The sequence below is a fragment of the Polypterus senegalus genome, chromosome 11 (genome assembly GCF_016835505.1).
Source record: "Polypterus senegalus isolate Bchr_013 chromosome 11, ASM1683550v1, whole genome shotgun sequence".
Lineage (NCBI taxonomy): Eukaryota > Metazoa > Chordata > Cladistia > Polypteriformes > Polypteridae > Polypterus > Polypterus senegalus.
The window spans coordinates 166,211,751-166,355,929 of NC_053164.1; the positions used below are offsets into that span (position 1 = coordinate 166,211,751).

General features: G+C 39.2%; 2 protein-coding genes across 2 annotated transcripts; both read right to left on the reverse strand.

The window, feature by feature from the left end:
• Nucleotides 1-30,159: 30,159 nt before the first annotated feature.
• Nucleotides 30,160-37,003, reverse strand: LOC120539693 (interleukin-17 receptor A-like). The gene is made up of 3 exons (XM_039770062.1): nt 35,531-37,003; nt 34,965-34,988; nt 30,160-33,789 (listed from the first exon to the last, which is right to left on the reverse strand). The coding sequence occupies exons 1-3, from the start codon at nt 35,772-35,774 to the stop codon at nt 32,447-32,449; spliced, it is 1,611 nt and encodes a 536-aa protein (XP_039625996.1). The 5' UTR covers nt 35,775-37,003; the 3' UTR covers nt 30,160-32,446.
• LOC120539694 (interleukin-17 receptor A-like) lies at nt 35,549-111,631 on the reverse strand. The gene is made up of 10 exons (XM_039770063.1): nt 111,222-111,631; nt 96,898-96,922; nt 82,071-82,220; nt 67,474-67,598; nt 54,863-54,986; nt 50,751-50,798; nt 47,382-47,548; nt 45,609-45,683; nt 41,169-41,186; nt 35,549-35,635 (listed from the first exon to the last, which is right to left on the reverse strand). The coding sequence occupies exons 1-9, from the start codon at nt 111,327-111,329 to the stop codon at nt 41,172-41,174; spliced, it is 837 nt and encodes a 278-aa protein (XP_039625997.1). The 5' UTR covers nt 111,330-111,631; the 3' UTR covers nt 35,549-35,635; nt 41,169-41,171.
• Nucleotides 111,632-144,179: the final 32,548 nt, after the last annotated feature.

The window sequence follows — 144,179 nt, forward strand, 5'->3', positions numbered from 1 at the left end:
GCAATTGCTATATGATGACTTTCTTGGGGCCATTACTAATTTCCCATTTTGTAGATCATAAGATGAAGCACCAGGAGGAAAGAATTCAGTGAGCACTTGTCAAATATTGTGTGGTGGCAGTAAACAGAGAGCTAGATAAGCCCAGATAGGGTCCCAGTTCTTATTCTGTGTCTTCAGCTGTATGCCACTTTCCAATGCCATTAGAATGTTCATAGCTTTGAGTTGTGATTTTTCACTTTACAACTTTGGTGCATTCATGTGAATTCCTGGTGGTCTTGGTGAATTATTTGAAGAAACAAGAGGATGTTGTTGATTTCTTACTTCATCTACAAAAAAAGCAAATGAAGATAAAGTATCCAGAAAAGAACTAAAGACTAGAAGTATTAAATTTGTATCGCTTCAATCCAAATAACATTCAATCAAATAAATAATATTCCTGACTGACTTGGTTATATTTTTTTATTTTCTATAATGCCCTAAAATGAAAGGTCAGTGTTATTTAACAACTCTTAGAATTCAGGTAGCTTTGTTTTCTTTGAATTGCCCACCTTATAGCTCCAGGTTTGTAGGGCATTCACGTGGAATTTTCGACTCGAAAACTCCTATCTTCCATTTGTTCCACAGCACATGAACATGGCATTAAAACTATAAAGGAAGCAGTTATAAACACGACTTCTCTGGCTGCTTCTAAAACCCTCTCCTGTGTACCATTTGATTTGAGATGAGCTCAAATGGATAATCACATCCTGCACAAAGTGTTTCCGTTATAGAAACCGCCAGGGGTATGGGGGGGAATAAATTAGTAATGTCTAGCATGACAGATATATTGTATATTGTCTTTAATTAACTGTTGTTAATTTTTTTTATATTAATGTTTAATCCAGTCCATTCATAAGATAGGGTTTCTGAATGCGGGTAGCCCTAGTTCAAATTACAAAGCAGGAATTTACTGGCCAGACTAGCTAGTCTGGGGGAATACAGGTGACGAGGGCAGACTGGACTGGGCTAGAATGGGGGCTGTGATTCAGGAGGTGTGTGAGGGACTACAGAGGCACAATATGTGGAGGCTAGCATGCTGCAGGCCCTTTGAGAAGGAGAAGATTCTCCTATCTCTCAGCTACCATATTCAGACAGACCATGCTGTCTGTTTATGGCACTCCATCCAAGACCAGGTTGAACCAAAGGCCATTCATCTTACAAGACAGAAAGCTACCTGGTATATTAAGCAAGACAAACTGATTATCACTCAGGTTGTAATAATATTCTTTTGCCAACACTCATTTGAACTCTGCTCTAATTTTGAACATAGTATCTGTAATACATAATTAAATATGTAACTTTCTCCGATACCTTTGCTGGTACTCAATCTAATTGCCTGAGTTATAGAATGTAAAAGAAAGGGAGAAGTTTTAAAATATAACTGCAGTTAATCCTGACAAAGTGTTTGGAATTTCTGAAGTTCTGTTAAGGTCTATGTAGTAAAGAGTATAAAAGGAAGACAGGATCACCAAAGGATACTTACAGGACAAAACACTTGGCACAGTCAGCAGCACAATTTTGGGTAGCCATTCCTTTCACCCTGTTTGTGAATACTACTTTTGATGAGCGTGTGTGTGTGTGGATGCATGTCTTTGTTAAGAGGACTGCCATTTGCTTTTGCCAACAGGGTTTAATAGGCTAAAGGAATCAGTACAAATAGGAGAACCTGCATGGTGGGAATAAAATATCCTTGGTTGGTAAGTGTATATCAGCCTGTATATGTCCCAGAGACACCCATGTGCAGTTTGTGTAAAACTAATAAGTTCCTATGTGAGGTACTGAGGAGACACTGGCAGTGTAGGCATCACTTATAATCAGTGCTCAAGTGGGTATGAGTCCTCACATCGCTAATGAGCTCTTTTGTGGACAACTGAGAGTGACAGGCAGTGTAGGCATCACCCATAAACCGTACTTAAATGGTTACGGTATGTGTGGGTGACTGTGCATCAGTTTAGGGTAGAAGAGTAAACCAACCCATAACAAATTTGGAAAATAATATCAGATTAGGACAGTAGACTAAATGTCTAAATCTATATTAAAGTTAGCCATCTTCCATTGGACTGCCAGGTCAATGCAGGCTCAAGCTGTGAAATGGAAACCTATTTTGCAGTTGGTAGATAAGACAGGTAAGGCTGAGCCACCAATGCCAAAGAATGGAAATAAGTTAGAAGGATTAAAAGTAGAAAATGGAAACCAGGTGTAAAGAAGACAACTTCTGTCATAATAGGGTTATTTTGTAATTATTATTGGTAATAAAGAAGAACAGCATAGAGAAGAAAATAAGAGTGACTGAAAGTGACAATGAGGTAGGTAGTGTGTGAATGTTTAAAGTCAGTGTCTGAAAAATGTAACAGTTGGCATGAAAAATGCAAGATGCGAGTGTGCAGAATAGCCACTGCCAAAGTACAAAGTAGACAAAAACAAGTGACGGGTGTCTTACCTGAGGTATAGTAAGACTTCAGGTGAAGAGTGAGAGTGCGAAAGGAAATGAAAGAAGGGGGCCATAAGGAATGAAAAAGCAATGGGGTTTCTTTCCATTTTTTTCCACTGCACCATATTCTGTGTGAAGTTTCTGTTTCATCTAATTGCCAGGATTTGTCTGCTGTGTGCACACTATGGCAAATGACCAGGACCCTTGCCCGGCCGGGATGCCTCCACGCTGGGAGGACCTGGGGAGCTAGCCTATCCAGATCAGTACCTCCCCTGGGACACTACTAGGCAGCCCCCATGGGTTGCAGTCATGCCTCAGACTCCCACAGGGCTTCATTGGAGGTGGAGTTCTCTACAGCCCTGGTGGGATCTGGGGGTGCCGCTAGGGGATTCCACTGCTGTTCTTGAGCCCATGTGGGCAGTTCTTCTGCCACACCGGGAAGTACAGCTGGAAGTGTAGCAATGAGCACCTGGATCACTTCCGGGTGGCTTATATAAGGGGCCAGCAGAGACTATTCGGTGAGTCAGAGTCAGAAGGAGGAAGACAAAGCTTGAGTGCCAGTATTAGCAATGCATTTCTGTATATTGCACAAAAACAACTTATGATTATTTACTGAATTGCATATTTACTGTTACATATCAAACAATTAACTGATAAAATGTTAGAAAAACCTTAATCTACACAAAATTTCACAGAATATTTAAAAAAAATGTCTTCTGACCTCTTCTGTGTTGCATAAATTATAAAATCAATGAACATTAAAAGTCTGTCCGGAATTTAAAAAGTTTTCCAAATGCTTGGCCTCTCAACGATTTCTAGATTTTGCTTTTATTTAATTAGACTAAATCCTCTTTCACAATCCACACTCAAGGCCTGGAATGTGCCACAAATGTCACAAAGTGATCCTGTCATTTAGTAAATGTAACCATATCTGAAAATGTCTTTAGGGTTCCCGTTTCTAATTTTTCCTTAATCAGTATCTTGAATCTCATTTTTGATTTAAATGCAATCACATCTGCCTCTAAAGCTTTAACAACCTCTTTAAAGTTTGTCCCCTTAACAGATGACCTGCAGAAATGTGTGTTAATAATTCTTAGTAAAACTCTCAATGCCACTCATCAGGCAGAATGTCTTTTCAAGCAACATCTCTGCACAGGTCTTCATGATATATACCACACAATGTTGCTCTGATAAGTGTGCATTGGACTGCCACAAAACAGCAGCCATACCTTGTTGTTCACCTTGCATGACTGATGTGCTGTCAGAGGTAAACACTGATATCTGGTTTAAATTAAATTTGTTTTTCATATAAAACTGTTGAATAGCCCCGGGAATAGATAAACTGTCACATGTTGTTAATATTACTATGCCAGAGAAAAGAATGGTTACTATGAGAGCAAACACAGTTTTATGAATAGATTTGCTTGCATTCCTAAATTTAATACTTGAAATTTAACATTTTTAAAACTGTCATGTCAGCTGATTCATTGAATATCTAAGTGAGGTAGGCTGATTTTCTAATTTCATTTGAAATGTCAATTTTGATTGTTAAATTTATGCACTCAATGAACCCAAAGGTATAATTCTTACTTTGCCAACTATTTGGTATTTTCACATATTTGGAAACATGATAATGAATATCCTGGAATGCAAACATTAAAGAATTTATTTTCACAGCCAATTTGTGACAGCTGCCGTCTCAGGTGTGTTTCATTGCCTCATTGGTGCAGTCATAAGATACCTAGACTTGCTTCGACCCTTTGGAGTCTGTAGTTGCCATAGTTCAACATGAGTACAAGAGTTATGCCAGTAAAACTCAAAGAAGCCATTATGTGGCAGAAAAACAAGAATAAAATAATCAGAGACATTAATAGTCCGTTAGGATTACCTAACATTACATTATTGAACAGTAATGCAAAGGCCACACTGCAAGATCCAGACCACTAGTTAGCCATACAAACAGGGTGACCAGATTACAGTTTGTGAAAAAGTACTTAGAAGAGCATGCAGAATTCTGAAAAAAGGTCTTGTGAACAGATAAAGCAGCGATGAACCTGCATCAGAGTGGGCAAGAGCAAAGTTTAGGGACAAAAAGGAACTGCCCATGATCCAAAGCATACCAGGTAGTTGCACAATGAATTCTGAGGTGTATAAAAACATCTTAACTGCTCACATTCCAGTTAATATCTCCAAACTCATTGGACAGTGCTTCATGCTTCAACAAGATAATGATCCCAAACATAACTGCTAAGATGTTTTTCAAAGTTAAAAATGGAAAATTTTTGAAAGGCCAAGCCTGTCAGGTCAGCTGGTTTAAATCCAATTGAGCAGGTATTTCATATGTTGAAGAGAAAACTTAAGGCAACAAACCCCCAAAACAAACAGGAGCTGAAGATGGCTGCATTAAAGGCATGACAGAGCATCACCAGATTCTCTAGTGCAGGAAGAAGATGATAAAGCCATTTTAAGGTTTTGCTTTTTTCGGATCTTTTGTAATAATGTAATTCTGTTTTAGGGTTTTTATGGAGTTTGGGTTGATGCAAGTAATTAATAGTGAGGACGAGAGACAGTTCGAAGTAAGTGCATGAGACCAGGAGTGACACTGAAAGCAGTGGTGGCCAAGCCATTCCAGTGAGTCCCCGGAAGCAAGTTTCATTGTTGGCACCAGGCCAATAGCCAACAAGATGAGATGGACAGAAAGTGCTTTATCATTTTCCATTTTGGAGACCTGCTCATACAGCATAACAAACAGAAAAAAGAGGACTGAAGACAAAGACCTAAAGAAGAACTGAAAAGACCTTTTGGGGTTTAAGTGAGAAGAACTCTACAAGTTATACAAAAATGGAACTAGTCATAATATTAATAGATTTAGTGAGTATGTTAGTGACCTAGGATGTTCAAGCTCAGAGTATGGAAGTCATTTAGCATTTGAAGAGGTTGTATCTGTGGAAATCTGCTAGAATACCAAAATTAGGAGCAAATAGTTTTGAGTTTATAAAGTGTAGATTCTGGGTGTTGATTATTTACATGGGGTAATTAAAACGATTTTTTTTTATTGTTAATTTTATTGTAATCATTCCATGCAAATCGATCCAATTTTTAACAAAAAAATAGGATTGAGAACAAGTCGACCCCCCACCCCTGAGAGAGAGAGCATGGCCAAAGGGGTAAAACTTAAGGCTTGTAAACATACCTAAATTGATGAGTTTAATAGGCCAATAGAGATGAATGGAGAAGAAAAAGAAATGCGGAGATAATTGCTTCCTCTGTGCTTTAAGAGCTTATTCTAAAATATTACTGATTAGATCCTGCCATGTTTTGAAAAAAATCTGTACAGATCCTCTAACTGAGTATTTGATTTTTTCCAATTTGAAATAATATAACACATCGGTTTCCCACTGACTTATAAGAGGAGAATTAGGATTCTTCCAGTTTAGCAAAATAAGTCTGCGTGCCAAAAGTGTAGTGAATGCAATCACAGTTTGTTTGTCCTTCTCCACTTTAAACCCATCTGGAAGAACACCAAACACAGTTGTTAATGGGTTAGGAGGGATTGTGACACCAAGGCTGTCTGAAAGGTAATTAAAAATTTTGGTCCAGAATGATGTTAATATGGTGCAGGCCCAAAACATGTGAACTAGTGAGGCTTGGACTTGTATGCAGTGTTTGCAGGTTGGCTATTGCCCTGGAAACATTTTGGAGAGTTTTAAACGAGACAGATGTACTTGATATATAATTTTGATTTGAATAATTGTATGCTTTGCGCATATGGAGCTCGAGTGAATTCTCTGCATTGCTACTTTCAACTCCTTTTCTGATATATTGATTAAGAGAACTGTTTCCAATTGTCCTCTTGGATCTTTGAAAGGAAGGGACTGTAAAATAATTTTATACATTAAAACGATTATTAAGAAATAGATCCACACTGAGTAAACTTGAGGAATTTTCAAATAAACTGGTACACTAACAAGTCAGATGTGCTTCGATAGTTGGATATAGTCTAAGCCTTTCTAGAGTTGTCATCTGTGGTACAAGCACAGGAGAAATGGACCGATTCGGAACTGAAATGTAGAACTGTAGAACAGCAGGTCTTATGAGCAAACAATCGTAGAGACGGGCTACAGGGAGAATGACAAGGGTTACGTTCCAATGTTCAACAGGAAGACACTTGCTACCCATGGTGGTGATGCCAGTATATACTGGTAAAGGCTGATGGCACTCTGTGTTAAACTTCAAGTGTAAAAAATAGGAAAGGCAATCTAGTTGGCCCCAAATGTATGAAAAGAGATCACAGGAGCTGGTTTATGAACAGTTTATGCAGGGCACACCGGCTGTCACGTGAGCGAAGGTGATTGGCACTGGCCCCTGTGGCATGTTAATGTCCAAATTTTTGAAGTTAATGATACAGCTGCATGTGCTTTGATGAATAGTTCAGGACAACAGTCTGATTAGATAGACCCCCGGCTAATTTAGTGGAAGGTGTCAACTTGTCTCATTTTGAACCACCAGACTTGATGACAAATGAAGATCTTGCAGAAGATAAAAAAAGAAGAAAAAATAGAAGTAGGACCAAATGGATGAAAATCACCAGTCATCTGAAACAGGAGTATGTCCATGTTCTTCAGATTTTCTTTGAAATAAAGATAATATTGATATGTTTGGAAAACTAATCACCTACAGCCAGTGATGTAGTAAACCAATTGTGATTGCAGGAAAGAGCTAATACTGCAGCTTGAGGTTACATTTGTAAAACTGTTAGAATGAAGAAAAGTGTGATCATAATAGACATTATTCAAAAATTATCAGAAGTGGAAGGTAATGTAGAATAATATTTAATATTTTGATAATTGTACATTGTCAATAAATAAATTTATGACATCTTTCTAGAAGTAAGCCCTTTTGATTTCCTCCTCCAGAGTTTTAGGAATTATTGATAAGAAGAGAAACTGGACTGGTGAGGGTTGGAAGCATTCATTGATCTGCTTTAACTGGTTTTCCAATGGTACTTTGCTATATTTCTGTATGGACCTGGCACAGGAATTCTTTTAACTACTTGAGAATTTCTTCTCCCTCCAGAAAGAGAGTGTGGAGGGTGAGAGACAGGCTTTAAGATTTATGAGCCAGGCCACTAAGGAGGAAAATTATATAAAATCAGATTATGAGCTGGATAAAAAGAAAGAGCAGACCAGATGGTGACATGATGAGAGCTGACCAGAGAGAATTGAATGTGACCACAATGTTTTGCATTGCCTGAAACTAAACATCTAGCATTGACAGGTTGTATGGTTTGCAAATCCACATTCTATTTGCTTTTGTGTTTGGCACTAGATATAATATCTTAAGATTAAAACTTACTACCTAGAATACATAAATAAATGTTTAACTTTTTCTCCTGCTTGTTCTGGTACCCTAATTACCCAGGGTTACAAATGTAAAAAAAGAGGGAAGTCCTGAACTACGGTGGCAGTCATCCCTGACAGAATGGTAAGAATATGGGATTTGGGACATTCTGTTAAGGTCCACACCCTAGGGCACCCTAGCACCCTACCACGACACAACATTGACTCAGACTAAAGTTTCTCAAATGTAGATATAAGAAAAATATTCCACTGACCTTGCCTTCAGGATTTTTTGCACCTGCAAAGCATAGTGAAGACTGGGTGAATACAGAAAATGTTGTAGTGTAAAGTGACTTTTCTAACTTAGTAATACCTGTTTTTATTTTGGTAGAATGCGATTCATGTCTAACATGGTGCAACAAAAACTAAACTAGACTAAAAATGAGTCTTCTAATAGTGCAACTCTTTAAATGATCTAAAATTCTCAAGTAAATACCTAATAAAATGGCTCAGAAAGAAGAAATATGAGGTAAAGAATTGCCAAGTTAAAGTCTAAATCCAAATCTTTTCGAAATGTTGGGGGTTATAATATAGAAAAAAGCATCATGCCAAGCTGGAGTAATTTTATATGGATCATGAGATATAGATATCTCTTGGTTGATGTAAGCAGCTGATGTACATGAAGTTATTTCTGTAAAAAGTAGGATCAACACCAGCATGCTTCTTTTCCACACCAGAAAATCACAATTTTTTTGCTAAATATAAACAATGGTCAATCTTTTGATGCTGTTTTATATATTAGATCAAAGGCACCTTTCCCATTGTGACTACCACACCATACCAAAGAGCGATGTAGCTAATCAGTATGCTTTCCACAGTGTATTTGTAGAAGTTAATGAGGTTCCAGAGGGATGAATCGACTTTTGTTAGCCTCTTTAAAACGTCACAGCGCTACAGAATCTTCTAATGAGAAAGAAGAAGATGAGGAGCCATAAAAGTCTTCAGTAACGTGCACCCCAAGCCCAAATCAGCTTCTTTTTTTTTTGCCGAATTGAGGGAAAATTGATGCTACTGCGCCATTTAGTAGGGAGTATCCCCTCACTGTTTACTGCACCGTGATGGTTGGCATTCTGTCCCAAATCAGATCATAGTTTCTATTTTTTAATTTGGTTTTGACCTTGCTCCACCCATCTGTGCCATCCCAGATAAAGACAATGCATCACAGATGTTGAGCTGCAAACAGACTTCAGTGTTCATCCATGTTTCTAAAATATGCAGACAGAGCCATGCTCTTGTGATTTCAACAATGTCATAAAGACATTGCCTGATCACTGTAATCTGTTAATTGTGATGTGTATTCTTGTATGTTAGAAAGTGTCCCATTAAGTGGTACCCACTTTGAGGAAATTTCCATCAATTAATTAAAAACACGCATGGAACATGTGGCCCATGATGCCATCATTTGTGATTGGAGTCATTTTATCAGCTTTCTGTATGAAAGGATCAGGAACAATATATAGTATCTCACAAAAGTGAGTACACCCCTCACATTTTTGTAAATATTTTATTACATCTTTTCATGGGACAACACCGAAGATATGACACTTTGATACAATGTAAAGTAGTCAGTATACATCTTGTATAACAGTGTACATTTGCTGTCCCCTCAAAATAACTCCACATTTTCCCTTCCCGGTGTCATGTGACTCGTTAGTGTTACAAGGTCTCAGGTGTGAATGGAGAGCGGGTGTGTTAAATTTGTTGTTCTCGCTCTCACACTCTCTTATACTGGTCACTGGAAGTTCAATATGGCACTTCATGGCAAAGAACTCTCTAGCTATAAGAAGACTGCCAACACCTAAAACTGAGCTGCAGCACGGTGGCCAAGACCATACAGCAGTTTAACAGGACAGGTTCCACTCAGAACAGGCCTCGCCATGGTCCACCAAAGAAGTTGAGTGCATGTGCTCAGCGTCATATCCAGAGGTTGTCTTTTGAAAATAGATGTACGAGTGCTGCCAGCATTGCTGCAGAGGTTTAAGGGGTGGGGGGGTCAGCCTGTCAGTGCTCAGAACATACGCCGCACACAGCCTCAAATTGGTTTGCATGGCTGTCATCTCAGAAGGAAGCCTGTCCTAAAGATGATGCACAAGAAAGCCCAAAAACAGTTTGCTGAAGGCAAGCAGACTAAGGACATGGATTACTGGAACCATGTCCTGTGGTCTGATGAGACCAAGATAAACTTATTTGGTTCAGATGGTGTCAAGCATGTGTGGCAGCAACCAGGTAAGGAGTACAAACACAAGTGTGTCTTGCCTAGAGTCAAGCATGGTGGTGGGAGTGTCCTGGTTTGGGGCTGCATGAATGCTGCCGGCACTGGGGATCTACAGTTCATTGAGGGAACTATGAATGCCAACATGTACTGTGACATACTGAAGCAGAGCATGATCCCCTCCCTTCGGAAACTGGGCCGCCAGGCAGTATTTCAACATGATAATGACCCCAAACACACCTCCAAGACGACCACTGCCTTGCTAAAGTAACTGAGGGTAAAGGTGCTGGACCTAAACCCTATTGAGCATCTGTGAGGAATTCTCAAATGGGAGGTGGTGGAGCGCAAGGTCTCTAACATCCACCAGTTCCGTGATGTCGTCATGGAGGAGTAGAAGAGGATTCCAGTGGCAACCAGTGAAGCTGTAGTGAACTCCATGCCCAAGAGAGTTAAGGCAGTGCTGGGAAATAATGGTGGCCACACAAAATATTAATATTTTGGGCACAATTTGGACATTTTTCACTTAGGGATGTACTCACTTTTGTTGCCAGTGGTTTAGACATTAATGGCTGTGTATTGAGTTATTTTGAGGGGACAGCAAATTTACACTGTTATACAAGCTGTATACTGACTACTTTACATTGTATCAAAGTTTCATATCTTCAGTGTTGTCCCACGAAAAGATATAATAAAATATTTACAAAAATGTGAGGGGTGTACTCACTTTTGTGAGATACTCTATATAGCTTGACTGCAATGATCGATTGGGGGGGACTTGGACTTGTACCCAGTTTCAATGCCCCCCACCCCCCCCACCCCCCTTTTGTTGCAGCATACTCAGACCCAAATAATCCAATTTAAAGTTACATGAATTCAGAATCTGTTGAGGCAGGACAGGACACAAGGCGAGTGCCATCTCTTCTCTCATGCACACACCCTGCTCAGTCTTACAAGATTCATTTTAAACTGCCAATCTTTAGGACAGTGATAGGCCAACCTGTGCAGACATGACGAGAATGTGTAAATTCCACAGAGACCCAGGAACATGGAAGCAGCAGTGCTAACCAGTGTGCCACCCTGGTCAGAACACAGGCTAATGAAATTTAGGAAGAAATAATGCAACATTTAATGCTCTCCTTATTTGCTAAACTCTCCAAACAGAAGCTTAAGTGCCTCCTTCATATTAACAAATGGAAGAATGTAGACAGTAGCAATTATATTACAGCAAAATTCTCTAGGCAGGTGAAAGGCCTGGCATTTTATCTTTAAAAAAGTCCAAATAAAGTGAGCAGCAGCTTCCCACACTTAACTACATTGGCACACTGTATTGTTCAGAGCAGTTTTGAGCCCTGCATCTGCTCTTACTAGAATGGAAAGCAGCAATGTGGAGCAGGATCTGAGATTATCTCATCAAGTCTGGTGTCTTTAGATGTTACAGTCAGTGCTCCAATGTGCAAATAAGGTACACTTGAACAAACGTCTATCTTAGCAGAGTTTGTTCTTTTTTCAAACTAAGTGCACTTTTAAGAGGCATCCTTTTGTGCTCGTCCTAAAAACTATCAGAAGATGGAGCATGTTGATCAATGCATTGTTTTATATACTGCTGAAAATAATTAAAGAAAACAATTTAATCAGAGTATACCATCAAGTCAATGAAACTTCTGGGATATTGTTCTAATCAATTAAGTAGCAGAGGGGGCTGTTAATCAGTTTCATCAGCTTTGGTGTTAATGAAATTAACAACAGATGCACTAGAGGGGCAACAATGAGATGACCCCCAAAACAGGAATGGTTTAACAGGTGGAGGCCACTGACATTTTTCCCTCCTCATCTTTTCTGACAGTTTTTTCACTAGTTTTGCATTTGGCTACAGTCAGTGTCACTACTGGTAGCATGAGGTGATACTTGGACCCTACAGAGGTTGCACAGGTAGTCCAGCTTCTCCAGGATGGCACATCAATACGTGCCATTGCCAGAAGGTTTGCTGTGTCTCCCAGCACAGTCTCAAGGGCATGGAGGAGCTTCCAGGAGACAGGCAGTTACTCTTGGAGAGCCAGACAGGGCAGTAGAAGGTCCTTAACCCATCAGCAGGACCAGTATCTGCTCCTTTGGGCAAGGAGGAACAGGATGTGCATTGCCAGAGCCCTGCAAAATGACCTCCAGCAGGCCACTGGTGTGAATGTCTCTGACCAAACAATCAGAAACAGACTTCATGAGGGTGGCTTGAAGGGCCAGACATCCTCTCATGGGCCCTGTGGTCGCTGGCTGGCACAGTGGAGCTCGATTGGTGTTTCCCATAGAATACTGGAATTGGCAGGTCCACCACTGGCACCCTGTGCTTTTCACAGATGAGAGCAGGTTCCCCCTGAGCACATGTGACAGACGTGAAAGGGTCTGACAAAGCCATGAAGAACGTTATGCTGCCTTTAACATCATTCAGCATGACTGGTTTTGTGGTGGGTGAGTGATGGTCTGGGGAGGCATATCCATGGATGGACGTACAGACCTCTACAGGCTAGACAACGGCACATTGACTGCCATTAGGTATCGGAATGTAATCCTTGGACCTATTGTCAGACCCAATACTGGTGCAGTGGCTCCTGGGTTCCTCCTGGTGCATGACAATGCCCAGCCTCAAGTGGCAAGAGTATGCAGGCAGTTCCTGTAGGATAAAGGAATTGATACCAAACCCAGCCACAGATGATGCACAAACCAGTGTGTTTCTTCGTTCCGGTCCCAAACCCGGATAAACAGGGAGGGTCATGTCAGCAAGGGTATCCGGTGTAAACTTTTGCCAAATCAATATGCGGACAACAATATAAATTTCCATACCGGATCGGTCAAGCCTCGGGTTAACAACGACCGCCACCACTACTGTTAGCCAACAGGGTGCTGGCAGAATTTGGGGTACCTGTTGGCTGAAGAAGAAGAGGGGGAGATGTGTCTGGAGGCAGGAGGAAAGGAGGAAGGTAAAGAGAGTGGAACTGAGGGTAGGAACTTTGAATGTTGGCAGTATGACTGGTAAGGGGACAGAGTTGGCCGATATGATGGACAGAAGGAAGGCTGATATATTGTGCGTGCAAGAGACTAAATGGAAGGGGAGTAAGGCCAGGTGGATCGGAGGTGGATTAAAATTCTTCTATCATGGTGTGGAGAGGAGCAGAAATGGAGTAGGGGTTATTCTGAAGGAACAGTATGTCAACAGTTTTCTGGAGGTGAAAAGAGTGTCAGACAGAGTAATGATTATGAAGCTGGAAATTGGAGGTGTGATGATGAATGTTGTTAATGCATATGCACCACAAGTTGGGTGTACAATGGATGAGAAAGAAGATTTTTGGAGTGAGTTGGATGAAGTGATGAACAGTGTACCCAAGGGACAGAAGTGATGATTGGAGTGGATTTCAATGGACATGTTGGTGAAGGGAACAGAGGAGACGAGGAGGTGATGAGTAGGTATGGTGTCAAGGAGAGGAATGAAGAAGGTCACAGGATAGTGGATTTTGCCAAAAGAACGGACATGGCTGTGGTGAATATGTATTTTAAGAAGAGGAAGGAACATAGGGTTACGTACAAGAGTGGAGGAAGATGCACACAGGTAGATTACATCCTATGCAGAAGAGTCAATCTGAAGGAGACTGAAGACTGCAAAGTGGTGGCAGGGAAAAGTGTAGTTAAGCAGCATAGGATGGTGGTCTGTAGGATGATGAAGAAGTGGAAAAGAGGGAGGTCAGAGCCAAGGATCAAATGGTGGAAGTTGACTGCAAGGTTGGATTTAGGGAGAAGGTGAGACAGGCACTGGGCAGTAGTGAAGAATTACCAGACATTTGGGAAACTACAGCAGATGTAGTAAGGGTGACAGCAAGAAGGGTGCTTGGCGTGACATCTGGACAGAGGAAGGAGGAAATGGAAACCTGGTGGTGGAATGGGGAAGTACAGGAGAATATGCAAAGGAAGAGGGTGGCAAAAAAGAAGTGAGATAGTCAGTGAGATGCAGAAGTAGACAAGAGTACAAGGAGATAAGGCGCAAGGTGAAGCGATAGGTGGCGAAGGCTAAAGAAAAGGCATATGATGAGTTGTATGAGAGGTTGGACACTAAGGAGGGAGAAAAGGACCTGTACCAATTAGCCTGACAGAGGGACCCAACTGGAAAAGATGTGCAGCAGGTTAGCGTGATAAAGGATAAAGATGGAAACATACTCACAATCGAGGAGGGTGTGTTGAGCAGATGGAAAGAGTACTTTGAAAGGATGATGAATGAAGAGAACGAGAGAGAGAGAAGAGGTTGGATGATGTTGAGATAGTGAATCAGGAAGTGCAACAGATTAGCAAAGAGGAAGTAAGGACAGCTATGATAAGAATGAAGAATGGGAAGGCCGTTAGTCCAGATGACATACATGTGGAAGCATGGAGGTGTTTAGGAGAGATGGCAGTGGAGTTTTTAACCAGATTGTTTAATGGAATCTTGGAAAGAGAGAGGATGCCTGAGGAGTGGAGAAGAAGTGTACTGGTGCAGATATTTAAGAATAAGGGGGATGTGCATGACTGCAGTAACTATAGGGGAATAAAATTGATGAGCCACAGCATGAAGTTATGGGAAAGAGTAGTGGAAGCTAGGTTAAGAAGGGAGATGATGATTAGTGAACAGCCAAGAAATAGCACCATAGATGCAATGTTTGTATGAGGGTGTTGATGGAGAAGTATAGAGAAGGCCAGAAGGACTTGCGTTGTGTCTTTGTGGACCTGGAGAAAGCATATGACAAGGTGCCTCGAGAGGAGCTGTGGTATTGTATGAGGAAGTTGGGAGTGGCAGAGAAGTATGTAAGAGTTGTACAGGATATGTACGAGGGAAATGTGACCGTGGTGAGGTCTGCGGTAGGAGTGACGAATGCATTCAATGTGTAGGTGGGATTACATCAGGGATCAGCTCTGAGCCTTTTCTTATTTGCAATGGGGATGGTTGAGAAGACCCTGGAGAGGTAGAGATATGCTCTAGAGAGGAGCGGAATGAAGGACAGTAGGAACAAGACACAATACATGTGTGTAAATGAGAGGAAGGTCAGTGGAATGGTGAGGATGCAAGGAGTAGAGTTGGCGAAGGTGGATGAGTTTAAATACTTGGGATCAACAATACAGAGTAATGGGGATTGTGGAAGAGAGGTGAAAAAGAGAGTGCAGGCAAGATGGAATGGATGGAGAAGAGTGTCAGGAATAATCTGTGACAGACTGATATCAACAAGAGTGAAAGAGAAGGTCAACAGGATGGTAGTGAGACCAGCTATGTTATATGGGTTAGAGACAGTGGCACTGACCAGAAAGCAGGAGACAGAGCTGGAGGTTTTAAAGATGCTAAGATTTGCATTGAGTGTGACTAGGATGGACAGGATTAGAAATTAGTACATTAGAGGGTCAGCTCAAGTTGGATGGTTGAGAGACAAAGTCAGAGAGGTGAGATTACGAAAGAAAGATTTGGAAGAAGATGATCCACTGTGGGGACCCCTAATAGGAGCAGCCAAAACAAGAAGAAGACTGGCTGCCACGCTCCCCTGGCCTTATTCCAATAGAACACCTCTGGGACATTATGTTTCAGTCCATCCGATGCTGCCAGGGTGCACCTCAGACTTTCCAGAAGCTCAGTAATGTCTTGGTCTAAATCTGGGAGGAGATCCCCCAGGACACCATCCGTCATCTCATTAGTAGCATGCCTCAACGTTGTCAGGCATGCATACAAACACGTGGGGGCCATACAAACTACTGAGTACAATTTGGAGTTGCTGCAATTAAATGTCGGCAAAATGGACCTGCCTGCCACATCATTTTCAGGGTGTCTTTGAATTCAGCCCCTTTTAATAGGCATCTACCATTTAGGCTAAATATTTGCCATTTAAACAAATGATTTCACATTTTGCACCTCAAAAACCCATTTGAGAAAAAGAGAGCTTTTCAACATTTGGCATACTGTAAATGTATAATAACAGAATCCCATACAAGAATACGTGCAGCATTTGTTTTTATGACTGCCTGTTCTGTAAGCTTACGACAGTCTCTAAATCGACTGGGGGGAGTGTGAATGCTCTGTAGGTGGTCATAGTTCATATGTGCTATTGTACATGTCATTACTTCTTTGGCCATGAGGTGTATTGACATCATATGCAGTAAGTCAAACTTCACTTCTTCCTTTCAGTTTATAATGTTCACTTTCAAGAGTTTGCAAGTGCTTACATTTAGCATAATTAAGGATATGTCTTAACTTTCTGCAATACCAATTGATATATTTTTGTTTAAGCGATCCACCATTCCGCCCTAATAATGCTGATAAGCTTTGGGATAGAGTTACCTGTTACACCGTGATAAATTACAGTATTGTAATTGTGGTTATTGGTCTTCAAAGTGTGGGATGTTATGAAAGATTATGGCTTTGTAATAATTCACACACACATAGGAGTGGGGTGGCCAACACAGAGCCAGCCTGATGATGTACACATGAAAGTGTGCTGTTGACATTTTGAAGCTGTCCTACCCACGGTGCAGGGGATGACTCCCTTCATGGCTCGCTCCCCACGCTGGTCTTTGTAAGTCAAAGGCAGCCAAAACACCGCAGAGGGACAGCCCTACCTTATGAACTCTTGAAAATAAGGCACTTTTGAGAAAAAGGCATCTTTCTAGAAGAAGTGGAAGCTATAGATTTTGTTAGCTAGTGTCAGGTATCCGAAGGCAAAATGTTTATTTTATTTGTATTATTTTTGCTTTTCTTTGTTCAAGTCTGAACTTTATTTTGCAATTTCTGGTTATGTGTCAACATGTTATGATATACTGTAGGTCATTATGATGTTTTTTTTCTGTCACAGTTGTGTGATTTTGCTTTTAACACATTGCTGTTGACATTTTGTGCCATCATTCACAAGACTGCAGCCATACTGTTTCTGATAATGACTCTGGTAGCTAATAACTTGACAGAATGTTGTGCTATCTGCCATTAAAATCATAACAAGCTTAAGGCATAAATAAAAATCTACCACAAAGAATCTTATGATTAATTGCAGTGCAGGAAAGGCAGTTTACCTGCTTTTCCAACTATTCTTTCTTATAGCCCCCTCTCTACTTCTCCCTAATCACTAAAATCGAGTCTGTCTTTTGGACTGTTGCTTTTTTTTCCAACTCTGGTGATTATTATGACATCAAGTGTCACCAACTGGAAGCTATCTTGCTGTGACATGCAGGCAGTGTAGTGCGGTGGCTAAGGCTTTGGACTTCAGATCCTGAGAGTTGGGGTTCAAATCCTGCTACTGACACTGTGTGACCATGAGCAGGTCACTTCACCTGCTCATATGTGAAAAGTTGACTTGGATAAAGGTGTCAGTCAAATAATAAGTAATAATAACAAAGGGGGTAGGGTCCCATGGTACAGGCAGCCATCTTATATAACAAAGGTGTCCTGCTCTGATCCTGTAGGGCTGCAGTGGTTATGGATTTTCCTGCCACTTTCTTAATCAGTGACCAATTTCTACTGTTAATTGATTTCTTTTCCCTTCATTTTAATTGCTGTCTCTGTCCTCTGAATTGCTTTTTTATTCATTAAATGGAAGCCAAACAAAAATGAAATATGAAGCGAGCCAACAAATGACCAGCTATTTCAGAGCCATCAGACTCCTAGCTAATTTCTTAAATAGAAGCTAATTCTTCGTGTTAATTAAACCCGTTATTTAATTCATTGGCATGATGCTGCTCTCATTCTGCCTCAACAGACATTTTCAAAGTCTATTGATTTTCTTTTTTCTAGGAACACCATCACAATGTTTTGTGGACTTGAGCAGGTCAGCGTTACTGAGACCTTCACCTTTCGTTATTTTCAGAGACTGTATGATGGACACAAGTTAGCTGGTTATGTCTTAATATTAATTGACTTGCTATTTAATGCAAAAATTAATTAGAGGTAAAAAAGTTGTGCACAAATTAAGAAGGGTGAAAATGAAAATCTGCAGCCACTGTTGCCTTCCAGGACCAGAGCTGGACACCCATTATATAAAAAAGAATGTTGCATCCTCAACAATTTTGCTCACTTTTGTGAAAAGTAGAAAAATATCACATTTTTAGCAATTTCATACCTCCATCTTAAAGAGAAAACTTTGTGGTGGTGGCAGGATTGGCATTTCAATCACTGTAAAAAAAACTTCACACACTTCCAAAACAACAAGAGTGGACTCCTTTCTGCTGTTCATGCAGGAGTAGCTGTGCTGCAGCTGCCCATAGGAAGATTACTCGCATTATGAAGACAATGGAAGGAAAGCCCTCAGGAGCCTCATCCCCACATGAGTCAAAACCGCCGGGAAGCCAATGGGGTCAGACCTGTTGGGGATCGGAACTGATGTGCACGGTAGTACTTGGGTCCACATTTGAGATGACCCATCCAGGTAGGCGCATAGAGCATCTTGTCTCTACCGCATGATTGATCATTTTCCTCGGCTGTTGGAGGAGCTTTGTAAACTCTGCTTTTTCATTGGCAGCACTGTCTGAGGTGCGCAAACCTGGGACTGGCCAGATCTCTATAGGCGGGTACACCTTTTATTGATGTGGTTGCTCTGATGGCTGTCATACTCAGGGAGTAGCTGTTGTTGTGGCAGATTGGCTCCTTCCAGTGGTGTCATTTCTCACTCCTTTCAACGAGTGTATTATGAGGCTAAAGTTAATGCCATGTCTGCTGCCTCAGAGTATGCTCCAACTATGGTGAGTGATGTCTCAGTGAGGGAGACATTTTATTCGCAAATTCGGTGGTTGATGTGTGCCTGTGAGGTGACACTCCTCTGGTCAAGGGTGATTTCAATGCGACCACTGGCACTTACAGGGCTGACAATGAGGATTGTGTCAGTCCCCATGGGTCTGGCAACCATAACGAAAGTTGCTCCATGTTCCTTGATTTTGCAAAAGGTCAGGGGCTGCAGATCGCTGGATCCTGGTTCCAGCGCCCTGAGCCGCATCATTGAACTTGGTACTCCAGTACTGGTGGTGCAGTGAAGTGAAGGAGATCAATCAGATCCTCATGGTCAGACACTGGAGGCTTGTACAAAACTGCAGGATCTACAGAAGTGCCCAGTTTGTGAATTCTGACCCCAGATTTGTTGTTGCTACTTTGAAGATACAGCTTAGGTCCAGTAGGCTACAACCTACTCGCAAAATGTTGCTGCACCTCCAAGGTCAGACTGTGTCTAATGAATTTGCGCGCAGTTTGAATGAGGAACTTACAGACTTGGGTTTGACTCCTGATCCTAATGTAATGTGGGAGACCTTCCGTGACAAAACCCTGAAGGTCGCTGAGGGTTGTGTTGGTGTTACCATTGTGCCCAGAAGGAGGTGTTTCATCTCGCTGGGCACCTTGGATATCATCAAGAGGAGCCGCAGCGCACAGCTTGATGGCAATTACGGTTTTTACCGGGAAGTGAGAAGGATGGCTGTACAGGCTCTGAGGGCAGATAAGGAGGCATTTGTTAGATAAATCTGTGAGCAGGTAACACACTATCAATGGTCTAGTGACTCAAGTCCTGCTTACAGAGAAATCAAAGCATTACGCATATCCAAATCTTTTTCTTGGAGAGTCGCAGTCAGGTCAGGTTGACAGAATGGTCCTTACAGATGACCCTGCAATTGTGACCTGCTGGGCTGGCTACTTTGAACAGCTGTTTAAGGTTGATCCTACAGCAAGGACGTTGAACATCTCTGGGTTCACGGTTCTTAAGGCTGATCCTCCAATTAGCTGTGAACCACCCAGTCTTACTGAGATTGCACATGTGGTGAACCAGCTGAGGGGAGGAAAGGCTGCAGGGATCTGTGGTATCTCCAAGCTGGTGGTAAGGCTGTCCTCCTTGCACTGAAAGCAATTCTTGCTTCCATTTGGTAGGTGGGCATCATCCCAACTGAATGTAAAATGGGACATGTCATCCCTATCTGGAAAGGGAAGGGTGGTCGCCTGGATTGCAACAACTACAGGGGGATAACACTGCTGTCGGTGCTGGGTAAGGTCCTTGCTAGGGTCTTCCTTAATAGGCTCTGTGATCACTTGTTCATTTACCAGCAACTGGAGCAGTCTGGTTTTATGCCTAAGAAGTCTACCATCGACCACATCCTGGCACTGAGGGTTCTCATGGAGTGCAAATGCGAATGTTGGCAGAGTTTTTTTTGCAGCCTTTCTTGATTTTCATAAAAAGCTCAAGCTGCCCTGTGGGGCATCCCTGAGACTTTGCAGGGTTCCCCCAAAGTTGATGGATATCATAGCTAGCCTGTACACTGGTACTGTGAGTGCTGTGCAGAGTGGAGGCAGGACCTCTGTGTTTTTTCCCAGTTTATTCTGGAGTTCCTCAGGGGTGTGTTCTTGCTCCTACTCTGTTCAGTGCTTGCATGCACTAGGTGTTGGGCAGGGCTGTGGGGCATCTGTTGGTGAAGAAAGATTCACATATCTTGACTTTGCTGACGATGCTGTGATCTTCGCAGAGTCAATGGAGACTCTGATCGGGGTACTCGAGAAACTGAGTGAGGAGTCTGAGTGTCAGGGCTTGCAAGTGTCCTACATAAAAACCAAGATCCAGGCCTTTAATGACCTCTTGGCAAAGCCATCAGCAGTGTGTCCGTTTGCAGAGAGAGTGTCGACCTTGTCGAGAGGTTTACTTAACTTGGCAGTGACATTCATGTCTCTGGTGACTGTTCCTATGAAGTCAGTAGAGAAACTGGGAGAGCATGGGGGGTCACAAGGTTGTTGGAAAGGGGTTTTTGGCACTCCTGATATCTTTGCAAAAGGATGAAGGTCCAATAGAGTCCTGGTCCTTTCTGTTTTACTATGTGGTGTCGAGATATTGACACTATCCAGTGACCTGACCTGAAGACTGGACACCTGCAGTACTGTGTCTCTTCGGAAAATCCTTGGGTACCGTTGGTTTGACTTTGTATTAAATGAACAGTTGCTCATGGAGTCCTGAATGAGGCACATTACCTGCATTGTGAGGGAGCGTCAGTTACGGCACTACGGCCATGTGGCACAATTCCCAGAGGGTAATCTGACTCACAGAATCCTCGTTGTTGAGGACCCAAGCAATTGGACCAGGCCATGGAGATGCACATGTAATACCTGGGTGCGGCAGATGGATGGTCATTTCCAGGGGGTGGGACTGGACTGCCTGGGGGTTGCCAACCAGGATCCCGACCTGTTTTGCCATGTGGTGGTTGTGGCAACACACTGTACCAGTGCATGTTCCCTGTCCTGACCTGTAGTTTGTTTTTTTCCCTGTAATGATCCCTGTGACGTTTAGACTTGTTTGGGCCATACGCTCTTAACTCACTACAAAAGAAAAGTAGTTTGTTTATGATTGCTAACACTTTGTAAACAATTTCTAACAACAATTCAAATAAATTAAGGTTTAGTGCTTTTTAGGGCAGATTTCAAAATTCTCCTTTTAACATATAAAGCACTAAATGGCCAAGGTCCGGCTTACTTGTCTGAACTTATCATGACTTACAAACCAGAGCACACATTGAGATCTCAAGATGCTGGTCTGCTTAGGATTCCAAGGATTAATAAAATGACAGTGGGAGGTCGAGCTTTTAGTTACAGGGCCCCTAAACTGTGGAATGGTCTTCCTGCTACTATAAGAGATGCCCCTTTGGTCTCAGCTTTTAAATCCTGGCTGAAGACTCACTACTTCAGTTTAGCATATCCTGACTAGAGCTGCTGATTAACTATACAGATGGAATCTCTGTTGTTAGTCATTAGCACTCAAACATAAGTAACATGATGGTTATAATTGGATACTAACCCTCACCTATTCTGTTTCTCTTCTTAGTACTCAAATGTGGCACTTGGTGCCACGGCTCACCTGCCAAGTTGTTTTGCCTGCCTAAGGTAAAGTCATCCCTGATGGAGGATCGCAGGAATCGTGGGAAAGAGGGGTCCTTTCATCAGATTGGCTGGCCCAGCACTGTTTCAGCCGTGGAATGGCCAAATGGGGGAGGCAGCTTGATGGATGAGGTCTCCAGGACTCTAAACAAATCCAAATCATATTATGTGATATCATCTACTGTTAAATTCTGCTACGTATTTCTAACATTTTTATTTGTATACTGTATTGAGGATTTGTTCTGTTCCATGTATTGTATTGTATTGTATTGACCCCCTTCTTTTTTGACACCCACTGCACGCCCAACTTACCTGGAAATGGGTCTCTCTTTGAACTGCCTTTCCCAAGGTTTTTTTTTGGGAGTTTTTCCTTCCCTTTTTAGAGAGTCAAGGCTGAGGGGTTGTCAAGAGGCAGGGTCTGTTAAAGCCCATTGCAGCACTTCTTGTGTGATTTTGGGCTATACAAAAAAAATTGTATTTGTATTTTCTTAACCTACTGATGCTAAACCTCTGTAAATATACCCAATGTCCCAGAGTTTAGTGGGTTCCAATGGCACCAATGACCATGGCTAATGTCCTTTCAGTGGAAAGATACCCAGCCAGTCTTATGGAGTCATACTGTCTATTCCAGGAGCTTCTGCTTAAATCTGATTGTATGTTGTTCCCAAATAAATCAGTTATTTTACTGCACAGACTTCTAATGTTGCCTAATATTTCCATACAGATAAACAAAGGTGGACAACCTACAAAAAAAGTACAAGAAAGGAATTCATACCTGGACTGTTAATGCCAGGTTAACTTCTTGAAACAAACAACTATTAAGGCATTGGAAGTTGGAACATCAACAGAGGAACATGAGCCAACAGTCCATTGACATAGCAGGAACATGAACAAGTGTACTCAGATGGCACGGTTTACAGAAAACGTTCAAAAGCAGGATGAATCCATAAATTAAAACCAGACAACACCGACTTGATCCCCTTTGTGAGAAGCAAGATGTGTCATTCAAATCATTTTTACGAAAATAACTCCAAGAAATGACAGTCATGATAAATACCCCTTTTCCTTCTGTAATAAATATTCCAGGAAATTCTAAGTTACATAAAAGCTGGTGTGTCTGACATTCAGCACTATCTTGTTTTTAATTTTTTTTGTGGATGTTTACATTTGAAAAGGGCCTTATGTTACAGTTTAAAAATGATCTGTATGTAGCCACCTACAATAAGGTGTTATACAGTACAGACAGATATACTGTGTGTATCATTTAGATTATACATCATAGTGACACTGACTACAGTACTGCACACTGCACATGTAACAAGGATGGTTTTTATTCCCAAAACGTCTTTATGACAGTCTACAAATATGTGGTACTCTTGGGAATCAATCAACACCCGGAACCATTTAGCCAATATAAGCAGTATACAATTAGACTGATGATGTTCTACATGACGGAAGATTGTAATTTAATTGACAAACCTCAGCTTGCCCGTAAATTTGCAAAAGGCAGCACACAGTATCTGTGGTTACAGTAAAAGTCATGTGTTATAATTGATTTATTTAATGAACTGCGTTGTATTGTGTCATGTGGTTACCGTTTTGGCGCATTGACTGCCAGTAGAATGAGGGCTTTGTCTCTGCGACCTTGCAGAATCTGCCATTCTTAAATGATGACCGTGACCTGTTTCTGGGCACCAGCCTGACCTTTCACTCTTGCTTCTTATTTTCTGGTGGAAGACACTCTACAATACTTTCTATCCACTGATGCAACACTCACATTGGTTTTTTCCACTTGAGACCTAATTAAACCCTTTATCTTTTTTTTTTTTTTATTATTTACAGAGCACATACTCCCAAGTATCTTCTTGATTGTACAATCACTTTTTCTTAAACGATATATACAGCAAAAGTGCTTAGGCTGTAGTTATTAAATGACACTTCTCACTAGCTTTAGTCTTTAAGTTAATATACTGAATCAGTGGACCACACAAAGGAAAAAATACATTTTGATAAGAAATTTCACCAGGAAAATGTAAAATTATTTACTATTCAACACACAGTTGTCTTTCTATTTTAAATGTTTAATGAACTATAAACTCTTTGGCAAGGAATCATCCCACTTAGCCTTTTAAGAAAGAAAAAAAAAGTGTCAGTGAGAAAAGTTTCTTACAAATGTCCCTAAAAATAACAACACTAAGTAAAAATGTGCCCCTCGTCTTCCAGTGGCACAAGAGTGCCATTAATGAGGCTCTGCTGCCACCTCCTGGAATTACTAGAAGTGCATCATTGTGTTTACTATTTCAGCTTAAACATTTGGAACATCCCATTTTACTGTAATTAGAAAATGAACACGCTCTTGTATTTCCTGTAATTCAGCAAAACGTGTTACGAGTTCCTGTTGTGATGGACGGCCAACAGCTTATCCTGGCCGAAACAGATGGTGTCTTCCATGCAGCCTAGAGGTACCCTGGATTCCCACAGGGCAGGGGTCCTCAATCCCAGTCCTGGAGAGCCGCAGTGGCTGCAAGTTTTTGTTCTGACCTGGTTGCTTAATTAGAAAGCAATTCTTGCCAATAAAGCACTAACAAGCTATGAAATTAAATGAACTCTGCTATGTCAGGTCATTCTCATATCCTAGATTTTCTTTCCCTTTCTATCATGCAAATGATTTGAAGGCTAAAATGGACAAGTAATTCTCAGTCCTTCACTTTTTTCTCTTCATTTTTCTTCCAAGTATTTAATTAAACCCAATAGTGCAGATAAATACACACAGGTGTAAATGTAAATAAGCTAAATGGAGAAATGCTGCTCTCTCTTGTCATTTGCATGTTATTGATAATAAGGAGCAATTAAAATAGCTGTTTAAGACAAAATTAAGCAATAAGGGCTCAAAATCACTAAAGTGAAGCAGAAGTGTTACTTTAGCAATAAGTGCTTTTTATTAAGCAACTGGGTTGGAGCAAAAACCTGCAGCCACTGCGGCTCTCCAGGACCGTGATTGAGGACCCCTGCCGCAGGGCATCATGGAAGATGGAGTTCGGCTTTAGAGTCCTGCTGGGTGCCGCCGTGTGACACTGCAGGGAGACAAGGGGATTGTTGTTTCCCGTATAGCCTAGAAGTACTCTCGAGTCACGGGGACGGAAGAACAGAAGTACTTCCGGGCTGAACAAAAATGTAACTCTTTATCTGACCCGGAAGAGGTATGGAATCACATGGACAGAAGGACAGGAGCACTTCCGAGTCAAGGACTATTTAAAGGACTATGGGAAACCCAGCAAGCTGAGCCGGAGTTGGGAGGTAGAGTGACAGAGCTGCTGGGTGGAGAGGAGGATTTATTGTATTATTATTATTGTTGTTTGGTTTATGGTGGTGATTGTGGTGCACTGTGGCACAACTGAGAAAAAAAGAAATTAAAATTATTTTTGGTACTTTTACCTGGTGTCTGGACGTTTGTCTGTGGGGTTTACAGGAGCAGCGTCCTCTAGTGTCACACTGTGTAGACTTTATATTACCCATGGCAGGCATCTTTTTATTTAAAAAGAGAAAAAGAATACACCTGAGCAGTGAATTGAGAGGCACAGGAATTGGGGAATGGTTAGCACAGGTCTGGGTCAACAAATTAAACGTGTCAACAAAGAATTATCCAGGATCAACAGAGAAGTTTGTGACCCTGATAGCGTCCTAAGGTGAGAGGGTGACACTGTCAAGGGCAACGCGTAAATAGAGGGGTCTGTTGGTGAAGAAGAAGTGGAAGTATACAATAGCAAAACTAGAGAAGCCTCACTTCAAAAATGTGTTAATTCATCTCTGCCCTGAAGCTGGAGACACAGTCATAGATGGGCGCAAAAATAAAAAGTTGAAAGAAGTAAACAAGAAATATATACAGGTATATGAATGCCGAAGAATCAAATTTATTGTCAGTGCATTTTATTGTTCGTCACAGAGTAAAGGCTCGTGACACATATATTTACAGGTATAGTGTATTACCAGCAAACTAAACCATACAACTTGATATGATATGATGACCGTGTAAAGTCAACAATCGAGATATAACCACTGATGACAATGGAGTGGGGAACAAAAACCACAGTCCAGTCAGCAGCACTCCTGCAGCAAAGAAGGGCCTGGAGGTCCACAGTTGGGTCTAATGGACAAAGAATGTACAGACAGACAAAAGGCACCAAAGTTGATAAGCAGAGAACAGAACCCTGCATAAAGAATTCAGTCAAGCACACAAGTTGTGAATTCCAAGATTACAAAAAGAACAAATAAGCAAAGTTAATTGGTGCAACTTTATTTTATAAAAATTCACATAAAATGCATTTAGTTGTTTAGCTTTAACCAATAGTTCCATTGTACAAACACATCTGCTGACTCACAAATTCCATTTCTGGTTAGCATTTTGAAGGCACTTTCGGAGACTATCAAGGAATGCATGACTGACAAGTTTTCTTCTTGCAATTGTCTGCCATATATGTGATATGAAAGTTCAGATTCCAGCCATTTTCAAATGGCAATACAAAATTGATGTTTTTCATTTCACAGTCCAAACAGTCATAAAGTGCTTTACAAAATAGTAAAAATCTCCTAGACAGGAGTAAAATGATGAGACTATTTGCACTGAGAAATTCTTAAAGGTAACCCATGTGCATTTTATTTCAAGCACATCAGTAATGAACAAAGGTTTATAGTTTTAAATTTCAGTGTGACATTCAGAGGAATCCTGAGGTACTTAATGAAATGTGGATTTCAGAAACCCAGCTGATAATATTCTAATACATCAATTTCAGAAAAAAAGTGAAAAATATTTTAAAAAATAATAATTTCAAATTTTGTAAATAATTTAGTCAAACAGTTGTAATGCAGCATTAAACATCAAAATTAAAATAAAGGAACGATAAAAAAATGTACACCAGATGCTACAAAATCCTGCAAATTGCAAAAAAGCAGAAATGGGGTTAACACAAAACAGTTTCTAGGTTTGTTTTTTGTGATCAACTATTTATTTTAATAAAAATAACAAGCAGAATAATGCAGTCCAGACCAAATGACTCCCACCTTCACAGCATCTCCCCCAAAAATGACATAATAGAAGAACGGTTGAAGATTCATCTAATGGCACTCAAGAAATTTCAAACGGATTATGTTGATAATTGGGGTGTCTACTAAAACTACTGTAGGGCTGGGAGAAACACTGAAGTCCATGAGCCAAAGACAACTGGAGGGAAGAGGTTTACATGTTGCCATACACAGCAGTATGCAGAAGGTGGAGACACGTCCTTCAGTAGATGAGAAGAAATAAGACAGGGAAAGAAGTGGAAGAGCAGAAAGGAGCACAGAAAGACTGAAATCATACATCAAAGTAAAAAGGCAACGAAGGAAGAATAAAATGTGACTAAAGGGACAGAAATAATAGGTGCCCGCAATTATTAATCCAACCAGCTATGCTGATCTCCATATTAATGATGACAACCAACCTAAGTTTGCTATAAAAATTTAAACACTACATTGAATTATTTTGTTGGGTTTATTTAATTCATTTTTGCCCAACATTACCATCTGCTTAGAGGGGGCAGGCAGTGCCCAACTTGTCCTAAATGTTTAAATGACTCTGCTTGTAACACCAATTTCCAACTAATGCCTTTAGCTGAAAACATGTTAAAAATTGGATAAACTTGGATACCAAAGCAACTTTCTCCTCACTTTTAAAGAATGCACTTTTAATGCAAACATCCAGCAATGCTTTTGCAATAATATGAGGTGATTTTTGTTTTTCAGAAAATCAAAAACAGCTTCACACCAAGCAGGCTTCAAATGCAACAAAAAGCGCATGTTCATTTCCCACGTTTCAGAGCTTGTCAAGCAAAACTGTTATAATTGGAAACAACATGAAGATGCATTTCCCATCAAATGAAATATCTAGTATTGCTTTATAAAATAATATATTAAACCTATTCATAATATGTGACAAGCTTGCACTCTGCTGCAGTAGCTGGAATAATCAATGCTGCTCTGCTTCAAGCTGTTACAAATTGATAGGCTATGTAATTATTGCACACACTTAACATGTTTTAGAAGACATGGCAGAGGCAGAATTCAAACACACGCCAGATATAAACATTAAATCATTCCATGCACAAATACATTCCTGAAAAGAAGGGTAAATCTAATTATGTTGAATAAATTAATGGAATTACTCAGCTCTCCTGCTCTTATGATTATTGACCCATAAAGACAGTTGAAGAGACAAACAATCATTGACTGGCAAGCCTGAAAGAAGAAATTTAACCCAGAATGTCACAATTGTACATTCCCATATACTGATGCCAAACAAGAACGGAAATGAACATACAATGTCAGACTGTAAAACATGTTAATATTATTTCACACATTTTTTTAGTAGTAAACCTAAAAAAAACATATTTTTCAGGAACATAAATTTTTCTCATCTACGTTCCTAAAACAGAAATCAGACAAAAATACACTTGCAGCATTCAGTTGACCAAAAACTCCAAGCCAAACCAATTTGTGGTTGGTCTCTAAGGCCAAGTTTATACTTCACGTGACGTAATGCATGCTCCAGCGGACGCATACTTTCTGTAAATCTGGAAGAAACCACCAGGTGGCAGTGCGAAATATCATCACGGTGAGAAAACGTACGGCTTCGCTGTGTTGTGAATTTCCTGAAACATCCATCAAATTCCGAGAACACCTTGCTGCAATATCTCTGAAAAGGATGTTTAATGATTAAATCCATCAATCCAGGGATTGCACCCATTCCAGCTAGCACTGGGCACGAGGCAGAAACAATCCCTGGACAGGGCATCAGCTCATCGCAAGGTGAATACAAGCAGTCACGTACACTAGTGTCATTTTAGCATCACCAGATCCCCAAACCTGCATATCTTTGGAAGGAAACCAGAGCACAGTGTGGAATCCAAGCAGGAAAACATGCAAACTTCAGGCAGGGAATACCAGTGACGTGACTCCCTGCAAGACAGCAGTGCTATCGCTCCGCCACCGTGTCACCCCCATGTGTGTAATTATTAATAGTATTCATTATTTAAACGAATTTAACGATTTACCTGTAAAATGTAACATACATACTTTAATGCATTTCATCATGAAAGTGATATCAAGTATAAATCTAAGAATTCTAAATGTGCAGAGAGTTGGAATTTCATAAATGTAATGTGTTCTGTGTGGTGGTCTATTGCTGCTTGCCACTGCTGTCAGGTCAGGACGAAGCCCCAGGAAAAAAAGACGGCACAAAAGACGGTATGTGAGACTTTTAAAATATATTTTGTCATTACAATCAGGAATATGTAACGTTTGAATATAAAAGCACCACGAATGCATCTGTATGTCAGCATTGTGCTTCACCACATTGAACCATTCATCAAACATTGAAGTGCGCATTCGATTTCATCTTCCGGGAGCTGTGCAAGTAGCAGCCTTTTTAGAGAAGCTCCATGTTTATTTATTTAAAGAGCTTCTGTAAAAAGCCAAATTTCCCCCTGCGGACAAATAAAGTTCTATCAATCTGGTTTCTTTTATTCCTGGAACTAAATCAAAGGTGTTGTTTCAGTGTCACATTTAGCATACAAAGTAGCACGTGTTCATGCAAATTGCATACTTCTCCATTGCAAATGTTCACTCATGAATGTCTAAGCAGTCACTGTGTCTCAGTCTTGAAAGGAGTCTCAGGAAGCAATCACAGCGCTGCCCACTCATCAACACCCCCCTTAGTCGACCTGAAGCAGGCAGACAACACAGACCAGTAGGAATCCAAGAAACCTCACTATTCATTGCATTTTTATGGCGACTACAAGAAAATCACCACACAACTGCCATGGGTAGTTGTGGTTTTCCAATTTCACATCGGCATTTTCTGTGAGCACTTTCATCCATGATGGATTTCCATGTCCTATCACAAGTCATATCACCTTGTACTAAAAATAAAATGTATCCTTATATAGAAGACAAAATGTTAAATGAAATGGTGCTGTCCATTTACTGGCATTACAAACAGCATCCATCATTATTCAGAATTTCTAGTTCATCTACCACTGCTTAGCTGCTGCACCTATCACAAACATCAATTATTGAAGAAATTTCCAAAAATAATGTTAGTTAAGCTTTTTCCCTAATTATGAAAAGACACTCTGTTGAATATATAATATAAAAAGCAGAAAAAAAAGTATAAAAGAATGAAAAAGGTGAATTTATTGTACTATAAAATAGATATACACATTTTTACATTTGGCAGTTTATTTATAAGAGGACTCAAAACCCCTTAAACATAAAGATACTCATTCTGTGTAAGCACAAGCTTGAGTCACAAGTCCCATAAGGTTCAGAGTAGGTGAAACACTTCCAAGTAATTTTGCCTTCATGAACTCTCTCATGTCCTGCATAGGCTACAACTCCACCATTATGTAAAATTGTTTAATGCTAAGGATAAAAAAAAGGAAATTCTTTTGCAGAGGGACTAAGCAAGCAGAAGCAAAAACAAACTTAGCATATTAATGTAAAGAAACCGTGGAGTAAGGGAAAGCAACGAAGCAGCAGAGGAGGGCCTATTGGAGGCATGGAGGGCCTATTTACCAGCAGACTTACTGGTGCATTTATGTCAGTGCTGATAAACAGCTTCTACCCTTGGAACATAAAAGTCGACTGGCGAAAATCCAAGAAATAAGAAGTGCAATGTGTGATTATGCAAATAAGATAGTAGTTTACAGTTCCCAACTGTAGTTTCAAATAACAAAAATGGCACAAGTTACATTCATTTACAGTGTTGTTCTTAAGAGAATGATCACACCAGATTTCTTTGATTAACCAGAAGAGGAAGATGTGACCCAATAACATTTATATTTACAATGATGAAGATCAGCTGCCAAAATCAGAATCAGGGAACACATGGTGGCTAGACATTTCTGAATAGTAACTGACCTAAATGAGACAATACCACTTTAAGGAGCTCGCTCATAGTTACTTCTAATATTTTACTATTGCGGCACATTCCCTAACCTTTTTCCTACATATTCCACAACCTAACAAATATTGCATACCCCTTAACCCCCATTTATAAAAACTATATACACAATAAAACAGTAAAGAAAACCATGAGAATTACTGGCCCCAACCCTACCCATTCTCTGTCCTCTGTATACAAAACATAATTATAGGGAATTGTGGGAAACTGAAGCCCATGGTGGTTAAACTGAAACAGCATCCCAATAAACCAGAAGAAACAGTCAGGAAAAAGCACACTAACAACAGAGCAGACTATCGAGACAGGTACTGTATTAGCCGTGAACACCCTAATAATGTCTATTACTTCAACACACATCTCCATCATTCTAACTGAGAATCATTTAGTTCTCCAATATCTACAACTGTATGCATAACTGTTGCCAAAGTAAAGGACATAAAGTTCATCTTAGGTGGACATAACAGAAAAAAGCTGAGGGCAATACATACAATAAGATCTAATATATAAAGTGCCAAAGAATGAGAATGAAATAATAGGCTGGTGAATAATGCAAATTATCCAGGAAGGAAATCAGTGCCGCAAAGAGCCAGTGGGGATAAACTTATCTACTGCTGCAAGAACCTATTCTGGAGAGTCATGTGTGACGTGGACCAAATCAAGACGTGGTTTTAGCTTTTCAGAGGTAGAGCAGGAACAGTTAAAGACCATGAGCTCAGGCTTTCTTAAATGTGGGATCCATTACTTTCCTGTGTTGATCTGTAAAAGGACTAATTGTCAGGGGAAATAAAACCTGTCGCCCCATATGCAGACTTCTTTCAGGATAATATGTTAGTCCATGAACCCTAAAAATGTAATGATGAAGGAATCGGGCTCCAGTGAGTCAAAATACACCCTGTGTGCTCACATTGTCTCCAAAACAAAATTCAACAGATTTAGGAACCATACTGGCCACACACTGTCCTCTCGAGGATTATGTTGAATTTTAAGGACACTGAGTTATTGCTGATTAATATTTACATCAGAATTATGACAAGAAAAATAGAACTTCATAGAATTACTATTGCCCATTCTTCTTTGATACAAACAATATCAGTTCCATGTTTGTTTAAATTAACTTGCATGGTTGTATTCACGGTGTTGTTGTACTCCATCAGCAGGTTCCTTATATTGCAGAGTTAGAGTTGTCACTATCAGCAACATTCATAGTGGAAGACTAATACTTCTTTAGTAAGTTAAAGGCAGCTAAATGTGTTTAGCGTCATCAAAAGGACACCATCTTTGCTGCAATGTTTGCAAACGTTCTGTGATCACTTCCAGAAATAAGTTTGAGAAGTAACAGCCAAAGAGAAAGCAGTGGTAGATGCAGCATGCGGAAGCTTTACATCACCATCAACATCAAGTGCCACTATCTCTGCATTTGTTTTCTTGATTAGTGGAATGAATTTACCTTCTTTTAATTAATCAGATCTGATACACATGGTATATAGTAAAAGAATCAGTCTCTCAGGCTTTCCATGTAGCAGTCTTGCTGCAATTTTATAAGTTCACTTATAGCATCAGCATCAGCATCATCTAGATCAGTTTGGTAGGTAGAGTTAGGCAGTAATGACATATACCCTTGGTCTGTCTCACTGGACTGCCTCTTATCATTATTCAACTCTGTGCTGCACATATTGAAGCTTTCTTGCTCTGCAAAAGAAAAAGGAAATGGTGCGTTCTGCATGTTTTGGAAATCCTGAAGCTGCTTCCAGGATTCAGATGATAAACTTGATTCATTACTGTCCATTATAGTTTTTTCATGAGGCAGCTCAATGGCATTTTGTTCATACTTAGCAACTGGAGATTTCCGAAATGAAGGTTCAGTTGTAAAACAGCTCCAGTTGCCTTCTTGTTGTGTGGAAATATGAAGCTCAACTCTGTCACAACTGGTCTCTTCTCTGTCTCGTGTGTTTAGCTCAGACATAAACATTTCACAATCTTCAACTGCAACACTAGGCAGAACAACTTGGGATAAAAGATTTTCCTTCACCTCTGAAACAATAGGTTGTAGGACACAGACCTGACCAGGAATGTTATAGATCATATTGTTAATGAAGGATCCTATGACAAGGTCTTCTGAAATTTTGTCATCTAATGTCACTTCTTTCTCTGTCTTCACACACTCATTATGAAACCAGTCAGGGTTCTGTGTCTGATATTCCAGAAAGGCTTCAATTGCATTTCTCAACTCTCTCCCACAAGGTTTTTTAAAGTACTCATCTGCAGAAATACCTTGTACATGATGAATCCTGCCTGGTTGATGTTTCTCCTTGTCTACAATCCGGAAGTAGATCTCTTCAAAATGTTTCATAAGTTTGTATTTCACACTGATGTTAAAAAGGTCAGGAATATCCTGCTCACTGCTCACACCATCAAAATATGTAATTATATATTTTCCAAACTGTGCTGGGAGCTTGAAATCAGGAAGGATTAGATTTAAAGCAGGAGTAAACATATCCCCCATCTCAGAATTGATATCCTCCTTAAGAATAACACGCTGTGATGTCTCTTGGGTCAACATTGCTTGCCATTTCATTTGTACACCCTTTGAGCAGAGGATAAGTATTTTGTTGGAGGAATTCTCAAATTCTTGCTTCTGCCAAGCCAGCCAGTTCATGTGTCCCATTTCTCCAACTTGTTGTGTATTTAGGAGATCTAGAACAACATCTATACCACATTCTGCTTTCAAGAATGCAGTAAATTTAAGTACAATCTCCTTGTACATTGGGTGGTCAAGAGAGTACAATATGAACACTTTTCGATGGGTGTCTTGCTCAGTTAAGCAATCATTTCCATTATCTGTAAATAAACAAAAATTCAAAATTCAAGCTATTTGCAATTAATTCTAACTCAAAGACCTTGGAACTAGACACATTAAAACTGTCTTTCAATATATTATTATTCATTAGCATGCTGAATGAAAGGAAATGATTCTAAATATACTTTCAATATCAAATATAAAAATAACTAAGTAAATACATTCTGGAAAAGTCATACAAGAAACTCGTGTTTTATTAGCTTTCTTTTATTGGGTGTTAGGCTTTTAGATATTTCAGAAAAGCCTAACACTTCATCAGCTAACAACAAATGTGGTATGATTGCCTTAAAGACTTTTATTTAAACAAAGTACCCTTTTAAAGCTTGGTGGTGTAATGTCAATAAATAAACAAAATGCTGCACACCTTTTGATGCTCATAACTATAAATTTTGACAGCTATGAAGTACCTTTATTTGAGTGCTAGAATTAATGTCCAGATTGGAACTTAGTCTAGATGTGTGAATGATGAAAGTCAAAAAGAGCGGGGTGTGCCTAAATACACACAGGCAAACAAGGTTAGCAAAATCTGAAGACATGATGAAGCCATGGAAAAGCAAAAAGAAATTCATTAGCTCAAAGGAAATTTGTCACAAAAAAGGAAAATGGACAAAAAAGAACCAGGAAAACATAAACGCAGGGAATTAAACTTAAAATATACTCAAGAATGATCCCAAATAGTTTATATACATATTGTATTAAAATTAAATAAAAACCAAAACGCTAGCAGGTTATTGACATGTTGCTGCAAGTACTGTATGTTGTGTAGCAACTTCTGCACCCTACAAAAATAGGCAGGCCTCGGGAGAAGCAACAATTCAAATGTGAATAGTGGCCCAGAATCAGCACTGGCTGAATGTAAGGGTCAAATATTGACCCACCCTTCCATAAGATAATCCTGTTTCTGCTGTTTAGGGTTACAACTTGCATCCATTCATCCATTATCCTAACACAACTTGCATATTTGGCTAAATACCAATTAGAATTTAATAGTAATAAGTAATATATTATTTCAGTACCTCTGTTTTTAATATCTCATTTAGTAATTAAAGTAGATTGAGCTGCAGATATTATCAGAATTTTATCAAATTGAAACTAATGTCACACATACTTAACACCGTCAGTCTTAATATTTTCAAGAAATAAAGTATCCACTTACCTTCATCCATCTGAATTTTAACACCTGAAAAAATTGTATATAAAATTATTATATTTTCTCAGACTTGTGCTTAAGATGATAGACACACTATAGTATAAAAAAATATCCTTGGAAAAAAAATTAATATTAGAAAATGTATGCCCTCCATAAAGATAACAAATTTCAAAAATAAAATATAGGGTTCATTATTTTGCCTGAGCTCCTTCCTATACTGCATTTAGGAGCTGGCATAATCCCCTGTTAAGCAGTAAGCCTTGCTAGTTTCCATGGGATGGAGTGAGGTGCTTAGTACAATACCTAATTAGAACATTAAAACACTATTTTAAGTTTTGGTCCCACAAAACTGACCTAGTGGCTAAATCAATGTCATTTATTTAAAAAAGTACAATTTTAAAGAATACTAAACCTTTTCTCCAAGCATACAAATGCAATATAGAATAACTTAACTGGAATACACCAAGAAATTAAAGCTATATATATATATATATATATATATATATATATATATATATATATATATATATATACATACATATACACACACACACACATATACATACACTTACCTAACCCCTTGTTTCGTTTCTTTTTAATACATATTACTGCAGGGATAATGAAGAGGAGCAGTCCGAGCACAGGGATGACCCAGTAATATGAGCTGTTATTATGAACTGTAAAGACAATGACATCTGTTACTACATTCTTATAAAAATGGTAGACAATTTTCTGATATTTTTTGTTGGGAAAATAAATAAAAATGCAACAGTCTCTTGTTAACACCCATGCTACAAAGACAGCAGTCAATAACATGAAGGAACAATCACACAGTTAATGTATTGTTTAGATCAGTCTCTTTGAACACTACAGTCAATTTAAAAATAGTTTGGTAATACCAATCTGCAAATGTACCTATGTCAGATGATGGTATGGAGCAATATACTATGTTTTGTTGCAAAAGAGTTTCATACTCATCAGAAACCATCAGTAGTTCCGGAGTGTTTGCAAAAATTGTTGTCATCAATTGCCATTTAGATGAAGAACAATGGCTGAATTTTCTGAAGCAAATATAATTTTGGTGTGAAAGTAAACCCTGTATTTGTGTATTATGATGTCTAACAAAGTACTGGACCCTGGACACATTTTATTTACGTGCACTACTTTACCCTGCTCTAAACAAAATCTCAATAGAGTTCACAGATTGTAACATATATTTACATGATGGCAAACACATAACATCAGAATTCAGAATTTGATATTTAAACTTTCAAAACAAAGGACTTAATTCCATTCATAGCATCAACAAGTCCATGTCATATTCAACTAATTTCATTAAGGCAGTGAAGTACTACCCTATAAGGAACACAGAACTGAAAAATGAAGATCTTCTTCCCTGCCTTGTTAGAAAAACATAATATAACATTATTATTTTGTAAATTATGTGATAGTTGAATATAATGATTCTGTATAATTAAAAAATATGTTATAATGCTTTCATTTTCTAGTCCTTGATGGTCTGACTTCAAATGAACCCATGTTCCTGTGAATTGACAGCATATGTTAGTTTGAGGTGGCAGAAGTAACAAAAGTGGATGCTTCAGGATTATTAACACACACCGACACTCTTTCCTATTATGAGCTGCTAGTTAACCAATCATGCAAATCTTTGTGATGGCAGAGGAAAACAAATGAATACACAACTCAACACAGATGGTGCTCAGACTCAGGATGTGAACCATAGAAGTGGGAGGCAGCAGAAATATTATGTTATCTTATCGAGTATTATGTAAAGTTCACAAGGAAACTGAATACAATTATAATTTATTGTATATGCATTAATGTTGAGATATACCTCTTAAATTACTATAACCAATAATATGTTTGACATTAAAACAATTCTAATTACTGGCAGTGGCATGAACTGAATTTGCCCTTAAAATCTGCATGGATTTTCATAAGGTAACCTAACATTAGCATAATGTTCTCCTCCTTGAACCGTCACCTTATCGTGGTGGAGGGGTTTGCGTGTCCCAATGATCCTAGGAGCTATGTTGTCCGGGGCTTTATGCCCCTGGTAGGGCCACCCAAGGCAAACTGGTCCTAGGTGAGGGATGAGACAAAGAGCGGTTCAATAAACCTCTGATGAAGAATAAAACCTTGGACGACGTTTTCCCTTGCCGGACGCGGTCACGGGCCCCCCCTGGAGCCAGGCCTGAAGGTGGGGCTCGATGGCGAGCGCCTGGTGGCCGGGCCTGCACCCATGGGGCTCGGCCGGGCACAGCCCGAAGAGGTAACATGGGTCCTCCTCCCCATGGGCTCACCACCTATGGGAGGGGCCAAGGAGGTTGGTTGAAGTGTGAGTTGGGTGGTGGCCGAAGGCGGGGACCTTGGCGGTCTGATCCTCGGCTACAGAAACTGGCTCTTGGGACGTGGAATGTCACCTCTCTGAAGGGAAGGAGCCTGAGCTAGTGCGCGAGGTGAGAGGTTCGGCTAGATATAGTCGGACTCACCTCGACGCACAGCTTGGACTCTGGAACCAATCTCCTTGAGAGGGGCTGGACTCTCTACCACTCTGGAGTTGCCCCCGGTGAGAGGCGCCGAGCAGGTGTGGGCATACTTATTGCCCCCCGACTTGGAGCCTGTGCATTGGGGTTTACCCCGGTGGACGAGAGGGTGGCCTCCCTCCGCCGGGTGGGGAAGGGTCCTGACTGTTGTTTGTGCGTATGCGCAACAGCAGTTTGGAGTATCCACCCTTTTTGGAGTCTCTGGAGGGGTTGCTAGAGGGCATACCTTCTGGGGATTCCCTCGTTTTGCTGGGAGACTTCAATGCTCACGTGGGCAATGACAGTGAGACCTGGAAGGGCGTGATTGGGAGGAATGGCCCCCCCGATCTGAACCCGAGCGGTGTTTTGTTATTGGACTTCTGTGCTCGTCACGGATTGTCCATAACGAACACCATGTTCAAGCATAAGGGTGTTCATATGTGCACTTGGCACCAGGACACCCTAGGCCTCAGGTCGATGATCGACTTTGTGGTCGTGTCGCCGGACTTGCGGCCATATGTCTTGGACACTCGGGTGAAGAGAGGGGCGGAGCTGTCAACTGATCACCACCTGGTGGTGAGTTGGCTTCGATGGTGGGGGAAGATGCGGTCAGACCTGGTAGGCCCAAACGTGTTGTGAGGGTCTGCTGGGAACGGCTGGCAGAGTCCCCTGTCAGAAGTAGCTTCAACTCCCACCTCCGGCAGAACTTCAACCACGCCCCGAGGGAGGTGGGGACATTGAGTCCGAATGGGCCATGTTCCGTGCCTCTATTGTTGAGGCGGCTGACCGGAGCTGTGGCCGCAAGGTGGTCGGTGCCTGTCGTGGCGGCAATCCCGAACCCGTTGGTGGACACCGCGTGAGGGATGCCGTCAAGCTGAAGAAGGAGTCCTATAGGACTTTTTGTCCTGTGGGTCTCTGGAGGCAGCTGATAGGTACCGCAGGCCAAGCGGAACGCGGCCGGTTGTTGCTGAGGCAAAACTCGGGCATGGGAGGAGTTTGGAGAGGCCATGGAGAGCGACTTTCGACGGCTTCGAGGAGATTCTGGTCCACCGTCCGCGTCTCAGGAGGGGAAGCAGTGCAGTGTCAACACCATATATGGTGGGGATGGTGCGCTGCTGACCTCGACTCGGACGCTGGGTCGGTGGGAGGAGTACTTCAAGACCTCCTCAATCCCACTAACATGCCTTCCAATGAGGAAGCAGAGCCTGGGGACTCTGAGGTGGGCTCTCCCATCTCTGGGACTGAAGTCACCGAGGTGGCCAAAAAACTCCTTGGTGGCAGGGCCCGGGGTGGATGAGATCGCCGGAGTTCCTTAAGGCTCTGGATGTTGTAGGACTGTCTTGGTTGACACGCCTCTGCAACATCGCATGGACATCGGGACAGTGCCTCTGGATTGGCAGACGGGGTGGTGGTCCCCTCTTTAAAAGGGGACCGGAGGGTGTGTTCCAACTATAGAGGGATCACACTCCTCAGCCTCCCTGGAAAAGTCTATTCGGAGGTTCTGGAGAGGAGGGTCCGTCGGATAGTCGAACATCGGATTCAGGAGGAACAGTGTGGTTTTAGTCCTGGTCGCGGAACAGTGGACCAGCTCTTCACCCTTAGCAGAGTCCTGGAGGGTGCATGGGAGTTTGCCCGACCGGTCTACATGTGTTTTGTGGACTTGGAAAAGGCATTCGACCGTGTCCCTCGGGAATCCTGTGGGGGTGCTCGGGAGTATGGGGTACCGGACCCCTGATAAGAGCTGTTCGGTCTCTGTACAACGGTGTCAGAGCTTGGTCCGCATTGCGGCAGTAAGTCGAGCCCGCTTCCAGTGAGAGTTGGACTCCGCCAGGGCTGCCCTTTGTCACCGATTCTGTTCATAACTTTTATGGACAGAATTTCTAGGCAGCCAGGGTGTTGAAGGGGTCCGGTTTGGTGGACTCAGGATTGGGTCACTGCTTTTTGCAGATGATGTTGTCCTGTTTGCTTCATCAGGCCGTGATCTTCAGCTCTCTGGATCGGTTGCAGCTGAGTGTGAAGCGGCTGGGATGAGAATCAGCACCTCCAAATCCGAGAGCATGGTCCTCAGCCGGAAAAGGGTGGAGTGCCCTCTCAGGGTTGGGGGGGAGATCCTGCCCCAAATGGAGGAGTTCAAGTATCTCGGGGTCTTGTTCACGAGTGAGGGAAGAATGGAGCGTGAGATCGACAGGGGATCGGTGCGGCATCCGCAGTGATGCGGGCTCTGCATCGGTCTGTCGTGGTGAAAAGGAGCTGAGCCGTAAGGCAAAGCTCTCAATTTACCAGTCGATCTACGCTCCTACCCTCACCTATGGCCATGAGCTATGGGTAGTGACCGAAAGAACGAGATTGCGAATACAAGCGGCTGAAATGAGTTTCCTCCGCAGGGTGTCTGGGCTTTCCCTTAAAGATAGGGTGAGAAGCTCAGTCATCCGGGAGGGGCTCAGAGTAGAGCCGCTGCTCCTCCGCATCGAGAGGAGTCAGATGAGGTGGCTCGGGCATCTGATCAGGATGCCTCCTGGACGCCTCCCTGGTGAGGTGTTCCGGGCACGTCCAACCGGGAGGAGGCCCCGGGGAAGACCCAGGACACGCTGGAGGGACTATGTCTCCCGGCTGGCCTGGGAACGCCTTGGGATTCTCCCGGAAGAGCTGGAAGAAGTGGCCGGGGAGAGGGAAGTCTGGGCCTCTCTGCTTAAGCTGCTGCCCCCGCGACCCGACCTCAGATAAGTGGAAGAGGATGGATGGATGGATGGACATTAGCATAATACAAACATCATATAAATTAATCATTTTTTAAATTTAGCATAATACGAACATGATATAAATTAATCATTTTTGAAATAGAGTAACACGTTAATAACAATATTAGTACAATAATATGACACAACGGCATTTTAACGTTATTCGATTTCATATAATGTACAGGGGGTTCGCCCTCTGCTTGCTTTGCTCACCAATTCCACAACCTCCCTTTGTTATTGTAGGTTTGTGTATGAGAGCATTGTGTGATGGACTGGTATCCCACTCAGGGCTGATTCCTTTCATGCTCATGCCATATTTATTTTTTAACATCCCAGATAACTTAGAAAAATTATATGTAATGGTAGGCAGCATGGTGGCGCAGTGGGTAGCACTGATGCCACGCAGTTAGGAGATCCAGGTTCACTTCCCGGGTCCTCCCCGTGTGGAGTTTGCATGTTCACCCCGTGTCTGCATTGGTTTCCTCTGGGTACTCCGGTTCCCTCCCACAGTCCAAAGACATGCTGGTTAGGCGCATTGGCGATCCTAAATTGTCTCTAGTGTGTGAGTGTGCCCTGCAGTGGGCTGGCACCCTGCCTGGGGTTTGTTTCCTGCCTTGCACCCTGTGTTGGCTGGGATTGGCTCCAGCAGACCCTCATGACCCTGTACTTAGGATATAGCGGGTTGGATAATAGATGGATGGATGGATGGATGTAATGGTAAACTAAATTTTATAATTGAACAACTGTCTTTGGAGTTAAAACATCCAGCAAAGCACTGCTTCTACAGTGCATGAAATAGGATCATAATATTCATGCTTGCAGTTGCCTGCTGAAAACTGTCTTCCTGGCTTATTTTTAAAAGTCACCGTTGTGACTTTTACACAATAACAATGAAAAAGCAAGACACTTTAAAATAGTTGTGTTACCTATTAATGTGTTGACACCTGCAAAATATGAAAAATAAAAAGAAAACATTACTTTTATTAAAGTGGAGTCATTTTTATTTCCTTAATGCATTTCAAACACAGCTAAGCAGGCATTAATAAACAGATTTACTATTACACCAGATAATGGGACTTTAAGCTTCACTTTGCAAGTAATTACTAAAAAGAAAAATTAAATTGTAGTTATCTTTAAGTGTTAACAAAGCATTAAATAATTATTTATATATAGGAGTACCAAACTGAGAATGAGAAAAAAATAAACAGACACAGTTAATATGACTATGGGGTTTTTGTTAAGATTATGAAGTATTCCAGCTGCTGGTTCACTGATCTTTTCTTATCATCTCCTGTCAGATGATCTTAAAACTAAAACAGAATTCTGTCAGATTGTGTAGGCTCCATATGCTAGTGTTAAAAACTATATTTCTGAAAAAGGTACAATTATGTAGATAATGAATAGATTTCATACACAGATTATGAATACCGTTTAACATAATAAATCCATCAAACAATTAGAAAAAAAACTTGGAATTGGTGGTGAAACTAGTATGTCACCATCAACCAGAAATCAAGACCAAGATATTGCCCATTAAGAAAATTGAATGGTTTAAGCTTCTCTGTCAGACTGAGAGAACCACCAGTGGCATTGTTCCTGCTTTGTACTGTCCTTAAGCACCTGTTTTGCTGCTGATTTCATTTAATAGCTATTAATAGATGACCAGTGTTGAACTCTGAAGCTTTTTTTTTTTGAGGGACTATTTTCTGGGTACACAAGAGAGTGGAATATTTATTCACACTATTTCTGTTTCACTCTTTAGAAATGAAGACCACAAACCAAAAGAAGACTGGCATAACTTCCACCCCAACCCTTCTGGACCAAATAAATAAATTCACCATATCTCCTCAGGACATCACTAAACAGCTTCTAGACAGCAGACTGTGCTACTGAGTTTCCTTTTCCTTGCCAAATGGTGAGTCTGCAGCACTACAACAACTTTTTGTCTTTTTACTGCTTTTTTATACCAACCTTGTTTTGTCTATTTACTGTTGGAACAATCTGGCAATTAAACTGGGTTTACCTGATAGAGTACCATCTCTTTATTATCTGTTCTGTCCTTTCATTTTAAATTACTTACATTATGGTAAATGGAACAGACACTGAACTTTCAACATACCCTATGCAACAAGCATTTGCTTACTCCACAGTTCTTGCCAACTCTGATTTATCCAAAACTCTTTGTTTCCCCATACTTATAAGTAAAATCTAAACCAGTTCCATTATCTAACACTTCTTTTACACTGCATGATTCTTATTGTTTACCTTTGTGAGTAAAGATACCCTAAATTGCTAGAAAATGTCAACCGAAAGATATCACACAATCACAAAAGAAAATATGTGAAGAATAGTAATTAATGAACAGTTATATACCCTCCATAGTCCAGGTCTCAATTATAAATAAAGTGTCATGTGAAAGAACAGTGGACCAGCTCTACACCCTTAGCAGAGTCCTGGAAGGTGCATGGGAGTTTGCCCAACCAGTCTGTGTGTGTTTTGTGGACTTGGAAAAGGCGTTCGACCGTGTCCCTTGGGGAATCCTGTGGGGGGGTGCTCTGGGAATATGGGGTACCGGACCCCTTGATAAGGGCTGTTCGATCCCTGTAGAACCAGTGTCAGAGCTTGGTCTGCATTGCCGGCAGTAAGTCAAACCCATTTCCAGTGAGAGTTGGACTCCGCCAGGACTGCCCTTTGTTACCAATTCTGTTCAAATCTTTTATGGAGAGAATTTCTAGGCGCAGCCAGGGTGTTGAAGGGGTCCGGTTTGGTGGACTCAGGATTGGGTCACTGCTTTTTGCAGATGATGTTGTCCTGTTTGCTTCATCAGGCCGTGATCTTCAGCTCTTGCTGAATCGGTTCGCAGCCGAGTGTGAAGCGGCTGGGATGGGAATCAGCACCTCCAAATCCGAGACCATGGTTTTAGCCGGAAAAGGGTGGAGTGCCCTCTCAGGGTTGGAGGCAAGATCCTGCCCCAAGTGGAGGAGTTCATGTATCTTGGGGTCTTGTTCACAAGTGAAGGAAGAATGGAGCATGCGGGCTCTGCATCAGTCTGTCGTGGTGAAACAGAAGCTGAGCCGTAAGGCAAAGCTCTCAATTTACCAGTCGATCTTCGTTACTACTCTCACCTATGGTCATGAGCTATGAGTAGTGACCGAAAGAACGAGATCGCAAATACAAGTGGCTGAAATTAGTTTCCTCCGCAGGGTGTCTGGGCTTTCCCTTAAAGATAGGGTGAGAAGCTCAGTCATCCGGGAGGGGCTCAGAGTAGAGCCGCTGCTCCTCCGCATCGAGAGGAGTCAGATGAGGTGGCTTGGGCATCTGATCAGGATGCCTCCTGGACGCACGTTCTAACCGGGAGGAGGCCCCGGGGAAGACCCAGGACACGCTGGAGGGACTGTCTCCCGGCTGCCCTGGTAATCCCTTGGGATTCTCTAGGAAGAGCTAAAAGAAGTGGCCGGGGAGAGGGAAGTCTGGGCCTCTCTGCTTAACCTGCTGCCCCCGCAACCCGACCCTGGATAAACGAAAGAGGATGGATGGATGGATGGATGGTGTCATGTGAAAAAAACAAAGTACGGATGCAATACACACACACGCATATACATACACATTTACACAGAAAGAGAGAGTGTGTACTTTAAATCACATTGTACTGTATATAGTTTATTTTATTCATTTTATTCCAGTGTAGGAATGGTTTCATAATGTTACATCCATGTCAGCTTATTCTACCTGATACACATTCATGAAATAGGATTATGATGCTCAAATATTGTATTTAGAAAGCTATTTGAAAAAAGTGAAACTTACACTTATTAAATGTTTTAACATGACGTACACAGTCATTTTTACATTTGAAAAAAAAGGGTTGAATCTGAAAAAGACAAGAGCATCAACAATAATCTCATTATGAATTTCACTTTTTATAATTCAAAATGAAGTTACACAATAATGTGCTTTTCCTTGTACAATTAATTCTTATTGAATAATTACACAAACACACTACTACAAATACAGTACATTGCTTTAGAAATGTACAATAGACAAGATATAATGAAATTCTCAAATTCAAATAAGGAATAAAGTCAGACTAGAAACAGGTACAAATAATGTATTTAGAATCAGAAGAAAACTGTAATCTGTACCCTATCAAGAATAAAATCTATTTAGTTATTTTTAAATGAATATAAAAGTATATGCAATAAATATATATTATTTTTTACTACAATTAGCAAAAATCTACAGATGCAAATTAATTGTAGTACATGTAGAAATACTATTCAAATAATTACTGAAGATATCTAGGCACTATAGAACTGAAGTCGTTTTTGTTTGCTGTTCAGGCAGTATTACTTATTTCTTAGGTATTGATTTATGTAAGGAACTTTCTTGTATACAGTACATGAGGTATTGTGCTGCATAACTTTATAAGCTCCGTTCAAAGCCTGCATTTTCTTTCATGCTGCGATAAATTATAAAAACTATAGAATATTTTAGAACGGAATTTTAACAACGTTCCTAGGTTTGATTCCTTTTGATATAACTAATGAAAAATGGTTTACGTTAAACTATTATAAACTACTGGCTGCTTTGACTGAAATTTGGCGATGCTATAGAAAAAAGGTAGGCAACCCGTGTATTTTTATCTGTCAATAATAACACTGTGCTAAGTACACTATGCTAACCTGCCGCACACCATTGACAAAAGCCAGAAGACAATGAGTGGCATCAGCCTGTTTGAAGCATGCTATTGTATGCAAATGAAGGTCTCCAACAGAACCTATGAACGGTGTAGACAAACAGCACCACTTATCAATAATGTGGACCGACATGTAAAGAAGGGGAGGTTTCTTAGACAAGGAAAAGACACACAATTTACATGTGCCATGCAGATGGAGCTGAGAAGTGTGTGGAGGGGGGAAGTTCTGCTAAAAAACTGTTTTTTCCCAACACAGCACCTGTTTCAAGATGTTTATTGGTTGTGAACAATTAAAATGGAATTCCTTTTGACTGATAACATAACCAGTTCCTCACTGTGTTATATAAAAGGTAAAGGTGGATGGAAATTGTTTATTTGTCTACCATTGCATGAATGTGCTATGGATGTATTAGGTTAATAAATTTGGCATCAGATTCTTTAGTTTGAAGTGAGACAGAAGGAGTAGCATCATGTTTTCTCTAAAAACACAAATTGTGACAACTGTAATCATGTTGTAATGTATATGAATGATATGCAGAATTCTTTAACCTACACTACTACTTGCTGCATCAAAAATTTTTTAAAGTTTATTTGAAATTTGCATTTAGCACTTTTTAGCTTTCGTATTATTTACCTTTGTTTGGAAAACTATTGCACCTAAGAAACTTACCATCACGGAATAGTTGCAACAACTTCTCTTCCAACCAGATGTTGACATTTTCACACTGGCCATTTTCAAATTTTCCTGCAGCATTATTATAAATAAAAACATCAAAGAAACATTTTTAAAATGAAATACCACTGCTTAAATTATCACTTTAATCATCTGAGGGTATCACTACAAACATCTGAAGTATGACTCTTACAATTACAGTATAAATCAATCGATAATTAACATCTTAATGTTTTAACGTTTATTTTATAAATCTGGTCAAGTTTGAACACCTTTCTGAAACAAGAAAATAACTGCTAATATCTACTCTATAAATGTAAAAAATCTATTGAATGATGGTAAAACTCCGGCTATGTTTATTTATTTATTCAATAGCTATTACTGCTATGGAATAAATAAATTCTCTCTCCCCAAATGTTTAAATATACGTTTGATACATGTGGCCCCTGGCCAGGACGCCCAGGAGGACGTGAGGAGGGCTTGTGCCTCCTCCAGACCGTGAGGGGGCGTCCGTCCTGGTTCTGTTGGGAGCCACGGGTCGAGGGCATGGAAGCCCTACCCTGTAGGGGCCCGTGGTCACCGCCAGGCGGCGCCCCGATGCCGGTTTACCCCATGTGGTCTTTGGCCGGGGATAGAGCCCGGCCGGGACGCCTTGGAGGACCAGAGGAGGGCGAGTGCCTCCTCCAGACCGAGTGGGGGCGTCCGTCCTGGTTAGACAGGGGGCCTCGGGTACAGGGCTTGGAAGCCCAGCCCTGTAGGGACCCGTGGCCACCGCCAGGCGGCGCCCCAGTGCCTGTTTATTCCGGGAGCCCGGCACTTCCCCCACACCAGGAAGTGCCGGGGGGAAGACGACCGGGGAGACACGGACGGCTTCCGGGTGCGCAGCCGGCACTTCCGCCACACAGGGTGTGGCCACCGTTAAGTGCCGGAAGAAGCTGGAGCCCATCCGCTCCCCATAAAAGGGGCGCCTCCCTCCAGTCAGCGGTGGAAGTCGGGAGGCAGAAGGACTGAGCTTGTGGAAGGACTGGAGGCGGCCAGGAAGGCACAAGGACTGTGGGCCCTGGACTTGGGGGAATCAGTGCCAGCAGCACTGGGGTTTTGTGAGTGCACGATAACTTGTACATAGTGTACATAATAAACAGTGTGATGGGTGAGAAAATGTTGTCCGTCTGTCTGTGCCGGGGCCAGCGTTCACATACAACAACTTTTTAAAATAAGAATTAGGGCAATTACTTTGTTTTGCATAATATCCATTGCTTTATCTGTATCCACACTGTAGCCACACAATGTTTTTAACAAAGAAAGCACAGTGTATATTTTCATTTGATGTTTCCACTTTGTACTAAAAGACTAATAACAAATTTAAATTTAAAAGTATTGTGAACAACATGGTGAGGCTGGAGAAATGTATACCCAGAAGAAGAAATTGTGCTTTTAATAGCAGTACATCAACAATGTGTTTTCATGTTTGTATCAAACAACTAAAATCTCGGGAATACTTTGGTGCAGTGGTTAGTACAGCTGCTTAACAACTCCAGAATACACAGTTCTCATCCCAGCACACTCACTGGACATGGCATGTTCTCCCAGCTTCTTTTAGACTTTTCAATGGGTGCTCCAATTATCCCACCATACTTTAAAAATATTCATTCCAAATTAAACAGAAAATGTAATACTGTACATATGCACAATATGTAAACAAGTAAACAATTCATATTATGAAAATAAAGCAACTGTTGAACAGAAAAGACTGGAAAATGTTACACTTACAGAGAATGTAATGTTAGTGATTTCTTCTTTTTTCTCAGAACACTGACTTCCATCATAAAAGCTCTTCATAAAAACTACATACTTTTGCGCATCAGGTTCCAACTTAAAATAAACAGAAGCCTCTTTTTCATTTGTCTCAAGTGTAATATTTGGTTCCCATAAGTTTCCTAGAAATGTTAAATCACAAATGTCAAGCTTTAACATAACTATGATTAAATTAGTGTTATTTTCCTAAAAATCAGTAGCCACGTCAATTATAAGATATCAGCTACATAAAACTCAATATCTGTATGTGTGTGTATATGGTATGCAAATTCACTACATTGGACAGATCTCTGCCAAAATTTGCACACCTCTCTCATTTAATTAGTTGAAGACCACAGACTTTGTCCCAGCACAAAATTTGCACCTTTGGTTTTTTTTTTTTTCATTTTTAACTACAGTTGAATGACAGTGACACCTGGTGGCTCACAGCAAGTGAAACACAAAAACAAACTGAAGCCAGACTAGGAAACAAATGGACCAGAGCTTAAAATTACTTATCTGGACAATGGCAGGTGCTTCTTCTAGTAATAGAGAGCAAAATATTAATATACTCTGAATTTCTATTAAGCTAGTTATAAAGTCTACCTTCTTTTTAAGCAAATACTCTGTACACTTACTACCTCTGTATATATTTGCATACTGGAATATTAATTTGATAATGGATTAATTATGGACTTTCATGAAGCTATTGTTGTTTGTTTTTATATGACTGTGGTTTTTGCTACACATTGTAGTGTTTTACAGAAACATGTGACACAGTACAGACAAGGCCATAGCCCTCACCTAAAATAGAGTGTCTGACTGTCTACAAGTGAGCAGGAAGCAGCTGCCCCAACTGAAGAAATTTACATACAGTACTCAATGCCTTGCTCATGCCTGAGAAAAAAGAAACCTGTGACACTGACCAGCTGATCAACTCAGCAGCAGCATAATGTTGGACAGTGATGGTGAAATGGGAATAAAGTACTCTGGCAAAGTTTTCAATTTACTAGTCAACTCAGGGAATCACAGTCAACTATAGTTGCAAGTTTTGGACAGTGACCCAAAGAATGAAGTCCTGGAAAAGGGTGGTAGTAATGAAACTTTTGCAGTGTTCCTGACGGACAGGGTGAGGAGTTCAACAGCCCAAGAAGACCTTGGAGTAGAACTCCTGCTCCTCTGTATCAAATCAAGCCAGTTGAAGTGGTTGGCATGGGAATAACTCAGAAGGAGACCTTGCTGCTAACAGCCACAACTCACTCTGTTGCTATGGTGACTCTCATCAGAAACAGCAGATCAAAATGAAACAACATGACAGACATTTTCAGGTCTCTTAAACATATCATACATATGACAATGAAAATTAATTTCATAATTTGGTTTTGTTTTTTTTAATATTGAGCTGTGGTATTGGTCCATGGCAGATTAGTGCAGGTAATAGTATAGCTCAGATCCCATGAGTGTGGGTTTGTGGGAGAAAACCCACACAGCCATGGAGCATTATAGGGTAAAGTGGCTGATTATTGGTTCATGGGTAAGAGTATGATAAGCTCAGCTCTCCCTTGTTGGCGTTCCAAAGGTCGTTAATGAGACCCCTACAGCCAGTCTGAGAAGGACAGAGAGAGAGAGAGAAAAAAAAACAACAGAGGAACTCTGAGAAAGACAGAAAGGAAAAGTGAATTAGGTGATGGAGCCAGTGCTGTGAGATGGAGGCATTGCAGTCAGGGAACCCCACCAGCAGATCGACAATGGGCACTGAAGGATGATGGTCAAGATCTTGAGCCAAAAGAAAGTTGACAGCAATTGCACGGTTCTCAGCCCTGCTGAGAATACCCATTGCAATGAGCAGGGGATATTAATGACAGAGAGAGAGAGAGAAAGAGCACTGGTGTACAGCACGAAGGCTGATTCAGTTTGGTTTTAACCTTAATTTTATGTATCATGGACTTAGTTTATTACACAGTTTTAAGACATTTCACTGCACCGTGGATTTTATTGATAATTTATTGAAGAGTGTTGTACCTGCAGTTTTAGCACTGGTTGAATAAAATAGCACTATGCACTATGATGTATCAATCTTGTTCTTGAATGCAGGGATTGCAACAGTCCATCTCGATTCAGGACTACCAAAGACCCGGATTCAAGAAGGAGATGCCAGCTGCAGGCAACCCAGGCACCACACAAGTTCTACGTCTTGTAACTCTTCAAACTGTACACCACAGCTAAAGTGGACTGTGTACAGGCATTAATACAGTGTAGAACTACAGAATTTGGTTTTCTCTGTAATTAAAACATGAGCTTAGCAAATGTATATTTGAAAGTTCCTTATTCCTTTACCCTATCTCCTCTATATTTGTGCTTTCATCACTTTTATTTCATGAATATAAAGGAAAACAGGGTAATCCTAGTTGAACATACATATTAAAAGCAATAGAATGTTCAAGAACTTCAATTTTCATGTTTATATGCAGAAATTTGATTAACTCCTTTTCACTTAGTGATTCCATAAAACATGCCATTTGAACAATATATTTGCATGCAATTATACACAGCAGTTTACCCTAAGGGTATGAATTTCATTACCTCTCCTTTACCCTCCTGAAACAGGTGACAATTCTCTTTTATTGTGAATTTATTTACACACATACATACATTTTAAACATGAAAACTAATTGCAACCTGTCTCTTCCACATGGAAACAAAAATACTGTCTTTCACTAGCCACCATAGCAAAGGTCTGAATAAAATTACAGTACATGCAATTTGAAACTTTACTGTTTCAGCTGTCTGCGGTTTAGATGATATAAATTAGTTGACTAGTTTGACTGATGTCATGAAAGTGCTTTCTTTTTCACTGAAAAACTAAGTTTTGAAACGCTGTATCCAATTGTAGACACACCACATGAAAAATGTTGTGTTTTTTAATTTGGAAAATCAGGCACCAAATTTGAGTTTAAGGAAAGAAAAATACACTGGAGTATTGGCCAACGAAGCCAGACTTTTCTGAATGAATAATAACACAAAAAAGACGTGGAATTTCTTTAATTAAAACATATTCTTAAAAAAGAAGGACAAACAGGTTTTTTTTAACAAATGAGTTAAAAAAATTACTTTTGGAATCTATATGAAGGTTTCCAGTAATTTTGGGTGATATGTGCCAGTGATGACCACCAGAGAATATGATAGTAAGGTTAGACATTATTAAAAAAGAAACAGCAAGCAACATATAACCCAAAACTATGACAGGCTTTGACCTTGTTATCATAACTAACTGAAAGTGTATTTTACCGAATATGTGTTTATTTACCATTTAAAAAGATTGTAAAGTAAAATATTGAAACATACCACTTAACTGGCATGGCTTTGTTCTTTTTATTCTAGGATCACTGCAACCTGAATATGAAAGAGATCAAAGATATAAAATGTACAAATCTACAGTATAATACTTTATATTGTAGCACTGCTGTGCTAAGCACGTAATAAATGATTATCACTTACTGTCATTTGACATTATTCAGATATGATCAATATATACAATTATCTATATATTTTCTTAACCCACTTATTTTTGTTCAGAGTCTTCAGTATTACTAGTTCATTACAAAACTATCTAATACAAAAATGTGAAATGTTATCAAATTTGCTTTTAAAGAACTCTGTTCATATTATACATTTACTCCACAACCCCATTGATTACACACAGGAAATAAATCAAATAAAGTACTCTTTGTCTGGACTGTTGGTTAAATCTTAGTAGTTTTTGTTAAAATCAGGTGCTACAGACAGCAAGTAAAAACTTAACACACAGCATTCTAAAAAGTAACATGTACTGTAAGGGTAAAATGCTAATCTTGCATTTTAGGAAGGAGCTTGCACTATATAGCACCAGTAGTACAAATATCTAAAATTTAACAATTTCACTGTGCAACCTAAACAGGAAGAAACATCCATCAAAGTGACAGTCCCACTAAAGTACAATATTCATTACAAACTACTGAAATTAGCTTTAAGTGGACTGCCTGCTGGATAAATTATGCAAAATTTTTTATCAAAAAACTGTTCAAATTGTAGTGTTTAAAATATTGACTTCAAATTACATTTATGTGCAATTTATTGTAGTATTAATTGTCTGTTCTTTGTTTAAAAGTTAAAGATAAATGAATGAGTGGCAGAGGCAGAAGCAGATAGGGGCAATAAGGTGAGGCAGGGACCAAAACTGGCAGTTTTGTTTGATTTCAGCAGTTTTGATTCAAGCAGCATGTCTCCATCTACAAATTTCAAATCACTCCGGACCTCCCTGATTGTCCCTGTTAGTGCTCAGAAAAATTGCCTAAGACTTCTAATCATACATAGTTAATACTGAATTACTTTATAATATTAAGTACTGAGATGATACAAATGGACTGGAGGGACTTTTGGCCTTGAAAAATGAAGACAATCTTAAACATCAAAGATTTACAAACTAAGTATATTTCCATTTTACCTCTTTAATGAATTTAGTTTTTTCTTTAATTTTTCTTTTAATGTTTGCAAAGCATTTCAGCAACACTTATATAAAACAATATGCTGTATAAGTTAATTCTGTACTAACTGAGGGGGTAATAATGCCAATCCTAAAATTATACAGTTGTTTTCTTTTAAACTTAGGTATAAATACATAAGTATACATTTCAGTGTTAATTTTGACAATACATTGTGATTTAGTTTTACTCTTAGTCTGCTGACTAAATTGCATTTTACTTTTAGTCACATTTTAGTCATTTAATTATTGTTAATTTTAGTCGATAAAAGGTAAATTAATTTTAGTTGAGAAAAAGTACATTGTTTTTTGTTGACTAAAGGTAAATTAGTCAAACAGTCAAAATCAGATGGATAACTTATTTCACATATGAATATGTACAGATGCACATCCTGTACCTCTAAACCAGGGGTTCTCGACGTCGGCCCTGGGGACCCCCTGTCACTGCAGGTTTTTGTTCCAACCAGCTTCTGTTTTTAATTGAACTCCTGGGCTAATTAAGTGAACTGATATTTCCAAAGTTCTGTGTTTAAGGAACAATATATTAAGTAGAAAACTAAGTTTGCTAAAAAAAAAAAAAATTAAAATGTATTAAAATGTATAAAAGTTATATAGGAATAATGTATTTTTTCTTTTTAATAGTATTTTCATCTTGATTTTCATTCTACTTTTCTAGGTGTTCTAATTGTTTAATTAATCCATTATTTACTGATTAGTGGGTCTGACTCTAAAGTAGCTGCAGCCTTTGATTATTCAGTGTTGTTTGCCTGGGTGTCTGCTCTGCTCGTTTTAAGTTGTCATTATTAAGATACAATGATGGGGGAAAACTGCACAGAGAAAGGGCAAAGTATAATGAAATCAACAAAAGAGAGTTAAGCATTTAAATCTAGAGCAAAAGCAGAAACATTTATAAATGTCTTATAAATGTAAAAATTATGCTGCTATGCTTTCCTGAATGTCGAATAAAAGAAAACAAAATACCGGCTAATTAAATGAGATCAGTGCTATAAGGTGTTGTCACTTATTAGGAATCTGGTTGGAACAAAAACCTGCAGCCACAGGGGGTCCCCAGGACCAACGTTGAGAACCCCTGCTCTAAACTATTATATTAACAAGCACACTAATGAACCAAACCACATGTAGTGATTACTGAACTTAAAATGAAGAGAAGGTGTAGAAAGGATTTTGCTCCAAAAGATCTTGATCAGATACTGTCAGCTCTGGTCTGTCATCACAGTTTTCTGGCCCTCAAAATGCCTTAGCTATGCTGCTATATTACCAAAAAATGTATATGACAACTGCTTTTACTACATTCTTCACATTTTATGGGTTATGGTCATAAACATTAGTTTGCCCTCAAAAACCGAACAAATAGCACAAATGTAGTGTTTGCATATTTGTATTCAGCAGTGAACGTACTGTACGTGTGCATATTATATTAATTGGGAGATGCGTTCCAAGCTCTTCAACACATTTTCTGTTAGTATTAACAAATGGAGCATTTCATTTCATCAATGATGGTGACAAGCTAAATAGCCACTTCGTTTGAAACCTGCCTTGATTTTTAATTGCTACGAATGTTTTCATCATGGCCACTGTGTCCGTATGTGTAAGTGGATGCGTGCCCAATTACACACTGAAATTCTCAAACACACAGAACTACCAGACATGACTTTTGCTATTTTTCTTTTCGATGTGTTGATGCGATTGTGTATCATCACCACTGTTCAGACTTTTTCATGTGTAGTTTTTACTCACATTTTTCTCACATTATTATAGTGTCATCCGAAGTTATTAATACAGTATATTTGTGGTCACTCAAGAGTGCAGTACCAACCTAAAATAAACCGACACACTTAGTTGTCGTTAGTATTAGCAAGGTCAATAAGAGCCAGAGGTAACAGTATTGGCGTTGGGCATGTCGCCAGCTAAATAACATTACATACCTAGACATAAATCTCAGGATTAGACCGCTCTTCGGGTCTGTGGTGTTCTTTACAGTTAGCATCATTCTACATGGTTTACACTGGGTTTTATTTCCATTAGCGCTGTAATTAAAGTTGTTTCATATGTCTGACCATTATTTTTACCCAAGAATTACGTTGGCCAAAATAGTGGAACAGAGTGGATCAGGATTCTAGCTGTCATGATGTTTTCCTGATGGTGCCCAAACTTGTGTTAGCTAATTACAAACATGCATACAAGTTTTTAAAATTGCATCGCTGCATTCAAGCTCGTTATTTGTTGGTAGACCATGTCATGTGTAACAGTAATGTGCAAAAAGCTTCACATCGCTCATCGTCCAGTGGTCTGTTTGTAAACATTTTCATTTTGTTTCATTTTCGTCAACAATGACTTTAAAAGTATCCATCTTAGTTTCATCATTAACGGCATAGTTTTATTTAGTTTTTGTTCTATTTTTATCACAGAAAAAATGTTGTTGACAAGACGTTTTCGCCTTTGTTCTTATCAACAAAATTAATCTAAAGAATAGTTAAAGTTATGAAAATTCTTAGAAACTACATTTCTCCTTTTATTGGTGTGTGCAAGTGGCTTTTTCACAATGAGGCACAGGCCAGCTATGATAAAATTATATTAACACCTGCAAAGACAAGATATAAGTACCTTCTGCATTTCAAACTACTCAGCATCCACTAGGGTCCAAAAGATATAAATGTTCAGAGCATACCTGTTGCATTTCTGAAACCTGGTTAAGTTATCAATGTCATAGAAAACAGCCCCATCCCACTGCCTGTTTCCAAATTCAATGAATTATACTGTAGATGCTCAATAATAGGTGCATCAAAATGCAGACTAAATTTGGTCCATCTTTGGACTGGTTTCCTGTGTTGGCAGTATTCACATTTCAGTGGTCGATTTTAAAGCAAGCTGAAATTCTAGTCCAAACTGGGTGAAATATGACTAATTTATTTCTTACCTGGAATTTCAACACTTTTAGATATGGAATTAATTGAATCACTGTTAAGTTGTGGAAGATGGTATACTGAGACAAAGTACTTCTGTCCAGGTCCTGCGATGAACCTATTGAATGAAAATGACCACTTGTAGGTCATAGTTTGAAGAAAAGAAAGAAAGAGGGACAGGGAGTGAGAGACAGAGAAAATATAAGTGTTACTGTTGTCGAAACATTACATATTGCAATGTGTAGAACTATTTTTTTCTTTAAAGCTATACAATAAGTTCAAGCAAACATAGTTAAAAGCGAGCTGACTTAATTGTTGTTGGGAACTATAAAGCTTCTGGCTTAATGGGCAATTATTATTACAGCATCAACTACAGTTGACACAGCCTCAAATGACATGTTACCTACACTTTGGAATGATCTGCCAGTAACAATGCAATGCTGCATCAGTCTCAGTATATAGTTTATGATGTACAATTCATGCTACAGCTGCTGGTGCTTCTGTACATAATGGATAGCAGTTTGATATATTTTTATTATTTTGGGAACCTGGTTATTTAATTAGAAGATGGTTCCACTGCATCCCTGTGCTCTGTCAATAAGACAAACATACACAATAAGAAAAAGAAAAAAACTGAATTTACAAAGAATTTTCTTTTATTTATTTATTTATTTATTTATTTATTTAAATCTAGTCAAATCACAGTTCTTGTTTGAGCTACTTTGTACTGAGTTCTGATTTTACCTTCCATTTATAGTGGAAAAGACAAGCAGGATCATTGAAGGTTTTATGATGCTTTTTAGAACAAGATCTGCACATAGACAATTCATAATTTTTCTGATCAATACAATTGACTCGTGTAGTACATTGTAGTGTTAGCTTGCGCACACACAACACATATCAGACTAAAATACAAAACATTTCACAAAACAGATACATGAACATTTTTAGGAAATACAACAGTTATTATTTAAACTTTTCAGCTAAACAGATAAATGTCAGAAAAATTGTGTAGGTTTTGATGGAATTTCTTAACTATATTCGGGCCTCATACTGTACAAGGATTTCAAATTATTAATTTTTACAAGTATTAGTAGAAAGTGGCTTATTTGGAAATATTTTTTTATAAGAATTAACTAGATTAAATTAACCTGATTAGGCAGAACTACTGTTTTTGTCTTTCTAAAGTCTACTGCATTCTTTTTTTTGTCTTCAGGGATGAAAAGAGTATAGTAAAAACTGGTGATGTGTCAAAAGAAATTTTATAAATTGAGAAGGCTATTGAAACGTTGTTAAACTATTACAATAAGGAAACAAATTATATATATAGTTTATATATATATATATATATATAAACTACACTGTGAAGTATTAAATATGCCCGTAAAAATCGATAAACACCATCCTGACCAGGTTCTGAACTTACAAAAGATGTTTGAGGATGTTGCTTTAAATGACTAACAAGGAAATGCCAGCACAACTTGCTATTTCTCAAGTGCTAAAGGCAGCATGAGCGTTTGACAGCTACAACAAGTTTTTGGAACAGAAGCCTGTGACAGCTTGCTGGGACTTTTGGAAAGGCAACCAAGAGAGCTAGAGAGCTTTTCAGTGGCATCAAGTGTTGTGAGGATGCCGACACCCAAAAAGGTGTGCTTTGAGTTGTGAGAGAAGTGTACAAATTGCAAAAGTAATGGTTTGTGTTAGGAAGGTCAAAGCAAATGTAGAGCCACTATTCAGAAGTCAACACATAGACATCATGTAAAGCGGAAAGGGTAATAATGTAGGCGCCTGGTCAGAAATTAAATGATCTGTATAGTTGTGCGGAACAGGAAGTAAATGCAAAGAATGCATACCTACAAAAATGGGGGAACCACAATTAAACATAATTAATTATACACAACTTCTGCCTGCAAAGAAGTTATTTGCTTGCTTAACTAGTTTTCTGGCCTTCATTCTTGTAAGATTTATTTATTTGATGAACTTATGTCATTACAACAATCTAGAAGAGGACAGGCCATTCAGCCCAACAACGCTCGTCAGTCCTATCCACTTACTGTATTTCTTCCAAAAAAACATCAAGTCCAGTTTTGAAAGTCCCTAAAGTCTTACTATCTATCACACTACTTAGTACTTTATACCAAGTGTCTATCGTTCTTTGTGTAAAGAAAAACTTCCTTTGTGTGAAATTTACCCTTAACAAGTTTCCAACTGTGTCCACGTGTTTTTGATGAACTCCTTTTAAAATAACAGTCTCAATCCACTGTACTAATTCCCTTCATAATTTTAAGCACTTGTGTCATGTCACCTCTTAATCCTCTTTTGCTAAAACTGTATAGGCTCAGCTCTTTTAATCTTTCCTCATAATTCAACCCCTGTAGCCCTGGAATCAGCCTAGCCACTTTTCTCTGGACTTCCTAGTGCTCCTATGTCCTTTTTGTAGTCTGGAGACCAAAACTACACACAGTATGCCAGATGAGGCCTCACCAGTGTGCTATAAAGGTTGAGCATAACTCCTTGGACTTGTGCTCCACACACCACGCTATATAACCTAATATTCTGTTTGCCTTCTTAATGGCTTCTGAACACTGTCGGGAAGTCGATAGCTTAGAGTCCACTATGACTCCTAAATCCTTCTAATAATGTGTACTCTCGATTTTCCAACCGCCCATTGTGTATTCAAACCTAACATTTTTACTTCCTATGTGTAATACTTCACATTTACTGACATTAAATTTTATCTGCCACAAAGAAGTTGTGGCAGATGAAAGTTGCCCAAGCCCATTTGCTATCCAAGTCCTTCTGTAATGATATAACGGATTCCCAATTATCTGCTAATCCACCTACCTTGGCATCATCTGCAAACTTAACAAGCTTCTTATTTATATTCCTATGTATGTCATTTATATATATTAAAAATAACAGCGGCCCTAGCATTGACCCCTTTGGAACACCACTCTTAGCAATGGCCAGTTCTGATGAGGTTCCTCGCACCATAATCCTCTGCTTCCTGTGTCTGAGCCAATTCTGCACCCATCTTTTAGTATGATGCCCAACCTCTCATGTGGCACCTTATCAAATGCTTTCTGAAAGTCAAGATAAATAATATCATATGCTACACTTTGATCATGTCAATGCTGAAACTGATTTTTGTATTTGAATTTCATTCTATGCTCATAGCTAATCAAACTACGGTAATATTTAAATTGCCATGGTGGATGAGAGAAGGCTTAAACCATGTGCATGCAGCAAGCAGTGATTAATGCAGCGCACAGAAAAAGTGTCCAGAAAATGATGAAGAATATATAGAGACTTTGTACAGTCGATAAAGAGATTATTGACTCTAGCAATTTTGAAAATAAATTGTCACAATTATTGAAAGAGGAAAAGAGGAATGATAAATGTCAAAGCTTTGTGTAGTCTTATTCCTTCCATTAATGATAATCCCAGTGCAGTTATTTCTGAGGATTGTTTAAATCTTTAGACTGAACAAGTTAAAGTTATGGTTGGGGAGTGTATTGTAGTTATTCATATAAAGACATTAAAAAAATTGTAGAATGTCTAAAGGAACATATTTTAGACATTATTCAGGCTATAAGAATGGCAAATCCCACAGCTCCTGTTTCAGTATATTCAGTAGCTCTAGAGCAAAACTTTGGGATGACGGAGTCTGGTAAAGATTTCTATTTTGTTTTTAGAATGCTAAGGCAACAGTCACAGGACAACTTCCCATAAGAATAGAGAGCTCTTAAAGTGCTGAAGAAAAGAGGTTTCTAGCCAGCCTTGTTAAAGCCCAAATAGAGCCACTTATATGAGGCACCAATTGGTTTGAGCTTTTGCCCTTGCTTTGTAGATTGAGGAAACAAAAAATTAACCCTCTTCTTTCTTAATATGTTTTACCCAGATTCAGGAGGGGAAAAGTGCGAAGAGAGGAAAATGTAGCATAAGTTACATGTAACAAGGTTAAAATGTAACAAGCTCAACTCTGCTTATCTTAGTGAAGATGTTAAATAAAAAAACTAGAACTGAAAGCCAGGCAAAATTAAATTTAGCAATTAAAATCCAGTGTAGAAGAGAGGACTGGTAAAAAGCCCTGGTTTCCCTCTGAAGGATACACCAAAAGAAAACAAAAGAAAAAAGGCTGGGCTATGACAGACAGTGGGCAAACTGAGTAAAAGAAAATGGACACAAGTTCTAAAAGTGCAGTTCAATGTTAAGGCTATAACAATGAATATGAAACAAAAATGAGATGGCAAAAGTAGTCAAGCTAGAAGTGACAACAGCAAAATAGAACAGCTAAGATGGTTGGGATTTGGGTCTCTAAGTGTGGTATAACAACAGCACTGTACCTTTGTCCAATTAAAACAAATAATCGAACAACTGTTTACTTATATTTTTACTTGATATTTTTAACATATCTCTGAGAGTTTCATCTGTCCCCACCTGCGTCAAGCACACAGCCATCATTCCTGTCCCAAAGAAAAATAGACTACCCTAATGATTACCACCCAGTAGCACTTACTCCCATAGCCATGAAGTGCTTTGAAAGGCTGGTGCTAGAACACAACAAGGACATCAACCCTGACAGTCTGGACCCCCTCCAGTTTGCCTACCATTGCAAACAGGTCCACTGAGGATGCCATCTCCATAACACTTCACACCACCCTGTCTCATCTGGAGAACAAGAACTGTTATGCCAGGCTGCTGTTTGTGGACTATAGCTCTGCATTTAACACTGTCATTCCATTCCAGCTCATCGCTAAACTCCTGGATCTGGGGCTTAGCTCTTCACTGTGCAACTGGGTATTGGACTTCCTCACTGGCAGACCTCAGCAAGTGCGTATTGGTGGAAAAACCTCCTCCATCATCACCATCAACACAGGCACCCCGCAGGGCAGCATGCTTAGCTCCCTGCTTTACTCTCTGTACACCCATGACTGCGTAGCTAAGTACAGCTCTAACACCATCCTCAAGTTTGCTGACGATACCACTGTAATAGGTCTGATTAGCAAGGACGATGAGACGGCCTACAGGGAGGAGGTCAGACTCCTGTCAGAATGGTGTCAGGACAACAACCTCACCCTCAACGTTAGCAAAACTAAGGAGATGATTGTGGATTTCCGCAAACAGGCAACACAGCACAGCCCCATCTACATCAGAGGTGAGGCTGTGGAGCAGGTCAACAGCTTTAGGTTCCTTGGAGTAACCCTCACTGATGACCTTAAATGGTCAAGTCACACTGCGGCAGTAGTCAAGAAAGGCCAACAATGCCTCTACTTCCTCAGGAGGCTGAGTAAAGCCCGGATGTGCCCCACGCAGATTCTACAGGTGTACTATGGAGTCCATCCTGACAGGATGCATCACTTTCTGGTACAGCAACTGCTCAGTTCAGGACAGCACAGCAGATCATGGGCCCACAGCTCCCTACGATCCATGACATCCACACTACACACTGTCTCAGGAAACTGAACCGTATCAGGCGGGAACACAGACACCCTACACTGTCACTTTTCACCCTCCTCCCACTAAAGTCCATTCGGACGTGCACCTCCAGGTTCAGGAACAGTTTCTACCCAACTGCAATCAGACTCATGAACAATCAGTAACCTTGTGTCACCTCCACTGCTACCTGCACATATACTTCTAACACTGTCTCTATTTCTTCCTAGCATTCTGGTTTTATCCATTTATTTATTTATATTCATTTATTTATTGTGTGTGTTTTTTTTGTCTATGTTCACTGCAGGGGCACATGCAAGCAAACATTTCATTGTACATGGTACTTATACTTGTACACATGACAATAAAGAATTGAAATTGAAATTGTATACTTCTAAAGAAGTTATCTGTGTGGATGCAATGCTTTACAAAGCCCTACATGTAGGAGAATTACTGCAGCCCATAGCACTATTGTGGTTTTCAACTGAACAGAAATGAATAACAGTGTTACACCAGAAATAAGGTACCAAAAACAGTATCATATCTGTTGCCACTGTGGTAGCTAGTATGATACAGATACAGTAACTAATCTAACAGATCAGCAAGCACACATTATTTAACTCTAAAATAAATCATTTTGGTGATTCTCTCATTCCTGAAGAGTAGCAAGAATAGCATTAGTAGTAAATTCAATGTTTTTCATTGGATGAATGGAATGTAGGATTAGCAAAAGTAATATTCAACAAAAGACTCTAGAATGTTCCAGGACTGATCTCTGGGAGTAGCACAAGCAGTGTGTGTCACAATTTTAATAACTCTTTTGTTGCTCACCAGATCTTACATATCCCCTATTGTGAGCATATGCATTGATTATCAGACTGTTAACAATCACAATATACCACATCATGACATGACTGAAGATGTGCCAGATTCCTAGTAAGGAAGTAGATCTCTATGTTGAAATTAGCTGAATATTCACGGGTCTCATACATTCTTCCACTACTGCTGGACCCAGCCACTTTGCCTGAAATTTACATGGGTTAGATGGGATCAACACCAGTACCCGATCGCACTTTTTGAATTCACAAAGTTTGCTGTTCTTGTTATAATTACATTTTTGCACCTCCTATTCATGCTGCTGGAGATCCACCACGACAGAAGATAATCTAAAAATCTGAAGCAAAATGACTCGATCGAAAAATCTCTCCCCATGAGTTGCACTGTGAACCCGAATTCCATTCCTCCTGAAAAATGTCCAACACCCCTCACAGTCGATGGCCAAATAAAAGTTTGAACAGACTTAAGCCGGTAGATGCCTGGGGAGATTCCTTAGCAGCAAACAGGAGAAAAGGATGACAGTGTCCCAGGAGGTCAAGTTGTCATGGGCCACCATCCAAACTATCTATTTCAAAGTCTTGTTAAATCGTTTACTCAGGCCATTCACCTGCGGATGATAAACAGTGGGGCTCAATTGTTTAATTGCAAGTATCTTACACGGCTGCTTCAAGACATGGAAAGTGAAGTGGGTACCCTGGTCAGTTAAAACCTCGTGAGGAATGCCTACAACATGCGTGAATATTTCTGGGAGAACCTTAGCAACAGCTTGGGCATTGGTCTTCCACTGGGCAGTCACCTTGGGGTATCTTGTTGCATAATACACCAACACAAGCATATATTGATAACCATTCTTATTCTTGGGAAGTAGGCCAACAATATCTAACCCAACCCTGTCAAAACGGACATCCAAAAATGGCACTAGTGAGAGGGAAGCCCAAGCAGGTCTATGAGCAGAAACAATTTGACAGTCAGGGCAAGACCTATAAAACTGCTCCACATCTCAGCCCATATTCAGCCAATAAAAGTGTTTCAAAATGCAATCCCTCGACTTCTCCATGCTAAGATGACCCTCCAAGACAAGGGTGTGACGAATTTGTAAAACCGTCTCTGTATGCCTGCTTGGGACCACCAACTGTTCAATCTTCCCTTCCCCTATGCAATCAAAAAATCACCAGACATAAGAAACCATCCTTAAATAAAAAGTGTGGTGTTTTGAAATTCAGGCTCTCCAGCTCCAAATAGTAAGAGTCATTTGTAACATGTGCTTGTTTAATTGCAAAGTCTATGCAGCTGTTGATCTATTGCAGGCATGCAAACTCTGTCTGAGCATCACTCTCTACTTCTCCAGGGCCCGACACAGCACCCTGTTCTTCTCCAGCCATTGTTTTCTCTGGGGTCCGTAGCTGCTGTCAGGCTTGTGGAGGTTGAAGGTGCGAGTGACTGATGTGAACAGTTCTCCAATTGTCCCGGACCCTCAAGTGAGGGGTTGTCCCCCATCTCTAAGCTGACCTTGTCAGCAGTGAGCCTCTCCCTATTCACTACAGAAAGAGGTGCTCTGCAGGTGGTTAGAGAAGAGGGCGTTCCTCTCCTCTATTAAATGAGGCCAGGGTGAAGTGTCTGATACAGAAGTCCCAACCTTGAAGTTCCTCCCTTTGAATTTCTGAGGGAGTAAGATAGTCTCATATTCTTGAAAGTCTCCATGATCACAGCAAATGTTCACCTGGTCCGTATTTGTGTATGGACTCTGCCAGAGCAAGTCACGGCGGACTATGCAAAGGTCACTACCAGAGTCCAACAGGGCTGGGATTTTGCATCTGGCCAACTTAATACATCTTATAATTGTCTTTCTTCGATACTCTGGGGGAAGCCTGAGAACCACATACCTGGGACAGACTAATGTCCATGGACTGTGCGAGCAAGAGGTGACACTTCTGAGACAAATGGCCCATGTGGTCAACAGAGGGCGCTCCAACTGTGCCAACCCAACACAGACAGACGCAGGAGGCACACAGAATTTTTTTCCCCTTGTGGGAAACGTCTTCCCCATCTTCCAGAAGCACAATTCAGTCCCAAAAGCACAACACTCTTTGTTTTCTTCTCTTTATATTTGTTTCCTCTCCCTTTTCCTCCTTGGCTAACTTTGTCTCCTTTCTCCCAACTCTGGCTCTTGGAGTGGTGGCTGCTGGCTCATTTTATAACACACCCAGAAGTGCTCCAGGTGCTTGATGACCTATTTCCAGCAGCACTTCCAGGTGTGGTGGAAAAGCTGCTCTCCAGGACTCAGCAGTTGCAGCACCCCCTGGCAGTGCCCATGGATCCCAACAGGGCTGCAACAAACTCCAACTCCCATGAAGCCTTGCAGTAGTCCTAGGCACCACTGAAACCCAGGGGGGCTGCCATTTAGTACTCAAGGGGAGGTAATGCTCTGGCCACACTTGCTCCCCCGGTCCTCCCAGCATGGAGGCATTCTGGCTGGGCAAGGGCCCCGGCCACCCGCACACCCAGTTGATCACAGTGAAACCACCTGCACTTGATCCCAGCTGTGGAGTCCCTGCGACAGCACCTTCTACTTGTGCTGTTGGGCCGTGTGCCCCAAGCAGTGGTGTCAGCGCCTCTAGGAGCCTGGGTGTGAGCAGGACAAGCAGAGGCAGGGAGTGGCAGCAAAACGTTGCTCTGAGCAGAGGCTAGGATGAGTTTCAGGTGGAGGCTGAGACCCACAGCTTCACTGATTGGCCAGCAGGCAGGAACACAATGGTTGAGTCGAAGTCGGTCCCAATAGGGTAGCCCTTCTGTTTCCAGGTGGCTTGGGTGCCCTCCAGTCTGCATGTCATGTCCAGCAGCAAGTGGACATCACTCCAGAGCATCTCATCACAAAGATCTGTGTTTATTCCTGACAAGACTGTTTCAATAGCGAGCTTTTTGACAATGTGCTCAAAGGTGTTTCCACAGAACCAGCTTTGAATCAGGTCTACTAAGTCCTGGACTTGTCCCCGTATAGGGTGATCTGGATCAGTTTGCCACAGCTGAAACTGATGCTTCTTTGCCAAGGGGCTCATAGCCATACATAGGAGGATCTGTTGCTTCAGGAAGTCATAATCATCAAGCCTTTCAGGAGGAAGATTTGACATGAGCTGTAGGGCCCCCCCTGGCCAAAAATGGGACCCAGCCTCTCTTGTCTCAGTGGATTAACGTTGCTGTGTGTTCAAAACAGAATAGGAAACACTGGGTCATCTGTGGAATAGACAAGGACAGAGGTCCCTGCAGAAGCCTCATCTGACTCCGCTCCGCTCTCACCTCCTTTTCTCTTGTGCAAACCTATGATCCACACATCACAAGATATAGAAATATATACTGTGACAAACGGCTGAGACCCTTTAATGGCCAGGAGGTCATCGTAAAGGAAGGACCAGGGAAGCAGAAGTGCACATGGTACTGCTCCTCCTGGGTTGCAGTGGTGCCTTGGATTCCTGCAGGGCTCTACAGGAGTTGGAGTTTGGCATAGCCCTGTTGGGTTTAATGGGGGCCGTCAGGGGCAGCTGCAGAGCTGTACTATATGTATATACTATATATATGTACATAAATAAATATGCATGTGTGTGTGTGTGAATATAAATATTTAATGGTGCTATGTGTTCAACACTGTGTCATGATTTTGCTACATTTCTTTTGTTTTAAAGATCTATGTACATAATGCATGGTCTTTTTTCATTGCATTATTTCTGTTTTTGTTACTCTTGGAACCATTACATTTTTTAAAAGATTAGATCAGAAAGATAAGCAGTAAAGTGAGACAGAGGTATTTTATGGCAAGACAGGAAGAGGTCTCTGTACAGAACTTAGGTTAATATACTGGAGATCAACAACTAATGTAAAAGGAAATGACAGACTCAAAGTCAGTGCAAATATCAAAAGCAAAATTAAAAAAAAAACTCTTGAAAGTAAAAAAATAACAAGAAAAACTTTGTCTTAGTGGGAAAAGTTCTTTTCCTTTGTTAAAATAAATTGCAGACAATTACTTAACTTCTTGCTTGCTTTTTACACAGGATGGCTGTCAATAGTACACAACTACGTCTCTGTACCGTCACACAAATGCATGCACATGAAAGATTACCATTATTATTGTATAACATTAAAATACGATGGGGAAAAAAATAGAAAATCATAAGAGGATCAAATTATATTATAATTTCCACTTAAACCCTGATAGTTATGTGTAGTCTTATGCAGTATTTTAATTATACTATATTTGTAATTGTGCTACACACTCTCATACAATAAATGCAAGTGTGCTTCATGAAACTAAATGTAACTGAATTTTATTTTCAGTATACTTTAGTAAGGAAATGTAACTTCTTCTTTGTGAACAAAACTACTGATTCTGTCCTGCACGTTAATTGCAGTCTACGAAAATGACTCAACCATAAAGTATTGTAGTGCAAATTATTGCAGAATTTCACACAGAAAAAGGCATAAGGGTATCCTAAGCACTGGATACTTAACTGAAGGATTTAATGTCACTGAATGATTTAGGGTAACACCATCAGATTAGCCATCCTGTTTACAATGCAGCACTTGAACATCCCATACACCAACTCTATACACAAAACCTCCCCCTCCACTTCAATCTATTTGTACTGCCAACCTTTGATGCACAATACATTAAAACATCTGCTAAATGTCAGTTCTCAGTTATTACTTTGCACTGGAAGAACAGACTAACGTTGTTTAAGAAAACTTTTCAAGAAGGAGAGAATTCAGTTTTAACTTTTGAGGCTTGACATTCTGGTGACACTAAAGCAGACTTTTGTGTTTATACAATTCTGTGTCTATAATAATTTTCATTGTGCAATTTCTAATAGCATTCATTAATCATTTGTTGCAGTATACTTACATAGTTTATTTGCTGTTACAGAATAATACTGAAAAGGTACCAATTAATTTGTGATTCTTTCAATGCTTCCACTTACAGTATATTTTGTATGTTATCAATTCTAAACTGTAAATCAGTTTTAAAACCTAATTAAGTTCAGAGTTACAGGGACTGTAGCCTATCCCAGCTGTCTCTAGCAACCAACCGACAATGAACCAGTTTATTGTATAGAACAAAAACACACACCCACGCTCATTCATACCGATCCAATTTAGAACTGCCTTCAATACATACTGTGTTTTTGAGACCTAAGAGGAAAAGTGAAGTTTCTGGAGTTCCCCCACAAAGACACAGGAACAAAATGCATATTCTACTAAGAAGTTAAACATGACATTTTTTAGTCATATATAACACATACTGTATAAAATGTACTCAGAGATCCCAAAATATATGAGGTGTGATCAAAACGTACGGTGAATGTTGATGCAGAGCACCATCCAAGAGCAATGCAAAACAATTCAATGTAGGTTCTGACATGTCCATCCTACAGCATAGTTTATAACAAGTTTCAACTTGATTAATACTGTCCGTCGTTTGTGAGTCCAAGTGTGTTTTTCAAGTTCATTGTTAATAATGGATTTCAAGCAATGCATTTACATGAAATTTTCTTTCAAACTGCAAAAAACTCAGGAAATCTATCAGATATTAAAATCGGTTTATGGTGACACTGCACCAACAATTAAGACTGTTTACAAGTGGTTTGATCATTTTCGTAATGGATCTGACTCGGTTGAAGATGAGAAAAGATAAGGACATCCTTCAACATCAATAACCGAGGAAAATGTTGAAATGATTTCATTCTTCATCATGACAACGCTCCTTGTCACATATCCATTCTAGTATGACAATTTCTGTCGAATAAAAACATTACACTGTGTCCGCATCCACCTTATTCGCCGGATCTAGCACCGTGCAACTTCTGGCTGTTCCCTAAATTGAAAATGACCAAGAAAGGCAAATGATTTCAATCCATTGAGGACATCCAGGCAGCCACGATAGCCCAACTAAAGACACTCTCGAAAGAAAACTTCTAGAACTGCTTTGCAAAGTAGAAGGAGCGTTGGGATAATAATTATTTGCATTTATATAGCGCTTTTCTCACTACTCAAAGCACTCAGCAATTGCAGGTTAAGGGCCTTGCTCAAGGGCCCAAGAGAGCAGAATCCCTTTTGGCGTTTACAGGATTCGAACCAGCAACCTTCTGATTGCCAGGGCAGATCTCTAGCTCAGAGCCATGCAATAAGTGCATTTGAAGTGAAGGAGAGTATTTTGAGTGCGACTAGTAGTTGTAAATCTTGTACTGCAATAAACATTTCTTTTTTAAAACATTCACCTTATTTTTTGATTATACCTTGTACATTTAGACTTTTTTAAATTACAAAGTTTTTATAGAAAGTGAGGACTACTGTAAATATTTCTTACCGGCTGCTTGTTAAAGTTGACTTGTGATGTAATCTTATTATGGAACATATACTTAATGCAGAACAATGAATTGTCAGATGCCTGCAATATTTTGACCTGAGCTCCTTTAAGATACTTGATGCTGGCTTTAAAGAGAAAAAAAAAATCATTTTAATTATGTATGCAAATGTACTAAATACAAAATACTTATTAAGTACAGGATAATAATTTAAAAATCAGATTAGAGTAAAAAAGAACTATAATCAAGAAGCACAATTCAAAAATACAAATCAGAGGTATTTTCAAATTGACACCAGGTAATTTATTCAGTTCTTTGTCACCAGAAGTACAGTTACTCTCCCTTCACAGTACTGCTAGCAGATAAATACAAAAACATAAAATTGGTGAGTAAAAAAAAAAAATCAATATCTGTAGATGTAAGCAGAGATAAACTTCACAGATAGTAACAAACATATTGACAGTATATTACCTTTTTGTTGAACACCACTCATTTATTGACTTACTTTCATCAGAATATATTTTTTTAAATCAACCTATTTCAATGATAGACCAATCCATTTCCACAAAATTTGCAATTAGTAGCACTAGCTGGATTGTATTGTTATGAATTACAATGCTGCTTGGCAGATCTTGAACAGTTGGGCACTTCTGGTGTACAGTCTGCAAGTTTTTCTATTGTTTAGATAGGTTTCTCTACACATTCCAATATCATGCTGATAGCCGAACTAACTACTGTAAACTGGTTCAATGTGAATTAGCACGAAAGTACATGCTGGACTAGTATCCTATAACAGTGTGCCTTCTTTTTTGTGCTAAATAAAGCATGTACAGTATCTTCTCTGTGATCCTGTAATAACTGAGGAAGTTCACAAACTGAACTGAATAGACATCCATTTCCTATAGTAGATACTTTTATTTTCTCCTGAGGAATTCCAAAATGATTTTAAGCCAGTAAACTAATAAAATTCTTTTAATATATTCTGGGTTTACCCTTGTGCTCTACCAGTGGACTTTGCCTGATACACTCAGAGTGCAAGGCACTGGCATTGTAACTACAAGTCTAAACCGCCACAACTAACTCTTTTCAATCTATAAAAGTACCAGTTCTATTCGAAATCCTGCTACACTGTTGAACTTCTCATCTTATGTGATGAGTGAACCACGCAACCCTGCCTGCATGTTAACTAATTTTAACCACTTGTCCTTACTACCAAAAGCTCATGATGATAGGTGAGTAAAAGAATTTGAACTGACAAGTAAGATGAAAGCTTCATCCAAAGATTTATTTCCCAATTCACTACCATGGTCTGCACAACAGCTGCCGCTGCCCCTGTAAGGCTTACAGTAGATGTCTGCATTCCAACTGAAATCCTGAATGACCCAACACAATTTTTTGCGGCACAGGACTAAAATTTAATAGTAGTGAACAGATAATGGTGAGGAAGTGATATGATCAGTTTCATTAGAACATTCTAAAACATAATGAAACCAGCCTCTCCATATAGCCTGACACTTCTGCTGATGCCCTCTTTTTAAAAGCAGTTTTTGTGCTCTTCGGAGTGAATACAAACTTTCAGTTGCACATACCAGTTTTTCTGATTGCACATTCAGCTTCCTACTAGTTACATTAAAAACAGTTTATTTATTTCACTTGTCTTTAGATGTGCACTTTTTGTGGCACCTTTCATGATTTTATGGAATTGTTCTTCTAACTCTTCCCTGAATCAAACTACTGTACAATGTGTGCTTTTCTTTATACAAACCCTGTGACACACACAAGTTATTCTGCCTGTGCTTTCAAAGTATATACATGTTGTACATAGATCAACCAAAACATTTAGGTCTGCTGTTTATTTACACAGTATAAGTAAGATCAAGACAAAATAAACAGGACATCGGCCGGAAAAAAAAAATGAAAGGGGGACTTCAGGTCACCCTTAATTTATTCGTCTATTTTATAAAAAAGATAGCAGTAGATCAACAGTGATTGTACTGTGAAAAGGAAAAAAAGTCATAAACAGAGTTACTTGTATATGTGTGATATATTTTCTATTTTAGATTCAACTATTTTAAGAATCCACTCAGGCTATGTGTCCAATTCACGTGCCTTTTAAAAGAAAAAGCAGGAATGCAGTCAGGGACCTCTAATATTAGGCATTCTTTTCTAGGGTACAATTAGATTTGAAGGTATCAGTTCTCACCCTAACTGTATCACAATCAGCTGTGAACTGTTCCAGTGCATACTGAACAATACAGTTGTAATAGGCCATTTTGTCAAGGTAGAGTAATATATTTCTCTACTTTCCCCCTTTTGTATTATTAATAATTAGCCTTTGTCAGAATGACTTACCACTGTTTACAAGGTATTATAGTATTTAACTTCTCCCCACCTTCCCTTCTATATCTATAACCTCAGGCAATTAGGTATAGTAAAAGACAAACAGGAGTTACAATTTAAACAATGTATTATTGATCCATCCATCCATCCATTATCCAACCCACTATATCCTTACTACAGGGTCACAAGGGTCTACTGGAGCCAATCCCAGCCAACACAGGGCGCAAGGCAGGAAACAAACCCCGGGTAGGGCGCCAGCCCACCACAATGTATTATTGATAATATTCATAAATAATAACAATATGCAAAGTACATTTGAATATTGGCAACCATATAACCTGATTAAATTGTTATGTGCAGTTTCAGGCGGCACACAGACTTGTTAGTTACTTAAAAATGTCTCTAGTTCATTTGTGGTCAGCTTGCTTCAGAACAGGCTACATGCCTGTTTCAATACGACTGCCAAGTTGTGCTCTTCATTGTGTTGTTCTTGTCAGTTCATGGCATGAGATGCTTCTTCATCAGATGTTAGTAAGAGAGAGAGAGTGTGAGGGAGTGAGTAAATTTATAGATGTTCTGTCCAACCCCTAGAGCCAATAGAACGTCAAGGCTACTTAAAGGCGTCTGTTACAAGCCAATTCCAAACAGCCATACTTCAGACCAATGGAGAAATAGAACATGTTAACACCCGCCATTCCATCAAAACTATTTGTTGAGGTAAAGCTTAGCAGTTAGGCAACCTGGCTTTGTGTGGGGGATGAGAGAGAGACTCTAGCAGAGAAACATTTGTTTCAAGCACTTCCCCCAACTCTGTCGTAAAATTCACTTTCCTGACTTAGTTTTGCCTAAATTACAAATAAAGACATACAAAATATGCAAAATCTTACATCACAACATAGGCCAAGAGGACAACAAGATCTGCAAACAGCAGAGATGCAACAAACCACATACCTTCCAAACCTCAGCAACATCTTGATGTATTGCCCATAAAAGCCAAGAACAAGAGAGGAAATAAGAGACACAAACATAATTCAGTGTCCACATGGAAATGAAATACCAAGACGTTTCCAAACACAACTCTCAAGGACAAAGAGCAATGGCCCTGGAATACCATACCATTACAACACCCGTACAAAGAATACACTGTCACAAGTTTTTCTAAATCCACAAAGCACAAAAGAGACACTTTTATGCAAAGGAAGCTACAAAATCAATCAAATCAATATCTGAATGATTATTAGGAACATACATAGAATACAAATGAGAGAAAACTGCATTTTAAAGAGCTCAAGAAGCTTAATACTATAAGTAGTTGAAAGACTACATGAAAGTTAGCAGTCTGACAATACTACAGCCTGTTGATGGTTGAGATGGATAAGAGCGATATAGTATCAGAAGTATAGCAGATAAGCCTAAAGTCTAAGCATTCCAAAGGTGTTTTTAAAGGTAAGCATCATAATAACTCTAAAGTTACAGGGTAAATATGATGCAAGCAAAAGCATGAAAAGTGTAAGCTTTTTAAGTGTAAGGTTAAACAGAGACTGCTTTATTCTTCTCATCCCAGTCAGACAATTTGCTACATTTTCAAAACTTGAGCTGTGATGAAGTTCTGTCACAAGACATAAAATAAACATAAACAAATTAACACAAAAAGAAAAAGTAGTGAATGTTGGGCACAGCAAAATGTTCATCTCCCCCACCCCATCCAATCCACTCTACCTATGGTTGACATAAACTTTAATCAGTAGTTAGAACCAAATGATTTTAAACAAGCAAAACATTATGAACATCTGTACAAAAGCCTCAATAAAGTATGAAAGTTCCTCCAGCTGTCAAAACTGGTGGACAAGTTTTTCTGTCTTGGAAGTCCCGTCAACAGATGTCATCATTGATGATGTTATTGGTGTGTATCTTGGCAAAATTAGTTTCACCTTTAGAACAATGTCCAAATGACACTGGGAATATAACATATGGCCCAAAAAAAAAAAATCACTGTCTACAGAGTTGTTATATTGACTACACGATTCATGGACTCTTTTGCCATAAAATTGTGAATCTTAATCAGCCCTATATCCAATAATGCTTGCAAAATTATCTATGTCCATTTGCAACATAAAATCAGAGATCCTTCAGATTTGTGGCATCTCTGACAATAAGTCTTTTTTGATAACATTCCACATTCATTGGCAGTGTAATGAAGCTGAACATACGTTTCTAGAAGCAAGTATACCCTCACTGCAGGACACAGGATGGAGCAGGGTCAGATATAGGCAGGGTAATCCAAGTGTTAGCTATAAAAAGGTATAACATTAGATAGTTATTTATTTAATTTGCTAGTCATTGATATTCTATATTTATAACCCTACAAGGTAAGTACCATTCCCTGTTCCAGAATGCAGCAGCAAGTCTCAATATATACTAACAATCTGGCATCTGCCCCTGTCCAATTCAATATTGGTCAGCAAACGCATAGTCTTATACAGAAACAATTAGATATCTAAACATGACTCAATCAAAACCCACCTCATGTACCATAGCGAAAACCATATACTAGCAGCACAGAAAAGTTTGCAACAGACCGTCTAAAATGTCCAGGGTACTCCATGTCATGGAACTGGCTTTTCAAATAACTTTGTTTAGGCATTGTGCTTCTTTTGAACTCAAGTTCTTTTAGATGTTCTGAAACCAGGGGTCATAGCCATTTTACAACCAGCCTCTCAAAGGTCTTAATGATGTATGAAGCAAGAGTATGGTCTGAAGTCCTTGGAATCACTGCATGCCCTTTCTTCGGCATTGGGGCCACGCAGGATGTTTTCCACAGCTAGGGAACCTTCTGCAAATTCAGGGAAAGGGAGAATAGGTGCTTCACCATCCTGTGGCTGATTCCATCCAGTCCTGAAGCCTTGTTTAGGCAGAGTTTTCTCAGCTCTCTCCTCGATCGGTCAACAGAGAAACACAATCCAGAGAGTGGAGGCGGGCTGGAGAAAACAAGTGTGAAGTCATTGTAGCAGGGTGCAGATGAAAGCTGGGATTTCTGAAATTTCCTCAGCATGCACAAAGAAGATAGCAGTATTGGGGCTATACTGACAAGAATGAGTTAAACCTGTTGAAGAGCTACTTCAGTTCATTAGATCTGTTTGTTGTTCCCTTCCTCAGCATGTTTTACAGCCTGTTTGTGGTCAATAAACTTGTTATCCTGTTCCACATTCCTTCATTTGTTTTGTTGTAACTTGTGCTCAAGATTGTTTCTGTTGTGGGCTTTTCCCTCAAACAGCTGCTTCTTCAGTTCTGATGGCATCTGCTGGATTTCATCCTTATATCCAGACCTGAAAGGTCTCTTCTTCATATTCAGTAAGGCTTTCAAGTCTTTTTGTCTTGTTGTTGGGAAAATAGCACCCTGCCTTTGTGGGGACTGTGCTATCCACGCAAAGCTTGATGTAGTCCGTGATACAGTGGCTCATTCCCTGCATGTCCTGTCCATGCAACTCAAAAAGCAAGATCTGCCCAAGACACCTGTGCTTCAGATATACTTCTTACATTCACTTACCTCTCATCATCATTGCTTTCCATACAGGGATTTCAGGGCTTTTTCATATGCTCTAAATGAATAACAATTACAAAAATGAAAGTCACATTCATTTTGATCTAATGTTACTTAATGAAAGGAAATATTTTTTTAATGAGTTCACAAGAGGATATATTTTCCCTATGCTCTGTCCATTTAAATCGAGATGAATGTGTAGCAGCATGTCGTAAACTGAGGGAGAGTGAGAAATTAATTACCAAGGCACACCACCGTTTATGGGCAATCAGATGGTCAGGTGAGTAACCTAGCTAGGCGCACAAAACAAAAACAAGACTAGCTGTGGATTAGTTCAATTTGGTACTGATCTTGTTCTTCTGTCTACTGCAACAGCATCAGAAGATAATTTTCTCTTAGAAGTCTGGTCTTCTTGATCTGCTGCTAGCACGGTACTCTATCAGGTATGCTGCAACAGACTTATAAAGTCCAAAGGATGTTTTAGTTTGGTACGGATAAAGGAAACATCTAGAGCAGATGCCTCCAACACCCTAAGCTCCAGAAGGGGTACGGATTTTAGAAAGGAGCCCACATCAGCAGGAAAAGAGAGGAAGGACGAATAAAACAGATCATACTAGAAATGAAAGAAACAGTTATACAACTTGTCTGGGTTAGTAGTAAGAGAACTCTCCTTGGTTTTAATGGCCAAAGTCGTAGAAAATGAATCACATTTCTGTAGTCTGAGAGACACAAGTTTTCTGGATCTGGATTCCGAAATATAGTAGCGCATCATGGTGTGGTGAACCAAAATCTCAACACAGTGTAAGGGCAGAGAATTTACTTCAGTCCTAATGCTAGTAATGAGTGTTTCATGACCTTTTGTCCAAAAGTTTGCTAAATCCAATAGACTAATTTCAAGTTCGGAAATGTTTTGACGATATTTGCATACCAAGCCACTGACAAAAAGCAATAGAAGCATCATGAAGGAAACCTATAACCCATCTAGCAAAAAGGAGGATCTTGAGTTGACCCGACATTGACAGAAATACATTTTTCAAGCTTAGGAGCCAAATAAGTGATGCATTTAGGGTTCTGAAGTTGTATTACAATCTCCATCGTGGTGCCTGAGAGACCAGGGAGGGCAAAAACATCTGAAGTGTAGCACACTTATAATCAGAGAGGTTGAAGTAAAGAGACTAGCATCAGTAATAGAAGCAGCTAGTGAGCAAGAAACAAGAAATATAATCATTGTGAGACTGGTACTTAAAGCAAGGAGAAAAAAAGATCTCTTTAACAGAGGGTTCAATTAAATGATACAAATCATTTGGATTAAGATCAGCAACATATTTACACAAGCTGCGAGCAGAAGTTAGGAATCCATGCTCCAGGAGAGAAGATTTATCAAGGTCTGATTCAAGGACAGCATTAGCACCTGTGTCAGTAACAAATCTAAAATCATGAAGTTAAAGAATTTGTCTAGCCAAGTCCTGAAAGAAGATGCATTTGATGGGAGTGGGGGCATACAGAGCAATAAATCCAACCTTCTTACCACTAAGCTAAGACATTAAATACCAGTACCTAAAATTAGAATTGCATCCAAGTCGCAGAACCTTGGGCAGAAAAGGGGGGCTGTAGAAGTACTGCAACTCCACACTTGCGGGAAGGGGCAGATGACATTGAGACAATAATGTATTGTTTAGATGCATCTTGATTAGGGAAAGGTTGTTCTTATGGCATCATATAGTCAGGCCTTTCACCTCCCTGCTGTAGAAAGCCTAATAGGTTGTATTGGGGTTACATAATAATAAGTATTGTTTTTATCTGTGCTGAGTGCATTTTGTTTTCATTGTCCCGTTTACTGTCTGTTATATGTGCGTCAGTAAATGTTGTCCCCGTAAGTGAAGAGGGGAAGGATGATGGAGAGAGACCGTAGCCCCAAGACGGAAATCATCTGTTGGATCCATCAGTTACATCCGGGACATTTTGCATTTAAAAAGGAGGAGCGAAGGCGAGGAGGAGGAGAAGAAAGAGAAAGGAGAGAAATCAAGAGGAGAAAGGAGACAATTTACCTGATCACTTACAAACTTATCACCGCTGTCTATTGCATCATTCCACTGATTGCTTTTTCAACAACCAATTCAACATCACGACAGCCAGAGCCGAGAAACCCTGTGGATTTGGATTGATTTCAGCCACTGCCAGGACGTTTCACTGTGAGGTTGTTTTGTTTTTGGGAAGGAACAAAATAACACTACAGCCAGTATCAATACCGCCAAACTTTATTTTGGACTAATTTTTCACCATATTTCAACTGCTGTGTCTAACTAAACTGTGTTTGTATTTGTGTTACATGTTTCTATTAATTGTTTAGGGGCAAGGGAGGGTTTATTTGTAAATACTTGTATAGTCGTGTCTTAAATAATAATTAGTCACTGGTGTCATTTGGGATAGTGGTATTTTGTGCATACAAATATATATTATTGAATATTTATTTGTCTTTTCAATTTACAGTATATCCGTGTTTGATTTTACATATCTGTTTACTGTTTTCTGGTTATTTCGTCATTTGGGGAAAAATAAGACAACTTGTAAGGAGTACAGTTTGTTATTAGAGCAAGAAACCTCAGGTGATCCAAGGAGTAGTTTTGGTAGTGTAGTGGCCGGTCTGGTATGGTGTCGGCTGCTACAAGATGAATAGAATGTATTGAAGTGGGTGGAGGTAGCAGACTTGCGGAACACCAATGTTGGTGAACAGCATGGTGCTATGTTTGCCAACCCTCATTGACTGTGGTTTATTTGTGATGAAGTCAAACACCAAGCCACAGACTTGCTCAAACCAACGTCTCTGAGCTTTTCTGGCTACTCTCCAGCCAAAGATAGTGGAGCTCTATACTATCAATAAAAAAAAACAAGAATTGGAGCTGACTAAACTTCTTCTAGTAAAGTTTAGAAACAAATCAGAGAAAACAGGAAAAACCAACAGAACAAAAACAAGTGATGATGTAAAATTCCTATGAACATGCATTGCAGGTGAAAAACAAATTAGATCTGGCAGACAGATTTACAGAACTGAATAGCTATGCACAGACATTTCTGACATTGTTCAGGAAGCAGAAATAAAAAAAATATCTTAGCTAAGGCTATTAAAACAGTTCAAGAAAGAAAGAAAGAGGCAACAGAGACAAGGAAAGATGCGTGAAAATGAGCAGAGTCCATAAAAAGGCAGGACGAAATAAGAAGACATTGTTATGAAAAAAATAATGAATAATGAAAAGAAGCAGAAGACAACAGACTTATAAAGTTAAGAGATATCTTCAAGAAAACAGGACATCAAAAGAATCTTTTGTACAAAAACATTAATGATTAAAGAAAAATACGGCAAGGATCTAACAGAAGCAGGGGATATTGAGATAATGTGGTTGAAATATGGAGAAGCACAGAAGTTGGTTGTTAGTATCATTGACTTATAGTGGTTATTTTGCTGTTCTAGAATCTGACATCTTAGAGATCGAGTATAAATCGGCCTTAGAAAGCAATTTTAAAATAAGGTAGTAAAAGGTGATGAAATTTCAGATCAATTGTTAAAACTTCAGCAGAAGGATGCAATTCAAGTTTTGCTTAAAGGGTTCCGGCAACTCTGGTAAATAAAATAGTAGCCACTGGATTGGACAAGGTGAGTTTATATTCCACTTCCCAAAAAGGGTGATACTAGAAAATGCACCAGCTAACAAACAATTGCTAATAATTGTACTGACCGGTAAAGTAATGCTCAAGTCCCTGCAAGCAAGGGTCCAGTAATATAAAAACTGAGAACTGGTATATGTACAAGCTGGTTTTGGAGAAGATAATGGAGAAAGCAGGGGAGATTCAGAAAAAAACTGACTTATTCTTCATTTAATACTGCAGAGGCTTTGACTGTTACAAACTAAGGCAATGTTTTTTTTTCTACAAGAAGAGATACTGAGTCATTTATTTTCCTCTTGAGGAATCTGTATGTAGACCAAGAAGCAACAGCTAGTACTAAACATCAAACAAGTTATTGGTTCAGGACATGAAATAGAGTAAAACAAAGCCATATATTGCCACCGTATTTATTTAATTTATGCACAGAATATAGCATTCAAAATTCATGGCTAAAAGAATAGAAGACTGAATAAAAATAACATGGAAATAATATTAACAATGTCAAATAAAGCTGCATGGATGATACCACTCTGATCACCGAAGATGAGGAGAAATTTAAAACCCTTTTGATGAGGGTGGAAGAAAATAAAGCAAAAGGTATATTACTGCTCAACATCAAAAAGACTTCAGTTATGTCAATGAACCCTATTAGTTAGGAAAAAGGAGAGACAGTGCATGACTGATTTTATTTTATCTCCACATAATGGCTGTAACCATGAATTTTAAAGATGTTTGCTTCTTTGGAGGAAAGCTAAGGCGAATCTTGATGAGAATTTAAAATGTGCCAACATCACATATTATCTACAAAGGTCAATATAGTCAGAAAAATGGCCTTTCCTGTAATAACATATGGCAACAAAAGTAGATCCATGAGGATAGACTTTGTTAAATGGTGCGACTCAAACACTTACACCTGAACCCCAGCATGACCAAGGAATTGGTGGTGGATTTTAGGAGGCCCAGGCCCCTCATGGATCCTGTGATCATTAGAGGAGACTGTGTGCAGAGGGTGCAGACCTATAAATACCTGGGAGTACAGCTGGATGACAAATTGGACTGGACTGCCAATACTGATGCTCTGTGTAAGAAAGGTCAGAGCAGACTATACTTTATGAGAAGGTTGGCGTCCTTCAACATCTGCAATAAGATGCTGCAGATGTTCTACCAGACAGTTGTGGCGAGTGCCCTCTTCTACGCGGTGGTGTGCTGGAGAGGCAGCATAAAGAAGAAGGATATCTCACACCTGGACAAACTTGTTAGAAAGGCAGGCTCTATTGTAGGAATAAAGCTGGACAGTTTAACATCTGTGGCAGAGTGACGGGCACTAAGCAAACTCCTGTCAATCATGAAGAATCCACTGCATCCACTTAATAGTGTCATCTCCAGGCAGAGGAGTAGCTTCAGTGACAGACTTTTGTCACTGTCTTGCTCCACTGACAGACTGAGGAGATCGTTTCTCCCCCACACTATGCGACTCTTCAATTCCACCCGGGGGAGTAAATGATAACATTATTCAAAGTTATTGTCTGCTTTTACATGCATTTTTATTACTCTTTAATTTAATATTGTTTTTTGTATCAGTATGCTGCTGCTGGATTATGTGAATTTCCCCTTGGGATTAATAAAGTATCTATCTATCTATCTAGCCGAGCACTGCACAATCAACATTTATGAGTACTGGCACTGGATAAAACTGTTGTGAGTTCTCAATGCTACAAGAAGATGAAACCAATCAATACTAAAATAAATAAATCCAGGCCATTCATTGGAAGGAATGATAGTGAAAGTCAGAAATCAAATACTTTTGTCACATAGTGAGAGAACAGAATTCACTAGAGAAGACTCTACCACTAAGAAAGATGGAAGACGAGGAGATCTGGGCAGCAGAGGCTAAAATGGATTTTATTTCTGAATAATGTTACCCTTAATCAGCTCAAGTAAGCAGTTGCTCACAAAACAAGCCTAGTTTGCTAGAATCCATTAAAACCATGAGATCATGAAAAGTCAGACTCAACTAAACTACTGAAAAACAACATCAGCAACAACTAATAGCATGCCAAATGTACTTACAATGGCTTTATTATTCAGTAGTTTAAACTAATCTGACTCAGGAGCTATTGACCTCCAACAGTAACAGTGCCTAATGGATTTATACCAACTCTAATAATATTTTAGGCAAGAACAAATAGGATCCAATCATCAATAGTCTAACTATGGGTTACAATGAATTCTTAAAACACCCATGATAATTCTCTATATGAAAATCCCAGTAGTGTGTTTTTCTTCATACTACCATGCCATGCCATGGCTAATAATGTAAGCAATTCATATTAGAACAACATCTTCTTACTGAGAATTGTAGCATCAGTTCAGACCACATGGTAAAAAATTGAACAATTTTTAAAGTAGTTTATGTTTGATTTTAAATATCAATGAACTGAGTTTTATCCTGGTTTAAAACGTCCTAGATTCAGCCCATCAACCAGCTAACTGTTTGCATAAAGGATTACAGTATATGAGTGATTTTGCTTCCACGATATGGAAAAAGATTCTACAGTTGAAGTCAGAAGTTTACATTACGCTTAGGGTGAATTCTTTAAAGGTCACTTTATAACCCACAGATTTTTATACTAACAAACTATAAATTTGGCGTATTATTTAAGACATCTACTTTGTGCAGGGCTAAAGTAGCTTGTTTCCAACAATGTTCACTGAGTATTTCACTTTTTATTGACCATATCAAAAGTCCAGTGGGTCATAAGTTTACCTAAACTTTGTTAATATTTGGTAATATTGCCTTTAAACTGTTTAACTTGAGCCAAATGTTTTGGGTAACCTTCCACAAGCTTCTTACAATAAGTTGCTGGAATATGGCCCATTCCTCTAGATAGAACTAGTGTAACTGGGAGAGGTCCGTAGGCCTCCTTGCTCACATATGCTTTTTCAGTTTTGCCCCTCAGATTTTCAGGTAGACTGAGGTTGGGGCTTTGTGATGGCCACTCCAACGCCTTGACCTTGTTCTTAAGCCATTCTGCCACAACTTTGGAGGAATTCCTGGGGTCACTGTCCATTTAGATGAATGATTTGCAACTTCCTTGCTGAACTCTTGAAAAGTTACTGCAGTATATCTACATAATTTTCCTTCCTCATGATGCCATCTATTTTGTAAAGTGCACCAGTCCCTTCTGCAGCAAAGCACCCCAACAACATTATGCTCCCATCCCCATGCTTGACTGTTGGGATGGGGTTCTTTGGCTTACAAGCCTCACCCTTTTTCATCCAAATATAACGATGGTCATTATGGCCAAACAGTTCAATCTTGGATTCATCAAAACAGAGGACATTTCTCCAGAAAGTAAGACCTTTGTCCCCATTTGCCATTGCAAACTGCAATCTGCCTTTTTATGGTGGCTTTGGAGCAGTGGCTTCTTCCTTGCAGAGCAGCCTTTCAAGGTTATGTCAATATAGGTCTCATTTTCCTATGAATATAGATACATGTCTACCTGTTTCCTCCTTCATCTTCAAGGTCGTTTGCTGTTGTTCTGGGATTGATTTGCACTTTTTGTGCCAAAGTACGTTCTTCTCCAGGAGACAGAATGAATCTCCATCCTGAGGAATATGATGGCCGAGTCGTCCGCTGGTGTTTATACTTGTATATTATTGTTTGAACAGATGAATGTGGAACATTTGGAAATTGTTCCTAAGGATGAACCAGATTTGTGGCGATCCATCCACAATTTCCCCATTATGTCAAGCAAAGAGGCAGTGGGGTAAGCCTTACCATACATCCACAAGTTGACTCCAACTAGACTAACTGGTTATCAGAAGCTAATTGTCTAATTGCTAAAAGGTTTGACAGCATTTTCTGGAATTTTCTAAGCTGTTTAAGGGAACCATTAACAAAGTGTATGTAAACTTCTGGATCCACTAGAGTTGTGATATAATCAATAAACATTTAAGCATTGTTGGAAAAAAAGTGGATGTCTTAAACCAGTGGTCTCAAACTCCATTCCTGTAGGGCTGCAGTGGCTGCAGGTTTTCATTCTAACCCTTTTCTTAATTAGTGACCAGTTTTTGCTGCTAATTAATTTCTTCTCCTTTAATTTTAATTGACTTGTTTTTTAAGATTTGTCCCTCTGAATTTCTTCATCGTTCTTCTGAATTGCTTCATTTCTTTCCTTAAATGGCACCCAAACAGAAATGAAACGTGAAGTGAGTGAGCCAACAGAACACTGACTAAGTCAGAGGCTCAAACTCCAACCAATTTCACTCCAACTAGTTGCTTAATTAGGAGCTGATTCTTGTTGTTAATTAAACCCATTTTTTAATCCCATGGCTTGTTGCTGCTCTTTTCTAAGAGCACTGTTAAAATGTTTTGTGGAAATCGCCAGATCAGCATTCCTTAGACCTTTATCTTTCTTTATTTTCAGATATCATGTGATGGACACAGCTTGCTGGTCATGTTTTGGCTCATTTTATATCTCATTATTGTTTGACTGATAATGAAGGAAAAAGAAACAATTGAGGGGTCCGAGTCTTCAAGAACAAGTCAATTAAAATTATTTCAAAAGAAGTTAATTAACAGCAAAAACAGGTCACTCATTAAGAAAAGAGTTACAATTAAAACCTGCAGCCACTGCAGTCTTCCAGGACCAGAGTTTGAGACCACTGTCTTAAACGATATAACAAATTTAGAGTTTGTTAGTAAAAAAATCTGTGGAGGGATTATTAAGTGACTTTTAAAGAATTCACTCTAACAGTATGTAAACTTCTGACTTCAACTGCACTTTTAGAAATAATATTTAAACATAATTAAACTTTTGTAATAAAATAAAATCATTGCCAGTTTACAGAAATGCTGATTAGAATTACTGTATAATAGCAAAAAATATTTTCCAAATTAGTTTGTATTACTAGATATGTATTTTCCTTTTTTTTTTGCTCAGATATGTGGTTGCTGAGTTGTAGGTACATCTTTTGGAATTAATCAGACAGGAATATTATGCAATGATTATCAGAACATTTTACTGTTTATGTAGTAAAACAGAACCATACCATCTTGGGCAGATTTCCATTTTATCTCCAAGACAGGAACTTCATTACCATTTTCGTCTTCAATCAGATCAATTCCTATCTCATCAGAATTCCACACTGGTGCAGATGGTGTCCATTGAGCTGAATGAAGTAGGTTTTCATAGCAGTTATCTATTAAACAAATGTAAAAGGAAAAACAATTAAAAAGTTAATTTAAAATTAGCTTTTATAGTAATATTTATTTCTTCTCAAGTCACACTAAAATGATGTAGAGTCACCAGCTGAACTAATGAAAGTTTTCAATAAAGGCAACTTGCACGATCTCTAGGAAAAGTTGCTGCCTAGGCCTTGCAATCTACCCTTGACTGCTGCTTTATTAATACATCCCATGCACAATTTACATTTGAACAGCAGTACCTTTAATATAAACTTCACAGATTACAGCTAAGAGACTGCATTAATGAAGAAGTGCAGTTATTTTGCTTGTACTGTCACCAAAGAAGGTGAAGGATGGTTCCAAAATGGCACATTGAAAAGACAAGTCTCCAGAATCAATGTGTTTGCTGATTATTAGGCATTCTTCTACTTTAAAATCATCTTTTAAATAATTTACCATGGAGATATGAGAATAGCACAATACAATTAAATTTGAAAAAAGCCCTTTGTCTCAATGTTACTGCTTTCCAATAAGGGCAACAGCAGCAAACCAAGGAAATTGTTTCTATGAAAAAACAACAGGACATGCTGGATAATCTAGGGGTCCACAACTGAAGATCCAACATATGTCTTACTGGTTTACCTAAGGAGTAGAAGGCTCTGGCCTGTTGGCTCCATAACCTCTAAGTTACTAGTTTGGCTCCTCTCTCTCCAGGAAAGAGGGACAGAAGTTATGCAGGTTCACCACATGTTCTCAGATCCCCAATCAACGTCACACCCTCATACTTTCAACCTTCTGTGGTTTATTGATAACCAAGAAATTCTTAGGGCTTTCATAAGATTTCAGCCTTTGAAGTATGATGGATCAACACTTCACTTCTTTCCTGGTTTCAGCCGGAATAAAGCAGATAAGCAAAAAGTATTAAATTTTGCCTAATAATCTGGTCTCTAATAATTCATTCTGTACCCAGTGACTCTAAAGCTGAGCTGCCAATCTTCCTTCTGGGTCTATGAGGGTGTGAACAAGGCTCTCTGTGTTACTGACCTTTTTGTTTCATTGAGCAAGCTCTATGCTCCATGCTGTGTATCCAAGTAATCAGCTAAGATTCCGGATGTTTTACTGTTTGTAGTCTATATATTTTTTAAGTAGACTGTACATTAAATTATTACTTTTACTATGATTATTGGTACTTTACATAACTGTATGTGTGTGTTTATTATTTTTGACTGTATACTCATATTAAGGCTTGTTAACTCATGGTATTTGTATCTCACTCTGTCTAGTGGTTTGGGCTTGAATCGTGGCAGACTATGGCTCCCTGGCTTGCAAATGATCAGAACTTAGAAAAGAAGATTGAAACTGTCTGCCACTGGTTTGTGCAGCCATTGCATACTGGCATTTCTCCACTTTACTTGCTGTTTACTTCATTGGTGACTGGGAATGTGGGAAGGTGGCAGGATGGAAAAGGGAGATTTGTTGGGTTGGGAGCACAATTGGATCTTAATTTTGGGGACAGGTGGGTTGCTCTTGGAGTTTCATTACATATCAGGTGCTTCGTCCATTGTAGTAGCTGTTTAGCATTATATTTCTTCTATCCTTTATGCTCTCTCTCAAAAATGGCTAATTTCACTTTCACATCGAGAAGCATGCACAGTTTAAACTCTCTGTGTTGTCAGTCATGCAACATTGATGTGCTACATCATTTGAATATGGATATTACTCTTTTACAGGCGACTCATTTTAAAGAGCTGGATGTTTGAAGGCTTTCTAATAGACAGCTTTATGATGCAGCAAGTTCTTGTACTGCATCTAAAACGTGTGGTGTGGCAATTTTGCAATGCCATAACATACCAGTTGATGTTATTGCTTGGGGAGAGGTTTGGAGAGATTTGATAAAGTTTGCATCACATTGCTGGTATTCTCACTGAACTTTGTGAAAGGAAAATTGCTTTTATTTCATGTTATGTTTCTACACCATTTGACACTGACCTTTGCAAAACTTACTGTATAGATTTGCTCAGATTACCCTTTGTGCCTGGGCATGGATGCTAACATTGTTAGAAATCCTACCACTCACCCACCCAGAATTTAACACATATCCCTCCATCCACTGAAGTGTTTGGACAGTTTCTTGGTGACTTGAACCTAATCAACTGTTATCATGCCATTAATCCCTCCCCAAAATAATTCTCTTTCTTCTCATAACAACATAATCAAAATTTAGAATAGACTATCTCTGTATTTCTCAATCCCTTTTTCCCCCCATTGTCCTTAACTCTATACTAGTTCCAATGTCACTGTCAGATCACAAGAGTGACTAATTTACATCTTTCACAGATTCAACGTTCTTGAAAAATTTCCATTATTTTTCCCCAGTTAAAGACAAATCCAGAAAAATGAATTTAAATAAACATAAAATCTGTTTTGGATCCCTCAGTTGTTGAAAATATTTTGCACTTGAAAGTAGACTGGCAGCTATGGAACAATCACACCCTCTAATGCATGACTCTAAATTTGAATCACAACTCTCAAACATTAAAAGTGAATTGAACTCTGAAGAATGCGGATGAAGTTCGGTTACATTGAACTAGAACAGAAATGTATTCAACATCAGCACATCCTGGACATTACCTGGCATTATGTTTACGCAAATCTGAGCCATTTACATCAATTAATTGTTATTACAGGAAATATTACGCAATGTCCTAAATAAGTAAAATTCTGTATTTTGGTCTTATTACTCTAAATTTATTTTCTTCAGATAAGAGTAATTTATTTTTGCGTTAAAATATTATTATTTTTTTATCTAACCTTGATAGCCCTAACATCTCAGAGTAAGAGGCATCTTTACTGGATGCCCCAAATTCACTTAAGGAGTTAGAACTAGCACTCACTGCCATGAGCTCCTGGCATTGATGGGATGCCACCAGAACTAATATTCACATTTTCGAATCAGTTATCATAATTACCTTACTGCACAAGCAGAATAAAGGCCATATATTATGTCAGAATTAAAGACCCATCTCCCTTATCAATACAAACAGTAAATTATTAGCTAAAATGTTAGCTACTTGTCTTGAAAAGATTATTCATAAATTAAACCTGGCTTTTGTCTGGGTGAACTAATTCTCATATGTCTTCAGATAACTTACACTGATTACTCCATGCCATTCAATCTGAATCCTAACTCAAAATCTCCTGTTGCTTGTTTGTCTTTAGATGCCAAAAAGCCTTTGACCTGCTAAACTGGGATTATCTATGGTTAGTTCTGCATCACATGGGTTTTGGAGATTGCTTTATTAATTTGATTAAAACATTATTCCTTCTCTTTAGCTGTTGTATTTATAAATTATTTAATGTCATTTCCTTTCCTATAGTGAGGGGGATCTGTCCAGGGTTGTCCACTTTCTCCAGTCTTGTTTGCATTATATCTTTTGGCAACTGTTGTCTGTAGTTGTGTTGAGATCTCTCCCATTTGCGTCTGAGGCTCCTCACATGCCATCCCTTTATACACCGATCAATTTTATTCCCGAATGACACTTCAGCTGATATTACGAATGTCTTAAATTTGTTTAATAATTGTGGGAAAAATACTGGATTTAAGATCATTTGGAATAAATTTGCACTGTTTCCACCTAATTCCAAGTGCCCCATTTATAGTATTCCTGCCAACATTCCTCTATCCAATTAATTTAGATATTTTGTGAGATTTCATATATATACTGTATATAAATATCACTGACCAAAATCACAATTTAATATGATCTCCATATTTCTAATACAATCTAAAAATATCTCTCCCCTGTCCTCACTTTTTCTGTCCCTTCCTGCAATCAAAATGAATATTGCTCCCTGCATGAATTTTGTCAGTGCGGTTATTCCACTCTCAGACCCCTTACATCATTGGCGCTATAATAAGTCTCTTCTCTCTAGATTCATTTTGAATGGTGGGAAACCACAGCTGAAGTAGGCAACTGTAACTTGATGGCCTTTCTAGACAGCGAACAATATGATTGGACTTTTAAGGTGCATCCCTTGTTAGTATGTTTACATGTTCTTAATTTTTCTCCTTCTTCGTTAACCCCAACGCCCCAGACCCTTATAGCTAGTCCTTACAAACCAATATTCTATTCTGTAAGTTTCCTCCCTTGAGGTCTTGTCGACTTCGTCTTTGGCCTGATTATGACTTTTGCATTAAGTGCTGGTGCTCAGTTGAAAAAAGACTTGTTTTTTTACCAAGATGAAACAAACAAACACCTATACTTAATAATGAATTTATACTAATTATTGGACACCCATGTGCATACTCTCCTTGCTCTCTTCAGTGCATTATGACACTGGACTGTGCTTGTTTCAGGAAATGACTCCATGCTTCAATCTGCTTGACAAAATGTCTGCCTTGTGGTCTGGTCTGTAGTTGCACATTTGTTTTACTGGATACTAAACTGTACAATTCTCTTTTTTCCTTCAGTCTTTCTTCTTGCTGAAGATTCTTATTTCTTTTCTGTATACTAAACTGTACAATTCTCTTTTTTCCTTCAATCTTTCTTCTTGCTGAGGAGTCTTCTTATTAAGTACTACAGCTGACAAAAATATTGTTGCATCTAGTTGGAAATCCCCAGAATTGATGACTGCTCAACACTGGCATATTTCATTTAATTTAATCTGCTAGAATAATGTTTCTTGTAAATGTATTATTCTCTGTGTGGCTGTGATAAGTGGTCTGTGGCATTAGGCAGTTTTTAAATAAATACTCATGCCTGAGAGCAGGAAGGCTCGGAAGAGGTGCTGGTGTGCTGATGACATTACCACTTGGGGGTTAATTATGGTACCCAGCTGATCGCGTCCTCATGTGTAATTTACGAGCGGATCAGCCGGGTGCCTAATTCATACCTCAGAGTGGGAGGAGGTCACAACTGCTGGGTGGTGAGAGTAGAAAAGAGAACAGATGGCAAGAAAAGACAGAAAGGGAAAGAAAGAAAAAATGGAGCTGGAGGTTAAAACAGGAGAGAGAATAAATGCTGCAGGATTAGCAGGTAGGCATGATGTTGGTTTTAGAATGCACCAAGGCTCGGGAGTTTTTTTAAAGGAGTGGATCCTGCTTGGAATTTTAGCATCAATTTTAATGGACTCTTTATTCATGGGATTGTTTTAGCCTCCACATTCACCTAGTTTTTAGAAGATTATTTATTTATTGTTTGTTGGAGCACTGCACTATTTATTTGAACACTGTTTTTGATTTGAATGGATTTTAAATAAAAGGTCCTTTTATCAAAGTTTCTAATTTGAAAATAGTGGAAAAATGTGTTGATGGGAAGTTTTTGGGAAGTTAAATTTGAACTGTAAATGTTCATAAGATTTAAAGAAATTATCTATATGCAATTCTCTGAGTGTTTAATCCCGAAATTTTTCGAAAGGTTAAACATTGTGTAGGTTTGAGAGGGTAGACAAAGGTGATTGTCTCTCAATATATAAAAGAAAATCCTGGAATGTAAAAAGACATGATCTTTTCAGAAGTTCTCGAAAGACATTTAAAAGACCAGTGAGCCAACCAGAAAGGGCAAAAAAAAAAAATCAGTAGTGTAACGCGAAGCAGCACACACCACCGACACAGGTGTCTCAGCTCATATAAAGCGTATAAAAGGACAATATGTTATAAGTGAAACGTTGACGGATAAAAGATCGCATTAGTGCAAAAAGAAAAAAGGAAATTAATCAGGACCAGGTGTCATTGAAAAAACAGCAGGTCAAAGCGAGGTCAGAAATAAAAGGAAAAGAGCAGAAGAAAAGTATTTTCGCATTCGCATCATTCAATGCACAAAAGTAAAAGTGAAAATAATGCATATGTAATAACAAGAAAATTACAATCTCTTTAAATTGTATATTGCCTGCCTAAGGTAAAGTCATACCTGATGGAGGATCGCAGGAATCGTGGGAAAGAGGGGTACTTTCATCAGATTAGCACTATTTCAGATGTGGAATGGCAAAATGAGGGAGGCAGCTTGATGAATGAGGTCTCCAGGAATTAAAACAAATCCAAATCATATTATGTGATATCACCTCTTCTACTCCATACTTCTAGAATTTTTATTTTTATACTGTATTGAGGATTTATTCTGTTCTATGTATTGTACTGTGTTGTATTGACCACCTTCTTGACACCCACTGCATGCCCAACCTACCTGGAAAGAGGTCTCTCTTTGAACTGCCTTTCCCAAGGTTTCTTCGAATTTTTTCCTACAAAGGTTTTTTTTGGGAGTTTTTTTCTGGTCTTCTTAGAGGGTCAAGGCTGGGGGGCTGTCAGGAGGCAGGGTCTGTTAAAACCCATTGCGGCACTTCATGTGTGATTTTGGGCTATACAAAAATAAATTCTATTATATTATATATCCGGCAAACCAAAAATGGGGGTGGGCGAGCGAAGCCCCCTAGTCATATAACAGATAAAAGCTATTCTGCCTTAAAGTGATTCATTGGTTCCATATTCTGAATGATTGCATATTATAATAATATTTATAATCATCATTAAGCTCCATTTGTTCCCCTTTTGTTTTAGTACCTTTGCATTGCAATCAGTCTCTTTCATTGCCTTACTTGTTTGTAGTTGAAACTCCAGAGTCTCATTAGGGAGTTCTGGAGGCTCGGGTTTGTTTTTGTTAATTTTCTTTTGTGGCATGATGAGGTTACAGTGGTATTACTTTTGTAATTTGAAACTTTGACTGTTTATTTTTATTGGTTAAAAAAAAATCACAAAAAAAGATTCAATAAAGTATGTAAAAGTATTATGAACAGAACAATTCTAGTAACTACAAACATATTTTACATGAAACAAATTTGAATGATACTAGTAGTCAGGAGTAAACAACAAACTGCCTGTAAGCCATATTTACCTTATAAAAACATGTTCTTTTTTTAGTTGGCATAAGTACCTGTTGTGACAGATTAAGGGCTTTCTCGCCCCCTTGTACCCTAAGACCACACTCTAGACACCAGTTACAAGTCCAATATTGATATTTATTATAATAATAAAGTGTACAAAGCACGGTCTTCTCCTCAATTCTCCAATAATCAAATAAACAATAACCAATCACAATAACAATCCTCCAAACTCCCAGATGCTTAGCCACCCTGTCTCCCAACTCAGCTCGTCTGTCTGGGATCTCCCACAGGCTTTAATATTCCTTGACCCGGAAGTGTTTAAGAGCCCTCAGTCCATGTGATTATCCAACACTTCTGGGTCGGGTAATTTTCTCTTTTTCTTCAGCCCGGAAGTATATCATTTCTTCCGTTTCCGCGATTGTGAATTACTTCCGGGCTATAAGGAAAGTATAAGTCCCTGGGCCTCCCTGAAGCGTCCTCCGATGGCCCCCATGGTATCCAGCAAGGCTGTGGTGAAAAACTCCAAGTTCCATGATGCCCTGCTGGAATTCGGGGCCCTTCCATGTAGCAGGGATGGCTCCATCTGACGGTTTGGGGTTGTTGGCCGGGATAGTAAATAACAATATTCACATGTATACAGTTGTTTTGTTCCTTAAAGGAGACATATCCATGGGTAAACAAAAAAGCTCTCTCTAACTTAAAATAAAACATGCTCCCTTCATATATGCTATTACAATTGCATAGATGGTGCCCAGTAATGTAGATAACAAACTAGATGAGTTATCATAGAGTTAGTGGCTTAATCAAAAAAATAACTTGTACAACATAATTTTCACAATAGGTGAAGAAAAGCTGGAGGTATATATGGGATTAATGCCATTAAGACTCTCCTCACAGATCCAGACTTCTGGACCTAGTACATCAAAAGGACGGTGATTAGGCCTCACAGGAGTGGGTCTGCATGTCTTGGCCAGGAGGTTTTAGACTAACAGTCCACACTGTCAACCTGAATATCTGAGACCAGAAAATGGCAGAAATCTAGCCAGGATAAATAGCAAAAAGAATTATTATGTGTTACTGCGACAGTGGCTTAAAGGGAAGACTAGTCAAAACTGTATTCACAGGGAGTTACGGTGGTATCATTCAACCACAGCCACCTGTGTCATCAGTTTTGACATCTCTGTAAGGGCTTCACAGGTGGCAGGGATTCAAAATCCACCCTTTCCCATGATCCTGGGTAGAGACTAGTCAGAGAGTAAAAGCGGTATCACACCAACCACTCCCATCAAACCGTTGGGCCTGGCAATGGACAGAGATAATCCGCCCCAAACTGTCCTCATGGCATGTACACAGCTGGCAACAAAGAGTCACGTGGCTACCCACTGTGATGCTGCGGAAGGTGCGGCAACGACCCCAGACCCTCAAACACCAAGGTCTTCGATGTCATGAATGGACGCTATGCCCACTGAAGTCAGTCCTGATCCTCTTACTACACTAAAGTATCAATTTAGGCAAACACCGTCTACCTTTAAATGAGAGCAGTGGAATTGTAAGTTTGCCAAAAATGCAGTAGTAAACAGTCAACGCACCTTACATCCCATATCATCCGGGCCCCAATTTGTTATAGGAAATTACTTATTATATTGGGTAGCTGAGCATGAGGGGTAAGGTGAGGTCATGGTTACTAGTACAACGGACCTTTCAGTGTCAGGTCTGTGAACTTGCGCATATCCACCTCCTAGGCGCCCATCTGGGAGCCGAAAAAACACTGGAGAGAATCAAACTCCAATTTTTTTTGGTTCCCCTTCCCCTGATTGACATCCCATTTGAACGCATAGGAGTCGACATCCCTCTGCTACATAAATATATTCTGGTCCTCATTGACTATGCTACTTATTATCCTGAGGCTATACAATTAAGAGTAGTCAATTCCAAAAATATCACACAGGAACTGGTAGGGGTCTTTGCAAGATCGGCATCCCTAAAGAAGTCTTGACGGACCAAGGGACACCTTTCTCATTGGAGATGTTAATGGAAGTTGCCGTTGCTCATAATCAAACACTTAAAGATTGCAGTATACCATAATCAACCTGTTGGTCTTGTAGAGTGGTTTAATCAAACTTTCAAACAAATGTTACGTATGGTGGTCAGCAAAGATGGAAGGAACTGGGACCAGCCTTGTACTTTTTGCCTATTGGGAAGTACCTCAAGCCTTCTCGGGCTTCTCCTCTTTTGAGTTACTATATGGGTGACAATCCCATGAAATACTGGACATTCTGAAAGAAGGATGGAAGGAAGAGCCCCCCCGCCTTCCACTAACATAACAGATTCGCAAAAATGAGACCAACATTAAAAGAGAATATGGAAAAGGCTCAAGTAGTGCAGGCCCAATGTTATGATCATTGGACAGTACTTTGGGAGTTCCACCCCAAAGTGGAACATGGTGATCATGGTCCTCATGCCCACCTTGCACTCTAAATTAATAGCCCATTGGCAGGGCCCTTACAAAGTTAAGGAGCGTAAAGGGTTCATTGACTACCTGGTGAAACAACCAAATCATCGACCAAGAAAATGGATTTACCACATCGACCTATTGAAGCTGTGGAGGGACAGTGAATCCAACCTTTACTCCGGCCAGCCCTGTTCTCTTTTCGCCTATAAAAAGGATTCATTCATCTGTTTGTATATATAGGAGTGACGGGCATATTTAAAAAGTCAGTTACATTTAACCTCTATTATCATATATTTCCTTGTTTTAATATCACTACCTTGGTTACCTAGGAGCGATATATTGGTTCTAATATGTGGGAGTTAATTTTCATGTCCTCATCCTACAAATCATTCAGCTAGCTTTCCATCGGTTAGAATCAGAATTAGTACACCACTTAGTAAAAGGATTTGGGACCATCTTAGGTGCACAACATATTTTTCTGCTGTGCTTCTCTGGCTGTGGTCCTCCAGGATGAATCTCATAATGATTATATCACCCTAGCCTTACCAAGACAGCACGTGCTGTTCGTCACCATAAGGGGTGCATACTATGCATCGCTAAGATCAACTCAAGGGGCACAGTTGACAAGCAACATAAAAACTCAGAATAGGCCTGGTAATGGGCTGTAGTCAGGTATCTTGCAATTTAATAAATTCACTTTGTGAAATGGAGCATTGTTGTAATTTAACAACTCACTGGTTATAATTTACTTGAGCATGCAGAAAAATCAACACACAAGAACAAAAAAAAAATGTCCGAACAAACACTGAGTCATCATAGATGTAACCATCTTCCATACATCTTTTCCCTGGCTTTTGACAAAAGTAAAAATGGACTCTCAGGCAGAACATCTCTCCCTGAAAGTACTGTAGGTCTGTTGCACTAAATTTAAAATAACAGCTAACATACAAACAAAATCTATTTGCAAAATTCACCATGGAATAAGCCTTATGTGCATACCTGATGTCAATACAGGCGCAGTATATTCTTGTGCTACCAGAGTCTTCAGCCTCTGAAATGCGCATGCAATATGATGCCTTTCTGTCAACAGGTTATCAGGATCAGAAGGGACACCAAATTGGCACGGAATTAGGAAGGCTCAGTGAATATGCATTTGATGAGCATGTATATAGGACCATAATTAGTGGAATCCCCTGTTAATAAAAAGGGTGCTTTGGAAGCAGGCACTCCAAGGGTCCTAGAACGACAGGTGAAGTCAATCCAATTCCTTTAATATAACAGATGGCACACTGCCACCTACACAAGTAGACAAACAGCCTGAAAACTGCTTTGTGTGCATTTCCCTTCCAATGAAAACTCAGGCCCAGCTTTTAAAGTGCACCACTGAGCAGCCTGACCTGGATGAAGTTAGATTTTTGTTAGTGTGTCCCAAAGTCAGAGATATAGAGATGGACCAATCTAACATCAAATTACCCCAATTAGACTGGGTCATTTCCTACCAGAGCCCAGATACGTCTATGTATGGTTTTACCAAGTATTGCAAATAGGTCAGTCAGTCATTATCCAACCCGCTATATCCTAACTACAGGGTCACGGGGGTCTGCTGGAACCAATCCCAGCAAACACAGAGCGCAAGGCAGGAACAAATCCCCAGCACAGCGCCAGCCCACCGCAGATTGTAAATAGGTAAAACCCTAAATAACAAGAAACAAGAAACAACATTAATTTATAACCAATAATTTCTACAGACTGATCATTAATAAATGACAAATTATACCTGCAATAAACTTAAAATGTCAATAAATGTTAAAATATTAAGAAAAGGAAAAGAAATATAAAGAAACAACTAACCCCAGAATTCTAAAGAGAAATATTCTTTAATTACAAATAGGATCCATACAGAATTACTTTAAAAAACTTAACACATGAAACGGGCACCAGGCAAATGTAACTACGCATCTCCTAAGAAGTCAGGCCTACTCTTTTGCAGCATAGGGGCCATATAACACCTCACCTAAATTCCATACTAAAATTTTGCTTACAAAAGAACAAAAAAAAATGAATAAATTCAGGTCCCGAGCCAAGTTACTTTATAAATACCAAATCAGTTTAAATGTAGGCCTTGTGCATATGCTTTTGGTCACTCCCCATGACCTCCCACCAGTAACCTTGTATGGCTTAGACAAATGCCATTTTTAAATATTAATGACCTAATCACCATTTGGCTATGTTCCTGAGCGATTCCTATGCTAGAAACCACAAGACAACACAGAAAACAAAAACTTCAAGAAATGGAAGCTTGAGGTATTGCTGACATTTGGTAGAGTTTAAGGATGGCCAGAGGGGCCTGCCACATGACCCAAAACAGATACAATATGTTACAAAAATAAGTAACAAACAAAGTTTCCTCTCATAGTCGAAAGACATGCAGGTTAGGTAACAATGCTAAAGCACCCCCAATGTATTTGTATGTGAGTGTGTGTGTTCACCCTGCGATGTGCAGACACTCTGAACAGGGATTGTTCCTGACTGTGCCCATTGCTTTCTAAAACAGTGTCCAGCTCACCCCTGCCCTGGATAAGTGGGTTTAAGATGATGGATGGATCAACGAATACTATGATCTGTCCTGCCCAATGTAACTCTCACTTGCATTTCATTAATCCTTAACAGACAGAGAAATAGTCTGTACAATTTCAATTACAGATTACTTTACTGTTCAGATTTAGCTTGATAGATGCTATTTCAACTTGAATATGCTGTCTACAATATTTCCCTCCTTCACACTTTCAAAAGATGCTCCTTTAGGCAAAAAGATCCTCGGCAGTCAGCATTAGCAATTAAACAGAAGTACACGTGGCTGTGGCTAACCCTAACCCTAACCCTAACCCTAACCCTGTACAAACAATGGTGTGGTGGTGTAAGCAAACTTAAATCACATGTTACGCTGTGACAAAAATTTAAAAAAACAAAAATGTGACATCTGTCTCTTTAATGAAGCAAATTTATAACAGAGCATACTCCAACTTTGAAATCACTTAATAAGGCACACCAGAATGTTACACTATGCATACACTTTCTAACTTCTTAAAATAAGAAGGTCCCTTTTTTGCCTCAATTAAAATACGTAGACAAACACTTCAGACATTACAAACATTATCATGCAGAAATCATACAATCACTGTTCCATTACAGGTTTAGAAAACAGATGGATAGATGTACTTCAAAATGTGACTAAAACATTTCTGTAACACACAATGAAATTCGATTTCCTGTTCATTTTATTGTGCTACTGCCTGGAGTCACTAAAATGCTAAAACCAGAAAATCTGTGTAGGATGTACAGATGGTCAAAACTTTCCATAACTTTTTCACGGTACGTTTGTGTTTTATAAATCTCGATTTTGTGTAAGGAATTGCTTACACACATTTCTGAGCATATGCAACTTTCATACATGATGCCCCAGATGACAACACTGGAACAAGCAGCATAATCTGAGCCATTAGCAGCAATTGAATACCCTGGCCCTTTTAGCTCAAATTAGCTGACAAAACAATGAACACATTAGGGGTAAAAAAGTAACTAGGAAAAAAACAGGGCAACACAAAAAGAAATCCAGAGGGTAGGAACTAAGCCAAAAATAACAATGTACAGTTGAGAAGAAAGTAAAAAACACAGAACAATGCAACCACAGCCATTCATATGAAAATGCTACAGTACATAAATTTTCTGTATTTCTGGCAAATAAAGATCCTGAAATTTTGAAGACACTACTCTTAAAAGAACAAAGAATTTTTCAATTGAATGAGCTTGCATTTTACTATTGGGAACTTTGGGTATAATCTCTGAGGTCTGAGGTTCCGATAATGCTGATCCTTGAGGTTATAACCAAAGCATCTTAAATTAGATTATAATAGAATCCACAATCTAAAGGCTCAGCAGTTACCTCCCACACACTGGCTTTTGCTGAAGCCAGTATTTTAGGCGTTACCTTCTTACTCTGCTAGGTTCTTTCTCTTAACACTGAACCAAAGGTTTTTTCTTTAATCTGAAAGCATCTACATTATCAGTTTATAGGCATACTACTTTGGGTAGTTTAGTATCTAAGATAGATTTAGGCTAAAAAGAAGTTATTAAAGGAATTGACATATACGTACAATTTAAGTCAGTCGTCAGTGTGGGGAAATAGACTCATATTTTTATTTTATTTCTTTTTAAGTATATATGTTACACATAATATACTGCTGTCTATAAACTGTGCTAAATGTGCAATATCCATTAGTGATATAACTTTTTTTATATATTTTTATGTTTTATGTCATCTTGTGTGTATTATGTGTTGTAGGTTTTTTGTTTTCTACAGAAGTAGTGTTGTTTGCTTTTTTGTACCCAGCTGGAATGTTGCTTGTAATTTCGTTTTAATTTTTTTTACAATGACAAAGATTTTTTATTCTATTCTTTTTTTTTTTTTTTTTTTTTTTATTTTTTTACAATCCATACAAAGCAATCAAGATTTTACAAAAAGAAAAATTGAGTTAAGAACAGATCGATCCCCACCCCTGAGAGAGAGAGCAAGCCAAATAACGTTAAATTTAAGGCTTGTAAACATACCTAATTTAAAAAACATTTTGGAGAGTTTTAGTCGAGAAAGATGTGCTCGATATATAATTTTGAGTTGTATAATTGTATGCTTTGCGCTTTTTTTTTTTTTTATTCTATTCTATCAAATTCTCTGTGCTTTATGAACTTATTTTAAAATATTACTGATTAGATCCTGCCATGTTTTGAAAAAGGTCTGTACAGATCCTCTAACTGAGTATTTGATTTTTTCCAATTTCAAATAGTATAACACATCAGTTTCCCACTGACTTAAAAGAGGAGAGTTTGGATTCTTCCAGTTTATCAGAATGAGTCTGCGTGCCAACAGTGTAGTGAATGCAATCACAATTTGTTTGTCCTTCTCCACTTTAAGCCCCTCTGGAAGAACCCCAAACACAGCTGTTAGTGGGTTAGGAGGGATTGTGAGTCCAAGACTGTCTGAGAGGTAATTAAAAATTTTTGTCCAGAATAATGTTAATTTGGTGCAGGCCCAGAACATGTGACCTGTTGAGGCTGGGACTTGGTTGCAGCGTTCGCAGGTTGGATCTTGTCCTGGAAACATTTTGGAGAGTTTTAGTCGAGACAGATGTGCTCGATATATAATTTTGAGTTGTATAATTGTATGCTTTGCGCTTTTTTTTTTTTTATTCTATCAAATTTAAAAGTACCAGCTAATTTTGTTAACCTTTCACGGTCCACAATATCTCAGTCTTACATTCCAAGCACATTTTCTGCACTAAAGACAAACAAAAGATTAAATCACTTACCTCGGATAACAGTACAGCTCAGCCCCTGTAGCAAAAAAAAAAAAAAAAAAAAGTAGACAAACTTAATCATTTGTTGCACACTAAAAATATGATTTTGCTTTCAAATAAAAAGTTAAATAATGTAATCAGAGAACTGAATAATCTTCCAGAAGTACAGCTGCTGAATTGATCCAACAATAAAGGTGGGAGTAACCACTCTTCTCACATTATAACTCTCCATTAGAAAATTCTTTGTATATTACAAAACATAACTTTCATTAGGATAGCAGTTGTAATAATAGTAGTAGTATTGTCATATATATGAAATACAATGAAGTTCTAACTTGCACATTTCACCAACATGCAACACATTGACATCTCTGGCATTATAACAGGCAAGAACATATTAACAGTAGATGTTGGTGCTGCCACATCACAGCATCAGGGAGCTGGACAGAACAGTTCACTTCAGAAACAGACTGATTGTCTGTTCCTCTACAGAATATAGGCCTTTCTTGCCAAGGGAAATATTTTATTTCTTTCATCAGTACTAGTGTAAGTAGAAGGGTTAATAAGCAACCTTTTAATTTATTTCATGTTAGTCTTTGATGGGACCATACTTTAGTTACCAATTTTTAACTTTACCTTCTGTCTAATGTTTGCTGGGTATTTGTCACCTCAGCTTCATTTACGTGGTAGAATTTGTTTTCCATTTTGCTTTAAAGACCTGTACACCAGATTTTGTGACCAGACTATGCATTATTCTTTCATGTTATAATAATAATAATAATAATACATTTTATTTATTTGTAGGCGCCTTTCTAAACACTCAAGGACACCGAACAATAGACAAAATACAGATTATAAACAAACGTAAAATACAGAAGTTAATGTCAAGCAGAGAAATTGTAATCAAAGACAAAAAGCAGTCTTAAACAAATGAGTTTTAAGTTTAGATATGAAAAGTGAAAATGATTCAATATTTCTAAGCTCAGGTGGTAGCAAGTTCCAAAGCTGGAGAGCAGAGCAACTGAATGCTCTGCTCCCCATAATGGTAAGACAGACGAAGGGGACAGTCAAGTGGATGGAGGAAGAGGATGTGAGGGTGCGGGAGGGAATGGCAACATGGAAGTGGTCAGACAGATATGGAGGGGCAAGGTTGTGGACAGCCTTAAAAGTTAGTAGGAGAATTCTGAATTGAATTCAGAACTGAACTGGAAGCCAATGAAGCTGCTGTAAAACGGAAGTGATATGATGAATAGACGGGGTTCTAGTAATGATGCGGGCAGCTGAATTCTGGACCAGTTGAAGCTTATAAAGAGATTTGCGAGAAAGACCAAAGACAAGGGAATTGCAATAATCCAGATGAGAAGTGACAAGGCTATGAACAAGGATAGCAGTGGTGTAGGGAGTGAAGGAGGGGTGAATACGATTAATGTTACGCAGGTGGAAATATGCAGACCAGGAAATGTTATTGATGTGGGACTGAAAGGATAAAGTACTATCAAGGATGACACCCAGACTCTTAACCTGTGGTGAAGGGAAGACAGAGGAATTATCAATAACAAATGAAAAATGATCAGTTTTGGATAATGTTGATTTTGCACCAATGAGGAGAACCTTAGTTTTGTTACTATTTAATTTAAGAAAATTTGAAGAAAACCAGGATTTGATTTCTGCTATGCAATCAATAAGTGAGGAGGGTGGAATGGAAGCAGTAGGTTTGCTAGTGAGATGGAGCTGGGTGTCATCAGCATAACAGTGGAAGCTAATGTTATATTTAAGAAAGGCATTGCCAAGGGAAAGGAGGTAAATAATGAAAAGAATGTAACTATGTACAGTATTTCTCTAAACTAATCCTTCAGTAACTAAATGCTTTGACAACAGGCTGCCAGCATGGCATGTCTCATCAATGCCAGACATAATTTGATTCTTTGTTTCCATAGAGGGTTAAACAGCAGCTTTAGATCTGTCAGGTTCAATTAATCAGCTAACGATCCATTTCAATTCACCCATCAACTAACTACTTATTCTGTATTTTTATGCTGATGTCACCAACTTTAGAAAAACCTGTGCTCAGCATGTTTCCACTGCCTTATTAATCTTTCTACTTCTTAGGTGATTGCCACATATGTTCAGCAGCTGCCAGTGTTCAATGGACAAAGAATTCCCACAGACCATGTGGATTGATCTGTCCTTCAGTCAAAGTTTTATTTATGAACATCAAATGACACGAAGGTAGAAAAGTTATTGTAATTACATTTCAAAATGTGCAAAAATCGTCTAAAATGTATGCATAAAATACTATGATTTTTGGTCATGCTTCAGTTGTGGAACAAAATTTAGCTTAATGCTCAAGGATAGATGAAAGGATTATCAACACTCTATACTCTCTACCGAATACTGTTTACATTATTTATTGGCCTTCATCACTTGGACCATCAGGAAGCTTTCCTGATATTTCCCTGACAATGATAATTCCGCAAAGTTCTGATATAAGGCCTCTCTCTCTCCTGATGCCATCACCCCCTTGCCATAAGAGTTTATTCTATGTATTTTGAGATATCTATACATATTATGTACCTTTTTTTCCCCATTACCAGCTCAGAGGGACAGAGTTTAACCCCGGTAAGCATCACAAACAAGGCAGGAATCAACCCAGATCACAGGTACACACAACTGACCACTTCAGGGAGACCATAAGGGCATGCGTTGGCAAAGTGGACAAGTATAGCATCTAATGGACTAATGTGTTACCGAGAGTAGATTCCTTCCATCTGACCCATGTCATGCTTTCCAGGAAAACTCTGTTACACCAAATGAGACAACACTGAAAATGAAAAAATAAGCTTGAGGAAGAATTAAAATGTGACACTTTTTAAAAGTGGAAAAATTACATTTTCAAAATGTGCTTATGCTAACTCTCACTGTGACCATGACAGCCAAAACAGAAGTTTTCTCTCTTCTTAACTGTCTTGATTTTTAGTTATTCTGGTGTGTATTCAGGCCACAGTGTGTGTGTATGTGTATATATAATATACTAGCCATGTGCGCCCAACTACGTTGCGCGTGTTAAAGTTGTCTGTGAAGGGCTCCCTGTTTGAACACGGCTGCCAGTAATGAACTGCACAGCACAGCATTATGATTTTTTATAAGGGAAACAAAATTACAAAAGAAAACCCTTGGACATTGATTCCATAGGAACGGCCTACTCGGAATCACTGTCCAAATAGTAATTATGTGGTGGTGTAGGAGCATTTCTGCTTCTGTCTGTTCACAGTCCGTCTCGTTTTCACGACGCTGTTGTTTCCTCTCACGATCTTTTCTCAACCTTTCTCCAATCTCGCAGGTTGCTTTGTGGCAATCCAAAGAGTAAGGCAATATACACAGAGCAATGGTTATAAAAAGGGGACACATAGGTATCCAGGCTCTTTAAAGCATAAATAGGGATCACTTCACTGACATGTGAGCAAGCCACGGTACAACTGTGAGACTGTGAGATATATATATATATATATATACAAATCTAACTAAGTCAGGGTTACTGTAGTCTACATCAAATATATTCAGCAATTAACCTGTCAGTAACTGGGATTTATGCTTTAACTCTGCTGCTGGAGTATGTGAATTTTCCCTTGGGATTAATAAAGTATCTATCTATCTATCTAACTGGCTGTGTTACCCTGCTTCATCCAGGAAAGTTCCTAAGATAAAGGGTCTTGGTTATAGTGCCATCGGATAATCAGATGTATCAGAAGTATGCAATGTAACTAACCAAGAACTTTTCTGCAGGCAATACAGTGAACCCTTGTTTATCACGGTTAATCCGTTCCAAACTCTACCGTGATAAATGAATTTTCACGAAGTAGGATTCTTTATTTATAAATCGAATATTTTCGCAGTTAGAGTATAGAAAACCGGTTTACGACCTTCTAAATACGTTTTTTTTAACATTATTAGAGCCCTCTAGACATGAAATAACACCCTTTAGTCACCATTACACTCGTATTACCCAATATATTAGACAAAATAAGAGAAAATAAGACATATTAGACGTTACAAATATCATATTACTAGGCGTAGTGACTTAAGCGTGTATGAGAAAAAAATCATTGCGATAGAGTGAAGCCGTGAAAGTCGAAGCGTGATATAGCGAGGGATCACTGTATATATATTTTTTTAAACACTGGGCTAATATTATTAGTTCACTGGAGCTCCTTACACTTGACCATGCTACATGCAATTGCCCATTAGTAAAACATTCCTGTCATAGATTAATTCTTACTTTTTCTAATGATTTGTCTTTTGTTGATGGTCACTGTAAAGCACAATGTTACAGGAAACCATATTCTGCTGAGTTAAAACAGGTAATTAATTAGTAGAGATAATGGAAATTTGGGGTATAAATATAATTTCACCCTGTAGCACATCCCATGACATGGTAGCATTAATTAGATTTGTACTATAACAAAGTTTTGGATAGTTTAGATCTAAATCAGTACACAAGCAAACCAGGATCATTTATGGAAACAGCAGTTTACCCCACAAAAACTGTGGAACTAAAAATTGCAATAAGAACTAAAATAAACCACAAATAAACTTAAGTTTATTTGACTTTCCATCGATATTAAAAGAACAGCAAACCACAAATCTCACTTTGCAAGCCAACTAAACTAAACTCGACTTTAGATTATTCATATAATAATTAGTTTTTTAGTTTATCCAGTTTTGAGCTTATCATACAAGTCATATGTTTACCTGGTGAAATCAGAGGTTAAGGAGTGGAGTACCATAATATTTTTTTTAATTTTATTAATATGGCTTTTGCCCGAAAGCCATAGCCAGACAATAAAACTCTAAAATAGAATTATGTTTTACTTTAACTTATCATGACCTGCAATGACTTTTGCAAGTTGCACATTTATTCAGCCCATGCAATGAATAGAACATTTAAGCATTGTACAGAAATGAACAAGTGAAAAAAATAATATTGTGAAAAATGTATTGAACCTTTCTTGGTTTTGACTGTGGACTGCCCATTAACGGAGCTGCACTAGCGTTAAAGCTAATCAAAGGACACTGTTGCTGTTGGTTCGTCTTCTCTCTGCCTCCCTTTTTTGCTTGTGGCAAAACAATACCTACGCTCATAGCCACAGCACTTGTAGTAAAGCTTTATAGTGTGTTTCCTAACAATGTCTTTCTTCAGCTTCCCTCAGCTTTTTCCTTCCACTTCACTGGTGACTCTGTATGCCACACATCATCCCTTCTTTTTCCTGTCCAGGACACCTCACTTCTGCAAGCAGCCTTCATTTGCACAAAACGAAAAGTTCCCAACAGCCAGATAGCAGTGTTTCTCTCTGCAATTCCGTTTCAGTGCAGAGTGGAAAAAAGGGCATGGTATGTTTACACAGCCTAAAAACCATTTTCTAAAATGTCACCAAATTTCTACTAAACCAGTCAAAGCATTTTTCAGGTTTTGGGATATTTCATTTTTCTATTATAAGGGTTGTTTGTACCCTTAAATATTGATATATCAAAATGTTCTTTCTTAGCAGATACCCACTGCTCTAGATGTACAATCCTGCCAAATTTAAGCTTTTTTAAATGAGCAGGAAATAGTGTTTTTTTTTTGATGAGCGAGTGAGTAAATCAGTCAACTTTGCATTTTATAAATATAGAGGATTGCTTATACAACAAACATGTTTTATGCTAATTTTATATATTTTAAACCTAGATTCAGTTTCCAATAATCCACATATATAATGGTATATAATTTGTAGTACTCTATATGAGCTGTAAACAAAGCCATTTTAATATGTAAACATCCAATGACAAACTAGAAAAAAAGATAGAGCTTAAGGTAAGGCACTAAATCTTTGGCATGGCCAACAACTTGCTGGAATATTCTGGTTTCAGAGAAAAAGAGAAAGAACTGTATCATTTATGGAGCTAATTTTATAATGTATATTTGATTAACATTAAATACGTTTGTATAACAAGAGTTTGTTCACTAATGCATCACCTTTTTTTTTTATAAAAAAAAAAAATTGAAGGACTAAGCATTATTAAACCCTTTTTTCAAATCATTTGATGATACACTCAGAAAGGGAGAAATCTACCACATAAAAATGACCTGAGGTGGCAGAATGAAAACACTAACAAGCCATAAAATTAAAGAAGATCAATTACTGATAATAATTGACTTCTAATTAATCAAATTAAATACAAAAATCAAAAAATGGGTTGGAACAAAAACCTGCCACTCCAGGCCTTCAGGACCGAACTTGAAAACCACTGTCCTACATGTGTATTTAAGTTGTTCTATGATTGCCCAGAGGATTTAAGTAAAGGCTGATTTATATTTCTGCATCATGCCGCAGTGCACCACAAGCACATGCCTGAATACTACTTGGCGGTGTTGGTGCAAGCAAGAAAAGCAAGCGTTTTATTAAAATGCAGGCAGTTTTTGCCCACCAGGATCACCGTTCATTTTACTACACATTTTTCTTTCACAGGCAAATGTATATGTCCCTCACTATTTCCACTTTTTCATGCATTTGCCAAATTACAAACCATAAGACAAACTGAAACACATTTCAAGAAGTACAGTGTTTATAGAGAAGAATCACCCTCTTCAAAAATTTGCATTTTGTTGCTTTTCAGCCTGAAATGAAGACACACAAAAATATTTTTCCAGCTGTATTTACTCCATGCAACTAATAACAGCTAAGTGAAGATATAATAGCAACAGTCCAGAAAAAAAAAACAAAACAGAATCAATGAGATGGCTTAAGGATCACAAAGTGTCAGTACTTTGTGGATCCACCTTTTGCTTTGATTACAGCCAATATTTTCCCACTCTTCTTTAGAGAACTCTTCAAGCTCAGTCAAATTGGATGGTGACCATTGGTGGACTGCAGTCTTCAAGTCATTCCACAGATTTTTAATACGGTTTACGTCTGAGCTCTGACTAGGCCACTGTGGACGGGGCCCGGACACAGACAGGCACACATGTTGTAAAGTCACCACCACACGTTTATTTTACAACTATTTACAATTCAAAGTGCACACACCCCAAGTCCCCAAAGTCCTGGCCACACAAAACCTTTCTTTGGGCCACCTCCACACTCTCCTCTTGCTTCGTCCTACTTCCACCCAACTCCAGCCTCGAATGAAGGGAGGCGGCCCCTTTTATCCGCACCCAGATGTGTTCCAGGTGCTCCCCGGCAATCTCCCACTGACACGCCCCAGTGTGGCGGAAGTGCCGGTTGTTCTCCCGGATGCTCTCCAGGTGTCCATGCTTCTCTTCCACCCAGCACTTCCTGGTGTGGCGGAAGTGCTGAGGCCTGGGTTCCAAAGGCATTGGGGTGCCCCCTGGTGGTGACCACGGGCCCCTACAGGGTTGGGCTTCCAAGCCCTCTACCCGTGGCCCCCAAAGCAACCAGGGTGGCGGCCCCCACGTGATCCAGGGCGGGCGTAGACCCTCTTCTGGTCCTTTAAGGCGTCCCGGCCGGGTCGTCGTCCCTGGCATCCCTGACACCACGTAAGGACGTTCACCTTTTTCTCCTTCAGCCACTTTATAGTCAACTTTGCTATGTACTTCGGGTCATTGTCATGTTGGAAGGTGAACCTTCTTCCCATTGACAGCTTTCTGGCAGAGGCCAGCAGGCTTTCTTCAATAATTCGATGGTATTTTAAGCCATCCAGTTTTCTTTCTATCTTGACAAGCACCCCAGTCCCTGTTGCAGAGAAACACCCCCACAACAGGATGCTGCCACCTCCGTGCTTTACTTTAGGTATGGTGTTCTTTGGATGGTAAGCTGTATTGGCATTTCCATCAAATATACCATTTGGTGTGAGGCCAGATAGTTCGATTTTGGTCTCATCTGACCATAACACCTTTTTCTATTTGGCCTCAGAATCTTCAAGATGCATTTTGGCAAAGCTCAATCAAGACTTAATGTAACCTTTCTTGAGGAGTGGCATTTTTCTTGCAACCCTCCTATATAAGCCACATTTGAGATATTGTTGTCACATGCACACAACGCACAGCACTCTTTACCAAAACTTCCTGTAACTGCTTCAAAGATGCCATAGGCCTTTTGGTAGCCTCTCTGATCTGTTTCCAGTTTGGAGGGATGGCCCTAAAAGGGAAGGGTCCTATTAGTACCAAACTCTTTCCATTTCTTCATTATGGACATTACTGTAATCCTACGGATTGATAAAGTCTTTGAGATTTTTCTTTGTATCCATCTGTTGACTTGTGCCTGTACACAACTTTATCCCGGAGATCTTTTGACAGTACCTTGCCACCCATAGTTGACTGATTGCTTTCATTTGCACTTTCAAGCACTGGAATGTTCTAGGAATAGCTATTTTTATGCTGAACTAATCACAATGATTGCAGTTGATCACAGGTGGATGCCAGTTAGGTTGGGGTGCAATGGAGAAGGTGATTAGTTACACCAGTTTCAGTTTACAAGTATTTTTATGAGAGGGGTGGTCCTTCAACCTTCTCAGTGATTGTTTTTTTCTGAACTGTTTGCTATTATATCTTTCACTTGGCTGTTATAAGTTGCATTGAGTAAATACATCTGGAACAATATTTTTACCTGTTTATCTTCATTTCAGGCTGTAAAGCAATACAATGGGAATATTTTAAAGGGTAATTTGTTTCTGTACCCACTTGTGTTATCGTGATATTTCCCATTACTTACCCTTTACCTATTTTCTTCAGGGATAAGTATACTCATCAGGTTTGCTACCTGGTTGGTCTACTGTCGCAGCTTAAGATTAACACACACATAGGCATGAACAACGTACGATGTTTTAGATATATCTCAGACCTAAATATTACTTTTGATCTCCAAGAATACATTCGAGCAAACAAAGGCTCAACACCCTTGGCTATAGGCCATTTATCAACCAATGAATGTCTTACTATCCAACCAATGAATGTCCGGGAACCGGAAGTGAACGATGGAGTTTCTGTCTGCCATTCCTTTACAAGTCGCCTTATTCTCACATTTCAGTTTACCAGCTGAAAATATCTCAAGCTTATTACAAAATCTAATTCTTCCACATGCCAATTAGATCCAATACCTACAAGCTTTGTTAAGTCCTGTCTGTCACATATTTCCCCCATGATAACTGCTATAGTTAACTCTTCCCTTACTACAGGCACGGTCCCCCTCTCACTAAAAACAGCCTCAATTACTCCAATTCTGAAAAAACTTGGTTCGGACCCAAATATCCTTAACAATTATTGGCCTATCTCAAATGTTCCTTTCATATCTAAAGTTCTCAGAAAGATAGTTGCCTCCCAACTCCAGTCCCATCTTTCAAAAAATAACCTTTTTGAACAGTTTTAATCTGGGTTTCATCCTAAAGACAGCACAGAAACTGCCGGGTCAAAATCACAAATGATCTTCTCTGGGCAGCTGACATGGGACTTTAATCAATTCTTGTGCTTCTTGAACTCAGCTCCACATTTAACACCATATCTCATCAGATACCTTTGAAATGACTAGCTAGTTTTGGAGTCTGTGGCCTTGTCCTAAAGTGGTTTTCTTCCTACCTCACTGATAGGAAGCAATTTGTTTAAATAAAGGGCTTTAAATCTGAGAATGTAGTCGTTACTCTGGGAGTTCCGCAGGGTTCTTTTTTGGAGCCACTTCTTTTTCTCATTTATATCTTCCGGCACCATGGCATGAAATTTTATTGTTACACTGATGACACACAGCTATATCTATCCACTAAATCCACTTCTGTTTTCCCTCCAGATGCTCTTATGGCATGCTTCCAAGACATAAAGACATGGATGACTCACAATTTTCTCCAACTAAACAGCAATAAAACTGAAGTGCTCTCATTGGTTCTAAATCTACACTTGCTAAGGTTAATCATTCTTCTATTTTAATTAACAATATTAACACAAACATCTCTTCCCAAGTTAAGAGCCTGGACATCATTCTAGACAGTACTCTCTCTTTTTCTTCCCATAATAGTAAGATTTCTCGGACTGCCTTCTTCCATCTTCGAAACATTTCTAGACTTCGTCCTGTTCGTACGCAACACAGTACTGAAGTATTGGTTAATGCCCTAGTCACCTCACGTATACTGTAGATTACTGTAATGCTATTCTATCTGGAATCCCACGAAAACGTATCCATCCCTTACAACTTATTCAAAATTCTGCTGTCAGGGTAATAACCTGTTCGAAATCCACTGAACCTATTACACCTTTTCTCTCTCAGCCTCACTGTCTCCCTGTTAACTACCGAATACAATACAAAATACTGCTCTTAACATTTAACATTCCCCCCTACCTCACTGATCTCCTACAGACACTCCTCTCGCTCGCTTAGATCCTCATCTGCAGCTCTACTTTCTGTAACACACATCAAACTCTGTTCTACGGGAGCTCGAGTGTCTCTCATAGTGCTCCTCAACTCTGGAATTCTCTTCCCTCTCATATACGTCAGCTCAATTATATAACACATTTTAAAACTGCCCTCAAAACGTATTTTTTCAAACTTGCATACCAATTGTGAATTTTGCACTGTTACTGCCTGTTATTTTTGTTTGTTTGCTAATTATTGCTTTTTGATTTATCATTCTATTTTTAATTTTACTAATGTTGTTTAATTTTATTGTAAGGTGACCTTGAGTGCTAAGAAAGGCGCCTATTAAATAAAATGCATTATTATTATTTTAACGCACTGTTCATCATTGGACAGAGCTCTACATCCTCAGCTGACAAACCTTACAGTCTGGATCATATGGCACTTCTTCACTGCTCCATGTGCTCAAAATATTTACATTATTACATCAATCACTGTAGATATGAAGACCAATTATAGAAAGTAAAAGGAATGTGATATTTATTAAAGATCAATAATACCAGTAGAGAAAAGCAAAGTCTGGACATACATAGTCTTTAGAAAAAGGTTTTACGAAAAGTTAAAGATGTCAAAGATGAATGACCCAGGGCGGCATTGATCTAGCAATCAAAGTTGTTCATGAGGTGCTTTAGTTGACGATCAGATGAAAATGGCCACACGTTACTGGTGCCCTCACCTGATGTTGTTCTGTCTTCTCCTCTTGATGTTGCTGCTTTGTCATATTGTTGTTTATTCAGTCATATTTATTTTAAAAATCCGTGTGAGTTTCACAACACATGATTGTTGCATACACCTGATAGGCTGGCTGTCAATATGATGGATGAATTTGCTCAAACTCTTTAATCGGTTTGAGTATGACCATGTCCCAAACAGTAAAGTTTTTGATGTTTCAAGAATTTTCCTGTCGCAAGCTGTAAACTGGTTTGGCAATTTCTAGTCCCACAGCATTTCCTTCTGTTCGCTGGTTGTAAAGTAATCGTATATATTTTGAACCATCTCCTGGATTTCTGCTTCATTTAAACAGATGCTACTGTGATTGATATTTGTAAAATTCAGGAAAACAGGATGCTTTGATGTTTAAACCCATACAAGTGTCCTGTATCATATTCATCTTATTTGCTTAGGCAAACTATAATGAAAATATAGATAACAAAAATTGCAAATTCTGCACACCAGTACACCACTGTACATAGTTAATAAACTGGCCAATCAGGGTTGCTGGGATCTGTGTAGGTTTTGCATTTACTCAAAGTGTAGTCACATTTCTTTGTACTGCAGCATATTCTCAACACAGAAGTATAAATCAGCTGTAACATCTGCTCTCAAAGCAGTTTGGAAAATATGAATAGCGTCTGTTAGCAGCACAGGGGAACAAGGCAAGAACCAAAATGTCCACTTACCCACCACAATGCCAACACAATGGTATTATTCCAGTCAAGCAAAACTTGAAAAAAACATTCAAATTCCAGATTGTTTTTTGGATGATATAATTAAAGCTACAACAGAATGTTACACAAAGATGGCTATTTTTCAATCACCCAATACATTCAGGATGAATATCATGCCATAAATGAGTGGTCCACCTGCAAGCTTGGTTTTGGGAGACTTACTAGATGAGGATAGTCTCCCACCAAATTTCTAAAACTGAATGTTGTGTCAACATGTGTACTTGTAAATACTTTAACCACATTATTGTCTGACTGTTAAGACATGGGCGTAAAAAGTGTATTCTAATGAGTCTGTAAAATTGCCTCTGCAAATAAAATTCAATGTAACTAATTACAAGAAAAAACTAGGTTCACATCCGCAAAGTTTTTTGCTAACCTAACATAAAATCAGTCTTAAGTTGAAGCAGAAATGGCTATTTATTTGGACAAGTGGTCATAAAAAGGCTCTCACATGAACATTAAACAGAAACCCTAACATGCTCTTTGTTTCACAAAGTAAATACACAATAACTGATTTGATGCATAGTATTGGGGAAAGTTAGCACATTACAAACGTTTGCTACCTCATGTCCCAGCCGCAATCAACAGAGTGTAATTGCAGAACCGCAGTACCTATGAGGTCGGTCATGTAATACCCCAGCATCACGAAAAACCCATCGCATTAGGCTATGGTTAATATTAGGGCCCGGTTATGATTAGGGTTGTAGGAGGGTTATCTGAGTCAAAAGGCGTTTTGTGACTGACGTTGTGGGTATTACCTGACCTATGGCATATGTGTTGCAAGCTGCAGCTTGACCTTTCTCGCCGAAATTTTCATAATTGCTACCCACTCTTCCACTGGGAAGTAGGTATGAAAGAAACCCCTTTAGCAATCGTTCGCATTTCCTTCCTGCCTTTTAGATGTTGCCAAACAAATTCGATATGTAAATCAGAACAGTACGAGTCACTGGTTTTAGTCATATATGTACATTTCTGTACTGTATATCGCCACGAATTCGTGTAAACCGTCAATTTGATGCCTTTATAACAAACAAAGCACTGCGGTTCACATCTGTGACATTAAAATAACAAACTGTAAGAAACAATCCATCCATTATCTCTAGGACCGCGAGGGCAGGAGCCAATCTGACATGTTAATTTGCAAGTTGTAAACTAACTAATCCGTCCATTTTGTTAACCTTCTCATTTTATAACGCGTGCTAAAACTCTTGAGCGAGGAGAATCACGCGCGATACTAATGGTCGAATAATATAAAGCATTAGCGAAATATATTTACCAAATGATGTATTTATTTCTATTAACTGCCGTGATCAACCTTCCCTAAACTGCCTCAACATTGCTCCCGCTTCATTTGTCACATTTAACATTACCGTTCTTGCTTGCTAAAAGGATAAATGCAAATAAGAAAGCATTTAGATTGCCTTCATTTTTCACATTTATCCACATTCACGGTTTTAAATCTGTGAGGGCGCTCCGTGTCTGTCTTCCGAGAAGAGTAATCATTATACATTCACATATCCCGATTCTAGGTGCCGATCATCTGTCAAAACAGCATCCGGCACAAAGGAGAAACAGATCCTGGACGGAGGTCATTTGCATGTATATTCACAAATCGGGGGCAATTCTGAATCAACGGTAAACTTAGCAAACACCTTAACCGTGCTAAGCAACCCATATGTTCCAGAACAAAATCACAATGACACGTAAAGAATATGTATACTGTGTACAGTCGGGGTCTCGGCGGGTTTAGCCTATCTCTATAATTAGAAGCAACCCCACACTGAACGGCCGTACAAATAGTCTGATAAATACGTGTCCATCAAAGTGGAAGCGAAAATAGTCAAACTGGGACGGCAGCTCCGTCCTTTATAAATGTCGTATAATTTCCAATGTCGGAATGAAAGCCTTCGTGAGAACGACTGCAAATGTGTTTATGAAACTAAGATAAGTACTGTATTGTATATTTGATAAATGTGAAAAAACATAAAACTATAAACTAAAGGACATAACTTGAGGCAGGACAATTTCACTTGGAACTGCTGTTCACCTGTTAGCAGAAAAAGAAATACCTGGGTGAGTCGCCACCCTCCTAAACTGGTGGCTAAAATTAAAATAGCATGTTCCGTGTACTGAGTCCGAACGGCCTTCTCCTCATTGGTTTACAAGCTGTCTACAAGGTCAGCCGGCCGCTAATCTCACCCGCCCGCGAGCTACCGATTGGTCCTGATTGAGGATTTAGAGCACGCGTATACTCCGAGATTGAGGCTGCTCTTTGGTCTGGCTGCAGTTTTGAGAAAATTAAAAAAAACGTATATAGTTTGCATTATTTGGCTAAACGCTTGTCGGGAGACGTGCAGGTATTCCGGTAATTTCTTAAATCATATCTAATTGGTCAGATCTATTAACGAGCTAAAGTTTTAGAAATAATGCCTTTGAAAAGACGTATTCACCTTATCAGTAAATGGCCTGCATAACAAGCAAGAAACAAACTTACCGTCTGATTGCAGGTTATCGGAGGACTTTCCACTAACAAGCTCGACGTTAAAACCAATAACCCGAGACAGAAAATCAGGCCCAAAATAATGTGGAAATGGTGATCCATTTTGATGATCCCTCGTAAAAAGGCTTTTGCGTAGTAGCTTAATTTATACAAAAGGGAAAGTTGACATTGAAACTGAATCACTCCTTGTTCCGTTGAGTAAATAAAAATACAGTAAAATTGTTGAACAATAGTGTCGCTCGCCGGTTCCGATTTCTAGCACCCAAAGAAAAGCACAACGGCTCACTTCTTCACGTCCGACCTGAAATTCTAACAATAACTTTCCGGTTTCTGTATAAACAGCAATAGAAAAACCCCTTTATGCACGTCATTCACAGTAGCTTCCTGGTTGTGGACGCCGTGAACCAAATATATTATGCAAATCAGAACAGGCAGGTACCAGCGGCTCCTGACGAGCGGAGAAGCGCGGCAGCGCACAGCTCCAAGCAAGAGTTAATGTTTAACGCAAAGCCGAGTGTTTGTATTGTGGATCTGTGTACAACCACATAAAGGACATTAAAGTAGCACAGCGTATACTGGAATACATTGTTGCAATCATGCAATGCAGGGTGGACATACCTGTTGGCTTGATCGCCACAAAAAATTATAATAACAAATACTGCGTATTATGTTCACGTGTTAGCCACTGTGCTTCAACTCGCAGAGCCAACCATTTCAATACCTCTTCCAGTACCAAGACCCCAAAACATTTCTCTCTAAAACTAATTTTAGCATATGTGAGCTCAGTGCATTCAAATAGCATCTTTTTTTGGTATTGAGGGCTTAATATGTGCTTTCAATCAATTCCTCTTGGTGAGACTTTAAAATTGTGACTGTTGTCTTATTCCTTGTGATTTACTGGTGGAGAGCATATTGATGATCCCCCCAGTAAAGCTTCTTGCGCAGTCTGCAAAGGTGCGGGTTGGTCACCTCCTATAATGTTTCTACCAATCAGAATTTATTGGATGGAGCCTAAGATGATGTTAAGTTTCATTAAAAAATGTCAAGTAACCTGTTTTACCAGTGTTTTGTGTGGAGTGCCATATATATTTATTTATTGTAGGTGGCATACATCAGAGGGAATGGTTCCTTATCTGGATGGGAGGCTCTGAGAGGGTATACAAGCATCCTGGCCAAGAGAGAAGAAGGTACCAGACCCAACAGAGAGCAGTTTTTTTTAAAGTTCTCCACTGTATTAGCCTGGCAAATTTCTGTTGGTAAGCTATTTCAGATTTTAGGTGCATAACAGCAGAAGGCTGCCTCACTACTTCTTTTAAGTTTAGCTCTTGGAATTTGGAGTGTAAGGTGACAGGCATTCCAAAATATAGGATGGAGCGAGATTATTTAAGGCTTTGTAAACCATAAGCAGTATTTTAAAGTCAATTCTAAATGACACAGGTAACCAGTGTAGTGACATCAAAACTGGATAGATATGTTTGGATTTTTTTGCCTAGTTAATACTCTAACAGCTGTATTCTCCACTAGTTGCAATCGATTAATGTCTTTTTTGTGTCGTTCTGAGAGGAGTGTGTTACAGTAATCTAGTCGACTAAAAACTAAATCTAGTAAGGTAGAGAAAATAAATCATGTATCTTAAAATAGTTTTTATTCCTAAGCTTTCAACAAGGTGTTATCATCAAAGGAAAATAATTAGACACACAGGAAAAGCACTATATAGCAAATGAGGGGTTGGGGGTCAATAAGGTTGGGTTCGGAGGGTGTTGGTCATAAAGTCTCTTATCATTTAGGTGTCCTTCCTTTTAAGCCAGCATATACTAGGTTCATGTCCAAATGTCTGTTTGAGAGCTATATGTTTGTACTGCTTTAATTTTCATATGTAAATTAAAGGATGTGATTTTTTTAATTATACTTGTATGTTATTGTTACCACTGTTTGTATTTTTTGATCTTCTTATTTTCCTTCTTGGCAATAACTGTCAGCAATTGGAAATCATGATTTCTCCTTAACACAAACAAATCGATGTTCACGTAACTTAAGCGTTTCTCCTGCAGTTCCCAGTTTTTGAAGATGCTTAGCTTGCTAGTGTTCTGCCACAGAGAAATGGGAGATAGAAAGATCAACACTTGGACCAGAAGATGAGAGAGAGAAGCATATTCTAGAAACTAAGAAGAGTCTGAAGCAAAAAAGATCAATTTTAAACCAAAATAACAAATTCCAAGATGCTATCCAGACCAATAATCAGAGAGAGAGCAGAGATCTGTTTCCCCGAAATGATTCACCGTTAACACACAGAACATTTTTTGTACAGTATCCATAAATGTGGACACAGCCTGTGCATTGCATATCACCAAGTGTTCTGAATGGTAATAAATTGGGCTAGCACCATACAGCTATACTTAACACAGAATGAATAATGAAATTATATTATTTTGTACCATCTTTCTGTAATTTTGTTCTGTTGCCAGGACTGATATCTATATCTCTTTTTTATGTCACCTTGTTTCTCATTATTTAACATTCCCTGTTTTAAATTTGTACCATAGCTCTCCTGGATCTGTTGTTTTGCCTGCCTAAGGTAAAGTCATCACTGATGGAGGATCGCAGGAATTGTGGGGAAGAGGGGTCCTTTCATCGGATTGGCTGGCACAGCACTGTTTCAGCTGTGGAATGGCCAAATGGGGATGGCAGCTTGATGGATGAGGTCTCCAGGGGCCTCATGTATAACGCCATGCGTAGAACTCGCACTATAACATGGCGTAAGCACAAAAGCCGAAATGTGCTAACGCACATAAAAATCCAGAAGCAGGAATCTGTGCGTACTCCAACTTCCACGTTCTTCTGCTACATAAATCCCGATCAGCATGAAAAGTAACGCTCGTGCACGCGCTTTATGTAACGCCCCAACTCCTCCCAGAATTACACCTCTTTGAAAATGCAAATGAATATAAATTGCCCTTAAGGTCAGCCTTCTGTGAAAAGCACGGGGGAAAATATAAGAATTTCAGCGAATACCAAGTGGAGGCAAAGGAAAAACATACTATTTGTTCAAATAAACCGTGGTATAATCAACAAAAGGAAGTTGATCGAGTGACATAGCGTGCTGGAGAAACTTGAAAGCTCATGTTCACAAAATTGCACAGTGCCGGAAATAAAAAAGAAGTCACATATCAAAGTCGCCGTGAAAAGGCGAGTTGTAGCCCACTGTCTGAGTGTCATATGAAAGCTTATTAGGGTACAGAGAAAAAAGGCACACGGTGGGGAAAAAGCACGAAATGTCAACTTCAATCTCGACATTTCCACTTTAATCACGTAGTTTATTTTGTTATTAAAGTAGAACATCATACACTTCATCTTAAAATTGTTTATTTAACCAGTTTCTCAAATCACATCGTAATTAAAGTAGCACGTTAAATGCTTTGTTTTGTATTTGATCTTCTATGTGCTCTATGTGTGTGAATCACTACTTGCTTCTTAAACCGGCTCTCTTCATCCGACTGGACACAGAATCCATTACATTCGTGATATTACAGCTCTCTGAATAAGTAAAATACTGAGACGTATACGTGATATCATTTTCATGATGATAGAAGTTAAAGCACGTTATTAAACATGGGTTTCATGATAGTGCAGTGATTGTGTGCGACCTTCGATGAAATAATTTATTGCAGCAGTACTCAGGGGCGGCTCTAGGCTTGTGGTGGCACTGGGCAGAGGAAGAATCAGTGGCTCTTTCGCCGCCAATGTCAGTAAGGTAGCTTATGCACGGTGGATGGCCACGTCCATTGCAGACACAGCATAGCTGCCTCGTGCTCATGACACAAGCATTTAACTTTTGCCGAAATTTGTCGCTGCGTTTTTAGCTGTGTTGTTATTTTCTCTTTCTGTTTTATATTCAATATATATTGGCGTAGCCGCCACTGCAGTCCTTGCTTTTCTTTCCCCAAATACCCAATCATCACACAATCAGCTCTGTAATAGAAGTTAAGCCATCTGTAAGCTTAGCGCCGATTCTTCAAAACGTTTAAGGAACATTGAAATATCTTCATAGTACATGTTTAATTATTCTGTCCCTCACGACACTCCCAGTGAAGAATATAGATTATTTAAATGAAGTTAAAGTTTTACCTGTATAATATAATAAACATATTTTGCTGCATTTCATCTTAAAAATGATATCGTCATCATATGTAAATACGCGCTTTATAAAGTGGCTCAGGTTGTGTAATATTGTAACTGTAGTGCAAGTTTACAAGTGGTTGGAGGAATCAAGTTACCATCTGGTCAGAGGTTACCCCCAGTGAGGAGTTATATGGATAATGTAACCAACCTCCTTCAGACAGCAGCATGTACATCCCGGCTGCTGGGAAGGGTGGACGAGTTGATGTCATGGGTCAGAATGAAGATAAAACCTACCAAATCTCGTAGCCTGCCACTCAGAAGGGGAATCAGAAATGACAACACCATCTTCACTGTCGGGGGAGAGAAAATCCCCCTTCTGGCTGAACAACCCATCAGAAGCCTGGGAAGGCAGTATACCGTAGATCTGTCAGACAAGCACATGGGGAGGTCCGTCATGAAACAGCGAGCGAGATCCCCTCATCCGCCGTGAGTAAGATGGACGCAAAAGCCAACTCGTTCATCCGAAAATGGATGGGATTGCCACGGTGCCTTTCCGAAACGGGCCTCTTTGGAAAGAACATACTACAGCTCCCACTGCAGTCCATCAGTCTGGGTTACAAGCAAGAAAAGTCCAGGCTGGTGCTCGAGCTAAGGGAACCCACCGACCAGTCAGTGAGGAATGCCAACGCCACGGTTTCCACTGGCCGGAAGTGGAATGCCCAAGTGGAGGTTGACCAAGCCGTCAGCAGGCTGCAACACCGGGAGATCATGGGCAGAGTCCAGGTCGGAAGAGCAAGGCTAGGATGGGGAGAAGCGCCACGGTTCTGGTCTAAGGCTAACTGCAAGGAGAGGAAGGAGATGGTGGTGGCAGAGGTGTCAAGGACAGAGGAAGAGCGCTACAAGATCAAGGCCGTGTCGCAGGGCCGACAAGGAGGCTGGACGACCTGGGAGGGAGTCGTCAGTCGGAACATCAGCTGGTCGGATCTGTGGAGGATCCCACAGGCAAGGGTCAGTTTCCTGATTCGTGCAACTTACGACACGCTTCCCTGTCCTCGCAACCTCAACCAGTGGTTTGGGAATGAGGAAAGTTGCGCACTCTGCAACGCGCCAAACGCAAGTCTCCAACATATCTTGTCAGGCTGCAAGATCGCACTTTCCCAGGGGCGCTACAGATGGCGCCACGACCAGGTCCTGAGGAAATTGGCTGAGGTGTTGGAGGGGCGTCGACAGGGCAGCACAGGACCACCACTATCAGAGGACTGTACCAGCTTTATCACGGAAGGGGGTGAGTTACACCAGGCCAAGAGAGATGTCGAGGCCTTTTTCCCCCGACCAAGAGTGGAACATGAGGGTTGACCTCAACAAACAGCTGAGGTTCCCCACGGAGATAACAACTACATCTCTCCACCCTGACATTGTGGTGTGGTCCACCAAAGTAAGATCGGTGCACCTCATTGAGCTGACCGTTCCATCTGAAGGGGAGATAGAGGCCGCCTTCGAGCACAAGAAGGCCAATTACTCCGAGCTGGCTGAGGAGTGCAGGGAGGCCGGCTGGAAGACCTCCATCTACCCAGTGGAGGTGGGATGCCGAGGGTATGTGGGGCTGTCAACCACACGCATCCTGAGGGACACAGGGGTGACTGGAAGGAATCGAAGAAAGGCCATTAAAGATCTGGCAGAAGAGGCAGAAAAAGGACAGGAGCTGGGGAAAGAACAAATAACCCCAATAACAGCTGCAGGGGATGACAGGGAAACTTCCCTGTCACTGCTCCGCCACCAGGAGACGTTCTAGCGATTAAAGGAGCGAAACGTTGGTGAATGGTGGTTCCTAGCTGAAGACCCTGCAGCTGATCCATGGGCATTGGAGGAGGTGCGACAGGCAGCAATGCTAAGCAGGTTATACCACCTACCTGTACATTGACTGGTGATTGTACTTATAAGTACAAACAGTTCTACAAGGAGCACTTGATTAAGTGCATTTAAAGTTCTTGGGATGAAACTGGGAGCAGCTGAAAGAAGAAGAAGAAGGTGCAGTTTGAGTAACAACGCTAAAGCAGTGGTATTTGGAATACTGTGGCTGTTCCTTGGACCATTATATTGTTACAAGCTAATTACAATCAGACGCGTTACACTAATAAACAATATGCGATTAGTTTCAGTGTATTTATAAAGCCACGTCAGGAAAATAAGGTGTAACCACACAGGAACAGTAGCACTGCTTTGACGCTGGGTGCCGCCAGTCTGCAAAACCGAGCGGAGAACTTGCGTACAACAAATATGAGGTACCGTGCTGGAAAAGTTCGTGGCTTTACGCCAAGTATAAGTTTTATACATCGCGATTTGAATGTGGAAAAGTTCTTACGTAACATTTCTGTGCGTACGCACCGTTTATACATGAGGCCCCAGGACTCTAAACAAATCCAAATCATCTTATGTGATATCTACTGTTAAATTCTGCTCCGTACTTGTAAAGTTTTTATTTTTATATTGTATTGAGGATTTGTTCTGGTCTGTGTATTGTATTGTATTGACCCCCTTCTTTTTGATACCCACTGCACGCCCAACGTACCTGGAAATGGGTCTCTCTTTGAACTGCCTTTCCCAAGGTTTCTTCCATTTTTTCCTTACTGGGTTTTTTTGGGAGTTTTTCCTTGCCTTCTTAGAGAGTCAAGGCTGGGGGCTGTCAAGAGGCAGGGCCTGTTAAAGCCCACTGCGGCACTTCTTGTGTGATTTTGGGCTATACAAAAATAAATTGTATTGTATTGCATTGTATTTGCATAGCTACTTTTTGCTATTGGTTATGTATACAGTAGTCCCAAATTATAGAAATAGTAGTATACAGAGTAGTAGTATACAAAGTCCCCCTGTGTTGTGTGCTGTTTTTATTCTGAAATACAGTAGACCCCCACGAAGTCGTGGTTCAGAGTTTGCGGCCTCAATCATTCGTGGATTTTTCCTTAGAACCTATCTAATAATTGTTAGTGGAAACCGCAAATATTCTCCGCAATTTTTATGGCTTTTTTCATGACAATACTATACTGTAGAGAGAACAGGAAGCAACTGTAGAGGAAAACACAGCTTGGGATGATGAAAGTAGCCAATAGAATTTGAAACTGCAACTCCCAGCAGTTCCTGCAGTGGATCTGATTGGTCTTCTGCTGAGGGTGCTGGGGCTGTTGGGGTCAAAGGGTGTCAGCGTGGCTTTTAGAAAGGGGGCCAGTGACCAAGAGCAAAAAAAAAAGTTTTTGTAATTTGTGTTTCAAGTTCCTGTCTATCTGCCTTCTGTTGGGTTACCTGTACTTATTCGTTTTGTCCTGGATCATTTCATGGTTGGCGTCTGGATTGTCTGCCATCTGCCTGTGTACATGAGGTCTGTAAGTGGATTCATGGCCATCTTACAAGGAAAGGAGCGCTCCTGAACCCGTCCACCCGTCTTCACCATTTCAGGAACTAGCGGTAGGACTATCTTTACATATCCATTTAACGTGCGGATCTCTGGACTATCTATTTTCATCATTACATTTCACCCGTTGCTGTTTTTCATGATTTACTACATGTGTTTTGTTTGTGCTTTGTTGTATTTAATGTGTAATCGCCTTATGGGGAACGGGGTGGTATTGTTGTCTTTATTTATTTCATTTGTTTTCATTACATTCTTTATTTGCTGTTTGTTTTATCTTGGTAGAGTAATATATATATTGCTCTACTTTCCTCTATTGTATTATTAATATGTAGCCTTAGAATGCCTAATCTTACAGACTTACCACTGTTTATAAGGTATTATTGTATATGGCTTATCCCCAACTTCCCTTCTATATCTATAACCTCAGGCAATTAGATGTAGTAAAAAGACAAGCAGGAGTTAAGTTACACATAAAATAATGTATTACTGATAATATTCATAAATAATAACAAAATGCAAAGTACATTTGAATATTGGCAGCCATACAACCTGATTAAATGGTGATGTGTAATTCAGGTGACACACAGACTTGTAGTTACTTAATGTCTCTAGTTAAGGCATCATTAGTGCTCAGCTTTTAGCCACATGTCTGTTCAAAATGGCTGAAGCTGTGCTCTTCATTGTGTTGTCTTCAGTTCATGGTGTGATGGTCTTCTTCAGTTGTTAGCAAGAGAAAGATACTTCTGCATCATCACAGGTTAGCAAGAGAGATGCTTCTTCATCATATGTTGGTTGGAGAGAGAGAATGTGGTTGAGCAAGCAAATTTATAGGTTTTCTGTCCAACCCCCTACAGCCAATAGGATATCATGGTACTTGAAGGCCTCTAAGACAAGCCAATTCCAAACAGCCATACCTCAGACCAATGGGTGAAATAGTACATCTTAACACCTGCAACCCCCCAAGACCATATGTTAAGCTAACCTGGCTTTATGTGGGGGATGAGAGAAAGACTTTAGCAAAGAAATACTCATCAAACTGGTTTAAGACACATCCTCCAAATCCTGTTGTAAAATTACAAAGAAAAGTCGTAAACGGGGGGGAGGGGGCAAACACGAATGTCTCTCACCAAAGTAACACTAAATTACATTGCTTCGCCTAAATTACAAATAAAGACATACAAAACATTTATCATGTTACATGCAAAATCTTACATCACAACACTGTTTGATTACCGGCTTGCTTTGTTTTTGTCTCTGTTTGTGTGTGTGTGCGGGTCAGGTCCAGGCTGAGTGCGTCCCTGGAATCTCCACCAGAAAAATAAATAAATCGCCGTCTTGTCAACGGTGTGAATCTTAGTGGCGCCGGACCACTATAGTGTTATTCATTTCTCCTTGCTGCTGATTGACTGTGATGCATCTCCAGCTGAGTGTTCTTGTGTTTTCCGGTTTTTTTTTTTCCTCTTAACCCTTAAACCGCCACAACCGGCTATAGTCGTTTCTCAGTGCCATTTGCGATCACGCAGGAACTGATCAGTCAGTGCCGTACATTCATTGAGCAGCCAGCTCATGTCCAGTGCCAGCCCCTTGTGAGCAGGGGGGCTGAACGCACCCCTAGAAGACATGGACGCTCCTCAAAAAAACCCTCTTAAAAAACACTGATAGACTACCTTCACATTGCTCCCTTACTTGCTGGGCTTACTTGCTGCTGCTCTGTCGCGTGATATGCTTCTCGTGCAACACTAAGCATACTTAAAAGCATGAACAACTCCTGTCCTTTTTGGCTGATTGCTTTGTTTCTCTCTCCTCCCCCAGACATCCTCTGCTCCTGTTGGGGGTCCCGCCCCCGTAGTGCTCCCCTATGATGTTTGTCTATTCTTAATCGAGAACTAACTGCATACTGAGCTCGTTTCACTTTTGAAAGAGACATGTTTGTTTGAAGTGTTTGAATAAAGTTCCTGTCTCTACAATCTCCTGTGTTTCTGTGCAATTCTGTGACCCAAGCATGGCACCCTGCAGCACTGCAGCCTCACTGTCCCTGGGATTGAGCCACTGCACTAGACTAGCCTGCTGCCATCAGCGCTTACCTCTGTGTGCTTGAGTGCAGCCAACTCAAGCACAGTTGGTTCAGTGATTTACTGAATTTCATCCATGGCGTCAGTTACAGTTTGTACATATTGTTTCAGTAGTTTTTTAAATAGTTTTTACAGTTCATTAGCAGTGTGTAAAATGATTAGTTTTGCAGTAATTGTGATGCTATTTGCATGAAAAAAATGTGTTCCATTAAAATTTCACTTTTTCTTTGTGAATTGTGATGTTTACTTAAAAGGTGAGCAAAAAAGTATTTGGTGTCCAGGGGGGCATTAACCCCCAAGTATGTGGCAGTTTAAGATTTAAAGCCCAAAGATGCCGCCGAAATGCCCTGCACCTTCTAAGGCTTCTGGCAATAAAAACGCGCTTGCATGAATTACAGTACACATAGCGGTAACATCTGTACTTTACATTCTAGCACTGCGGGAAACATAGCAGTACAGTATACTGGTTTACCTTTACATTCTGTATTGTTAGGTAATGTATTAAGCTCAGTTTGAAAATAAATTAGTGTTTTGGGGGCATATTCAGGGTTTAAACTATAAAAATAAGCATTTTTTTAACCACATCCAAAACTCACGGTTTTTCACAATTTGCGGGTGCTCTAGGAACATAACCCCCGCAAATTTTGGGGACGTACTGTATATAATTCAGTAACTTTATACTCCAATTATCTTTATTGTCATTCTCCCTCTTCCTCTACCATCCCTCATTCACAGCTCCTCTCTTTTTCTATGATTCTATGATATAAGTTAACACATTATTAGTGCTGGGCGATATGGCCAAAATTCTATATCATGGTATTTTTCAAAATTATACCGGTTTCACTGTGTTCAACAGTATTTTTTTCTCATGCATCAGTGGATGTTAACCACATTTTCCACTGCAATTACTGCAGTAGACTGGCAAAGTATTAATACAGGTTTGCATGTCCCTATAAAGTGATAGTTTTCAAAAGGGTGACACTAATGAAGAGAAGGAATCACACTGCATGATAGTTGCAATCAAAATATAGAACCTTTTTATTGAACACATTTTGCAAACAACTTAAATTATAATTTTGACAACATATTTTCAACCATCCAAAGAGGCATTTAGACTTAGTAAAATATCCAGAGGTGCTTGTCAAATGTTTTATTGCACTGACCATGTCTTAGAAAAGCAACCGATTACACTTTCTACAACTACACAACTACACTTTGTTAATGTTAAAAATCTTTGTCCACTGACACGTTAGCTATATGGATTGTAATGACGTTGGTTATCTCGATCCACCGCTTCTTTTTTTTGTCGTAGGCAGTATCTCTAGCAAATGCGTCTACAAGTGACGTCTGACTCGAGTGTCCTGTAGCTTTTTCAGTTTTAACTGAGGATGTGGAGGGTGCCAATCTTAGTTCCATACATTCATGGTACTCCAAAGCATGTTTGCGGCTAAGGTGGTGCAGCAAATTGCTAGTGTTGCTGCCTCTGGCAACAACTTTAGCTCGGCAGCATTTGCAGTAAATAGTTGTTTGGTCTTTAGCCGACGTTTTAAAACCAAAGTATCTCCAGACAAGAGACACGGCTCCTTTTTTTCGGCAAAAGTTCTTCTGTGTCATGATGTTCAACTTTATCGTCTGCTACAGCTTCAGTTTCTGAATGTTCTCTGTCCATTTTCACCAATCAATACCTCCGCTAATGCATGTACTCTATTGCATGTGTGTTTAGTGGTGTAGCAGTGATAAAGGCCCCCCCATAAAAACAGTTTCCCGCTGCGCCACTTTCCGAATGTTGTTTAGGCTGTTTAAACCAGTGTTGCGGTATAAGAAAAATCCATATCATAGCAAAAATAAAAACTGTTTTTCGGTATGAACCAGTATATCTCCCAGCACTACACATTATATACATTTTTTACCAACACCTGAGACAAATAGATTATCATCTAACAATATACAATAAATAGATATTTTACAACATTAAATCTGTAACCTAACCTTTCCTAAATTATGCATTTGGTTGTGAATAACTTATTAGAATGCAGTATATAGTTTGCATATTTTTACTTGGTAAGCATTATTCCTTTTGTTGTTTTTAATTTTTATCATTGTTTTGTTCATGTGACGGGAACACTTTTTTTTATTCATAGTGAACATATTGTTATTTCTTAATCAAGCTTTAGGGAAATTCTGAGAGAGAAAAAAACACTACTTGGCAATAGTTATGAAAATGAGTCTTAGGATTTTGTTAGAACCTTTGACCTTATATTAATGAACTGCTCTTCTATTTTCCTCTTAAAGGTTTTTTTCACTTTCTTGTCTTTTTGCTGCACTCTTTATCCTTTTCAAACACATGCATGATAAAAGTGTTTTAACTCCACATCAATGGTTCCCCCATTCAGACAGTTACTAGCTTCAGGTTCCTGCATTTCCTGATCCCTGACCACATTTGGAGGTTTTGTCAACACCACCTGCATCCTCCAAAAATCTTAGCAAAAGCTTTCTTTCCTGAGGAGGCTAAAGAGCTTTGGGTTGGGAACCAAAATACTGGTGAACTTCTACTGCTATACTACTAAAATTATCCTGATTGTATACATCACAGTGTGGTTTGGTAACCTGAATTGTCAGGATTGCAAGTTTCTTCAAAGGAATTTCCATACTACATCTAAATTCATTGAGACTGATCTTCCACAGCTTCATGCCATTTTCTCTACCAGATGTCTGAGGTGGGCTGAATCCATCATCTCTGATGCCTGTCATTCAGCTCATCCAAAGTCGACTTTTGCCTTCCAGTAAGTTCTACTAGAGTTTCACCACATGCATCACACAGTTCAGGGACAGCTTCTTCCCCCAGGATATAAGTTCACTGACGTCTTGGTAACTTGATCTAACCACCTGCCAGTTTATATATAATTTTACTTTACGCTACATTTGTATTGCCATCTGCATTTTTTTCTCTACTGTTTAATACAATCTGTATGTCTTTACAATTCTGTTTTGCGCGATGTACATTAGGCTATTATTCTTCTACTCTTATTTATTGAATTTATTTATTATTTATTTATTGTCTGTATGTACTTCCCTGCACCTAACACCTACAAATGTATGAATAGGTTTTTACCATGACCTCAAAGTGCATGTGACAGTAAAGATCTAATCGAGTCTTTCCAAGTTTATTTACCCCTAGTCAATAAATTACCCTTAGTCTTCTTGGACTAAGATTTTTAGCTTGCATTTGTGATTTTTTTGTCTTCTTTTGCTGTTTAAACACTTTAAAACCCTTTTCTTTGCTAAGGTGTCCATAACACATAAATTATTTTAGGGTAATCTTGGCTTACAAATATTCCTCACATTAATTGGTGCCCAGGACTCAAAATATTTTGAGAAATGTTTACGTAAAATCTTACTACCACCAATGCATTATTCACCTACTGAAACACGGCTATGAGTGCAACACCTCTAGAGCTTCCCCCGTATAAATCATGTGACTGAACAATAGATTTATTATCTGGGTTCCCATTAACTATGAGGAAGATTAATGTACTTTCTAGGCCTGAGTCAAAAGCAATTGTGAGTTATGTATAAGATATTTTTGGAATCTGATTTATTTCACCCATTTTGAATCCAAATTGAGTGAGTTTCTTTATTGTAAAGAGAGGTTTTCTAGATCCCTTCATTGACTACTGAGAATCTGAGTAAATAAAAACAGTAAATAAAGATAATTATCCTCTTTAGTTAAATGTCTTTTTTGATAAATCAAATTACTCTTCCACCCCTTTCTGACTTTTATTTTGAATCTTAGAAGCACTAACAATATACGCTATAGTTCTGTGTGATGAGTAAGACTGTATTTAGTATTTTCACTGGGCTCTGTAAGTATGTAGTTATGCTTATTATTTTGCCAAAGCTTCTGCAGCATTTTATTCTTATATTAGTGATATTTTTCTAAATGTTTGGAGAATTTATGTTTTAGTTTACATGGAAAAAATGAAGGATCACATATTACTTGTAAGAGATTTCTCCTTAACAAAAGGAAATCAGTAGAAGGATTAGTAGGATTTTTGATTGGAAAGTACCTTAAACTATTATAGGTTAACGGTTTATTAATTTTGTATATTGTGAAAGGGTTGTTTGAAATGTTAGTACTGTGACTGCTTTAACTAAGAAATATGAGTATTTTTATTTGTTCATAACATACAGGAGGCATTTCTCATGGTTTTGCCAGAGATTCCTCCCTGCACTTGATATTCTCTTTTTTTGTTGTTATTGTTGTCTCGCTAACTTGATTAGAGGAGCATTTTGTGTCAGTTATTTATGTAATTATTTTAATTAAGCTTTCTTCCCAGCTAGCACACTACATTTGGCCAAATTCTGTTTGTCCTCTTGCACTACCTGTGCACAATTACTAGATTGTATCTGGCCCAAATTGGGGTTAGAAATGGCTGTCTAATTCCTGGCCCTACCATGGCACCTCACATCTGGACCAGCCCAAAATAAGCAGTGTGCCGAGTGCAGTGTAGTTTTCGATGTTGCATTCAGGCCGAGTTTGTTTCAGAATACGCATTTCCTGATAGTTTGTAGTACAATTTCTGTATTTCGCATGTGGTGATTATTCCTTAGTTGATTTAACTTTGTTTAAGATAGAGCATTAACTCTTCAAATTCTTATCAATTCAAGCAAGCTGAGTAGTCAACAGAACTAGAACTTATTTTCACAATAGTCGCTGTTACAGCAACTATTCCAGTTTACCTATTAGAGATCACAAAACACCCCCAGGAAACTCAACCTATTCCTGATTATGCCATGGCAGATTTAGCCTGAGACAAAATGAGTCATGATTTGTGTTTTGCAAGTCATTCTGGTATTTACAGAATTTGAGAAGTCATTAATGTGCCAGCCATCAATCAAGATATAAAAGACAATTCTGAGAGATCTGTAATCGAGTTAAGACCAATTCAGGAAGTCCCATGAAATTTCCACAGCCAATTCCTCTCCACAGCAGACTCTGACATTAAATATATTTGAATTTCTTAACTTTCCATCTTCTAATGGTTACATTACAGTATTGGTTGCTGTAGACCAATTTTGCTAACAGTGCTCATTTCATACCCTTTAAGAAAAACAAATACTGCTAAGGAACTAACTAAGATGTTTATTAAGTAGGTTTCCCAAAACTCTCATTTCAAATTGAGGTCCACAATTAATTTTTAAATTCTGAAAATATTTCTGTGTGAAATTTGGCACTATAGCACAAATTTAACTTCTGGATATCATTCGTAAGTAATGGATGGACAGAATGTATTAATAAGGGCCTTTTAAAAATATCACCACTCTATTGCTAATTTGTTCCAGACTGAAAATATAACTTGTATTTGGCATAGTTTTCCATGAACATTAAAAAAAACAGCTACTGGGATGCCACCTTTTGAATTTCTTTATGGATATATCCCACCATTGCTATTTTTTTAAGCTATACAAATATCTCTTCAAAGTTTAATACACTGTTTTGCTAAACTAAAAGATTGGAAGCTAGTTCAACAGCAACCTTTGATGACAGTACTTACAAAAATCAAAATGCTGCGGTACACTAGTACATCCTTCAGGTGTTTTTCCAAGATTGATATTGACAGTCTTCTTTGTATTTGCTGAGACTTCAAGAGGAATGTATGTAGCACTACGTAAAACCTAACATTAATGGTTTCTTTCTGGGTTGTTCTCTTCCCCTCTAAGAGCAGTAGCAGACACTATACTTTAAGATCATGCAACAGCCATCATCTTGCTCTAGTGAGACCCTAAATTTGCCCCAATAAGGCACTAACAATGCTGACATGTTTCACATGTACCCATCCCTCCTCACCAGCTCAGCTTGAGGGTTATGAGCATACTTTGCTGCAAGGTCATGAACAGAAGAGAGGGCATCAGGATTGGCAAGGAGAGACCCTTTTCAATGGGCAGCTTTACTGAATAGCCACCTTGTGGTCAAGAGATTTATCTTTTCCTGGGTGCCACCCAGTGTAATGGTGTGCAGTCCATTACCAAGTTTGGATTCTTGACACAGCAAATAGTATTTCATTTGAATATCAGTTCCTTTGATTGCCAGTAGATCTTATGCCAAGCAATAGGTAATGGCACGACATTAAGTAATGAAACACAGTTCACAAGCTTTGTCCCCCAATAACACCTTCATTGCAGTTCAAAAACAGATGCACTGCACAGTGGCAAAAAATTTCATTTTCTTAAACGCTATTTACACACAGCTAGGAAACCATGAGAACTTGCATTCCTGCGGCTCATTCACATGTGACAATTGCATGTGCAATGCTTGATTCTTTTGAATAGAACAGGCGTATAAACTAATAAATTACCAAAAAATGATAGCACACTTCAGGACACCTATTGCACCTCAGCCTTCCTCTTTGCCGCACCCCAGGTTGGAAACCCCTGTATTAGATGAAGATCTGCCCATTCCATTTGGCTCACTGAAGAGCACTAAAGAGATCCAAACCTAGCTGCTGCTCCAAGAGGAACAATGTGGAGTGTAACTTGTGTATGAATCACAGCCCTTGTAGAAGAAAGAATACCAAGTACCGGCACAGGAAGATGTCGTATTTGGGGGTGGGGGAAAGGTAATGATTACCAGGGCCAGTATTTACCACGCCATCTAACTTTTACAGATTTTGCTGAGCATTTGGTGTTTTTAATAAGGTGCATTGAAGGTCTAAACTGACCGCATGCTGGAGGCTCATATACTGCCATTTACTGTGTTTTGTAGCTGCACATGTATTAAATATAGATGTCTTCCTGGACCTTCCAGTGTCCTTAGAATGTAGTGTGTATGGCATCAACAGAACTTTTTTTTTATTACTATTTAATTTAATATTGTTTCTTTGTATCAGTATACTGCTGCTGGATTATGTGAATTTCCCCTTGGGATTAATAAAGTATCTATCTATCTATCTATCTATCTATCTATCTATCTATCTATCTATCTATCTATCTATCTATCTATCTCTCTGTACTAACATCCATGGCTTTAGCTTCAGATGCTGCAGATTCAGGTTGTCCATGATTAACAATTGCCTTTTGTAAGGTAGTCTTTGTTTGCAGGCCTATTTGACTTCTCCACAGTTCAGTGTCATTTGCTAATATGCCAAAATCACAATTCACATGCAAAGCAGTGACATATTCAGCAAGTGATTCACTGGCCTTCTCAGCCCTGGGGTGAAATTTATTTCTTTCACCTTTGTTGCAGAGCTTTTTATTGTAGTAGTAGAGGCTATGAACATGTCATCAATATTAAAAAGAATCAGCCCCTTTATAATAAATAAGTAAGGCATATTTACATTTGTCCAATATCAATTTGTCAGTAAGGGCTCCTAATTTGTGAATTAAATAGTATTGCACGCTCACCGAGAGTTAGAGAAATGTTGGAGTTGAAGGTCCCAGACATTGTTGTTAACAATAGGCTTTTCCATTTCAGAACAAACCCTTTAGACAATTCAGTAAGTGACAGGGGCAGAGCAAACACGAAACGTCTTCTTCCTCCTCCTCTTTATCTTTTCCCAGTTCTATATGGGGTCAATGTGCAGGATGAGCCTTTTCCAAACAGCTCGGTCCTGCACTTTTTCATTAGCCAAGCCTTTTCCCTTCAAATATCTTACTTCATCCATCTTGCATTCTCTTTCCCTGTACTTTAATTCCCAGTACTCTTTTGGCCACATATCCATTGTCTTTCCCCATCACATGCCCATACCACTTCAACCTACTTTCCTGCACATTCTTAGATATCTTTCCCACTCGATTGTCTCATTTCTTATTCTGTCCTTTTTTGTAACTCCATCCATCCATCACAACATTTTCATTTCTTCCATATTTATTCTCCTGAACTTCTTTTACTGTCCATGTCTCAGCTCAATACATCATTGCTGGTCTTACCACAGTCTTAAAATTCTTACCTTACACCTTAATTCTTTGATCATACAAAACTCTTGATACCTTCTTCCAATTGTTCCATCCATACTGCACTCTGCATCTAGTGTTCCATCTAGTGCTACCACTTACACTAGATATTTAAATTGATCCATTCATTTCAATAGCTCTCCTTGAAGGCTCACTTCTCAATCCTGTTCATCATTAAACCTCATATATTCTGTCTTAGTCCTATTTATCTTCAATCCTGTATCTTTCAACACCCTTCCAACTTCTTCCTTTCTGGTGCTACACTATACAATGCCATCAGCAAAAAGCATGTGCCAGGGGGATTGGACTTTCATTCTGTGACTCAACACATCTATAACCAGATCAAACGGTTAAGGACTTGAAGAAGATCCCTGGTGCAGACCTACTCTAACTGGAATGTTGTCTATTATTCTAAGACTGACTCGTCACTCCTTCATACTGTACATATCCTCACATACTTCTCTAATACTCCTTTCTCTCTCAAGTACCTCCAGACCTCTTGACGTGACACTTTATCATAAGCCTTCTCCAAACCAATAAACACCATATGCAAACCTTTCTGTTTTTCTCAGTGCTTCTCTATGAGCTGTCTCAATGCAAAAATTGCATCAGTTGTTCCTCTCCCTGACATAAAACCAAACAAGCACAGCTTGGTGTCAGTCGCAAGCTTGGATAAATAGAGAAGGGAGCTCAGCAAAGGCATCTGGCTGTAAAATGTAGCCAAAGCCTCAATAATGGAATCAATTCAGTCAGCTTCAGAGCAAACGTCAATCAAGAGTCTCTTTAAAGAGAACTGTAAGATACTGTATAGGCTCACTATTTTGGCCAAAAGGTTTATATCTGTGACATATTTCTCTTTTGTAAAACTTTTGCTATTAACTACGGTGGTAATCGAGATCTCTACTTTTTGTAAAGGAAATGATTCATTGTGATTTTCTTTTTTCTATCCTGTCATGGTATAAACATGAGACATCAGGCAGACAAGTCTCTCTCCTGATTGCAAAGTGCAAAAATACCTGCATTCCTTAGTTTTGTTGCTTCTTCATTGTACTTCTGGATGAGCTATCATCATTCATTTACTCTCATGCACAAAGAATCCACACCTATGAGGAAAGGCATAATCAAAGCCAGTTGACTTTGTCAGAGTGAGTCGCTGGGTATGTCACATTACGTGGTTGGGTTCATGGGAGCACACCAGTGACTGCCTTCAAAGTCGCTAAAATAATGTACATGAAGGCCACAAATGAAAATCATTGGAAACATTATGCAATGTGACATGGCCTTAAGGCACTCCTTATCTATCTTGATTTGCTTTTGAATGGTTCACTGTCCATTTTTTCCTCCATTTCCTCCTTAAACATGTCTGTGTTTTTCGGGTATGTTGTTCACACAATCGGATCTGCTTATCACACTAAGGCTCCTTTTTTGCTTTGAACAATGACATGAACAATCAATGTGCCACCGTGTTCCCATGTTTAATAACATGCTTTAACTCTATCATCATGAAAATTATATCACGTATACATCTCAGTATTTTAATTATTCAGAGAGCTGTAATATTATGAATGTAATGGATTTTGTGTTCTGTCGGAGGAAGAGAAAGCCCATTTAAGAATCACATAAGTGATTCACACACATAGAGCACATAGAAGATCAAATACAAAACAAAGCATTTAATGTGCTACTTTAGTTATGATGGGATTTGAGAAACTAGTAAATTAAACGATTTTAAGATGAAGTTTATGATGTTCTACTTTAATGACAAAATAAACTATGTGATTAAAGTGGAAATTTCAAGATTAAAGTTGACATTTCGTGCTTTTTTCCCCACTGTGTGCCTTTTTTTTCTTCTCTCTGTACCCTAATAAGCTTTCATATGGCACTCAGACGGTGGACTATGACTCGCCTATTCACGGCGACTTTGATATGTAACAACTTCTTTTTTATTTCAGGCACTGTGCGACTTTGTCAACTTGAGCTTTCGAGTTTCTCCGACTCTCTATGTCACTCAATCAACTTCCTTTTGTTGTTTATACCACTATTTAAACCAACAAATGGTACGTTTTTCCTTGCCTCCACTTGGTATTCACTGAAATTCTTCTATTTCCCCCGTGCTTTTGCCATTGCCTTTTCACAGAACACTGAGTTTAAGGGCTATTTATATTGATTTGCATATTCAAAGAGGCATAATTCTGGGAGGAGTTGGGGTGGGACAGCAGGCACGTGCACGTGCATTACTTTTCACGCTGACCGGGATTTATGGAGCAGAAGAACGTGGAAGTTGGTGAACACACAGATTTATGCATCTGGATTATTTTGTATGCAAGCACATTTCTGCTTTTGTCCGCACGCCATGTTATAGTGTGAATTCTACGCACGGCATTATGCATGAGGCCCCTGATGTTTAACATCTCCTTTTAGTTATGTAATTCTGTAACAAATTTTACCTTTTCTTGTTTAAATGAGCTTCTCCACATCTCCCCATGTTTCTGGTTTACCCTGGTAGTTTGTCTTCTAATCTGAATTTAGATTTGAATTAAATCTTACTGTGGAAATCATAGTTACAGGACACCCAAAGCTGAAATGACAGAATCTTCTGGTCTTTAGGGAAGGCCAGCAAGAGTCTGGAGTCACGCATGCGCATGAGAGGGCTCCCCGACCAGTTCAGCTGAAGTATGCAGTTCCACTCCCACCCTAAAGGGGGTGCTGTCACTAATGGCCTCCACTCCTTTTTCCACACCCAATGAGGGCAACCAAACCCGGCAGTAAGGTCTGCACATAAAAAAGTGGAACCCTGGGAAACTGGTGTTGTCTTGAGAGGACCATAGAGAAGAGAAGAGCTCAGATGAGCGATTATGGCCATTTCAGGAGATTTACTTTTCAGTTCTTTGAAGCTCGAGTTGTTTTTCTGTCAGCACTGTTTCTGTTGCCATTTTTTTACCCTTTTTTAATTGAGAAGTTGTTGTGGATGACATTTTGTTTATAAGTTAATGAATATTTTGTATGTCTTTAATTTTTAAGTCAGACAAAGCAAATGTAATATTAGTGTTTCATTCATGAGAACAGAAATTATTTGATGTTTAAGGGTCACCAAAGGCTTTAGGATAGACTGAAGGTGTGAAATTTATTGCATGGTTGGAGGAACTGCGTCAAACTGGTTTGCTAAGTCATTTTCTGTAGGACAGGAAGCAGGCCCGCCGCCAGGGGGGGACAAACGGGACTCTAGTCTGGGGCCCTAAAGGAAGGGGGTCGCTTCACACTTGATTTTTTTTTATGCTGATGTTGTGCGCGTAGATATATATTCGGACAATTATTCAAGTTACATTTAATATCATCATCAAGCCCTTCCGTGAGAATCCTAAATCCAAAGAGGACTGTTTCATTTATGTTAGGTAGAATGCCCAGAGGGGACTGGGCGGTCTCATGGTCTGGAATCCCTACAGATTTTATTTTTCTCCAGCCGCCTGGAGTTTTTTTGTTTTTCTGTCACCCCTGGCCATTGAACCTTACTCTTATTCGATGTTAATTAATGTTGATTTATTTTGTTTTCTTATTGTGTCTTTTATTTTTCTATTCTTTATTATGTAAAGCACTTTGAGCTACTGTTTGTATGAAAATGTGCTATATAAATAAATGTTGTTGTTGTTGTAATAGAAAAGTTAAATCGTTTAGCTTACAACAATACAAGTGAGTGTTTTAATAGCCGCACGCTCTACACAAGTAGATATCGTGCTCGTGTCGTGTGAAGCACGCTTCTCAAAGACAAAGGAGAGCCGACACTGATGTCCTTGAGATTGACGTTGAGTAGTATGTTTGTTGTACAGGGTATGTGGATAATGGATTGACTTCGCCACTGTAATTGAATACTTCCATTTCACACACACAGGCGCTGTTCTGTCTCAGACAACAGCGATATTGTTGTGCACTATCGTGGATGTTGACATGTATGGTGTAGCAGAAGTCCGTCTCCATAGTTTGATAATTCATTCACTTGGGTGTTTATTGTTGCTTTTAAAGCAGTGACGAGTGTGTGAAACTTGTCTGTGTCCTCACATATTTATTTATTAACAATATAGATTGTTTAAATGAAGTTAAAGTTTTATCTGTATAGTATAATAAACATATTTTGCTGCATTTCATCTTAAAAATGATATTGCCATCATATGTAAATACGGACTTTATAAAGTGGCTCAGGTTGTGCAATATTATAACTATAGTGCAAGTTTACAGTGAGGTAATTGTTCCTATAAGTACAAACAGTTCTACAAGGAGCACTTGATGGACTGATTGAGTACGAACCGTAATGTCCCTACAGGAAAGGCTCTGAAGCGTTTGTCGTGTGAGAGCAGTTCAGTAGACAGCATGGCTGAGACAGCGTGTCCTTGAAGCTGTATACCGATAATTATCTTTCTGATCAGCTGCTGCAGAGCTGTGATTCCCCACTCAGATGCAGTGATATAAATACTCCGAGCGGCGCAGTGAGAGTAATATGGAAAAAAGATGATCCGCTGTGGCAACTCCTAACGGGAGCAGCTGTAAGAAGAAAAAGAAGAAAGTGCAGTGAGAGTAACAACGCTAAAGCAGCTATTGTATTTAGAATAGTTTGACCATTGTGTGGACCATTATATTGTTACAGGTTAATTACAATCAGATGCATTAAACTAATAAACAATATGCGGTTAATTTCAGTGAATTTATAAAGCCACGTCAGGGATGTGGATCTAAAAAAGAAAGGGTAACCACACAGGAACAGTAGCACTGCTTTGACGCTGAGTGCCGCCAGTCTGCAAAACCGAGCGTAGAACTTGCGTACGCCAGGGTATGAGCTACCATGGAAATGTGCGTGGCTTTATGCCAAGTTTAGGTTTTATACATCGCGATTTGAACGTGGAAAGCTCTTACGCAACATTCTCTAACTGCCAGTACAGAACAGCGCAAACTGATCAACAGTGGAATCTCACTATCCACATGCAGCTTCCAAATACGGCCAGGTTTCTCAGCCTCTGAGTCGCACCACTGGTAGGTCACAGGTTGCAGCCATTGCTTTGCAAACAAGTCACAGTCAATGTGCTTGTTTCACCTGTTGGTGCCAGAGAGCCATCAATGAATTTATTAAAAAAAATAAACAAAAAAAAGAAGCAAAACTAAGTCATGGTACCATAAAGGTTGTGAAACACTGGTGTAAGGAAGGTGCTTTTTTTCCCGAATGCATGTGAATTAGCCTTGTGGAGTGATGCAAATCAAAACGAACCTTAAAGCACCCTCCAAGTGTCAGAAAACATGTATGAAACCCTGTGGAAATAATAACGAAAGATACACCAATATGACATTATTACTGCAGCTAGTTCTGACAATTTCTTGTACATTATTACCCTGCTGTTTTCCTGTGACCCTTGGCTGTAAGTGTACATCACTTTATCGCCTGCACAAACAGCGTCTGGGCAATTCCTTGCTATAAATATGTGCACATTTGCCTATCACTGTGTAGTTTTAATGTTGGATTGTGTTGGTGCAGGTAGCAACATTTCAGACAACTGTTCCTCCAATGAATGGATGTTTCCTTGTTTAGCTCATGCACATCGACACGCAAAGTTTCGCAAGGTTAAAAAATTCCATGCACTCCAACTGCAGAGCCTCAGGCCATACGTTACTGCAGTTTCTTGGCAGAAGTCAGTGAACACAATGAATTGCAGCTTCACGCCGGAAGTGATATTACCTCATGTATATACTACGTGATAACCACAATTTTATGGCTTTGTAGTAGGCTATGTCACTGCCCAATCTGCGTGCCAGCCCGATATGCATGCACATGCTTATTGAAAGCTACATGCCGTAAATTGTTCACGCATGTGTAAAACAGGCAATTTATGGAATTATGATGTCATTACAGAGTTGATTTGACACACCCTGAGTGCGCTTAATAAATTTGGAGAAATTGTTCCACTCAAACAACGCAAGACCTGGGGCCTCATGTATAACGCCGTGCGTAGAACTCGCACTATAACATGGCGTAAGCACAAAAGCCGAAATGTGCTTACGCACAGAAAAATCCAGATGCAGGAATCTGTGCGCATCTAACTTCCACGCTCTTCTGCTACATAAATCCCGATCAGCGTGAAAACTAACGCCGCACGCCAACATTTTGTAACGCCCCAAATCCTCCCAGAATTACGCCTATTTGAATATGCAAATCAATATAAATCGCCCTTAAGCTCAGCCTTCTGTGAAAAGACAATGGGAAAAGCACGGGGAAAATATAAGAATTTCAGCGAATACCAAGTGGAGGCATTGTAACTGTAAGTGTGAGATATTATAACTGTAGTGCAAGTTTACAGTGTGGTGATTGTACTTATAAGTACAAACAGTTCTACAAGGAGCAATTGATTGACTGTATTTAAAGTTCTTGGGATTAAACTGTTTCTGAACTGCGAGGTCTGTACAGGAAAGGCTTTAAAACGTTTTGCAATGGCAGAGACAGTGTGTCCTTGAAGCTGTATACCGATAATTCTCTTTCCGATCAGCTGCTGCTGTGATTCACACTCAGATACAGTGATATAAATACTCCGAGTGGTGCAGTGAGAGTAATATGGAAAAAAATGATCCGCTGTGGCAACTCCTAACGGGAGGAGCTGAAAGAAGAAGAAGAAGAAGAAGAAGAAGAAGGAGAAGTGAGAGTAACAACGCTAAAGCAGTTATGGCATTTGGAATACTATGGCTGTTCCTGGACCATTATATTGTTACGAAGTTAATTACAATCAGATGCATTACACTAATAAACAATATGCGGTTAGTTTCTGTGTATTTATAAAGCCGCGTCATGAAAATAATGAGTAATCACACAAGAACAGTACCATTGCTTTCACGCTGGGTGCCGCCAGTTTGCAAAACCGAGCGGAGAACTTTGCGTGACAAGGCATGAGGTACCATGGAAAAGTGCGTGGCTTTACGCCAAGTGTAGGTTTTATACATTGCGATTTGAACGTGGAAAAGTTCTTACACAACATTTCTGTGCGTACGCACTGTTTATACATGAGGCCCCTGCTCCCTTCTTCATCAGTCACCGCTCTGTTCAGACTCTGACTCATGAAAATTCTTTTATTTTCAAAATGCCGGCTATAAACTCGAGTATGGAGATTAGCTGTAAAGCTCTCACTTCAGATAGCAATGATACATTTAGATCAGGTTTCCACATGAGAAGGAAATGTATGAAAACTAAGTACCTTGTTGTACTTACTGGAAGCTCGACATAAAGGTACTCAACAATGGTCAGCCATAGAGCTATCTGTACGCTGAAACTTTAACTTCTTTTTCTCTGTCATTCTCACCACTAAACAAAAATCACAAGTGTACTATGGACAACAGAAATGACTGAGCTGTGGTCAGACAAATCAGACCATCCAGACTGTTATAAGCAACAAGTCCAAAAGTCAGGGTCTGTCATGGTATGGGGTTGTTTCAGTGCCCTTGGCAAAGGTAATGTATACTTCTGTGATGGCAGCATTAATGCAGAAAAGTACATTGAAATTTTAGAGCAGCATATTCTGCCTTCAAGAACAACATCTTTTCCAGGGACATGCATGCATTTTTCAACAAGACAAAGCAAAACCACATTCTGCACACATTAAAAAAGGAATGGCTGTGGAAGAAGAGGGTGTGGGTCCTGATCTGTCCCCAGTAGAAAATGTGTGGAGAAGCCAGAGATAACCAATCTCTTCCACAAACCTTTCGCCAAGCACTAATCACTGTCTTCCCAAAACAAAATAAGGACTTATTACAATGTGCATCATACAGACCAATTTCACTTCTGAATAACGACGTTAAAATACTCTCTAAAATCATAGCTAAAAGGATGGAGAAAGTGCTTCCCTCAGTAATATCACAAGACCAAACTGGATTTATTAGGGGCCGACACTTGTCTTCAAATCTTCGACGCCTGTTTAATGTAATATACTCACCAACTAAATCAAACACCCCAGAAATATTATTATCATTGGATGCAGAAAAAGCATTCGACATGATTGAATGGAAATACCTTTTTACTATTTTGGAGAAGTTTGGGTTTGGCCCAACATTTGTGCATGGATTAAATTACTGTATACTAACCCAGAAGCTTCAGTTTGCATCAATAACATTTGCTCAGACTACTTTAAACTAGAACGTGGCACAAGACAAGGATGCCCTTTGTCACCACTGCTGTTTGCAATTGCCATTGAACCACTGGCAATACATTGTCGAAATACTGATCAGATAAAGGGGATTAGCAGAGAAGGACTGGAACAGAAAATCTCATTATATGCAGATGACATGGTACTGTATATATCGGACCCAGAAAATTCTGTGCCTGCAGTCTTAGCAGCACTCACAGAATTTCAAAAGCTCTCTGGTCTCAGAATTAATCTGAATAAAAGTGTACTCTTTCCAGTGAATTCTCAAGCATATAATATTAGATTAGACACCCTTCCTTTTATCATTGCAGAACAGTTTAAATACCTCGGGTAAACATCACAAGTAAACATAAAGCTCTTTATCAACAAAATTTCGCCTGCATGGAAAAAATTAAACAAGACTTGCATAGATGGTCAACCCTTCATCTCACACTAGCTGGAAGAATTAACACTGTTAAGATGAATATTCTTCCTAAGCTCCTTTTTATTTCAAAACATACCAATATACATTAATAAATCGTTTTTAAGCAATTAGATTCAACAATAACCTCATTTATTTGGAATTCTAAACATCCACGCATCAAAAGAGCGACTCTACAAAGACAAAAGGTAGAAGGCGGCATGGCTCTACCTAACTTCCAGTTTTATTACTGGGGGCAAATATACAGCGATAAGAACCTGGACACAAATAGAAGAACATACACAGGCATGGACCGCAATAGAAGTAAAATCCTGCAGTACTTCTTTGTATTCCTTGCTTTGTGCACCAATAAACACACGCTATCGGCAATACTGTACACTAATAACCCAATTGTGCTCCACTCACTTAGAATCTGGAACCAATGTAGAAAGCATTTTAAGACGGAGAAGCTTCTTTCTGTGGCACCCTGCAAAAGAACCACCTCTTTCAACCCTCACAAACATGTGCAGTTTTAATATCTGGAAAAATTTGGAATTAACTTGCTTAGGATCTTTATATAGACAACGTCTTTGCATCCTATGAACAATTACATTCCAAATTTAACATTCCAGCTACAAATTTCTTTTACTATCTTCAAATCAGGAACTTTGTTAAACAGAACCTTCCAGATTTTCCTCATCTTGCACCCTCATCCACGCTGGAAAATTTATTGCTCAATTTCAAGGAGTTAGACTCCATCTCTACAATATATAAAATCCTTTTACAATCCCTTCCTTTCAAAGATCCAAGAGGACACTGGGAAAATGATCTCTCAATTAATATATCAGAAAAGGAGTGGAAAGTAGCAATGCAGAGAATTCACTCGAGCTCCATATGTGCAAAGCATACAATTATACAACTCAAAATTATATATCGAGCACATCTGTCTCGACTAAAACTCTCCAAAATGTTTCCAGGACATGATCCAACCTGTGAACGCTGCAAATTAGCTCCAGCCTCACTAGGTCACATGTTCTGGGCCTGCACCAAATTAACATTATTCTGGACAAAAATTTTAATTACCTCTCAGACAGTCTTGGACTCACAATCCCTCCTAACCCATTAACAGCTGTGTTTGGGGTTCTTCCAGAGGGTCTTAAAGTGGAGAAAGACAAACAAATTGTGATTGCATTCACTACACTGTTGGCACGCAGACTTATTCTGATAAACTGGAAGAACCCAAACTCTCCTCTTTTAAGTCAGTGGGAAACTGATGTGTTATATTATTTAAAATTGGAAAAATCAAATACTCAGTTAGAGGATCTGTGCAGACTTTTTCAAAACATGGCAGGATCTAATCAGTAATATTTTGAAATAAGTTTATAAAGCACAGAGAATTTGTTGATTTAGGTATTTTTAAAAGCCTTAAATTTTACACCGTTTGGCTTGCTCTCTCTCTCAAGGGTGGGGATCGATCTGTTCTTAGCATAATTCTTTTTTTTTGTAAAATGTGATTGCTATGTATTGATTGTAATAAAATTAATAAAATAATAAAAAAAAAAAAATAATAAAATAAAATAAAATAAAATAAATGTATGCAGAAAATGTGTGGAGAATTTTGAAATGAAAAATATGACAATGACGACCCTGGACTGTTGCACACCGTAAGACATGTTTGCAGATAAGACAAGATAACACCTGTAATACTTCATCTCTTGGTATCCTCGGTGTCAAAATGTCTTGTAAGTGTTGTGAAGAGGAATGGCGACATTACAAAGTGGTGAATGATTTACCGTGCCAACTTTTTTTGGTATGTGTTGCAGTTCTGAAATCCAGGAAAGGATGTATATTAACAAAATGAAATGAAGTTGACCAGACAAAACGTGAAATATCTTGGGTTCATCCTGTCTGCAATGAAGTAAGTCAAAGTACATTTAAGAATCACTGAATTTTTTATTTTGCATTTTCCATACCGTACCAACTTTTTCTGATTTGGGGTTGTATTTTATCTTTCCAGGCATACACACTCAACACAGCGTTAATATCCTTATGATCCGACATAAAATGACTCCTTCCTCAAGCCAACCAACTGCTGATACAAATTCAACTTAAAGACTTACAACCGGATGTCATCTGTACCCCAGGGACTGCCTATCTCTTCATTTGGCCTGCTGTGGCCTCATCTTTTTATTCTTAGCTGACAAGATTAAAACTGAGCATCATCTCCTGTTGCTACAACCGTGCACTTCTAGCTCTGACATACTGTAAACTCATCTGCATGTCACTTGCTGTTAACTGAGTACTTCTGTCCTTCAACAGGGCCTGGCCACTATTCTGTTAACCTTTTCTTTTATTATTAAGATGTTTTTGTTAACAAAATTGTCGCTCGGTGGATGTTTTTTAGCTTATCTTACCTTTCTTTGGAAACTCTAAACTCTTTGATACTTGAAAATCCAAGAAGGATCAATGTTTCTGAGAACCTCCGTATCTGTTGTGAATGATCACATCGCAATCAGAGGCACTTAGATCACGTGCTCTGCCTACTCTGATGTGTGTATGAACCACAACTAAATCTCTTCATTTATGTATTGAGTTGATTGGCTGTTTGAATGAGCAGGTGAACCTATTAGAGTGGCTACTGAGTATACTGTATGTGCTTGTGTAGGCAAAAGTGAGTTTACAGTTGTTCATAGGGAAAAAGACATGCAGGTTATGATTATTACAATAGCTTTATTAACTGTATTAACTCAAAACAATGTCACAATGCATTGGTGCATTTAGGTACAATCTTGTAATTGCTCAAATTGCCAGCCTTGCGTACTAACAACTGGACATCTACTTTTGCCCACCCTCGTATAGTGTCACAAGAACGACACAAAAAACATCATAAAGGTTTGGGGCAGCCACCTGCATAATGTGCCTTGGCTGCAAAAGGTAATTGAAATAATTGTGAGATGATCACAAGACTTGTAACAATCAACTATCCCCAAGTTAATTATTAACACACCAAGTTTGACTTCTAGACCGTAAAAAAAATATATATATATATATATATATATATATATATATATATATATATATATATATATATATATATATATATATATATATAACTATAACTCTTTAATTTATGGTGTAGAACAAAACAACTAAAATATATTTAGAATTCTAAAATGCATTCATCAATAAGTACAACTACTGGAATATACATATCTATGAATACTGAGGTACCAAGTTTACATAATATCAAGAAACAGTAGTCTTTGAAATTCCTAATAAACCCTGGGAATAGTCTTTGTTTCCATTACAAAAAATACGACTGCTCTCACCCATTCTTTGTGGACCTTCTTAAGTCCATCCAATGCTGGTTGTCTTTATTTTTTCCTTTTGTCTAGATTCAGGGAACATCCATTAAGTACCGTCTTTTATTTTAGTTATCTGGAAGCTTCTCCATGCCATCTAGACCTCAACAACCACTTTGTCATAATTTGTAGTCATTTTGTAATCCTCAAGACTATTACTCGCAGTCTCCTCTTCAGGCCTGTTTTTTACCCCCTCAAAAATGGAGGATCTATGCTTTCTCCTTTTTTTTTTTTTGTTCTTCCTCAGGAGGGATGATGATCTTTCTGTTGCACTTTCTATCAACCTAGAAGCCCTTTCTGTGTTCCCCTTAACTCTGGCAGTCTTTTCTAAATAAAAGCTCAGACCAGAATTGGAGTTTCAGTAACCCCCCAATCCAAGTGTTCCAAGGGTGAAAGTCCAAAACAAAACTGATGATGTGGGGGCAAGATGGTGGCTTTAAAGGCCAGGGCAGGAAGTGATGTCATCAGGGCCGGGAACAGAAGTGACATCATCGGGACTAGAAGTGACACCATCAGTAGGGCTGGGCCCGGAAGTGACGTCATTGAAGGTGCCAGAACCGTGCGGGATATCCCGAGAAAGGTCTGCAAGGGATTGAGAAAGACAATTGGTGCACCTCGCCGCCCCCTGCGTTGGCGTAGAATTACTATTACTTAGGCCCTTTAGATATGTGTGTGACAATATATATAAATGCACATACAAGAGATATAAATATGAAAACTGAGATACACTTACTAACAGGAGTTCACTTAGAGAGGGTATTCTGTCACTTAGATGTTAAACTGTCTTTACTAAGTAACATGAAATTCTCAAAAGAGCTTTAATCCAGTTCGGGATTGCACATGGTCAGATCCTAAACTGAGAACATTGGATAAAAGGCAGAACTCAGCTCTGGATCTGATGGGAGCCCATTGCAGTGTCTGCACACGTATACTCACTTCAGTGTTGCCATTTAGACTCAGTTGCAAGTGTTTGGCCTGCTGGAACAAAACTTGAGCAGATAGAGAAATGCCAACATAAACTCTGGAAGAAGTTGCAAACTCCACAGTACAGCAATTGGGAGTGTGGATCAAATTCAGAATGACTGATCCATGAAGCATTTTGTATTCTAATGGGGCCACTGGAACTTGCCAAGTTCTTTATGGATTGGTCTGCTCTTGCGCACTAAGCTGAACACACAATCGGACCCAATTCACCTCAGCACAGCCCGTCGTCACTCCTCAATGTTTCGACATTGGGATTCACGGGCTTTGGCATGAGCAACACACAGGTGTCCCTTGACATAAACTAGACCTGAAGCCTGACACACTTTGGTCCCTGAGAATATCCGACGCATGGCCGCTGATACGCTTATAGTTAACGCCACATCCCAACCCACTGTGTGATCCCCGGCTGGGATGTCTCCTTCTGCTTGCTAACTCTTTGAGAAAGAATTTTCTCACACCAGATGTCCTGTTTATTACTTTAATCACCAAACACATGCAGATGAAGTAGAGAATTTTAAAAGCAAAACATCATTTATCAAGAATAGAATACTAGCAAGTGACCTAAAAGAAGTAAAAAGTGAAAAACATTAAAGCTCTTAAAAAACGCTTCTGTGAAGATACGAAAACTGAAGTTTATCAGTAAGGAAAACATTTGCATCAGAGGAGGAGTTTTGTTAGGTGGCTTAGCAGGCACATTCAGATGGATGAAGTTTCTCTTGGATGGTCCGCTCTTTATACCAAAAGGCTACACAGGGGTTTTTGACCTTGTGATGTTACACACAAATATTTAGCTATCTACCCAGGTGATGAGCTGCTCCATTCAGGAAAGTATGTGAAAAAACACGTTCTTATGTCAAGGGTACTCACTCATCTGTTCTGTCCCACTTCCTTTTACTGCACTCCCATCTAACACATTGAGGTATTGGTTATGCTAATCTAGGATGATATGCACATATACAAGTTATACACTTGACTCAACCAATGAAAGAAAATATGCATAGGCTTAGAATACATAAAAAGGCAGCTCTACTAAATTCATAAAATTACAATGGTGTGTTCTCCCAGTGTCCCTAACAGCACTACTTTGTGTCGGGAGTTAAAATTTACAGGTCATCACAGGTCCATCTGAAGACAAAGTCTTAAACCAAGGAGATTGCTGCTTGCTTTTAATATAGTGCCTGTAATACTAAACAGTGATTGTCCACCCCAATAACATCTCCTCTTTAAATAATGTTGTTTTCTTATTTTAAAATAGTGGTTGAATGGTTTTACAAATACATTATAGAAAGAAAAGAACACCGCATGGGGGTGGGAAGGGTTTGTTGATTGCCAATTTGTTCATACAGACGTTGACAAATTTGTTGGTACGCTTGCAGCTCACAGAAAAAGTGCTGTATGCCTCGTGAAAAGCGATTAAATGAAAAGCAATTGTCCCAATGTAGACGTGCATTTCATTGAATTAAGCAAATCAAGTGTGAAATTATTTGGACACATTTGTTGGTACCCCCAGAAAAGATCATAAATAATTGGATTAGAGTGATTTTTTCAAGCTAGCTGTGTTTTTTAAATAGACTTTCCCATGTCTTGAATCATACAATCAGTCATTCAGATTTAGTGATAAGCGAACTCCACATTATTTGCTCTGCCTCGAGTTCAGAAAAGTCACAGAAATGTTCGCAAATATCACCCAACTCACTAAAATGCATTGAACTCAATAGGGAAGAACTAACTGAACTAGATTTGACTGGACTATAATGGTACAATCATCTTTAAAGTGTATCAGTGAGCTAGGGCAACGTCTGCCAACTATACTGGACTGATTATGGTGGCCAAAAAGGTGACGTGAGCTGTGCCAACCACTTACAGTGGTATGAAAAACTATTTGCTCCCTTCCTGATTTCTTATTCTTTTGCATGTTTGTCACACAAAATGTTTCTGATCATCAAACACATTTAACCATTAGTCAAATATAACACAAGTAAACACAAAATGCAGTTTTTAAATGATGGTTTTATTATTTAGGAGAAAAAAATCCAAACCTACATGGCCCTGTGTGAAAAAGTAATTGCCCCTTGTTAAAAATAACCTAACTGTGGTGTATCACACCGAGTTCAATTTCGTAGCCACCCCCAGGCCTGATTACTGCCACACCTGTTTCAATCAAGAAATCACTTAAATAGGAGCTACCTGACACAGAGAAGTAGACCTAAAGCACCTCAAAAGCTAGACATCATGCCAAGATCCAAAGAAATTCAGGAATAAATGAGAACAAAAGTAATTGAGATCTATCAGTCTGGTAAAGGTTATAAAGCCATTTCTAAAGCTTTGGGACTCCAGCGAACCACAGTGAGAGCCATTATCCACAAATGGCAAAAACATGGAACAGTGGTGAACCTTCCCAGGAGTGGCCGGCTGACCAAAATTACCCCAAGAGCGCAGAGACGACTCATCTGAGAGGTGACAAAAGACCCCAGGACAACGTCTAAAGAACTGCAGG

Excerpts from the sequence above, each read along its gene's own strand:
- LOC120539693 (XM_039770062.1), bottom strand. The coding sequence starts at position 35,774 with ATGTTATTGACTGCTGTCTTTGTAGCATGGGTGTTAACAAGAGACTGT. Across the intron at positions 34,989-35,530 it reads GAAACGAAACAAGGGGTTAG|GTGTTAAAATTCAGATGGAT; the intron begins GTAAGTGTATGT and ends CAATTTTTTCAG. Across the intron at positions 33,790-34,964 it reads TAAAATTCAGATGGATGAAG|ATAATGGAAATGATTGCTTA; the intron begins GTAAGTGGATAC and ends GTTTATTTACAG.
- LOC120539694 (XM_039770063.1), bottom strand. The coding sequence starts at position 111,329 with ATGGATCACCATTTCCACATTATTTTGGGCCTGATTTTCTGTCTCGGG. Across the intron at positions 82,221-96,897 it reads GAGCTGTACTGTTATCCGAG|ATAACTGCTATGAAAACCTA; the intron begins GTAAGTGATTTA and ends TTTGTTTAATAG. Across the intron at positions 54,987-67,473 it reads TCAACTTTAACAAGCAGCCG|TGGTCATTTTCATTCAATAG; the intron begins GTAAGAAATATT and ends ATGACCTACAAG.